The sequence below is a fragment of the Chroicocephalus ridibundus genome, chromosome 4, assembly GCF_963924245.1.
Source record: "Chroicocephalus ridibundus chromosome 4, bChrRid1.1, whole genome shotgun sequence".
Taxonomy (NCBI): Eukaryota; Metazoa; Chordata; class Aves; order Charadriiformes; family Laridae; genus Chroicocephalus; species Chroicocephalus ridibundus.
Genome location: NC_086287.1, coordinates 7961191 through 8105369, shown reverse-complemented (window position 1 = coordinate 8105369; position 144179 = coordinate 7961191). Strand labels below are relative to the sequence as shown.

General features: G+C 37.9%; 1 long non-coding RNA gene across 1 annotated transcript; it reads left to right on the top strand.

The window, feature by feature from the left end:
• Positions 1–66326: 66326 nt before the first annotated feature.
• Positions 66327–126521, top strand: LOC134515105 (uncharacterized). The gene is made up of 3 exons (XR_010070880.1): positions 66327–66480; positions 123458–123579; positions 126390–126521. It is a non-coding gene; the product is annotated as an uncharacterized LOC134515105 (long non-coding RNA).
• The last annotated feature ends 17658 nt before the right edge of the window (positions 126522–144179 follow it).

The following is a 144179-nucleotide window of genomic DNA, read 5'->3' as shown; positions in this document are numbered from 1 at the left end:
GAGGAAGAACTTGGGCATGTCAATCAGGAAGAACTTCCTTTGCAAATTCACGGTAGCTTTAACTAAACAAATCCTATTTTTAAAGTGTGCTTCATGGCTGACTCCCACAGAACTGATTGGAATTGTTTGCTCTATCATTGATATTATTTTTTTATAATGGACTGATACTGTATTCTCAGTAAGTATGAATCGGTATAGCTCTACGAAATCTATAGAACTTTGCTAATTATGCCTGGCTGAATAATGGCCCTTGCATTTTACCTTTATTTTTGGTTCTTAGATATCTGAAATACAGATCTAACATGTTAAATACATCAATAATGTATTTTATTTAACTTTTTTAATAATTTGGGATATAAGCACAAATCTTGCTCCAAGCTTACATCAGGTAAATGCTGATCTGTTGAACCAGAAAGATATGATTCTGGCATTCATACTTTGTGTTCTAATCACTCTGGTCAAATCAACCGAGCACATCTTTCACTTTTACTGACGTTATCACAGTTTGCTATTGGCACTCAAATTAAGGACAGTCATTAACTTCCCGAGTTTTAATATTTATGGATGTCCACTTGAAACACAAGGAGCTATGGGGATCAGAGCAGGAACTGGATGACAAGAGTGGTCGTCTTCCATGCGTGCAGGTGCTATATGGCATCAGGAGACCTTTAATCTGGAAACGAACAACGAGTAAACAAGATGATGTAACAATTTAAGTTAGGGTATTGGTACATGCTGTCAGAGGGCAGGCTCTAGTCAAGTGCGAATTTTAAGGAAAAATTAAGCCTCTTAAATATCTGTAATTTGAAAGATTTTCACATTTCAGTAAGTTACCTCTAGTCCTTCTTGGTTTCTCATTTGTAATCCTGTAAGGAAAGGAATTGGGAGCTTGAGTTCCCAGGCAGTGCAGGTGATGTGAGGTATTTTGTAATGCAAGACTGTTAAATTGTGCCTTATCAGCCAAGTTGCAAAAGATGTGTGTTTGGGACCACAAAGAGTAGGCAGAGACTCAGAAAGAGCTGTTGGTCATGCCAGCAGTAGTTTTTGTTGTAATTGTTACTGCAGACAGGGCATCAGAAATGTAAGAAGGTCTATGCAGAAAGGAAGTGCAGAGGCTGAGTTGTAACTCTGAGAGTACGTAAACAGAAAGATACAGTGTGACTTGGAAATCCCGACAAATTACTTTTGAGCCCTTACCAGAGGACAATGGAGTTAAAAACCAAGAGCGGTAATAATGAAAGCAAAACCCAAACCCTTGATGGATTAGTATGAGCATTACCCATATTTAGTTTACAGCCTCAGATGTGGATAAAATGTGGTTTGGCACAGATGTAACAACACAGAACTATGCCAGTCACCAGCTGAGATTACAGCTTCTTTTGCAACTTGGAAGTGACCTTATTTTCTGTGTAATTAAGGGAAAGCTGTAGCTCCTAGAGGGATATGAAATGGTGTTCAAGGAGAATTACACCCTGGAAGTACCAAGACATTAGTTTTCTTAGATTTTAAGGCCCAATATTTTAGTGAATGTTTAGGAAGATATTGGATCAGAAGATATGTCTGCAACTTGAAGAAAACTTTATTTATTGTGGTAGCTCAACGTTGCCTTGCTGGCACAATGTTTATGCGAATACTCATGCCCAATTTCTGATTGCTCATTAGTTGGCAGACACTGACTTTAGACTGAAGTGTTCAAACTGTCCAGGCGATGAAATGTAGGCAGTGTGCAGGAGAGGGCTGAAGGGAAGAGACTGGCTTGTGCTCCAGCTCTATCCTGATGTGGATACAGCCATGAGGCATCAGTGTTGCCTGTAATAATGCGTTTAGGAATTCTCTGGATGTGGCTTGTAAAGGGCTGAATTTTAAGGAAAAATGAAGCCTCTTAAATATCTGTAATTTGAAGGATTTTCACATTTCAGTAAGTTCAACATATATTCTTTAAAAATACATTTCCCTAAGTTTGTATTTTTTAAATATTTTCTTTCACTAACATGGCCATTTGCAGATATTGCCTTACTTCCTTTCAGAGAGTACCTTAAACTTTTCATGGAGTCAACCAGCTTAGTGATACTTTCTTCAGCTCACAAGACATTAATGCTAGAGAGTGAATCTTTCAGCAGGTGTATAATTGTGGGGTAGACCAACACAGATTTAGTTATGATGTTGATATTTTTCAGAAGGTAAGATGTAAAAGAAGAGATGGAAAAAATGAAATATATTTTTCATGAAATAACTCTTTGTCTTACTTTCCATATGGTCTTGCAGCTCTTTTTAAATTACAAAATTGTGTTAAGTAAACAAAATTATTCTATCAACATGGGGCATATATCACAGTTATTGTGACAGAAGACTTGGCGACCACCTCTAATGTGTATTTCTAGGCATATAAAAAGTAGAATTTAGCAGGAGACCTGACCAAAACTAAATAGAACAGAGTAGCTTTTTCTCTTATGGAACAGCTGTTAAATATTTTGGATAGATCTTGGTATATTCAGGAATCTTTCTCTGAGCAGAAGCAGGCAGTCTTCAAATCGTTGTATTATGCATGTTGTTTCTCTAGGTCTGATCTGAAGAGACATGTAATATCTTTTATTAAGTTATGTTGGAAGGCTTGGTAAAACGGGGGGGGGGGGGGCGGGGATTTTGGTCACACAAACCTTTTTGCAGGTCTGCAGAGGCTGTGCCCAAATGTATTTTTTGCTGTTCAGTTTTTTTAGTTTGTTGGTTGGGGTTTATTTTTTTTTTTGAAACCGTAGCAAATGGTCTAATTACCTTTTTCCTATAAAACTTGCATTTCTTGTATTTTTAGACCTTGCTTTTCTTGTAGTTTTATACTGTAGTTCTGAACACTGTTACAATACACTGGAATAAAGAGAACATATCTGGAAATGTAAATGATACAGATGCATAGCTGGACTGGAATAGGTAGACAAGGGAACAGGTAAAGATTCATGAAGGAGATAAATCCTGATGGTGTTTCTGGTCACTATTTTTTCCAGTAATATAAATCATAAAATGTGCACTATATATGAACATAAAGAGGACCAATTAAGTTGGAGAGAAAATTGAGAATATAGATGTACTCCCTTCTGTATATAAGGAGTGCTGAGACATTGTGATTAAGCAATGAACATTATTAATAATATCATTCTGTCCCTGAGGGCCACAAATGCATGTGGCTTTCAGATTTTCCAGTGAATTTGCACTAGTGGACCATATTTCCACTAGTGGTTGGACTGGTGGCCTAACCATTTTATATATGTGTTGAGTTTCTTCTGCTCTTGCGTGTCATCTGTCTTGACAAAAAAATAGAAGATATTTGCTAAGCCAAAATGAGGTTCTGCCAAAAAATGGATAAAGACTGTAGTTCTTGTAGAGGTTTTAGCCTCTTTAGAGGTTAGTTAGAGGTTTTAGTGTTTGACTGAGACTCCCAGAGGGGGAGGAGGAATGAAAAAACAATGAAGGAAGATGTCGACTGTCAAAGACAGAGCCAGTCCTCCCTTCTGTCAAGGACTAGAATACTTTAATACAGAAGGTTTTGTGCAGATGTACAGAGAATGGCTTGGCTGTAAATTTCCTCGCTTCCTTATCTGCTATTACAGCAATGGCAGCAGTTACTGTTATTCAAGTTGTATGTCTCATGCACCAACAAAGAAAGATTAACGTACTTCTAGCTGTATAGTCAAGGTCAGTTCTCAGCTGCATGAATTTGACAAATAAAGAGCAAAGAATCGTAATTTAAATAGAAGTTGAAACACATTTGGATTGAGAATCATAACTAAATTAATAGAGCAACCGTGCTCTAAAATGCCATTTTAAAATCAGTTCTCAGATGAGAATAGTGTGCTAATGACAGGATTCTGTCATTTTTTAAACGTTGACTTTATGGTAGAGTTTTATCGTGGTCTTGACTTTGTCTTGGGAATTGAAGACCTCTTGCCAGCTTTTGTTGCTAGCATGTTCTATGGTCGTGAGAGACTTGCTCTAACTGACAGTCTCCATTTTTATGTCTTGTCTTCTCAAATGGTAAATTCTTTGGACAGATGGTATTTTTTTTTTTCCCGTTCTGTTTTTATACTATGAAGAAATGTCTACTGTAGAAATGTATTTCCAAGAAGTCTAGCAAATTGCAAACACCTAAGAAAGACCTTACCAGGTCAGAATGAAAGTTCATCTGTCATAGGCAGCGTCCTGTCTGTGATGGTGGACTTAAAGCTAACAGTGAAACCATATAGGATTGTGAAAACATACTTCCCCTGCGTACTCAGACATCTGAGACTTGTGAGTCAGGGATTTCCTGAGTCAGAGACTGTGTATTTGGAATATTTAATAGCCCTTCTTTATGTTAAGAAATAGAAGATCCTAATGTACCTGACACTACAGATAGTGAAGGGCACAGTGAAGGCACACAGAGAATATAGAGACCATATTTCTTGACTCCATGCTGGTTGGAAGCCTGGTTCAATTTTTAGGGTATCCTAAGTGTATGGATGTTTCTGAATATTCTGAGACCATGCAAGGAGAAGACCTGTACACATAACAGAACAGTTGCACTGAGCATGTGCAACAATGGGAAATGGGGTGTGTGCCAATGCTAAAAAGAAAAAACAAAACCAAAACCATTTGGACTGCTTTTAAAAGACATGATCTGAACCTCAGCAGAATCACAGATATTCAGCTCCCATCTGTCTGTAATATATTTTTTTTTCCAAATACACTTTATGACTGTCAGTTATATCTGTTGGCAGCAGTCACCTGTCTTTCAGGCAGTAGTCTTTATGTAGCTACATTGTTTGTGTACACCCTTGCATTTCATAGAAGAAGCTATGTAGTTAGAATCATAGAATTGTTAGGGTTGGAAGGGACCTTAAAGATCATCTAGTTCCAACCCCCCTGCCATGGGCAGGGACACCTCCCACTAGACCAGGTTGCTCAGAGCCCCGTCCAGCCTGGCCTTAAAAACTTCCAGGGATGGGGCTCCCACCACCTCTCTGGGCAACCTGTTCCTTGTTCCACCACCTCTCTGGGCAACCTTGTAGGCCCCCTTAAGATACTGGTAGGCCACTGTAAGGTCTGCTCGGAGCTTTCTTTTCTCCAGACTGAACAACCCCAACTCTCTCAGTCTGTCCTCATTGGAGAGGTGCTTCCGCCCTCTGATCATCCTTGTGGCCCTTCTCTGGACACGTTCCAGCACGTCCATATCTTTCTTGTAGTAGGGGCTCCAGAACTGGACACAGTACTCCAGGTGGGGTCTCACGAGAGTGGAGTAGAGGGGGAGAATCACCTCCCTTGACCTGCTGGCCACGCTTCTCCTGATGCGGCCCAGGATACGATTGGCTTTCTGGGCTGCTAGTGCACACTGGCAGCTCATGTTGAACCTCTCGTCCACCAGCACCCCCAAGTCCTTTTCTTCAGGGCTGCTCTCAAGCCAGTCACTGCCCAGCCTATATCGATGCTTGGGATTGCCCCGACCCAGATGGAGGACCTTGCACTTGGTCTTTTTGAACTTCATGAGGTTGGCATGGGCCCACCTCTCCAGCCTGTCAAGGTCCCTCTGGATGGCATCCCTTCCCTCCAGCGTGTCAGCCGCCCCACACAGCTTGGTGTTGTCGGCAAACTTGCTGAGGGTGCACTCTATGCCACTGTCCATGTTGCTGGTGAAGATGTTAAACAAGACCGGTCCCAGTACTGATCCTTGAGGGACTCCACTTGTCACTGGCCTCCACTTGGACATGGACCCATTGACAGCCACTCTTTGGGTGCGGCTGTCAATCCAGTTCTTTATCCACTGAATTGTCAGTCCATCAAACCCATATTTTATCAACTTGGAGACCAGGATGTGATGCGGAACAGTATCAAAGGCTTTGCTCAGGTCCAGGTAAATGACGTCAGTTGCTCTCCCCTTGTCTATTCATGTTGTGAGCTTCTCATAGAAGGCAACGAGGTTTGTCGGGCACGATTTGCCCTTGGTGAAGCCGTGTTGATTGTACCCAGTCACCTCTTTGTTATTCTTCTGCCTCAGCAGTGCCTCCAGGAGGATCTGCTCCATGATCTTACCAGGCACGGAGGTGAGACTGACTGGCCTATGGTTCCCTGGTTCATCCTCTTTCCCTTCTTGAAAATGGAGATTATTAGTTCTGTCTGCCATGGCAATGAGGTAGGGGTAAAGCTGCTTCAAGAACTGATACTGTTCTGTATCACTATGTTTCTAAATGTCTGGGACTTTAAGAAAAGCTGGAAAAGGAAAACTTTCAAGGGATGGTTCCACTCCCTCCACTGTTCCATCCCCATCTTTCTTTTTCTGAAACCTGTCTGTAACTCCTAATTCTTTCCACTGATTATAATCTGTCTGACCCAGTGATTGATATCGTCTATGGATGATGCAAAATAGTGACAGAGAAATGCAAGACTAAGTTGCTACTTAGGAGAGTAGTTGAGTTAGGAACTGTACTTCTGCAGAATTTTAACTACCAGAGGGTTAGGTCTTAGGTTTGTTAACAATCAGCCCTTTCAAGTATTTGAGTTACTAGATTTCTTGTTTTACAATATTTCTAAGTTTAAAAGTTCTTTAACAATTTCTCTCCCTACTGAGAAGACTTGCTAATTCTACATAGAGAAAATTTTCCTTTGAAGTATGTTAAAAAGTGAATAAGGTATCCTGAATATATTGTACTGAATAGACACTTCTAAATATGGAGAGAAATGCCATCAGTTCACAAAGCAAGAAGGCTTTCATTTGGTACTAAAGCTTTGCAAACGTATATTATTGGGTAATATTATTGGATGTGTAAATGACTATTACCTGCTATCTACAAGGCTCCAGAGCCAAAAAAATAAAAGCAGTGAGGGGAAGAATGAAGAGATCTTACTGAGTTATAGAGTATAAGCTACAAGGTGGGGAGATGAAGGAGAAAATGGTGATTTAAACATCAGTAGGACTTTCCATGAGGTTGCCACAAGGCCATGAGGATAAGACCATATGGGGATACTAGTGTAAAGGCACTGGTGTGGTCAGGATGTACAGGTGAAATGTTACAAGTAAAACGCAGGCTACAGAATTGGAATGAAAGGCCCTCTGTGCTTCAGAAATTAAAATGCTCCAGGCACGGTGCAATAGCAATGAGAAGACCAGAAAAAGAAAAGTATGTGTGGAGGTAAACATCTCAATATATATCTTAGTAATTTTTTCTCAAAAAAAAATACAACAAGGACTAAGCTATGGAAGGTAATACCACTTATGCCTCTAAATTCTTATTGTTTGCCAAGTGGTTAAAGTGGCTGCCAGCTGAAGCCAATTTAATATGCTTGTCATAGTCAAATGCACTCCATTGATGAAATTGTGGAATGGATTACTGCCTATAAGACATAACTTTAGCTTCTGCTTTTGAACATGTAGAGAAAACGAATGCCTTCCACTGCCATGAAACAGTCCCTACTTTCTCTGCAATACAGCCACACAGATTCCCGTGAACAAAACCTTCTTGTTTTATTCACCTCTGTCTTATTTGTAAGAACAATATTTTGTCACCCTAGAAAGTGTTGGGGTGTTTCAAAAGTAACCAAGATAAGTATAATCTGAAGAAACATGATCAAGTATCTGAGAGTCAGAAAATCCAGACTGATGGAATCCATCAATAGAAGAAAAAAAAAATCAGATATTACTTGCACAGTAAGAAAAGAGCTTTTGAAGTTTTACGGACTGTGTATAAATTGTTGGCTTCCCATATGAATTCTGTCCAGACAAGCCAGTGCATCAATAGTGCTTCCTCTCCACTACTGCTGGCTGCTCCACTGTTATGTCCCCCAGCCTGGAGGTGTTGATAGTTCATACAGTTGGCAGAAGATCTTCAGTTTAAAGTGGATTTGTCACCTTTTGATATTATTGTGTTCCTCTCCTTAGCTCTTTCTTTGAAGGAATGTGCAGGATGATCCTCTTGAAACTACACCTCGATGTTTTCAGAGTCTAATCTTTTCAGTGTCAGAACATGTTGTCTGACTTCTGCAGTGTGTTATGGGAATAGTGTTAGGGTTAAAATAATCTCTTCAGTTGCACTTGAAAAAAGATCGGCATTGCATGTGATTATTATGGACTGTTTGTTTTGAGAATTCTGAGGATTAAACTTAGTGCATAAGCCCATGAATAGGCTAAATCAGCCCAGTATAAGTAGCATGAAATAAAGAGATGCTTTGCTATTTTAGAACTAGGCTGTCCAGCAGGGATTACTATCTACCCTGTTATAATCTTCGCAGTGATAAACACACCGTCTTTTTGGAACACAAGGGAGAAACTGAATTAATATAGACTGTCAGAAGCTGAATCTTCCTGCAATTAATTTCTGTTCAGCTGGATGCCAGGTGCCCACCAAAGCCGCTCTATCACTCCCCTTCCTCAGCTGGACAGGGGATAGAAAATGCAATGAAAGGCTCATGGGTTGAGATAAGGACAGGGAGAGATCAATCACCAGTTACTGTTGTGGGCAAAACAGACTTGACTTGGGAAAATTAATTTAAATTATTACCAATCAAATCAGAGAAGGGTAATGAGAAATAAAACCAAATCTTAAAAGACTTTCCCCCTCACCTCTCCCCTCTTCCCAATCTCAACTTTACTCCTGAATTCTCCACCTCTTCCCCCTGAGTGGCGCATGGGGACGGAGAATGAGGGTTGCGGTCAGTTTGTCACATGTTGTCTCTGACTCTCCTTCCTCCTCAGGGGGAGGACTCCTCACACTCTTCCTGTGCTCCAGCGTGGGGTCCCTCCCACAGTAGACAGTCCTTTACAAATTGCTCCAGCGTGGGTCCCTTCCATGGGATGGAGTCCTTCAGGAGCAGCACCTGGAGCACCCCCTCCCCATCCTTCTTCACTGACCTTGGTGTCTGCAGAGTTGTTGCTCTCACATATTCTCACTCCTCTCTCTGGCTGCAGTTGCTGTCACACAGCAACTTTTTCCCCCTTCTTAAATATGTTATCCGAGAGGCACTACCATTGACGGGCTCCAAGACGGGCCAGCAGCAGGTCCGTCTTGGAGCCCGCTGGCACTGGCTCTATCGTACGTGGGGGAAGCTTCTGGCATCTTCCCCCAGAAGCCACCCCTGTAGTCCCCTCACTACCAAAACCTTGCCATGCAAACCCAGTACATCAGCTTTCAAGTAAACAATCATTAGCGGAGAAAGAAATCACTTATTTTCATGCGTATAGAATTTTCAGTGGTTCTTTACAGCATATGAAAAGGATAAGCAACAGCATGTCCCCAGGTTCTTAAAATACAGGGGGCAGAGCATATGCTCCATTTGTGTCATTTAAGGGGTGGAAAGGAAGCAGAGTTTAGTTATGTATGCTTTATTGTGCAATTCCTTGTTCTCACACCACACGATGTCTCTAGAAACCTATAATACATAGAAAAAAGGTAAATAAATGCAAAAATAGTTTTGACTGTTTTGCATTTTGTTTCCTACCTCATACTCCTGTATTTGGCCATATGAGCATCACAGGAATAACTGATGATTTTTTTTCTTCTTGAATCTGTGTTCCATAAGTTCTGATTTACAATAGCTAGAATGATAATATAAAACATATATATATATATAAAAAAGATCTTTTCAAGAAGGTAAATGTGTGGAATTTTCTTCTTAAATGGGGCAGTATTCCCTTTCATTATGGCATTAGTTACTAGTATAGACAGCATCACGGCTTCCTGGGGAGGTCTTTCTCCTATATCTAATTAGGGTCACTGAGCTGGTCTAACCACTTGCTTTTAGGTGATTTAAAAGTTACATACAGTCTGATTCAGTGGCTCAATATTTTCGACAAGTGGGTCATAAATCCTTTCTGCGTATTTGTCTCATTTTCTCATCCTAATTTTGAGTACACTTATCTTACTGCTTCACAGAAATATTCATTATGGTTGGTAAAGTGCATCAAAGGCCTTCAATGGAAAGTACAAGAGCCGCCCTTAAAATGGCAAAGGCGACCAGTAGGAAAATAAGTGCCAGTACTTTCATAGAAAAAAAGATCTCCACTTTCCTTTTTTATCCCTCTTGGCTTCAGGGATTTCTTTCTTTTTTTTTTAGTTCTAAAGTTATAAAGCTTGATTCAAAAATTGTCTAGAATTCCTACTGCCAAAGGCTAAGCTATAAATAATTCTTCCCTCATTAGCTTTTTTTTAAAGTTTAACAGTTGGAATAGGTCTGTGGAGTGTATGTCAAAGTTACATACTAAGTTCCACAGCAAAGAAGGAAAAACGCGCACGCAGTTTAAAATTCCTAGTGAGCAAATGAGTTCTTGCGTTATACTTTGATAGAAACCTGGGTAGTAGAATTTTTAAACATTTGTATTTGCAATCTGCACTCTGAACCTATTAATGAAAGTAAGAAAAAAATAATTGGGGAAAAATATTAAAAAGTAAGCTTTGCTAATTGAAATTTCCACTAATTTTCATAAGTTTTCTACTTTCTCAGGAATATCCAAGCCAGCTTAATTGTAAATATTTTACCCCACAATATAGGTTGGCTGAAAAACTGGGGTTGTGTGCAATGAATGTTCCATGAACAAATCTCATTTTAAATGTGTTTGTTAGTATGTAATTACAAAATTTTTTTGATGTAGTGGAACTTGGAAGTTTTCAAGTTGTAAGATATTTCACTTACCTTCCTCAAAATGTTTAATGAGGAAATACAATCTTCTACCTGTAACGTAAGAGAGCATGGTCAGCCCAAGAAGATGATATTGGGATTCTGAATCCCATATTATCTACTACTATCATTTTTTTCTAATGCTTTTTTTTCAACTCTTGTCTCTGCCTCCACTTTCCCTGCTGCAGTGTGCAACTGTAGTTGCTGTTGCTGATCCTGGGAGAATTCTAGTGTATTAACTCATATGCAGAATTAATCTATCGGATTTTCAGATCAGCACAAGTGGTTGTGGAAGTTAGAAAGATCAGAGAGAGGACCGTGTTTCTGAAGGAGTTTGCCTGGTGATATAGGAAAATTATAGGTCATATCACAAAAAAGTCAGTAAAAATACAGCATGACATGGTCCAACAGTCAAGATAACTTTGTCTTCTCTTCCATATATCAAAAGCAATGGGTTAAAAGTGTACAAAAGTATAGTAAGCGACATCAGTTATTAACCATATTTTCTGTTCTTTCAGAAAGAAACAGAAGGAATGAATTCATACTAGCTGGGTAGCTGGGCTGCACTTTAAGACTGCAATTGTCTTCATCAAAGACCAAAAGACTAAGTGGCTGCGGAACTTTTTTTTCCCTCTGAATCTTTAACTGAAGTTATTCCTCATTAAAGGGTCTCTCTGATTTATGACCATCTGATGTTATGTTTGCATCTGTATGGATGTTGTCCCTTTCAAATTTTCAAGTTCATATTGAAACAATACAAAGTTCTGATGCTAATTTTAGGGCTGGTCTTTTTTTTTTATATTTTTTTAAAATACAAAACAGTATTATTTCATAAAATTTCTTTTGCTGTTTGTAGTAGACCTGGGATTTTAATGATGATCTTAAAACAGAAATATTTCTGTCAAAATATGATGCTGCAGTACCTGATGAAAGTTGACGTTTGGGACCAGGCACTTTCTGGTTGCAACTCTTCCTTCTATAAACATAGACATTTAATCTGATTAAGTCCCAAGTCTTGCTGAGGAGAATGTGTGCTTGCAATCCCTGTGGAAACCCAATAGTCGCCTTCCGAAATTGTAAGAGTCTTCCTATTTAATCTGTAAAGAGGAGTACTGGAAAAAGGAGATATCAGAAGGCAAAGCCTAACAAGACAAGGAGAGTCTGCCAAATCTGGTTTTAATGTCTTTATTGCTGCCAAAGAACTGAGTAAAAATCACTAACTTATATACCCACTATTTTTCTTTTTAATTTGTTAATGCTCTTAGCAAGGATGGATGTTAAAAACCCAACACTAATAATCTTTTTGAGGAAGCAGTAACCAAACTTTCTATGCTTTAGAATACAGAGCAGTAGCTGTCATCACCACCGCCAGCCCTCTCAGCTGACCTAATTGAAGGTATGCCTGTAAGAAACTGAAAAGGAGAAAACAATACTAAAATTATTCCCACTAGATGGGAAAGAGGATGGATATATAGGCATAGGCAGGGGAGGAGAAAGGACAGAAGCAGTTAGTAGCTTTGGGAATTTGTGGAGAGTGATTTATTCAGCCAGACTTTCAGACCTAGCATTCCAACAGATGTTGTGTTTATATATAGATCAGGCACTGCAGACAAGGTAATTCATCAGATGGAGTCAGAAGTCAGGGTGAACTGCTGACTTTCAGTTCATGGAAATTAATACTCTGAACCATGAATGATCGCATTAACCTATTTAGTGATAATTGCAGAGCATGTTCAGGAAAAAAAAACATGCATCCCTTCAGCCTGCTGTATGCAGGGATAGAGGATGCTCATCTATCTTCTGTTTTCAGTCTTTTTGTATTTACAGCGTTCAGCGCATATGCCTTACCGTGTGGCCTTGCTGCGTCAGGTATAGGAGCAGAGCATGCAGGACCCTCTTAATTCCAGCAATGATTTGAGCACAATCCTCCATCTTTAACTCCCATATGCTTCAGTGGGAAGTTTTCTTATCAAGAATTCAGAGCTGTTCTAGGAAAGGGGACCCACATTGAAGTGTGTGGATAATACTGAAGTAATGCTTTCAAGGTTGTTGTTTGTGCCTTCTTCACGCACTGAATAGATATAGGCACCATCCAAACAGCACGGTAGGTGTTTGCCTGCAATCTTAGTTTCTCAGTCATTGTGGTCCTTCTGGTCTGTTGCCTGGATTTCTTTCCTGCAGAGACTATAGAAATGGGGGAAAGAAAGGGTTTTGATACATGACTGGTCTTGTCTTACCATATGCTTGGAATGCAACTTACAGAATCTGGTACTGTCACTGCCTATCGCTTACACATCACTACAGGAAAAAGCTCCTAAGAAGGAGTGAAAACTAAATGAATGAACAAATATGCTGCTGACTTAGAATGCTTCGCCACTCCATTTTATAGTTATCAGCCCGTAATGTATTGGTTAAATGTAAGATACTAGGCACAAATCTTTCTGACATGTAGGTGGCTAACCTCTCGAAGCTCATCTAACTTTTTGATCATAATTTATGTATAAAATATCCTATTAACCACTCTTAATGAATACTAAATGATATTAATTTATGCTACTTGCAGTCCTTTTAGCACAAAGCATTTCTTAATGGAAAGCAGAGTTTTCTCTTTCATTTATGAATGGAAAGCAGGAGTCTCTCTCTTCTTCCTCCCTGTCACTTTGAGCTTTATGGTGTGTTAGCTCTGCTGTCTTCAACAGGAAAAGTATAGTGTGGTAAGAGAAACAACTATGAGATTAAAATCTTTCCATTCTCCTCCGCCCATATTTGTAATAAAGTTCTATGTATATCTGTTCATTCTATGCTAAAAGCAAAATCAAAGCATGTGAAATCCCCATCTGTCTGTGACACTGTTGACAAGGTAGTTTGTACAAAGACAAGGAGTATTTCTCATGCCTAAAACTGTATGATGCCATATCAGCACTGATACACAAATTTATTACTTAATGTCAGCTTTAGGTTTTAGTTTCCAGCTCCAATTTCTGGATCAGTTATGCGAGATGGACGGTGCTTTTTTTGGCATAGATACAGATGGAGTACATTGCTAATTTTCTCATCCATCTTTCCTAAAATGAAAAGAATGAGTCCAAAATTGGATATAGCCATTTTGCTTCCACTGCCAGCTTGTTCTTTGATCTCTTTGCAGATACTGATGCAAGGAGCCAGTTAGTAGGGGTAGTAAGGGTACTTTTTATGATTATGAAAGATATTCAACAGGAATAAGTTTCATAGTTGATCTCTATCTTCGGTAATTATCAGTTAATAAAGTCAGATAGTATTTCCATCCATAAGTTTTGTAATAAAAGATGCAGTGCTCAGTTTTATAAATCATTTTTTTTCTTAGTGTTTTTACTGTTTTTCTCTCTCTACTTATCTGAACTATCTTTTTTCCTAGCAGATTAATCAGAACTGACAGCAACCAAGTCTTTATTTTATGACTCGTGAATACTGAGTTACCAGTAATTCAAGCGCTGTTGAATAACATTTATATGATGTCTTTCATCCAAGGCCTTTCACGTGTCTTGTACTCATCAAGCTTCACTGCAACCATGTAAATTAAGTATAGCTGTACTAGAGACAGCAAAACCAGAATGTAAAAAGATGCAGCTCTGGGTTCAGTTCAGATACAGAAGAAGATTTCTATCATTCTGAATCAGTTTTGTCTTATTTTCCCATCTCATTTTCTGAACTGTTGGGTGAAGGAGTAGATCCCACCAGTAAATTAGGGGTTGTGTAGAAGCTACTCTGTCTTGCCTGATGTATTGTTAAACATAGATTGATATAGGCAGAAGATAGCAAAGGGTGCTCCATGATTTAAAGGCATAATCATAAGATGATATAACTAGAAGGTCATTTCAGGTCATTTCATTGCGTCATGATGTAATGAAAACTGCCCGCCTTGAAGTTTATAGGAGTTCTCTTAATACCTGTGTAAGCACGGCTGTGCTTACAGTATCAAGCCCTGTTTGAGGTGTATTATAGGCAGTGTGCCCTATCTGGCTGGTGAAACTTTATGTACATTCAGAAATGAATCTGTCATTTTATAAATGTCCCCTTATTAAGATTGTCCTCTCTTTATTATCTTAAAAACCTCTAATATGTGTCAGTTGTATGTGACTGTAGGTAAATGACATGCTTACTTCTCAGTGTTTGAAAGGATGCACTGAGCACATTTTATCCTTATTGTACAAGAGAACAGAGTATCATAGAATCATAGAATTGTTGAGGTTGGAAGGGACCTTTAAGATCATCGAGTCCAACCTTTAGCCTACCCTGACAAGAGCCACTTCTAAACCATGTCCCTAAGTGCCCCATCTACCCTTTTTTTAAACACCTCCAGGGATGGTGAATCCACCACCTCCCTGGGCAGCCTATTCCAATGTTTAATAACCCTTTCAGTGAAAAAATGTTTCCTAATATCCAATCTAAACCTCCCCTGATGTAACTTGAACCCGTTTCCCCTCGTCCTATCACTTGTCACCAGGGAGAAGAGGTCAGCCCCCATCTCTCTACAACCTCCTTTCAGGTAGTTGTAGAGGGTGATAAGGTCTCCCCTCAGCCTCCTCTTCTCCAGGCTAAACAACCCCAGCTCCCTCAGTCGTTCTTCATAAGGTTTATCCTCCAGACCCCTCACCAGCTTTGTAGCCCTTCTCTGGACACGCTCCAACACCTCAATGTCCCTCTTGTAGCGAGGGGCCCAAAACTGAACGCAGTACTCGAGGTGGGGCCTCACCAGTGCCGAGTACAGGGGGATGATCACTTCCCTAGTCCGGCTCACCACACTATTCCTGATACAGGCTAGGATGCTGTTGGCCTTCTTGGCCACCTGGGCACACTGCTGGCTCATATTCAGCCGGCTGTCAGCCAACACTCCCAAGTCCTTTTCTGTCGGGCAGCTTTCGAGCCACTCTGCCCCAATCCTGTAGCGCTGCATGGGGTTGTTGTGACCCAAGTGCAGGACCCGGCACTTGGGCCTTGTTGAACCTCATACCATTGGTCTCAGCCCATCGGTCCAGCCTGTCCAGATCCCTCTGCAGAGCCAACCTACCCTCAAGCAGATCAACACGCCCGCCCAGTTTAGTGTCATCTGCGAACTTACTGAGGGTGCATTCGATCCCTTCATCCAGATCATTGATAAAGATATTAAAGAGAACCGGCCCCAGCACCGAGCCCTGGGGGCGTGCTTGAGTAGGCACAAACTCTAGTGCATTGAATTTGACTGTCATCTTTTCTGACAAATAATTTGAAACCGGAGGCAGCAAATTGTCATGGTAAGTTTTCTAAGTATAATTTGTGCATGTGATAGTATAAGTACAAATATGCAAACGTAATTATTAGGCAAAGGAACTTGATTTGAATAACCATCTAGGCAAAAAATGATACCCCTTTAAAAATTCTTTCTCATTTAATTTGTTTTCAAACTTTCCTTTCAGTTTGTATTAGGCATTCAACTGTGAAAACAAGAATGTGCTTTTTTTTTCTTTAACCAGATAGTGTCTGGTTTTAGTTTTCCTGTAGTTTTTTGAAGGAGATTCTTTAACCGCAGAATAAGAAGGACTTTCTGTGCCTGTTATCACTAGTTCAACAAAAACTGCTGAAAAACAATGTTTCCTGCTTTTGAAAGAGGTGTTGAGTTCACTGTATTTGGGTCACACCCAGAGTTAGCCCCCAAAATGCTGATATTTAGTAGGCATTACTGTCATGAAGAAGTAGCAGTACTGAGACTAAAATACATGATTGCTTCTGGAGACAATCTAATCATAAGACCCCACAACTGTCAGACCGACGCACAGCTCTGTGCTTCCACAGAAAGTGATCTGTTGCTTCCCCCACCATAATCTTCTTACTCAGCACCTGTAGGAAGGTTGTATTACTAGAATACTGCAGAAACCGCAGCAACTCGGTAAGTTATCAGAATACTGCAGAAAAAAGTGTAACATAATACCAGTAACACAAGACCAATATGTATGTCAAAATTAAATGCATCTGTGACATCAGCAAGTCATTAAAATACTCAGCATCTAATTCTTATTTGCTTTATGAGCAGCAAAGGACCGAAACAATTCGTATTATTTCTTGCTATGAAATACATAGGCTTCTGCAGTTGTCTTCACTAGAGTTCTTGCCTGGTTTTGTAGGTGGAATACAGCTGTGATGCAGAAGTAATTTCTTGTTAACTAAATGTAATGGTGGATATTGAAATTATATCTAAACTAGAAAAACATTGAGAGCGTTCGTATTGATAACACTTTATGATTAATTCATAGGATGGAAATGAAGGTCCAAAGATAGAATGCTACCTCATTAAAAAATGAAAGCAGAAAAGCCCAAGTGACTAATACACCTTCTAAAAATGTAACTCATTAATCTTGACTCTGCCAGGAAACTTATATGGTCAGGTTTACATGCAGAAATGGTTGCAGTGTTTCCAGTGGACCTGTTCAAGTAAACACATAGTAGCAATGTAGTTCAGTGAGTTATGTTTTAGGTGAAGAAAATAGGCTTTTTAAGAAGAAAGAATTAGAAAAATGTGGAGTAGGTACACACTTGCACACGATAGCAGGATGAGAACCAACTCATCTACCGCTACATTTCCTGTCATACTGGTGCGTATGAGAAGCATGTGTCTCTGTCAGATGAGCTCAGATGATAGCTTTAACCCTGGCAATTTATGTATTTCACTATAGTGTCTAAGCGATAGAAGATGTGTACATTTGGTAGCAGTAAATTTAGGGTGTTACTTGATTTACTTCTAATATCCACAAGTATCAAAGATTAAAATATGACAGGCAGACAAATTACAGTTGAATTCACGTGTATAGGCAGCATTTATCTTCCGTGTTCTTTGCATAATGTCACATTCTCTTTAGAGCTGCCACTTCCTAGACCTTTGTGTTGGAACTTAATCATTTCCCTTTAGTGACTTCCTTGTTTCATAGTAGGAAAGCATCACCTCCCAGTATTAGAACAAGGTCTGATTTATATTTCCTAGCGTGCAGATCAAAGATTTGAAGGACTCTGTATCCCAGTATCAGTCTTCAAACCATTCATAACCTCCTGGTTATGAAGTAAACCCTTGTTTTCCTTTCAAGAGGAAATAATCTGCATATTTTAAATTTGTTTTCGTAACTTCTTAAACTTATTTTTGCAAAACTGTTGTTTCATCTGAGGGAAGGCAATAGTATAAATGGGTTTCAGCCTCTGATGGTTTTTGAATGCCCATAAAAAGAAATATATTGTGCTTATAGTACATTTGTTTTTCATAGTTACCTTTTTTTGTGGATCCCTCTAATAAATAGTCCATAGATCCCTGGAAAGCAAGAGTGCAAACTGAAAAACACTGACTGCAGTTTCTTCCTATCAAAGAATTTCAAATGGTTCTTTAAGGCCATTCCATTCCAGGTTTTAATAAAATAATGCAAGTTTTCCTTGGTTTCAGAGTATTATCTAAAGTAATCTGATTTGTCTTTCTATTCTGAAAAGGAAAACGCATTACATGGTAAAAAGACATCTTCTTTGTCTCAGGAATACAAATGAACATTGTTCTAATTTTGTAAATAGTGCATATTATCAGCAGCTTTATATTGAAAAAATACATTTGTAAGAGTATGAGATACACATATGTGTTATATATACACAAGGAATACATTTTTAAGGAACTCTCCATTTGTAACCCAGAAGGGTAGTTAAACATGACTCATTCTGTAATTAAACTGAGGGAATATCTGCCAAAACATTTGTTAATGTTTGCTCAATTTAGAATTGACTGAGGTTTTTTCCCTCCCTGCTTTTCTCTCTAAGACACTTTAACAGTGTATTGACTCTCAGAAATGTTCAGAGAAATAAAGTCATGTTCCATGTTAAGAGACTAATTTTTAAAAAGGAAAAAAATCCTCATGATGATAAATAGAATAATCCTCTCATTTCATCAGATGGCAGTTGTTTTCAATCTTTTTTATTCCAACCTTTTTTTGAAGAACTGTGTTAATCCAGTCAAGGGACAGAGAAGATTAATATTGTTCTTATGTATTCAAAATTTCAGATTTTGAGTGATGAATGAATGCAATGCTCCTGAGTAAACTGTGGAAGAAGCATTTATTGACAGAAATTACTTTGGTGGGATTCTTTGTGGTCCTAGAGGTCCAGTGCACATCCAATTGCAAGAACAGAAAATAATATTGGAAGAAATATAAGAGTTGGAGGTAGCCAGCAGGAGGGAGTGGGCAGGAGAACTGATTGAAAGTCTGTTGTAATCAATGGTGAGACTTATGACTGTGGTCAGATGGCTGAGAATGACACTGATGCACTCAGGATCAAAATAAACATCCCATGGGTAATTTATCAACAGAAAATAATAACAAGAATATGCTTTATGCCTTTTTAAAGCAATACCTGTGTCGTGGACTTAGTAATACCTGCTGTTAAACCATAAGAAAAATCCTTATTAACATGGTTCTTTCTCATTAAAGGATGTTTTTGTGACTAGACCTTTATGCTTATAGTCGATTACAATTAGAAACATATAACGTGTAGAATTACGATTTGATTTTCCTCTGTAATAGCACACTGTAATCCCCTGGCAACCTCATTTTCAGACTGAGGACTGCATACGCTAATGCTGAGCTTTATTCAAATGGGAATACTCTAAATTTTCCTATATGGACAGTAGCCTTGGCAGCTTTGATATTTGGAAGAATTGCAGAGAGATCTGAAATATTTCTAGCTGGGAAGGACAGCACATTGTCTTCAATGGGTTTAAGATATTTAAATGTGTATTAATTCTTATAAAAGTAGAATTTTCTGCTGCATAGTGCACAAAGCATTACATATAGGTACTGTAATGAATTTTTATTTAACCTCAGTTAATCAATATTACCAACAGAGTGTAAAGGATGAAGAATTCTTAACCCAGCAGTAAAACATCTGTCAACCCGGTCGAGCTGGAGATATATCAGAAGCCTTTTGTGTTATCAGCACTGCTGGAAGAGCTCTGCTCACATAGCTTAGGAAAGGATCCTTGGATTCTTTCAACCTGTATGGGCTCACTAGCAGCTGCTGAAGGGCCTTGCCCGCTCTGGAGTGTTTAAATTGAGACTTGGGGCTTCTGTGCAAAGGTTGAAAGGGTACATTTTCCACCATCTGCTCTCTGGCTTTGCTCTTCTGTTGTGGCACAACTTGTTTTGAAGGAGAAGTAGGTAGTAGGAAAAAATTATTTCTTCCCATTATAATGTTTTGACCCTTATTGTGCTTGGAAATATTGAAAATTCCTTCAAGATTTTTGTCCAGATCCAGATCATGATGTGAAAAACTATTCGCAGCAGTGGTTTCCCAGCAAAATCAGCTGTTCTGTTATACGCGTTTCTGATTTGGATGGTATTGTGAATGCTTTGTCTGAATACAAAATAGCACAAATATCAGGAGATGTTTCATTCATCTTACATGCACAAAGCCAGTTATATATCACGGATTATGACATGAAGGGTGCATTACAGTTTATTTGCAGAAGCATTGAAGAATGGATTTATCATTGTTTGCCCTCAAAGTGCTAGTAGTTCCTAGGGTTACATCTCCCTGGTTAGCAGCTGGTTTTAAATAGGAGCATAGAGGAAAGCTGTGCTCTATGAAGTCTCTTTTATTTTCAGCATTCCGGAAAATCGTACAGGGATTTTGATTGAAAATACTCCTCATAAGCATACAGTATGGGGAATTGTTTTGGCAGACAATTTCAATTATTTACAAATGACATACCTCCTTATACAAAGCCAAATCTTGAAAACTGGTACTTACTCTCAACAGCTGTAACATAGCAAACAGGTTTTGCTCTGAGGTTGTTCTCCCCTGCCTCAGCTAACTTCTGTCCTTCCAGGTGACTAAGGTGTGTAAGGTACAGCTTTTAACCTGGTTTGTGGAAAACGGGCTGTATCTGTAGCAGAGGAACCTAGCACTTCAAGAAATGTATTTGGTTAGTTCTATTTTGCACACATGTATGTATGCATGAGTAGAAGTTATAAAAATATATATTGTATGTGTATAACACACTCCCTAAAATTTTCTTTATGCAAGAGGAGCTGGACTGTTCCCGTTAGCAATATGAGAGAAAAGAGCTGTTTGTGGCAGCTGTGCTGTGGACAGCAGGGGCTGCACACGTGCTCTTATGCTTTCTAAAATACGAAATGAGTATTTTTTCTTGTTGTTATTTTGTTGGTATGATTGCTACACTGCCCTATGATGATAATGGCATTAACTGGTCGCTTTGGGTCACTGCTTTGTATTTTCCCCCTTCTGTTTTACAGCATGAGCGGTTAACCATTTTTTTTCATCAAAACAGGATATATATAAAAGTTGTATGTAAGCAATTAGTTCTTAATGAAGTTTTGATGCCTCTCTCAGCTGCTGCAACTACATACCTCTGCACTTGGGTAAAGTGTATCTCAACTCCCATTATAAATATTATATAAATAGATACTGAACCAGTAGGAAAATTAAATGCCAGGGAAGACCCCAGGAAAGCTGATGGAAAGCCAATGGAAGTATTCAGTTGAACAAAGAGAATATTTTCTGCTCAGAATTCTAAAGAATGTGACAAGTTGCAAGCAGTGGTTGAGTGTTTTCAGCAAAGATTGGGTTGTTAACTAGTTTAATGCAGCGTAATCAACAGATTTGATGCTTCTCTGTTCTCTAAATCATTTAAAAACCGTTTACTAGTAAAACTGCAATTCTTCTTATGCAATTTAATATCATTCTTGGCTAACAAAGAAAATGTCTATTCTAGGAAAGGGCAATCAATAAAAGAAGAATTTCTTTGAGAATGTAAGTGCTTGGATTCTCTTCCTTTAATGCGTGATTAGTGTATTTGACACCTTCATAAGTGAATGCTAGCAGCTGTCTTTGACATAGGTTTTTCTTACACTGCTCCTTTTCTGGATGCATTTTGAAGGTTTTGGTTGCAATGACCATGAATTTCACGGTTTTATTCCTCATTTCCATGTGCAAACTGTTCTCAGGCGGCAGCACTTTCATAAATGAGAATAGAATCCATGAGGTGGCAGGATCTCAGAGTGTTTTACTTGTGGGAAGCCTTATTCATGTAGCTGAACATATTCTGTAAAGGCGTTGCTGGAAAACACATGGAAAATCTGTAAAGTGTAGAAATAAGCTTCCATTTGGCAAATATTAAATAGGGCACTAGTTCACAACAAGGTAAACATCTGCAACAACTGCTTGTAAAATCATCGCCATGTGGTATTTCTAAGAAACTAAACCAAGGAACTGCCTCCCTATTATTAGCAGTTTCTGTGAGTGTTTTTTTCTTGACTAGAAAACTGAAGATAGAGAAGGTTCTTTCATCTCTTTGCTTATCTTCCTCTTAACAAAAGGCAGTATAACACAGCAGTAATGATGCATTTTACATCTGGGATTCACCCTCCATCCTTCCCCACCAGGTTAGGTCTGGACATCAGTAGGTAAAAAGAGATAGGACCCTGTTATATGGAGTCTATTGTGGTTATGACATACCTGGGAATTTGGATCAGATTTTTGAAAGTCCAAATTTAAACCAGTGTCCTTGCCATGACCACGTATGGAATATTTCTGAGAGCACGCTCTGAGTCTTAGATGTTGTATACATGGCATGGTTTTGTACTTCCTAGAAGAAAGAAATAGTTTGTTTCTCTTTAAGAAAAGCCTAAATGAGGAAAAGTTACTACTTTTTTTTTCCTGAACACGTCATTCTTCTGACACCAGCTGCATGCTACCTTCTGTTAACCCAGTTTTATTTTAGTAAGAAAGATCTGAACCAGGAATTCTGGTCCTTGCGGTAAATGTGGTACATTTAATATTTCTAAAAATGAACCTAGAATCTAATCAGAACCATTGGACATCCTGGCTGTTGTGCTAAATCTTCTTAAATGTATCACTGGAATAAAGTCTATGGCCTTTAAGGTAGTATAGAAGGAACAGCAGAAATGTAAGGAATGGAGTTGCTCATTATGTGTAGTAGGATATTTTGAAACACCCAGCGTGATGTAGATAAGGGAGCTGTGTTGAACTTATAAGTCTGATCTTTATGGGGAAAAAATGGAATAAATTCAGAAAAGCCACAGTCTAAAAATTTAGAAAAAATACGTGACGTAAAAAATCAGCTTATTCATTAAATGCGAATTAAAAAAGCTGTCTGAGGACAGAGCTGGCTGGTTGAGAACACTGGGACTTGCAGGGTTAATTTGTTTGTTTTCGTATTTATTACCATGCAGAAAATGTTGTTATGGAAACCAAATATATGCTATTTCTTAAATAAATATTCTCCCAGGGCCTCTGGAACAAAGAAAAGAAATTGAAGCTATTAGTGTTATCATTGCTGTTGGCCGCCTGAAATCCCAAAGCTGGGATTGTAATTGGTACTGGGAATCCAAGGATTTTGGCTTCCTGGTTTTACAGTAAAAAGGTAGAAAAGCAAATAGCATTGTCATCTGCTTCTTAATCACTATGACAAGCTAGGATTGGGTCTCCATGGTCCCTCTGCTTAAAGCATCTTGAGGTTTCCCCTGGTTTGGGAAGCCTGCAAACCAATAATAATTTATGTGTAAATTCATCAAGCGAGTCTGCCCTAAAATTTGGTAAACCTGAACCTTAGTTTTGTAGCTGAAACCACCCTGAGGTAGATTGATGCTGAATAGTTTTTCTGAATGCATCAGGACCCTGCACTTTGAAAGAATCCATGCTTGGTTGGTGTCATTTTGCCTTTAATTCTGTGGGAACTCATCAAACGCAAGAATTCAGATAAAACCTGTAGGTATTTTCTAGAGAAATGTTGCTCCTCTAGAAAGTTTCCATATGCTTCAGTTACGCTACAGAAATAATCATGGTGGAAAGGGGAAATGTGAAGGAAATTTCTGATCATGTTATAACGAGTGGATAAGAATCATCTGATGACAGTTGAAGTCAGGTAAATCAGCCCTTGGTCCGGGATATAATTTCAGGCAGTGAGACTGATGAAGTGTGACTGATGACTGAACTAACCACAAGGACAGTGGACTTGTCACTTGCAATTCTCAAGGTCAGACTGGTTCTTTCAGAATTCTTTATTCACTGTGGAGATAGAGACCAGTCAGGATCTGTGAGTGGCATTGGTCCTTTCTGGGAACAGGTTTCATGGCCTTGAATCTATTTGATTTTCCTTTTTTCATGAGTCATAAGCAGCACAGGATTATCTATTTTGCTAGTATGAGCTAGGAAAACTCATTCAGATAGCAAATGCATTAGAATCCAATACCTTGTATAGGCATCTGTAATATCAAGAAAAAAATTTCATAATGCATTTTTTGTGATACATAATTTGATTTTTGAGGCCCTGCATTCATGGAAATAAAAATCAGAATGAAACTGTCAGGAGTTAACAGAACGTGTTTTCTAGAGTTATACTGAAAACAGCAGCTGTAATCCTTAAATGATTAGAGGAATGTCCTTTTGAATTTGGGAAGCAATACTTCACCTGTATTATCCCTGCAATGACAAGAACATTATCGGGATTCCATTTCTAGTTCCAGACACCAAAAATGAGAGCAAAATATGAAAAGGAATAGACTAGACTGTTTCAGTTGGAAGGGATCTACAATAATCATCTAGTCCAACTGCCTGACCAATTCAGGGCTGACCAGAAGTTAAAGCTTATTGTTAAGGGCATTGTCCAAATGCCTCTTAAACAGTAACAGGCCTGGGGCATCCACCATCTCTCTAGGAAGCCTGTTCCAATGCTTGACCACCCTCGCAGTAAAGAAATGCTTCCTAACGTTCAGTCTGAACCTCCCCTGGCGGACCTTTGAACTGTTCTCACATGTCCTATCACCGGATCCTAGGGAGAAGACCTCAGCTCATCCCTCTCCACTTCTCTTTCTCAGGAAGCTGTAGAGCAATGAGGTTGCCCCTCAGCCTCCTTTTCTCCAAACCAGACAAACCTAAACTCCTCAGCTGCTCCTCATAGGACATGCCTTCTAGCCCTTTCACCAGCTTTTTTGCCCTCCTCTGGATGCATTCAAGGACCTTCGCATCCTTCTTAAACTGTGTGGCCCAGAACTGCACACAGTGCTCAAGGTGAGGCTGCACCAACGCTGAATACAGCAGGATAATCACCTCTTTTGACCGGCTGGTGATGCTCTGATCTGCAGTCAGCTACAATTCAACCATAAATGTGCCTTATAAATTCATTTTAAGTGGTCTTTAAATGATTTGTGAGAAGGTAGGATGTTTAGAGCATTTTCAGTGCAAGAAGACTGTGATACTTGTTTCTTTCATTAAAAACAAGTATTTTCTTATCTTTGGGATAATATTTCAGTAGAATCAGGAGAGTATATTGGCTGTTTAAGAACACTCTGCCAGGTGTCTTGCATTATCCGTGTAAAACTGGGCAGATCTTTCCTTGAGGTGCAACTGTAATGCTCATTTTTTCATTCAACTGGAAGTGTAGTAGGCTAAAACGGTACATTGAAGGAAATAAATTTCTCTGATAGTCTTTAGATTTATCTATTTAGTCCTAACGTATTTTAGAAGGGTCTCTTTGTATTTGTTCCAGTTCATTTTATATAAGTCTCCGCTATAATTATTAGGAATAGGGAAAGTGTTGATTATAGGGATTTTTTTCAGATTTTATAAAGATTAATATTATTTCACATTTGAAAAGCTAATACAAACTTGGAATCGGGCAGACAAGAATGTAAATGTAAATAAGAGAGTGGCTTGGTACTTGAAGAGTATATATACAAAATCATATCTTTTCTGATTTATCAAGCATAACTGAGGCCCTCAGGGAAATTATGCTTGGCCAGTCATTCCGGTGAATATGCAGAAATACTGAGGAAAATAACTGAAACAACTGGTCTTGTGTTGGTAATGTTTTGGGTGGTTTCTTGGTTTTTTTTTTTTTTTTTAGTTTGTGCTGGTACAATCTATCAAGAATGACTAATTTCATACAGCAGCATGTATGAAAACAACTTTCCATTCGCTTTAGATACTGGATTACTTCTGTTCCTATCTTATATTTTCTGTAATCGTTTTTTCTTTTAGGAAATTGCTTTGGGTATTACCCATCAGATTGCAATTTGAAGGATAATTTTTGCTAAATGGGACGTTAAACGTGCTTCACCTTTAAGCGTGCTTCCCTCCTTTAAAGCTGTTTCCACATTCATGTTCCAAAATCTTTTATTCATCTTTAAGTCTTGAATGACCTTTGTCAGCTGTCACTGTCAACTGGGGATCACTGCTCTTGACAGTTGCTGTCAGTTCTGAAAAGATGTAATGCCCTATGCCAAATTCCACAGGGCTGGAAACCCCAACATCTCTGAACTGTGGAATACATCAAGGAATAAAAACAACCGCCCACATGCACAGTAAATACTATTTCTTCAGAAAATAACTTGCCCTACTTACTATCTAAAATAGTGACAAATATTTAATGTGCCGCAGGTTTAAAATAGATCAGAGTGACATTTGGATGACATAATAAAAGGAATGGTGAAAGGTCCGTATATTCTGGCTTGGTTAGAGATTCTGCGTAGTGCTGTTAAGCTCAAAAATATGGGGAGATTGTTGTTGGCTGCTGGAAGTAACTAATCAGCTTTTTGAGAGCGGAGTACATTTTCAATTAATCCATCTGGTTCTTAAAAGGACTGGTAAGCAACAGAAAGGTTCCTAATGCTTATAGTAAAATTATTGAAAGAATTCTAAGATCAGGATTCGTTTAAAGTTAAAAAGTTGTATTAGAAAAAGCCATCTGGATAAATAATTTATTCGTATCCCAAACCATAGTTCCTGAGTTCTGCAATCAAAAGCAGTGAATAAGACACAATGATGTCTTTGTAGTATTTACAAAGGCGTTTTTCACAAATTTGTAGGACATGTTGTATTATTATACTAATTGCTGTTAACTGGTGGTTTAGAACATGTACCTATTTGAAATGGTATTTGGCCAAGAAGCCTACAGTTCAGTAAATCATCAGAGAATCAAATTATTTGAGAATGCCCCTAAAATCTTCACCAGGTTGACAAAGTAAAGGACGAGTCTGATTCAGAATTACATAATCCTCAATTTTCTTTTTTAGTTTTTCAGCTAGAAATGGAAGAAAACATTATAAGCCAAGACCCTGCATTGGTTGATTAATGTGATCATAATTTTTAAAAACTTTGAAACATAAGAATATGTTGAGGAGGTTAGATCGGTACTTAAATGTAATGAAGGATTTGGGACCCAATGGCATAGCTTAATTGCTGGTCAGAAAACATCATCAGCCATATCAAACTGAGGATTATATATCTTAAATTTGTGTGCCTAAGTGTGTCTGTGTTTCTGTGTGCATGTGTACCTGCATGTCTACATACATATATAGAGAACTATACTCACATATGCTCCAGAGATTCATTTAATGTATGTATTCAGATATTTTTTTCCCCTGAATTAAGGTAGCTGGAATGAACCAGTACCTTTCACTGCTCTTAAATCCGGCAATTATGGATTTGGGATAGTTTTTCAAGGAAGCTGGAAGACAGAGGCAAAGCAGGAGGAACTCAGAGATTAATTCTTTTTTCGTCCTTTCTGTTCTGCATGACTCTCCTTGAGGAGTAGAATATGAGAGAGAATGGTGAGCCCTTAGCCCTTTTCCCTAGCACTCTAATTTTCTTCTTGGTCTTGAATCTGTAGGTTTACTGTGCAACCTTGGAGAATCAGGGATGCAAATTGTGACTGATAAAGTGATGAGTTTTCTTTATTCACTTAGTACATGCCTCTTTGTTTGTATGTTTGCATAAAAGTGAGGACTAACCTGAAAAAAACTCTTTTCCTGTTAAGAATCAGACAAAAGAGGGAAAGCAGTTCTTTCGGTAGCTTTTCAGGAATAAAATAGACCTAAGATTCAATCAGGGAAACTTTTGTTAAAAATCGATCTACTGTTCTATGAATGTTACCTCCTGGGAGCAACAGGGAGCTTAAAATTCATGACACTAGAGCTGAGATCTGGCAGCAGGTGGAACCGCTGAGACTGGTAATGAGACATGTGATACCAACAGCCCAGTACGCTGGGTGCTAGTCTTTGCTTTGTATTTTCATCTTCAACCATGTATTTTATACTCAAACTGTAATTATAATTTGTTAAATTTCATCTCTTTAACTGCAAAATATTTTTTTTATATGTATTTTACTTCTTTCACGAACTATTGTCTAATTATCAAACTGATTTCACCATGTTGTGTGTGGAGACAAAAGGGGCAGCCTTGTATCTGAGGAAAATGCTTTTAACCTTCCTTACAACTAACAGACAAAAAATTTCAGTTCCAAACCTCAAGAGACGTGCTTTTCACATGCATACACAGTAATTTATGGACTGGAAGGTTCATTCTGTTCAGAAAATCAGAAGCATTGTAAGCTATGTACAAAACAGAAAATAAGGAGAATTCTGTTTTACTTCAACGTGATTGTTACCTGGAAGAAATTAGCCTTAAAATCTGTGGATTGAGGAAAGAATCAACATTTCTTTTTCTGTTTCTTCCTCAGCATACTAAAAAGACAAAGAAATTATTCAGCTTTTAAGAATGAAACTCTTAGAATGAAGCCTGAAATTCAATTGAACTATAAGTGGGCATCTAAGGGGGAGTTTTCCATGGTTTTCTCTCTGTGTTTCTTTCAGGAAGTCCAAACCATCAGAGAAGTCAAATCTTAAGAGCTTCAATAGGCTGACATTACTGATTAATTAGAAGCTGCTTCCACAGCCCAAGAATACTAAAAGCTAGTCCCAAATGAACAATCTTCATGCTAAGAGTCTCATTCTGCCATAAATCCACAGGTCCATCTCTCAATGATGTCAGTGAAAGTTCTCGGCAGACTAGAGTAGTATCTCTCCTTAAGGAATTACATTATTTAGATCTCAAAGGACACCTAATAAAAGAAACATGTAGCAGTTGAAACAAATTAGTAATTTCACAAATGCTAAGTGCCTTTTACGCTGGTAAAATAGATGTAAAAGCAATATGGTATTGATTTTAAAGTAAAAAACCAGACAAGATTTTACAGAGAAACAATCTGAAGATATTTGAACAATGAACAATTGAACAATTAATATAATTAACAATTAGAGCATGAAAATTTAGTTGTGATCATGAAGCAGAGGAGGTTGCTAACAGTGCAAGATATCCCCAAAAGGAAAGACATAGGGCTTTTTTTTCCCCCCACAGATGTGCCTTTTACCATTATCACTTTTTTTAATATACCACAGACTATGTACCGCAACCACAGCTCTGTCTCCTTTTACCTTTTCCTGACATGCCTATTTATTAGGTTGCTGGCAATTTTCCAGCCACCTCCGGCAGTGATAGTTCATTAGCTGTGTATACAACAGGGCAGTCTATCAAGTTGTGAGATTAAACTGGTGAGGAGGAAATATTTCAGAATTTGGATCCAAATTACAAATACCTTTTTCTTTAAAGTTCAGTTTGGGATTGAGATTTAGACTTAATTTTATCTATCTGTAGTTCAAAGTTTAAAGGGAAATTACCATAAGTACATTCAAATGCCTCTTTTTCCATGTCTCTCTCTTTCATCAGCTGTCACAGAGAATTCTTCCTTGAACAGAACTACTTATCAATACTGGTCAGAAAAAAAAAGAAGAAAAGATTTTTTAAAACTTCTTTTCGGTATGTTTCCTCTGTTTCTCAATTAATTTTTAAACTAAAAATCTAAACAGACCTGTTAGAAAAGCTCTTTGGAATGAAAAATCCTTTTCAATCAATTTTAACATCTTTGAAATTTCCTGATTATTTTTAGACAACCCAGCTGTACTCCAGACTGCTTTGTTTCTCTCAAAAGAAAAATAAAAAATAAAAATTAAAAAAACCTGAAGTGTGTTTTGGGCCTTGTAACACTCTTAGAAAAAAGAGGAAAAGAACAGAAGCAGAAATGTACCAGGCTTAGAAGCAACAATGCTACTTATAGCATGATTACTGTGGGAACTATGGCGCTGGGAATTATTGTGTATTATTGGAAAACAGCTACAGTGTTTTGAAAGGCAAATACAGTGTTTTGGAAGGCAAATAAGAATCAAAACTTAAAGAGGGACAACTTCCGATCTTGATATTTTTATTATAGTGGTAGGGTGTCTATAATAGAAACAGACTTCTACTACTAGCTTAGAAGTAAAAAAATAAGTCAGCATTACCAAAAAAAAAAAAAGTATTTAGCATTATTTTATAAAAATTTCCAGGTGCCAAATAATGGAAAATGTGCAAGAAGTCACAGGACCCATTCTTGTGTAAAATTCTGAATTATGTATTGCTGTCACTAGCATTTAAACAGTTGCACATCCTTTTGAAATTAGCATCCTCTATTATTTTGATGAAATCCTTATTCCAGAAAAATATCACAGAGAATTAACATAATCCAAGCAGTTTTGTATCAATGGCAATATGAATGACTTGTTATTTCAATACCCAGTAAGTTAAGAAATGCCGTTTAGGGATGATGAAATTCCCAGAACTTTAGTAAGATTAAAGAGTGACTGATGTATAGTACCAAAGTTCTAGTCAGATGATACAAAAGGTTAATTTGTGAATCTGTGTTGGAAATAGAATGTGTGGGCACGTAGTCCTCTAGGGATTGCATAGTCTAGTTAATAGCCACTGGCCTTTAATTTGTATGATTTAAGTCAGAATATTGGGCTAAAATTTTGTAATGGAAAGGGAAATGCTTCCTGTATTGCATTTATTATATTTGTTCAGCCGTACTTACTATCCTTATCTCTGCAATCTTCTCATGTGTAAGAAATTAAGACAAACATAAAAACAAATGTTGGTTACAGCAACTGTTTTGACACCCTCACTCATGCACTGTAAATCTCTTCAAGGAAAAAGTCCCATTGAATGAAGGTATTATTTTGTAACTTGTAAAGTTTATTAGACAAATTCCTCATATCAGCTGCAAAATTTGGGGGTTTGTGGCTTAGAGTGAAAATGCAGAATGAAGGCTGATGCATTACAGGTTCTATGGTGAATGCCATGATATAAACCATGTGTAATTCCTGTGGCACTACCTGTCCGCTGCCTTAGTATAATTTGTGTCATTTTGAAATGACGAAAAATGCATACAGGCTCCCATGACTATGTATTTCATTACACTTTGGGATACCCTTTACCGATAAGAAACAGTGGGCACCGGAATTCAGGCAAGTGCAGACCGCAGACCCTATCCCAAATGCAAGTAACAGACAAACAGGTATGTTGTGCTGATTCTTTTAACCTGCACATCCCTCTGGATTTCCCACTGTCATAATATCTTTTGGGAAAGACGTGGAGGCTCACAGTGCCTTTCTGAACTAAGCAGCTGTGTTATGACATGTTTTCTGCACAATGAATAGCAATTTGCAGTCTACCGCCGAGTTCAATGTTGTTAGTGTGGTGAAGGTGACATCTGCAAAATGATTTGATAGTTTCTTGCAGTGACACTGAAACTGAGCTCTGATTCAGTAGCTGAACTGCCCTTGCTGTGTCTTTCTGTATTGCATTAGATTTGTGTTGCAGACAAAGCCTGAAGAAATTGTAGTATTTTGACAGTTACAAGTCTGTGGCAGATACAGATTAAAATAAATATACCCTCTTGACTAAGGCCTGCGCTGTTTTTCATATTTAGAGATTCTCTGCAGATGCTAGTTTATTGGCTATTTCATAATAGTGTTTATCATTAGATAAACTTAAGATATTTGAGATAGTGCAGTTAATGAAAATCATCAACTGCATTAAACACCATTATTTTTAAAATCAATCAGTAGTGAGGTTGTGTATTCAAAGTTCTCCTGGTCTGTTGTTTACTGTGATAAATCAGGAAAGGGTTAATAGCAAACCCTAGTCCTTGTCACTATTGCCAAGAACACTGGAAAGGTTACCTTTTGAGTTAAACATTTCAGATGACTCTCTTTTTCTATTGTTGAATGTACAACAGTTCTGCTGGTTAACCCAAGGCAACTGTCACTTATTTTTCTTCCAGTTCAGTTGATCAATGGCTGAGATGACTCATTTCACCCATCTTTAAAATTAGTTTAGATCTTTGAAAAAGACTTTTGAAACACCAGATCACAAAAAAGAGAAATACATTTTGGAATGTAGTATTGTATCTCAAATATTTTCCTGTTCTGAAATATAAAGAGAAGGGTCTAATGGTATAAATTTATTTATGCGTGGTCTTCTGCGTACTGCTGAAGAAATAGCAACACGTCATAAAACCAGAGCACCACATCTAATTCCCATGTCACTGTGGATGATAATGCCATTTCCTTATAGGGAAAGTATTTTTTTTTTCTACAACAACTATGCTATTTTTTTTAAGTGTATTTGGTATATCCTCCAGTTATTTTTTTTCAACTTCAACCTGCATATTTCAAGTAAGATAATAAAATATTTTAAGATCTTATTTAGTAACTGTGATAAAACAGAGATCCATCTAATTAACTTTTTCATCTGTCCTGTGGAGTTACTAAAATGCTGAAAATATTCTATAATTCTGTAAATTATATTATATAACATATCAATAAAAGATATCCCAACAGTTTCCTGCTGGTTGGTAGTAGCTAGGACTAGGTGCTTCAAAGGAAGCTGTAGATTGCTTCTGCAGGCAGATGAGGAATAATGTGACCCACATTAGGTCACATTGAATCTTCAATAGATTAAATCGACTAATAATTTAAACCTTAAAATGTGAAGCTTAATGTTTTTCTGCAATTTTGTTATCACATTCATGGATATTTACACAACTTCACAGTTTCATGTTGATTTTTATTAAATTCTTGACCTTTGCAACAATTAAAAAGATTTTTTCTAAATTCCCACCTTTATTTTCTATTGAATGCTCCCTCCTCGTTGTTTCATAAGAAACACACCCTAATTTTGCTTTCTCACAATTTATCCTGTACTGTTTTCTTGTATGCCTCCTTTGATCATTTTCATCAGTGTTCTCTCATGTCATCTCTTCTTACAATGTATTTTTTAAAATGGTGACTAGAAGGCATAGGCTAATATCAATAAGCCTTTACAATAGATCATGATAACTGATAATGATAAAGAGTATTGACCTTCTATAGCTTCATTTTAGCTTTTATTTATTTATTTATTTTACTGCAGCTGGACCTTGTGTGAATCTACAGTCATTACCCAACTTAATTTTTGAGGTGATAGGATCACTTTTCATCTGAATGTCAAGATGTTGAAATGTATGATTGACTCCATCTTCCAGTGGCTTCTATTAGGTAAATTCATATTTTTTATAGCTGGTAAAAACATACTGAGATTAACGTTACATACAAGTTAGAAGTTCTGTTCTTGAGTCACCTAACCTCTAAGTAAGAAGAAGTGATTTCTCCTGGAGAGCTGTGGTTCCATCTGGAAAATATGCAGACTTTCTGAAATCTATTAAAATGAGTAGGCATCAACCACTTTGTATTTTGTCTTTGCCACATATAAAATATTTAGAAGAAACAAAACAAAATAAAACTTGAGAATTACTCATTTTGGACATGCTATCATAGGCCAAATGCAGTAGAGTAGATAATCTACTCAAGCATACCATCTCTCACAGTGACAGATAATTCATGGGCACACTTTTTTGCAGACCAGACTGATAAAAATTGCTTTCAGCAGAAACTTCTTTCTAAATTACAGTAGCTAGGTTTCCACTGATGTAATAAAAGCATAATGATTTACGACTCCTCTGAAACTTGTCTTTTAAAAATTTAATGTTTTGTATTAACAATTAGAAGTTTTTTTAAATTGCTTCCACATATGCTTCTTTGTTGACGTAGAAGATATTGATATATAAGTTTAGTTTAGACATTATTGAAATAAAACTTTAGTTGCAAATGGCCATCATTCATCTGCAACTGTAGTGGATCATTTACAGAAAAAAAATGAGTGCCTTCACTTGGGGAATATCTGTGGCAATGTTGTCCTGTCTGTTTGTCCCATTCGTTTGTCCTATTTCATGTAGTCCCCATCTGAGACAGGAGATGAGGAGTAGCTTCTTGCAAATTGTTTATAAGCAGATGGCAGAGTGCTTATTGAGAGATTCAAGGTATGTGATCAGTTCAAGATAGCAAAAAAAGAGCAAATCCTTAGCAGTGTTTTAGCAAAATTTGACAGAACTACAAAGTAATGTCAATTTGTGTATGATTTGGGAATATTTTGTGAGCTCTAATCTAGCAAGCATAATCTAGAATATAGAGTAGTTTAATGGGATTTGTGAGATTTGAGTTCGTTATCTGGTTCAGCCACACACTGTATTCTGTTTAAAATGAACGCATTACTTTCCATCTCAGAGGGCTGGGAAATAGATAAAACTTGTAAGGACTCTAGAGTGCACAGATACTCTGCTGATATGCAATATAAATATCTAGTTTAGCATCTAACTCTGTGTTGTCTACGCAAAGGCATACTCTGAATTAAATGGGATTAGCAGTGTGCATAAAGTTAAGCATGTCCATAAATGTCTGCAAGGCTTTAGTTATTCAGTGCACTCATTATCTCAATGTGTTGTTTCATGGAATTGTTCCAAGTATCTCATCTAATCAGATCCTCCTGGAGGAACAACATATGCCCACAATAGCACGCACTATATATAGCTCCTTCCACCATTATGAAAGATCAATGGAATATTTTTATTGCCAGTGCATGTACGTATCTGTGAATTATCCTGTAGGAATTAAAATCCCTCAATGAGATCACAGTGTGAATTCTAATGGATATAAACCTGAGGTAGAAGAGTAATTTTTTAGATAAAAGCATGACAATAAAATGTAACGTATAAATAAATATATAGCAATGTATTATAAATCATACAAAATAGGTATAAGTATATAATTATGGACTGATATAATTCCATTTAAAAATGTGCTTGATACTATCTCTTGTATACAAATCACAAATATGATCCACAAATACAGGAAAACATTGTCATTATGCTGAATGAAAATCAGCCAGATGTTCTTCATTGAAGATGTTTACCCCAGTAGTAAAGCATGTTTGTTTCAGGTACATCTTAATGACCAACCTTTGGTATTTAAGCCTGAAGCACAGATGGCAAATAGCCCAAATAATTCTATTCTCAGTAATGCTGTTGTAAATCTGTTGAATTACTTTATATTAATGAAAGTAGAGTAGAATGTGACAAAAGGTTATGGCCTATTTCTGCTGCCTTTGTTGGTTTCATCTACAAAGGCAATCACAGGAATCAATGAAAGTATGTATGAAGTATTACTTGAAATGTGTGAACGCAGCAGAATCTGACTCTTTAGAGCTTGAAAGTATTCAATATTTCTCATTTACCCACCCTTTTTGAATTGTTTTCAAACAACAGAACTAAGAAAAAGTCAATCTCGCCATAGAGCTGGCTATAAAATGCCAATATTAATATTACTAAACATCATTACCTGCGGAATGAATTAAACATGAAGCAGTTGAAAATGAGTTGACTAGCATTCCGAATCCTTTAATGAAAGTCTTTGTTTTATAGATATACAATTCCCTCCTGGTCTTGTCACTCAATGTATTTTCATACCAGCTGAAAAAATTGTCCTGTGACAACAAACATTAAACATTTTTTTTTCACTGTGATCATATGTCACTTTTAAATGATATCAGACAAAGTTCAGAATAGGAAGATGGAAGACTTCAAATACAGTTAAGACTTTCAAGCAATGGAGAATCAATAAATGCAATTTCAAATGAATTTAACATGTCTGAAATGCCAGATGCAATATTAGTGACAGCTGTGGGGAGCTAACATAGTTTATGTTGATCTTCAATTTGAACAACTTTTTTATTTAAATAATACATGCATGGTCTACATACATGCATACACATACACTCTCTTGAAAGGACACTGATCATATAATGTAGTCAATGTTTTTATTTTAATTGCCATTCATGAAAACCTCAGGTTTCAGCTGAAAATCATATTTGGCTCTAGATAATCTCAGATTTTCAAGGTAAACTTAACATAGATATTCAAAAGTGTTTTATTTGGGAAAAAAGACCACTTAAAATATACCTTTAATTTACTTTTTCTACCCCCTATATGTTCATTTGAACAGCTCCCTGCTTGCAAACACAGCACTAAAAAGGCTTGAAGTTGCAGATGAGTTACAGGGAGCAGGATTATAAAAAATGACCGGACGGTATGGTTTCTTTGTCTCAAATACAACTGTGTTTCTTCTCTGCACGCATTCTTAGAGCGGTTGGGAAAGTTTGGCATTTCTTTGTTGCCTGGATTTGCTAAGGTACAGAAGTTTTCCAACTGTATAGCTGGAAGAGAACAAAACAGTGAGCAAGATCAAAGCTTCAGCATTACCCAGATCAATGTTCTCTTTTACTGCTCCAAAATCCAATTCAGTATCAATGAAAACAGAATTGGCTGCCATGAAAATAATATTCAACTTCTTCCATTTATTTCTTATGCTTTGCTTTACTTTTCTATTTCTGTAGGGATGCACATGAGACTGGAAAAATGTTAAAAATGTTGAGTATCACCATTTAATCTGCAATCCCAATCAATAACATTTCTATTGGGCGTTTCATGCCCACAAAAAAATGGAGTATTGAACCTATAAATGGAAATGATGCCAGTGACAAATAGAAGAAGAGCGTCCTCGTGTTGGATCTAAGTCACGGTACAGATATAGTAAAAAAAATAACACTGTGTTCTGGGTGTCCAGTGAAACCCGATGTAATAGTTCTGGTTTTCACACTTCCAGGCATGTTACTTTCTCAGTAACTTTACTTAGAATATAAGCCTGCTAATTTCATTGCAAGTATTACTGGGGGCATATACATCAGCTGCTGGAGTTTGAAGCTCAGCTTTGAATAACACAATTTATTCTGCAAATACAAAATATTTTTAAGTATTCCTTCAAAGCAGCTGAAGTTATCATTATTTCCTTCCCAAAGTCTATAACTTTCTGTCTTCCTTGTGTCCTCTAAGTGTCAAGAAATAAGAGGGGTAAAAAATGCTTTGTTCTTTGTCCTTATTACAAAACACTGTCATGTGAAATTCTTCTGGAACATCAGGATAAAGGTTGGTTGTTTACATAACTTCTGATCCCCTTGGTAAAGCAGGTGAATGCGACAAAAGAAATGGGTATTTTTTTGCCCTGTGTTCTTGGTCTCATCTACAAGCGCAGGGCCGTTTCATGTAAAAAAAGGAAAACATCTGTCAGCAGTACCGCCTTCCCGTCTCAGGTGTAGTAGGACTTCTGCATGTCTATATGCATATTACAAAATTTAATTTATTGCTCTGTTTCTCATATCTTTGTTTTGGTTTATAACAGTAGATACGCAAAATATCGCATTGAACATTAGTTAAATTGGAAAGAGGAGAGGTAGAATAACAGCCATGAATTAATAAAACTTTAATTGGATTTATGCATCAAACTGGTAGGTCAAACATATATACACGTCTCTGGATTACAGGTTAAAAGCAATATCAATATGCAAGTGACAAGGATATATTTACCAGATTCATGTTGTTCCTGTAGATCTGGAATGCAGGGACTGTGGGTTCCCCTTTGCCGTCTGTATACAAGCAGATAAGAAGGACAGGCACAGTGATGAAAAAGCACATATATGAGCACACCGGCACCATGATTCGACCTGAATATGATCAAGTGATTAAAAGCACATTAACTTCTGTTGCAACAGAACGCAAAGGCAGTCGTGTTTCAGATGGAGGCCAAACCTTGATTAAGCTCCATTGCTCTTTTTTAAGAGCAATGGTGCATCTGAAACACAACTGCATTTGCGTTCTGTTGCAACAGAAGTTAATATGTCTGTTACTGATCATATTGAACACTGGTAAAGACCTGTGGCCAAGAGATGTGTGTTGAAAACCATTACACAATGATACGAATGGAATTTTCATGGCTTCACTCCTGTACAAGGAATTTGTGGAGACCCGCGATGCCTGGACTACTGTGCTGATTTTGGGAGACAAAAATTTTGCTTGGGCTATCTATGCAGTTACGTTTTACGAGTAAGAACGCCTGCACTTACAGAAATGCTGAATGATACTGGTATAATGAGAGTTGCTCTTACCCAGAAGTGCATGAGCAGGTGCCTGAGCTTACCCAATCGTATAAGGAGAAATTTAGGTCAAACTGAAGTCTTTCTATCTGTCTACACTTTCTTCCTAATGCTTTTCTCTGTGCATGTCATCACCATGGCAGCAGTGCTTCTTCAAACTATTGAGATATTTCTTAGTGGCATGAATTTCTCCTCAGCCTTTTCAATCTTTTCAATAAGTGTCAGCAGAGAGAGTTTTGATATATACTTGAGAATTCCACTGGTTATTATTAGAACCATCATGGAGCATTTGACAATTTTTATTGCTACAGAAGTAATACATATATATATATATACACACACACACACACTCAACTATTTGAAAACCCCACTGCAGAAAATCTCTTTTATTGAAATGGTAAGTGAACTTATTTAATCAATTTTACTTCTTTTCATGAACCATGTGGGTTTTGCTGCCTAAATAGTCACTCCATTTTGTAGAAACTTAAAAAGGAAACTCTACCGGAACAGTCATGAAGCAAACTTCAAAGGAAAAAGTGTGACCTGGAATGTAGCAGATTTATACATGAAAGTAGTTGCTCAGTTGCCAATTGAGTTAAAAATCCGGAAGGACATTTAACAGGCCCATTGGTATAATTCTGATTTCTGCAGGGAGCCAATACAGAGAGTTGAACAACATGAAGGTGATTTTTCTGCCAGTGGGTTGTTAGGATTTTATTTTATTCTATGGAGTCGTTCACTTCAGTTTTTTTCAACCTAAACATCGTTAATAGATAAACTCATATTTAAATTACAAGTAGCTGTGAACATGTTTTGTTGCCGTCACTGAGCTCCATATTAAAACTTCACTGTACATGATCTCAGCATTTTTATATCCTATAAGAATGTTCATAGCATCTTTCAAGAAATAATTTTTCTACCTGTGGGCTATTGATGAAAGCTACAGGATTGCAAATGTATTGCAAATGGCAAAATTTATGCACTAACTTGTCAAGGAGGAAGAATTCCTCTGAGGTAGTTCATTGAACATTGGTGAATTTGGAGTTTGATTTCAGTTATATGTAATATGTTGTAATGGAAAATCATTCTGATTGTTCTTTTCCTTCCAACCCTCCTGGGCACAGTAGGGCACATATACAAATTTTTCTATAATTCCTTCAGGCCGTATGATCTTGGAAAGAACATATCTGCTAAATAGAGGTGCTCCAATCTCTAGCTAAATGAACATTTTACTTGACTGAAGTAATGCTCGCTGACAGTGATGATATTAAATGTGGGAGCATAATCTTTTCCGTGGCGCATAGTTTGTCTGGTGTCTTCTGGAAAACCAGAGACAAACCACAGTTAGCTTGTTGCTCTAATGCTTATAAAAATCTTTTAGGTACTTGGTTAGTGTGTGTTCTCACACTCATCGGGGTTACAGCAACTGCCAGATTTAGAATCAGGACAGAATTTTCTTCAGGCAGGGAAAAAGCTGGGGTTTGTTTGTTTGTTTTAGCTTGTCTGCTTTCATCTTAGCACAGTTCCTCTATGCGTTTTAACCAAAAACACTTCTTACTGGGGGAGCCTCTGCAAAATAGAGACACTCTTATTTCTCTCAATCTCTTCTTAGGGTGTACAGTAATTTGTAAAGTTTGGAATCTTTAGAAGAAGCTATTTTACATTTGATATGGGTTATTGAGGGCATTATAAGGGAGGTAAAAGGGACTAGATTTCCTATGAAATTCTATTTCCTTCTGTTGCCTGTGGCTGGTTTTATTATATGTAGACTTTTTGGAGATCTAAATTAAAAATTAAATAAGATTTAGGGCTTGGTCTACAGGTGTAATTGGCAAATGACCACTTACTTCATGTAAGCATTTATATGATGTGAATAGTGTATTACCACTGTGTGACTCATTTCAAATACAGTTTTCATAATAGGCAAAAATGTGATTTTAATACCTTTTGTTTTACCAAACCAACTCACTATACAGAAAACAAAAAATGTAACTTTTCAACAAAACCTATTAAAACCCTTTATGCTTTATGGCATCTGACCTGTATCTGAGCCCATTCTTCACCATATTTCAAAAATCTGGTAAAAGAGAAAGAAAGCCAATGCAAAATATGTAGCCAGGTGTGTGAATTTGAATGTCTTTCGTGGTTTACTGAAAATGAGTAATTAAAAATTCATAACTGTATTAAAACAACAATAAATCATGCATGCCTATTCATAGGTAGGCTTTGTGCGGGCAGTGGTATTGAGTAGATTTTCAGCCCATGTAAACTGATATAGCTCCCCAGACAGTGGAGCAAGTTTTTAATGGTATTTAAGGATGCGTTCAATTGGCTGGAATGGGATTACAGAGACAAGTAATGTCTGCCTGTGTAAAATAAGTTTGCTGAAGCAAGCTATCAAGTTATGAAAGTGTGAGAATTTGCAAGAAAATAATAGATGGTACATCTGTTGGCAGTCTTAATAGAGGAGTCAAGGACTGAATGAGCCCTGGAGATTTAGAGATCTCAAAGGACTCGCTCTGGGGACTGGTGGTAAGGGTAAAACTCAGAGTAAATTAACAGACTGCTCAAGACAAAGAGGTAAAGTTCTTCTTTATCAAGATAATGGAGAAATTTTCACTTTTACAGGTCATGCAGATGCTCAGAGGCTAAAAGGTGACTGGGGGAGGCTGGTGGTAACTTTCAAGATAAGCAAAGAGAGGAGCTGACATAAACGTGAAGATTAACAGGTGGAATAGAATGCATTATATCCATATTGGGTACAAATTGCTGTAGACCTGTTGTAGCTCTCCCAAAGAACTGGGTCAGAGAATTCCCAAGTTACATAAAATGATTAATTCTGAGTGATGGGTTCTAAAGCATGGTAAACTAATAGTGGTAGGTTGAGATTTTTTTAAAAAACATCACCGTCTGTGTTCTGACAACAACCTGTTATGGCATGTCATGTCAAATTTCCAAAATGTAAGGTGTTTAATTTAGCAGAGAGTGTTACACCAGTTTGCCACTGCTTCGTTGAAATACTCTATGGACCAAATTTTTTTTCAAATAGAGCTACACAAATATTAATGATAATTTTTCACAGTCTGTATAATTGTTAATCTATAACCCATATGAGATCTGTTGTATCTACTCACTACTGTCCTGCTGGGAAGTCCCAGGAAGCATGCATACAGATTAATCAGGGGAACACTATTCCATTGATGCATTCTAACTACTCCATTGATACATTCTAACTATTCCTATCATTTTAGTGTTACTTCTACATCATCAGAACTTCTGCCCACAGTACAAGATGAGCTATGACTTACATCTGAGAGCTGAGTTTTAAGTTCTCCTTGAGTAACATCATGACAGCGTCAGCTTTCTGCCTGGAACAGTGTAGTTTGTACCTATAAACAGAATTTCCTGATTGTAGGGGTTCACTGAACCTATCATAAATTACTGTCTGTGAATATGATTGTCAGTTGATACAACCAATCTTCTAACAATCTGGAGCTTAAGACTTAGTTCGCGTACTGTGGTGTGTTTGGCTTCAATGAACAATACAGAGAGATGTTAGTCTTCCAGGCTACTACAAGGTGGTCTCGCTAGTCTTCTATTAGGATGCTGTTTCTTGGTGAAAATTTAAAAGTTCAGTGTGTCCTGTGTGATTGGTTTTTCATACAAATGCAACTTTGCATCATAGGTTATAACAGTGCAGCTGAATGTATTACATTACATCCAGTAGACAGCGTGCCGATTATCTAATTCATAGTAACAAGTACTGCATTTTTATAGACCTGTAGGCAATTGCTAGTATTGTATTTATAGGCCATCTATACCTGCAGTTACAGCACAGACCCCTAGCCTGAATGTCTTTCCTGATATTTTTTCCTGCAAAATTAGGATCCGATTTGACTTGTCTAACACTGTTTCTTCTGACAAGTAGTAGGAACTCTCTGCGAGAGAACTGGGTTTTCTTGTCACAGTCTGTTCAGGAGCTGCGTTTGTGAAAACAGCAGTCTTTAGCTATCATATTTGCACTGAACTAAATTAATTCACATCAGTATTTCACATGATGGTATGCTGTACTTTTACTACTCAAGCATATGCCTTGAATAAATTTTAATTTTAATTTCACTTTTCCTATACCGGTGGGATGACTCTACTTCACAATGTTTTCTTCCGCTTTAGGATCCTACCCTCACTGCTCTCCACCCGCTGTTAAGAACAGGGTAAAATAACAAAGACACACTGATCTTCAAATAGCTATGATGACTTTTATGATACCCCAAATACGGATGCACACTACTGCTCTGCTGGGTTTCAGTTATTTCAGAAGGAAAAGGCTCCAATGCTTTATATATAATGGGCTATATCCATTATATATATGGCTATTAACCCATATCCATGGGTTAATCCAATAGTAGCTCTCCAACTTCTAAGTTGTTACATCACCTTCATTACCATTGGTGCAGAAACACAGTGAGAAGCATGGCAGAGGGAATGAGACTCATTTCTTTTGGGAGGAATGTGAAGGTGATTTTATCTAAGCTGTAACAACCAGAGTGGAACCAGTTGATGGCACCAGCATGTTTGACCACTGCTGCTAATTTAAACTACAAGTGGAGAGGGTTTACAGAGCATAATATCATTTTGTGATGCTTTTCAGACTCTATATATTACACAATTGTTTTAAGCAATTAGGAACTTTTAAATCAAGTTAAAATTTAATGAAAAAAGGAGCTAATATTGTGCATTCTCAGCGTGGGGAGCTTAGTGAAAAGATTCTTGAAATTTCAATGGAGGCATCTATTCTTTCTATCACCAGAAGAGTTAGTGAAAAACTGAATTTCATCAAAATTTCAGAGGGTCTCTTGTCGGTAATGGAGGTAGGAAGACAAAATGCTAAGATCTTGGGGAGATAAAATACTCTTAAGTTCTTTTGTAGTGACTTGTTGAGATGCACACTTTGTGCTTCTCAGAGGTGTATTCCTTTGGAACTCTATGTAATGTTCTCACTCTACTGTACTCCACACTTTGCTTATTAATCTTGTGTAGAAAAAATATAATTTGGTGTTTTATTAATGCTTTTTTTCCTGTGTGTGCAGAGCTTCCTACACACTAATTTGTCTCTAAACATGATTATAGTAAAGGCAATACCTGATCCTTGCTGAATTTTGACCCTTTCCTACCTGTCTTAATAACCTTGCAGTTATTACAAGGCACTGATAAGCTTTTTTGTGAGGTATGAGTGTTCAGCCTGTATTGTGGATATTTGTGAAAGTAATGTTCATTGGATTGTTGTCCACGATTCATGGAAAATTGGATTAATGATGCAACTGCTCAATTTCAATCCTCTTTCTAAAATACACCTCAACTAGTGCAAAGAATAAAAGTCCTCAAACGTGGTTTCCGCTTGCTGTGTTTGTCTCTTTAGAGAGAGTTTCAATAAGCAGCTAAGCTTTACAGTTAGCCCTAAATGTCCAGCTTTTAATAAGTTAATATAGGGAATGAATTCTAGTATCTTTGAGAGTGTAGAAAATTAATTAGTTCAGCGAATCAGACTAATTTCAAGTGCCTAGTTAAACATGTAGGGAAAGAGAACTAAGATACACAGAAGATAAATTACAGAAGGTTTAATAGAAGCTTTGGAGGGCAGAGGAAGATTACAGTCTCTGCCGTGCAGGTGCAGTATACAGCACAGGTGAAAGCACTGATAATCAAATCATCTGTGCTTTGGAGATGCAGGAAACAGTGGTTGCATTTGCTTTGCCAAAATGGAGAAAAAGGTGTCTGATCCTACTGCTGTATAGGAGTAAAAATGCAACCACTAGACGATTATTTCTGCCACTTATTTCATTTGATTTACTTGGGCTTATCAGTATAATTTCAATGTTCCTGGCATGTGCTTCAGTGTACAAGCTATTAAGGGTCCAGCCTTGGAAGGGCAATTCAGTTATAAAGCCTCATACACATTCAAAATATGAAAAAATAGGAGTAGAAATAGACCTATTATTCAATCAGGGATATTGTCATTTTCTGATCTCTTCTACAATTACTATCCTATTTATTGCCTTCATTAATTAAACATAATTCATGATGGTTATGAAAGGCTGTGACTGGCCCCCTAGCAAGGCTTGAAATGGGGGGAAATATTAGCTGTCAGTAAAAAAGGTAATTCAATGAAGATGTAAAGATAAAAAAAAGAAATAGAAGAAGAACAAAGAATGCCCTTTCATGAAGTTTAATGTAGTTAAATAGTACAGAAACCTTTGGCAGAAAATTGCATCTTGCCAAAAAAAAAAAAAAGAAAAGATGTTCAGTGCTTCATTATGTAAAAAAAAAAAAGTACTGACAGTATTATTACTACAACATTGCTACTATGGGTTTTTCCTCCATTCATAGATATTGGACTTCAAAGTCTTTTTTTATGATACAGATTTTGATGTTATGAGTAAAGATTAATGTATTTTCCTTATGACTTATTCCTTCACTTGGAGGAGGAACAGTAGAACGTGGGACTATTATGTTCTAGATATTTTAGATGCTCAATCTGTAGTAATGGTTTCCTCTTCTATCACTTTCTGTCTTGACATTTACTTGGAGTTGGATCTTATTACTGAAAAAAAGAATACGAGTAAGGTAGTTATTCTACTACATTTACTGTACTGGCTGAGGTCTTTTGGTCTTTCATCAGTTCTGTTGACCTCAGTTCCCTCAGCTGGGAACACGTACTGGGTACTATTCAGTCAAACTAGTTCATTTTTCTCCTCCCCATATTTCTTTTCCTGTGAGTGATATATGAAATTGTAAGCGGCTGGTACACAACGTGCTTGGAATATCGCCTATGAGGTTGCCATATTTTTTTCAGTATTTAGTTTTGCTATACGTTTCAATCTTACTTTGTGTGTTGTTTCTTCTCTAGGATCAGCACCGTCCTTGCTTTTCTACAGCTCACGATGCTATGTTGTTCTTATTTCTGAGTGATGCCTGAAGCACTATTATAATATTAATTTAGCTATGTTTAGTTGGAATAAGCATAATTAAGAACATAATTATATTAATAAATTGTTTTCTTACATAACTGAATTAATTATATTAATAAACTGATAATTCTATTAAGAATAATTTCATGAAGAAACAGCTGTATATTTCTGTGAATGAAGTAATAGAAAATGGTAATGGAACAACAGCGATAGGAACAATACCTACGCTGTCCAAGTAATAGCCCACCTTTAAGGATTCTCCATATATCTCAGTGTTTTCCTTCAGTCAGGGTATATTAATGAACTCTCTACAGTTACAGGCTTAATTCTGCTTAAAATCTTCATGTAATCTTGTAACTTAGCTTGAATCCAATCTTGATTGACTTAATGTTATGTAGAAAGGTAAACTTACACTGGACTACAACAAATACTAACGATTGCACCAGTTCAGTGATATTAGCCTAAATTTGCCCTATTGTTGCAACCTTTTGCACTATTATTCTAACCCTTCTTATTAGGCAGGGCATGAAAACTGTTGAAGATATCCTCAGGCCTTGAAAGGACTGAAGGATAAGTTTCTAATATTGGATATTAAATCCAGCTAAATCTTTTCAAGATAAATACAGAAATCCATTTCATGGAAAATGTAATACATTTTGTTGAACCTTATGCTACTTTTCTTTACAAAAAGCAAAACCCAAAGTAGATAAAAGCCCCTACTGCCAAATCTTATTTTTATACATCTTCTGACTACTGTAGTTTTGTTTTTCTTTAAGAGAAAATTGATAGCTTGTACAATGAATATTTCCACTCTTTGGCATCTTTTTTTCCTTGGAAGTAAATATTCTAGATCTGGCCTGAGTACACTTGGATTTGCTGAAGCTGAGGAATTGTAAATGACTTAAAGAGGAAGAGTGAAAAATCTGTAAATGTTTATTACTTTCCTAGTAATTACTGTTGTATTTTATTTTTTTTAGCCTAATCTGTGTTCTCTTAGTCATGGGTTTTAGTCACCCCAACAAGAATGACTAATGTAAGTAGAAAATAATGAAGCATCTTCAAAGAGAAGAGAAATGCATTAATCATGAAAATGACAAAGGGGGGGAAATTAAGGTGAACAAGACATAGCTTTAAAATCCCTACAGATGATACAGTGATTCCTGAGGACAGCTTCCCAGGACGAACCAACTAAGCGTGTGACGGACCACAGGCATTTGTTGTAATATTGTAGCCAAAGGGGTTTTTTTTTGGAGTGAGAAGGAAGTTGTTTTGTTTTACCTAGGATATTTTTAGACCACTACCTTGAAAATGTATGTATGACTTACAGGTACATCAAATAGAATTTAAGCTGTTCAGTGCCATGAGGATGTATTCACCTGTATAGCCATTTAAAGGCTTAGGGACAAACATTGTAAGCTCCTTGGTAAAGGTACCAGGTAATCCAAACTTTTATAACGGCAAGGTAGTTACCTTAACACATTATATAAGCAAGGGATTTGTCTCCAGGATTTTTTAGATGATGCTGCAACAGAAACTGTAGGTTTTATGTTTCAAAATAATTAATGATAATTAAAAAGATTACATCTTTTTGTTTCATTTCTTGATTAAAAAAAAAAATAAAATAGAAAACCCACCAAAACCAAAACCCATGAGTAAGGTTTTAGCAGATGACGCTAACTCTTAACCAGAAAATAAATTGCACTGTTCTTTTTTTTTCAAACAGAAATACACACCTGTGGGATGCACCCATAGCATTTAGGTGCATAGGAAGTTCTAGAAACTGCAAAGAGAGTGGCAAGAGAGTGCTGCCATCATACTTCTATTTGGCGCTGAAGCAAATACCATGTCACCTCTCATTGCAAAATGGAGCTTTCCGTAATCTCAAAGTGGCTAAACAGTCCCAGCTCTCTTAACCTTTCCTCAGGAGAGAGTCTCCAGTCCCTTAATCACCTTTGTGGCCCTTTGGGCTTTCTCTAGTAGCTCCAAATCTCTTGTGCTGGGGACCCCAAAATTGGACACAGCAGTCCACTGGCCTCACCAGTGCTGAGGAGAGGGGATGGATCCTCTACTTCCACCTTCTGGCAACAGTCTTCCTAATGTGGCCCAGGATACTGTTCACCTGCTTCGCTGCAAGGGCACATTGCTGGCTCATGTTCAACTTGGTGTCCAGCAGGACCCCCACGTCCTTTTCTGCAAAGCTGCTTTCTGCCTGGTCAGCCCCAGCGTGTACCAGTGCCTGGCGTTATTCCTGCCCAGGCGCAGGACTTCGCACTTCTCTTTGTTGACCCGCGTGATGTTCCTGTCAGGCCATTCCTCCAGTTTATTGAGGTTCTGCTAGAGGGCAGCATGACCTTCTGGCATATCAGCCACCTCACCCAGTTTTGTTTCATCATGAAACCCGCTGAGGGTGTGCTCTGCCCCACCATCCAGATCATTAATGAAGATCTTGAACAGGACAGGACCCAGTATTGACCCCTGAGGTACACTGCTAGTTACTGGCCTCCAACGAGACTTAGTCCCGCTGATCGCCATTCTCTGGGCCTGGCTTTTCAGCCAGTTTTCAAGCCACCTCACTGCTCATCCAGCATTATGCCTGATTGAAGAGTTCATAGTGAGCACAGCTATCAGCATTGAAAGAATAACTTGTTTCCTTCTAAGGATTATGTACATAAGTACATGGAAACGCAATACAGAATCACCGTAGCCCACTGTATTTAGCTTATTGTATCACAGCTGATTCAGTTTAAAAACTTTAAAACTTCAGGTAAAAAAACTCCACATTCCCTCCATCTTTTACATACTGATATTTTACATTTTCAGTCCTCCTGAATAGTGGAGATGTGTCACTTGGAATGGTAAAGAATGCTATTTAAAGGTGGTTGTTTCAGCATACTGTGGAGTGAGGAAGAGGGTACTTTTTCTATAACAGCAGCAAGTAGATGGGACAAGGTCAGGTTTAAAAGCTCCCAAAGGCATTGATGAAACACAGATTAAAAGCAACACTGTCAGTACTTCCTTTTCTCTTATCTCCTTCAAATTTCTGATTAGGAATACTTTCTGAAATGACATGTAACAGTTTGCTTCTCTAACAGCTCCCTGTATCTTCCTGCAAGCAGAACTAACACAGAGAGAAGAGTGCTCTCTACTGAATGTCAAGTACTATCTGAAATAGGTAATTCCTTTGAGATCATCCATGTTAATATGACTCAGTGCAACCCCACTGAACCATCCTGTGATAACTACATGCAGAAATCAAGCATGGGAATTTCAATGTCTTTCTAAGAACTAGCTTAAAAATTAGTTTTTAAGGTGGATTGTTTTGGTTTTTTTTTTCTTTTCTTTTATTTGCAGTTAAGACCTCAGCTGTGTTCTTTGTACTGTTAGAGGTTCCTAAATATTTTTATAAGATTATGAACTCTATAAACTCATTATAAACTCTTCACAGAGAGAAGTAGAAACTGAAGTCTGTTATTGTAAATTATAGGCCAGTTCCATAGTTGCAAAAGCTTTTTAACCTCTCCTGTCCACTCAATAATATGAAATTAAAATAGAGTTAACACAGAGTGTTCTCCCCACAAGTTTTTCCTCATAATAAGGCCTCAACACCTGCAATATCCTGTCATTTGTAAGTTGATTACATACAAGAGCATTGTGCATAAGCCAGAGGTGGCTTCTCTGTGCAGATGCGTGCTCTAAAGTTTGAGAGGCATTACATTGGCAAAGTGCTTTTGTGTTTTCCTATTGTGTTTTTTTCTTCTTCTCTTACTCTTGATCATTTTGCAGCATTTGCTTCTTTTTGAGGCTCAAATTTGTAATTTAAATATAGTCCTTAGTGTTAAGAAAGCTCTGTACAATCTATTGATTATTCCCAGCTTGTTTGTGAAGTAGTCGGGTATGTTTTTACTACAATTTGCTATGGAAAATATGTTCAACTTCTGCCTTCCTCTGGCACTGTTAGGCATAGCAGGCAAAAAAGAGCTTGAACTCAAACTGCAGTATAGTGGTACTGTATCTTCACCCTGCATTTTTGTAAGTCGCCGACTGGATATGGGCATAACTTCAGTAATTCTGTTTAGGAAAAAGCAACGTGAGAATATCTTTTCAACTTGAAAAAACAAAGGTGGCCCTTCTAGGCAATTGGTACACAGTTCTGGGAACACAGTAGGCTTTGTCTGACAGCTCTTTCTCATTAGAAGACTCCCACTGTGATTTCCTAGACTATCTACAAAAGATAAAGTTTGCAATGTGAGACCTTAAAATTGTTAATCTTTCTATTCCGGCATTTAATTTTCACTCTCAGTTTTCATTTTCCAAACAAGATTTGAGCTATTTTCTCATTTCAATGTAAAGGTATGTTATAGCAGTGAGTTTCATCCTTTGCTTTTGAAGGGAAAGGCAACCAATTATCACTTACCTACTTTTTGACAATTTGGTTGTTGATTACTAAGAGCCCTAACCTCCAGTTCACACTGTCTGTGTTCTGGGGAAGACTCCCAATAGCCAAAATGATAGCATTTCTATATTTAGATGAAAACAATGTGGTCCTACTTTAATTTTTAGATATAATTCTTAATTAATGTTTACATACCTTTTTTTTTTCCCCATTTACATTTTGTGTGGTATACAAATATGAAATAAAAACAAAAAGGAGAAAACACTGGACAGATGACTCAAATAAGGAAGAATTACAAACATCATTAGGAACCTTTGTGCCATAAGTTAAATAGCAACCTGATGAGCCTGGAAAAATCCTCTATGCTATATCTGTGCCTCCTTCATTCCTCTCTTCCAACAGCCTGTTCTTTTCAGAGATATAAAATTGCATGGTAGAACGTGTAGATAAGGAGGAATTTTCATGATTATGTGAAGGATTGGGCTGTGGTTTTGGATATCTGGTGTCAAATGTTCAGTGGACTGTTGTTCTGCCCTAGTGTGACATCTGCCTTCTTTCTTTGTGCAGGAGTGAATATACTTACATGGCATGTTAAGCTGGGGAGCAAGCAGGGTTCAAACTCTTTAGTTTTCAGTTTGTACCGTTTAAAAGACAGATATTTGAAGAATGGACTCAGAGACCTTAATCACAGTTTTACCGTTGGCAGACTTGCTAAGACCAAAGATAGCCACTGCCTAGTAGGAGCTGCGGGACGTGAGACACTATGAAGTAATAGCCACTCTCTTGGACCCAGGTATGAGCTCCAGAACGTCATGAGAGGTTATCAGAGTCATGGCTGCCGTTCAGCTTCAGCTCATGAACTCAACAGTATCTTTCTTCATCTGAAAGTTGGTCCTGCATCTGAGAGGAGATCCAGGAGACTAGATGGTGGTTTGATGCCATTGCCAGGAAAAAGTTTATATTCCCACCCCATTTTACCTCAAACATAAGCTGGTATTGAACAGTGTGCAGAACGTAGAGTCGGGAGATGCGTTAGGAAGCAGGCCAAATGGTTGCATGAATAGGAACAAAAATAAGGTTTCCATGCATGAGGCCTTACTTGGGCTGTGGGGCCGAGACTGCTGATATTCTAGTGTCATCTGTGAGAGACAGATGAAGGGACAGCATTGTGCTTCCTGGAGGGGCCCGCAGCCTGGACGGCAAAGGTTTGCAGACTAGTTTTCTTTCGGAAAACTTTAAACCATATGTGTACCGAGAGGTTCAGGTTCCTCCCCTCTCCCTCTAATCTGCATATGTTGGAGCTGTTGAGGAGTCTCCTCAACGCTGCTCCATTGTGTCTGTCCACTTTTATTGACCCGCGGTATCTACAAACGTAGTCAGAGTTGAACAATCCCAGCTCCATTCTGATCCACAGACAGGGTGTCTCTGGCAGTTTATCGCATTGCCTTTGTATGCTTTGTTTCACTGCAACTACTAAACAAAAGCCAGTGTCCTAATAATTCTGGCTTTCACAGAATATAAGCAGCTTTGTTTTTACCACGTTTTTCAGCTACAGTCAGAAACATAAAAAGGAAATACATGGTTACTATTCAGTCAATACCTAGGTGCTTTGTGTGACTTAAAAGTGAAAAGGATTTTGCTTCTTTTATCTCATTTGTTACCAGCCTGATTTAAATGCTTTCATATCCATGGAAATGCAAGAGAAATTAAATCAGCTGGAGCTTACGGTCCCAAGTGCCCAAGATAAGCCAGTAGCATAGCCAGAAGAGAATTTCAAAACATTTTTCACATTTCTTCTAGTAGCATGACTTTATGGAATGTCAGTACAAAATGGTAAGCAATGAGAAAAATGAAGCATTTTTATTCACTCATTCACATAAAGAGCAACCGATATTGGGAAATAACTGTTGCATTATTTACTCTAATACATGGCAAGATCAGGAAAAGCTAACCAGGGTCAGTATATCCAGTCAGACAGAACTAAATCCCCCAGTTTGAACTGTTTCTCTTGTGTTTTCATCTTCTCTTCCTGTGAGGCAGTGAGCGACCTCACTTAAAGCTTAATCTTTTTATGAGAAACAGTAATACTCTTCCAGTGCCTCCCTTAGCCAGAACATTTCTTTCAAACAGATGACAGCTACTTTTCCAAAACTGCTGTTTTCTGCCCTGTACAAGTTTCTGGAGACTTTGAGATTCTGTTCTTCCTCAGATATTGTTTCCATTGATTTCAACTCAGAAAAGTTAGAAGTGGATGTGTAGCATATTTATGGTACTCTCTGTACACAGCCTTTTTATAATCTGTCTGAAAAAGGGGCAAAAATATTGAATATGGCGCCATTATTTTTTTCCAGAATTCGTAACAGCATTTCTAACCTTGAAATTGCACTGACATGAGTGAGCTGATGATTTGCAGTTCTCAGACCAGATAAAAATATGATGGCCAGAATCCAGAAGGCTGAGTTCAGGGTTAAAGACAATAGAGCGAGGCTTCAAATCTTTTCTTGCAAATAGTTTGTTTGTTTGTTTAGTGCTGTGTTAAACAGTTAATCAATGCATAGCGATCTGTAAATGAAATTTGGTTCAGCACATTTATCTTCTACTTAGACCTGCCTTTGGTGTCACCAGGAAATTCACTAACCAGACCAGAACGCCTCTCCTTTTCTCTGCCTTCTCCCATCCATACAGAGTGTACCTGGATCTAGCTCTGAATTCACGCAACTTTAGTTTAGTTTTTAGCCCAAAGGCATAACTAAGAAGAATTCTACAACCTATTTATGGAATTTACTATTGACTTGAAAAACTACTTAACATTGTTTATTGCTTATTCACATTTTAACCTTCCAGTTGGAAACTTCTTGATAAAATTTATCAATATTCTTAGGAAAATAAATTAAATCAAATCTAAAATTATTCTGATTCTTTGTAAGAATTATAAAAGCTGCCGAACTGTGTATGGGATATGTTTGCTTTTGATACTCAGATTAGGGTACAAATATATTTGCTCCTATCCTGTCTAGTCTTCCAGCTCTGTTTGTTCCATGAAATAGATTTCAGACTATCTTTCTCCTTTCTTTTTTAATGGTAGTTCACTGAACTGACTACTTCACTGTTCTGTTCTCTGCAGGTTCATTTCCCCCCCTCCCCAATATTTTTCACTGAATTAATTAGTGACTACATTAAATATCATGTGCAGTATAGTTCCTTTTTCCTATCAAAGAAAGAAATTGCACATTTTCAATTGTGTCTTTTTTCTGTTTTAAGTTACTTTTTAAGTGACGGGGTGTTTTTTAAAGTATAACTTGCATTTGGGATGGAAGTTCTAGAGTTTATAATGACCTGGCATGCAGTTTGGAACTACAAAACCAGCCCTGTGTCCAACTGAAGGAGCTACAACTCCATGGCAGTTTGGTGCTGCCAGGTGGTATCCGACATTTTGACTGATCAGAATAAATTCTTATTTTCACATTGTAAAACTCTTCCAAGATCTTCCAAGTTGAAAGCTATTCCACCTCTTGCATATTCTGGGACAAAGGAAAAGCACTGGGTTGAGTTTTTTTCCAAATTTGTAGTACCTGTGTCACGGCATTCTTCAAATGTAGGTAAAGGCATCCCAAGACTATGCTTCTCACAGTGGTTAATTAATGTGTCTGATGTCAGTAAGGACCTGGGTGTGAGCATTAGCCCCATCTGTATTTAGGAGGTGGAGTAACTATTTCTCGTTAGTGTAAGGGTCAAGATAAAATAAGAAGTTCAGTCAGTAAAGACTGTTGAAAGTCTTTCAAGCACTGGTACTATGTGGAAGAAAACGGGTAAGAATATGAACAGTTAATAGGCCAAATTGAGATCATGGCATCAGACCATCCAAAGCTACATTAATATTACCATATGTACCAAAACTAGAGTTTTTCCGGAAAAAGGCAATATAGATTTTGAAGAAAAAAAGGCTTCAACATGTTTCTTCTTGGGTGAATAAAACTAAATGGCTGTGGTCTGGAAAATACTTGATTCTAAGTAGAAGCCTTATTGGATCCCAGCAAAGAAGTGGGATACAAAATCTAGAATGTTTTTCCAGTGAAAGGTTCTCTCCAATGAATGCAGCCTAGGATACAAGGTATTCAGGAGCGGAAAGTCCCTAACATACGCTTGGGGAAAGCACAACTATATAAGGGATGGGAAATTGTAGATTTTATTTTATTTTAAGTAGATGAATAATATGGTTTTCTTCATTTGTGTTCTTTATATATAATGGCAAAAGTATTTATAAAATAAAAAGACTTTAATATTTCTGTTCTGAAGCACTGAACAATCTGCAATGTTTCTTCATTTTCAGCCTATCCATCTCCATTCTAGGAGTAAAGAAATAGGTTTGTTTACAAATGCTAACAATTTGACTTCATTTCATCAGCAAGGAAAGAAGTTTATTTTCTGTGAGGTACTGTCCACTGGTAATTTTATAATTAATCACATGCATCGCATTTCTTCTTCCATGTTACTTTACTGTCAGAAAATGCTGATATTTATAGTAAATTAATCTGAAAGAAGCATTAAAAATGCCTGTCCTTTCATTTTGAAAGTAGTAATTTACATTTGTGTAATTTATATTACTTCTGTGACAACTTTAATAGTGCTACAATTAACAGTCTGTAATACTTTCCATGATAAATCTGTTTTTCAGAGATTCATCATTCAGATATAAATATTTACTCCACATTGAAATGAGCCTCATTGATTGGGACCAACTATTTATCCTTCACAAGTCTAGAGGCAACAAAATCGTATTTGTGCTTTAGTTATTCTCGAATAGCAAATTTTGAAATGTTGTTCACTGCTAGCTTATTAATGTGGATTTAATTAATTATACAAATGATAGCAAAGAAGGGCTTGAACTCTAATTTCACTCATGAACTCTAATTTAAAAATAGACTAAGTTTAAATGTAACTTTGGCCTGTATGTGACAAAGTCAAATTAAGATCACATAAGAAATTTTACACCTGAAATTTCCTTACTTTTACTTGATTTTGTAAAGTCAATATTCTTTTCAACTAGGTTTATTTTATTTTTTTCACTTTTTACATATTTTCTTCTCTGTATCAACTATACTTGACCTTTCTCCACCAATTTTTGCTACAGAGTTGATCCGTCTCTTTCAATCCAGGCACAGATACTGCCATATTCCTTTTCCTGGGTGAGGTATTTCAGTGAATGAGAAGTGACAGGCAAGGGCAGATAAATGGTTGTCTCTTATCAAAGCAGCATCACGTTTCTGAAGCTTGTGTTTACTCATATAGCAGGTTACTCAAAGGAGACAGGCAGGGAGAAAGCCGCTTGTCGTCATAAATTTGGCTGTACCACAGTCTGTGTTGCACCTTTTACCCTGAATTAACAGCGTTTGTGAGTAGGGAGAAGGTTATACACCCTTCCCTCCCTGCTTTCCTCTCACCACCTCCAGCCTCTCTTATTTTTCAACTCTGTTTCTTGCCTGCTTAGTTTCTGCCAACTACATCCTCCAAGTTCATGCATGTCTGATGCTGCTCAGACATTTTTCTGTTGCTCCTAGCCCGCTTGCAGTTGTTCTCTCCCATCAGCCACTCTTCTACTCCCCTTCCACCTTCTCACTTCCTCATTTACCTCAACATCTCCCAAATTGTATCTGCTGAAGCTCTTTTCCCCCGCATCTCAGTTCTTCCTCTGATGGTGCTTTTTTCTCACTGCTAATGCCCACAAAGCAGTGGAAGGTACAGACAAGTGTCCTACATTCTGGGGGCCACAGTCATGGTTCAGACAATGTCAGACAAAGTGTAAGTCATTAAAAATAAGTTCTTATAATAAATAGTTTAGAAAACTTAGCTACGCATGCGACGTTTTGTGCTTCCAATAGACACATGCACTTGCTAAGAAATAAAGGAAAGGACACTTTTTCTTTTCTCAATGAAATAAAACTATTGAATTAATTAAAAACTGTAAAATTGTGTTTTAGATCAAATAAATAACATAGGCTTTTTTTTCAAAAGTTGTGTTACATAAAATATTTTTTTAGAGGAAATAAACCCCCTTACTAATCAACAAGGTGAGTTTATTCAACAGTTTCAAAACTTTTTTCTGCTTCTTTCTATTTTTTTTGTCAAAGCTTGGCCAAAAACTTCAGTTTCCCTTGAAAATTTATTTTGGTGAATTTACTCTCTGGCCAGTTCCATAGGGAAGGTCACAGACATAAAAAATGCAATGAAATAAATCTGAAAATACTTTATTTGGAGTGTGGGGCTGAGAATATTTTATTGGGATTGTGTGAGGGGAAAGTATCATGATGTAATCACAAGTTTTGAAGTATTTCTGTTCTTAATTAAACTTTAGCGTGCCTGCAGTTCTTTTATATGATTTCGAATAGAGACTTAGTTTTTAAACAAATATTTTTTCATGACCATTTAAAGTGATGCATCACAAAACACAGGTTTCTTTTCCATGAAGAAACGTTACAGTACACGCTATATATCAGCTCAATTAAGCACATACAGCTCTGAAGCTCTTATCTTAATCCCTGTGGTGATAAAACAGTAATTGTTCTGAGAGACTACAAGGGAAACTGTGACTCAAGCAAGGACATGGTGTTCCAATTGATCTCAATTACTGTCATGTAACTAATTCTTTTGTCCACCATCTAAATTTAATGCTTCTGTCTCCCTGAGGATTTGTCACAAGATCTCTTACATTATTGTTTTTGTGTTGACCTGTCACTACCTAGCCTGCATTCTCAACCAAACTGAAATAATTGCCTTAATTTACCTGACAATTCTTTTGAGATCTCAATTCATCACAGTATTTTAAGTGTTTGAATTAGTTCGATGTGAATCATTAGTTCAGCGTATCTTCAAAAGATGAGATTTTACCTTCTACCTGTTTTTTCTAACTACAGGCATGAGGGGGCAAACTTCTGCTCTAAGTAGGCCTAATTAACTCATACTTCATGAAGACTTCATTTTGGTGTGGGATTACAGCCTTCAGTAAAGTTCTTCCAGATGTGTATAATGAAGAAAGCAAAAATTTGTCCTTTAGTTTACATAGTCCTAGTAGAATGAAAATATACTTAATGGCAACCAGTTTGTTCTTTTCTATGTGCAATGCGTTAGACAGTGTCCTTCAACACCCATAAAATGTTATATTCTCATTTCTCTGGAGCAGCATTTAGGCATGTGTATGCCCTTCTGGAGATCATTGTGCCAGTCTGTCGTGTTAAGTACTTATCTCTTTCTCTCTGCCTAAGAGATAACTGTATCCAGTATTAACAACAGGAATTAGGGTAGGAAACGTTCCTTTTTAAAAACTGAATATGTTTTTACTTTGGGAACCTCATGTTTCATCAGTTGATGTATACTTACTGCTTTGCCTTTCATCCGTCTCAGACTGTACTGTAAGAGTGGCAATCATAACCCAAATCACAGCCCAGTCACTTAAAAGGATGGGTGCATTTCTCCCAATTTGTATTGCAAGAAAAATCATAAAAGCCAGGCTGATGAAAATGTTTCCTTTTCATCAGGTACACTATCTCAATGAATGATTGCCAAAAAAGCAGACAAAATAAGAATTGCTGACAATAAGTTGAGATGCTATTTCCAAACTCATTCCCAGGATAAACGAATTTGCAAGCAGTATGGAAGGAAAAGGTCGCTTGATGGAAGTCCCCTAAACATCTAGACTGCCATCAGTGGTTATTTATATGTTCTGTGATCATAATTGATAGCAACAATTACTTTGTTTCTAGAGATAACAACAGCTGGAATGTCATAAGATATTGATTTAAGTATTTGGAAGAGGTCCAAGCTATTCTTGGTCCAGCAAAAGAAAAGTTCAAGCTGAGACGGAAAATTTGTATTCTGAGAAGTAAGATGTAACTATTCGTTATTATCTTCTCATAAAAAATGACATCAGGAGAAATCCAGTACCTGTCGAACTTCAGATCTCCCATATCTGTAGGCAAAGACTTTTTCTCAGTGGTTCTGGTGGTGTCATAGAGGGAATTGATATCAAGTGAGGATCTTATGACTCATGACTGCTAGCCGGCCAAATTTTCATAGGATCCCAAAGGATTTTGTGCAAGGGGTGGTGCTGATTCCTCTTAGTGCACTGTAGCTGTAAAATAGCAAAGATAAGAGCTTTCCTGTGGTGACGTGCTATCTGTAGTAAAAACAGGTTGTGATGGAAGATCCAAACCCTGTGCAACAATAACTGCAATGAAGTTAGCTTAAAGACTGTTCCTAAGAAACTGAGTGCTCAAAAGGCCAAGCAGTGGCTTGAGCAGCGTGGGGTGAGGCTGTGTCCCTGTTCAGGTCTACACCTAAGAGACTGGAGGAGCGGTGAAGTAGACTGACTGGAGAACAGGTAGGGGATATACCTTAGTAATGTAGTAAGGAGGGAAGCCTGCATTACTAGGCTGTAAGGGAGTTAAATAGTAACTAACAATGGCAGGGGTCTTAAGCAACCATGATTTTAAGAATCTAATAAAGACCTTGTTCCTCTTTTTAGCGTTTAGGTCATATAGTGATGCCCAGCAAAACAAAGGAGTGGCAGTGAGAGTAATGTTTTACAGTACAAACGATAAATATGTGTTAGAACTGAGCAGAGCTCTACTTACAGCTGGATCAAAACATGAGTGTGATTAGAGAAATTAATTGCCCCGGAGATGCATCTATTAAAAAAAAAAAAGGCTGAAGGATCTGACAGTTGACTTAAAAGCATCTGTAAAAAGCTGTAAAAGAAAAGGTTAGAACATCTGCTCTTTTGGTAAACTGTTGTTTCCTCCGGGAATAATACACGGTCTGGTGATAGCAGGGTTATGCAGTAAGTCAGCCAGCCAGGAAAAAAGAAAAATTTTCCTCATTTTTGGCTGGTTGTGATCCTTAACTGCATGAAAAGCCTTCACATTGTAGATTTGATTGCAGAAGGGCATTGAACAGTCTCAAATCTGTTTTTGTCTGAATCTGTGGCCACAAATCTATTGCACTTAGTGAGTATGAGTTGCTTTATTCTGAAGGAGGTGAAGCAGACTGTGTTGGAAAAATTAATGTAGCTTTTCTGCATAACTTCACAGCTGTAAGCAGTTAGAAATATATGGATGTTCTCCTCTTTAGAGTCATCCTTTATAAGCATGGGTCTGAAGGAACAGTCTTCATTTGAAGAATCAGTTGGAGTTGTCCTAGGTAAAATTGATAAAATGACTGCTAGCAAATTGGTAGGACCAATGATGTATAGCCAGGACTTCCAAGGCAATCAAATATGAAATGGCTCCTTCCATTTGTGTGGTCGCTTCTCTTTGAGACTCCTTAACGGCATAGGTATTAGCGTATTAGTAAAGTAATTATGCTAACAAGGATTTGAAGAACAGGAGGAAGGCAGTGGGTCTAAGGAGCTACAGTTCTATACAGTGTGAAAGGATAGGAAACTACAATAAATGGAATTAGTACATACCTAGGTAACAGTGATGTAGGGAAAAACAAAACACAACTTCTGCAGAGGGGAATCTTATCTTCAAAATCTATCAGAGTTCTTTGAAGAAATCAGTGACCATGTGAATAAGGCTAAATAATTAACAGTACGTTTAGATACCTCGTGGATGTTTGATAAATTTCCTAACCAAAGAAAAGAGATCATCTCTTGCTGAAGAGTGAAAAACATTAAGCTTAAACAGTAGCATATGAAGCATAGCAATAAATAGTTCTCCCCATAGAGAAGGTTGAACAAAAATGCTCATTACACATAAATAAACTAATAAGAACCAGATGAATAGTAAGATGAGAGAGTTCTGGTGACACAAACCTTACCAAAGTTTTGGGCTCTATTTTACCATAGGAAGAAAGTGTTAAGGTAATTCTCATAGTGTTCAAGAATCATGAGCTCAATACTTAGATGTAATCAAAATATATAAAAGGCTAGGAATTTTAGGAAAGGGATTGTGAAAAGTGCGAAACATTACTATGCTACTTTATAAAGTCCTGAGTGTTGTCACTGATAACTCCCACATTCCTAGTGGAAGTAAAAATAATAGAGAAAGACACTAAGGATAGTCTTGGAAAGGGTTCTTAAAGAAGAGGCTAAATAAAACTTGGTCTTAAAAACCAACAGTAGATAGGGAAGGAGGCAGGCCAAAAGCCTAAATAGGGAATAGAAGAGATCTCTTTCAAGGGACTACTAAATGCAATAGCTCATATGGAATCTTCATTTGCAAATTCCCTTAACAACAATTTACCCTCCCATCCTCTGGAACGGTAAGGATGGTTTTATTTTATTCTGCATCTTCGCTGTTGCCTGTTGCCAGACAATTTAATCGCCTTTAAGTCTTAGGTTGTTCTGTTTTGTAAATGGAATTAATAATATAATAAAATAGCAAATAGAAACTATTATTTGTCCGTATATGATCTGCTAATTTCTGTTTATCTGCCCTGGTGTGCCTTTTCCTATGGTAATCTACAAACGAAGAATGTAACATCCTCCAAACCTTGACTCAGTTTAGCTGCAGATGCTGTCTCCTTCATGTACTCCAGTCTTATGTTCTCTATAGGAACTATGGTAGCCCGGTGCCCATAACTTTGTCTAGCCTTAGGTCTGATCCCAAGCCAGCAATATGTGGTTCTCAGCCCAAACCATGACCTAGACACCCTTAGTTCTGATGCTTTTTTAATTTCCAGTGTATTGTGACACCACCTGTCTAGCAGGTGAACTGAATATTTTGGCGAGGCTAGGGCGGAAGAGTAGAAAGGACTTTTCCAGAGGGATGACAAATAATAATAAAGCCACAGTTTTATCCCCTCACTTTCACTGGGGTAGAGTCTTGCTTCTTCATAACCTGTGCAAGAAAGCAGGATAAACCCATCGGTATGTAATCCAATTCAAAGCAGGGAAAGGACAAGAAAGGAAGCCCCATGTCAAATGTTTTCATGCAACTGGAGTTTCCTCACCCTCTCTTACCATGACTCCCATATTCCATTCCAGTCACACTAGAAATAACAATGCAACAACACCTTTTCCTACCCATCCTTCATAAAGCCTTCCATTGGGCTAAAGTCTTCAGAGCCTAGAAGAAAGCACAGGGCACAGGGAGAATCTTCCGGACTGATTCAGCTTACATTTTTGTCCCAGGGGCTCTGAGAGAGTGAGCAAATGAATCCTGACTTGTTTTTGAAAGGGAAGCTATTTGCAGTAATTTGCTTGTGGCTGTGTTGTTTCCTCCAAAGGGGCTCCAAAGGGAGCAGAGCAGAGCTTAGATTTTTTTTATTCTAGATTAAAAAGTTTCCTAAGGATGACTTCTTCACTGGATGCAGAGAAACAGTATAAAAGAAAAAATGTCCACAAAAAAAGTGGCTGTGGCCAAAAATTATCTCATAATACATCGGAGGAGCTAGGTATTCAGGTCAGAAAGCCAAATTTGACTTTGTGCCTGATATGAACTAGTCCAGGCTCTCACCCTTTAAAACTTGAGTAACGGTGCTTACAAGGCTACTTGGAGCTTTGTGAGAATAAATATTTGTGTACAAAGACAGAGAGTGGTTACAATGGAGTAGCCTTGTGCACCCTCTAGTGGTATGCTCCAGAATTTAAGGTTTTGTTCCAATCTCTGGCTTTTAAATAACCTTTCTATGGATCAGTGTGTATATTCCATGTATTCAGGTGTAGGCAATAGGTTTTGGCTCATGTTTTGTTAACTGCCCTTAGATCTTGACCTCTAGGAGATTAATAACAAGATAAATAATAACAACTAAACCACAGATTTTCAAAAGTTAACCATTGACTATTAGTTGGTAAAAATGATTTAAATAAAGAAGACCTGGTATGGCGTGTCCTCTTAGAATTAACCTTATCCTCTAGGTAGGAATTTTGGAAACCCTGAAAAAAAATTTTTCTTCATCCTTTTTTTTCAGTTTTAGCCTCGTGTATGCAACTCAATATAGTTCTTAACTGTTTATAACTTAAGCAGCTGTGATTCTCTTCCATCACCCCAGGAAACAGATTAATCAGTTAGACCCAAGTTTGGGAGTGTGAGGGAGTTAAGTACAGGATTCCGGAGAAAGCAAGAGTAGAGAACGGACTTGTATTTTTATTTAACAGCCATACTTTCTGTACCTTTGCAACTCTTTATGCATTTGCAGGAACGTACCATCTGCCCCAGGATTTGTTTATCTAACTAAGATTTCAGAGGATTAATTTTATTTTTGAAAGTTTCAGACCAGGACATAGCTCCCAATCCTTGAAATGTCCCGGAAATGTAAGGTAACCCAGCGGTGCCTAACTGCTAACTGTGCTTTTTGAACAGCTAGCTTCTCGAATCTACCTGTCTCTGTCACAATGCTAATCCCAGTCTGAGTTCGGCAAACTTCACTTATCTCAGCTTTTGGTCTAAATTCTACCCCGCAGGGGGGGCCCTACGTACAGCAACAGAAATGGCTTGAGTGGGAGCGCAACGCATCGCCTGCAGCTCTCCCAGTTTTGTGTAAGCGGTCAGTTGGCAAGCAGCCAGGCTCTGTGGGTCAGAGTTAAGGTATGTAGCGATTATAAAATATTAACTCCTTGCTTTCCTGTAACTGTGGAGAAATTTCCTGCTGAGGGATTCAGCTATAGGCCACAGAGCAGGTGTGGCCACAGCCCCATTTGAACAGCCCCCATGGCTGGTGCTTCAGGTCCAATGTTGTTGTACTTCCCAGGGCTGCAATGAATCCTCTTGCATTTGTTGAGCTTTTGCCTTGTTTTTCAGCCAGGTCTGATCGTTAACTGGAACTGGCCAGACAACCCCAAGAAACGCTGCATGAAATATGGGCTTACATCTAGGAGGGTTAGGGAACAAGAACGGAAATGTGTCTATTTCCTTCTGGAAAGAAGGGGAAATACTTTGATAGATTTTATTAGCCAACATCATGTGTTTATCCCACTGTTGTTGCATGTTGTGGTCTGACTGAGGAAACAAAAAAGGCTTTTAATGACTATTACAAGTTAAGGCAAAGTAAGAAGACCCCAAACCCCTTTAGACCCTTACAGACTGCTGTCTTATAATGAAATGTAGAAAAAAGATCTGCAAAGTTGTATTTCCTCTGTTATATGTTTTTTCTAGGTATCAGTTTGCTTAGCAACACCGAACACTTCATGCTGCATGTTGGTAAAGTTGTTCTTTTGTTTTGGGGTGGTACGTAATTTTTTGTCTGGTCTGTAGCTCACTGGAGGGCCTGTATTTCAGTGTAGGTCCAAGTCATAGTGACTTAAATGCTATGAAACTGTGTATCAGCGTTCAGATATTCTATCAGCTTTTATAATGGAATCTCTAGATAATTAACAAGCTATCCTGTTACATATTCTTCTTGGAAGTAACTGGAAAAAATGAATCTCACTGAAACTGGAAAATAATTTCTGTAGTCTTTCAACTGTAAACCCAGAACTCCAGTTAGCAACCTTAAATATTGTAGAAACAGCCTTTATGTCCTGTCTTTACGTAAATCCTTCTTAAGGTGGATAAAAGTATATTTGTTGATGTGAAAACGCAGTATGTGTTTATCTATAGGGCTCCGTCCAACCCAAGCCAGAAGAATTTCTTAACTTTCTGTATTATAGCAATTATATAAGGAGAGGGATATGATACCTTTGGCTTAGTATTTGTTTTCCTTGAACTTCATACGCTGTTTCATGAGAATTATTTCTGCTTACAGTGGAAATGGTGAGAAAGATGAGGAGCTACAACTGAAGCTGGTGAACTTTTTACTGGTAAACGAGCAACATATGTTGGACTCCCTCCAGCACCACTGTTCAAACTGCTTTGTATCAAGATATTTTCTGTTGGAGAATATAAGGAAGTTGATGAAATGTATTAAGGCTGAGTGACCCTGAAGTGAATAGCAGAAATCAGTGCTCTTTGCTCTCTTTTTTTCCCATTTCTTTTTACTGTATGGTACATAGGCTTGATCCATGAGCTAGGAGTCATCCTGAATTTTCTGTCAAGCTTGAACCTTGGTCTTAGTGACAGAAATGTCATGAAATATTGTTCTGTATTGGAGATAGCTAATTTGTCAGTTTATTTGATGGAACTCTTGCTTTAAAGTTTGTACCTCTCCCTTTTTTCTTTATTCTCTTATGCTTTTGCAACTCTCCCATCTTTTTGTTTTAATGCTAATCTATTTGAAATTTCTTTTCCATTAGTCTAGTTTGTCAAGCTTGTGTCTAAAGGCAAATGAGAGCCCAGTGCTGTTACTTCTAATGAAAAGGAGAAGTAACCTGATCTCAATCTAAATTAATGCTATTAAATTGAAAGAATTATTGTTACATTAACAATTACACCCGGTATAAATTCAATTATCTATCACCTCTAGCTATAACTTGTAAAATAGCAAGCAAGGACATGACATGTTCTGAAGCACCTAAATAACTGTATTAAAAGGCTGCTGTAGGAACAGATCTGATTTTAACTCAAGAGAAAACTGGCACCCGGAAGAGGAAAGAACGAAAACTTAGTTCTATATACTAAATAATTCAAAAGCTAAATACTGAAACTGTTATACTGTCAAAGTTTTTAGAATCCCTATTTCATAACAAAATAGTTATTAATAGTTAGTTTAAAGCAAAAAAAAACCCTATGGTAACTGTTTTACCTAAATGTGGGGGAAATATTGTTTCAGTCTTGTTGGTGAATGTTAATTTCTCATGTAACAACTATGTGGCAGTACGTGCATGTTTTTATGAAAGTTGCTTACATTAGACAATATAAGTTGGTTTATACAGTGATTATAGCAAACAGGATCAGACCTTATGCCGTTTGGATGTAGTTTTCTTGCATTAAAGGTTATTAGGTTATTTTCTGCAATACGTAAGATTCTTGAATAAGAATCATATTTCATGGATTTTGAGGCATTCTTCTTGATAAACTGCTACACTAGGGGAATCAATGTATTATTTTTATTTTACTACCTAATTGTTAGATCCTGATGTACTGAGCTCAATATGAGTAGCAAGTTACTCAGAGGGACCCTTCTGGAATACAGTGCTACTCATTGTGAAGGCGGATGCCACTAATTGGTTCCACGTGATGGACCTTGAAAAGCAGCTTATAATGGCTATGCAGAGAACTGGCCAATTCAGCCTTAACTTTGACATTTTAGTACTTTAGTGAAGGCTTAAGTCCTAGTTTTTGGTAAGCTACATTTAATAAATAGATGTAAACAACCTCCTCCCCTGTTTTTCTACTGTGTAGTTAAACTTGAAAACAGCTGGTATTTCGAGAGTGATTTCTAGAATTTAACCATATTCTTACTTCAGTCTGGGGTTCTTGGCAATCTCGGATGCTTATATTATTTTTTAAAACTGTCCAGGTCTTATAAAATATTTTTTTTTAAATAGAATTTGTTCATACAAATGCACACAATTTCACAACTGAACTTTTTTTTCTAATGATTTCCAATTTTTCCAATATTCCTTCAAAATATTAAGAAATTTATGATATATTTAAATTCTGTAGTTATTTTCTTTCAAGATATGCTTGTAAAAACCGGAACATTTATGCCTGTGGATCATTCTTTTTCTTTTCATTCTTTATTCTCTGGCTCTCTTGCGACAGAACTGCAGTTGAAGTTCCTTATGCTGAAAGCGGTAAATACATTCTTACAATGAGCAGGGAGGAGGGCGAACCCACAGACGGTGGGAGTGACAAGTAGAAAAGAACTGGTAGTTTGCCTGATGGATTTCTTGAGTCTTGTGCATGGGTTGGAAAGACTGGCAGTGTTGGCATTCCCACACGAACTGGGCGTTTGCGCTGCTGCATCATGGCCTATCTTTTGCTTGCTCTCTCTTCTCCTAGTCACTCTCATCTCCAGCCCCGTATGACTCGTGTCTAGATGTACAGTAAAGGAGTAAAAGAAAGAGTAGCTAAAGCACTGTGCTGAAGCTAGCTACCACTTGTGCTAGTCAGCTGCTGCCCAGCTGCAACATAGCTTTAGGGTCCTTCCACCGAGACATCAAGCACTGGCACGTTTTCTGTGACAAAACCAAGCAAAAAATCAGATTATTTTTTTCCTTCTCTTTCAATAGTCTTGAGTTAGTGCTCGTATTGATAGAAAGAAGAACGTTTTAAAATGAAGGTGAAGCTTTCAAGGTGAGGCTTTCACTGAGTAATTACTTTTTCTTATTATTTCTGACCACATGATGGCAGTATATGTTAATCCAAACCAAGAAAATAATAATAAAAAAATAATTATAGCTTTTCAACAACAGAGTTCCCAAAAATCCGAGAAGCTATGAGAAGTTTCCAAAAGGCATATAGCCAGTTATGAAAGAATAACTCCCCCTTATTGTAAAAGCACCCAAGACTTAAGAGGCAGCAAAACACTGCTTCATGCAAGAACCACATGTAGCTAACTCTGAATGGGTATGGAATGGTGCTGTGTTATAAATAGAAGTGGTCAGTAAAGCTTTGTCGGTCATGCTTGGCTTAATCATTTGCAGTCAATAAAGTCATTGAAGTATAATTACCACTCCCTGGCATCAGTCTTGCAAGTGCAGAACCGGAGTTCTGAGGCTGCACGGGCAGCTAGATGCTGTGTTTAATCTGTGGTAAGAGTACAGAATGGCTAAACAGACAGACTATTGAGATACTAGCTGCAAAAAAGTTTAGGCATTACTTCAGAAGGATTATGACCAGGAACAAAATCTATTGAATCTGTCAAGCTCTTCATCTATTTGTAAGTTGTATCGAGGGAGTTTGAGTGTGTGTGGGGTCTGTGTATATTTACTGGGTGGAATCAGAGAACATTGCCAGTAGTCACAGATAAAGGTTATAATGTTAAAAAGGAAAAAACCAAACCCGACCCAAAACACTTCTTTTTCTGAGCTCTGACATATCTGTAAGCATGTGCTATTTTTTAAACTTTCTGTATGCTGTAATTTAAAAGTCTAGTAGACTTAATTTTAAACCTCAAACTTTTCTGATGCCAAGATTAGATAAGAAAGACAATAGCAGAATTTTGTGTTTTCAACAGCAAAAACAGGGAACTAGGAACAGATATTCAGTTCAGCCCAAATGCATAAAATAAGAGGCATCTGTAAAACTCAGCAGGTTCCTTTGATTAGGGTTTCAGATGAGTGTCACCTGTGGCCAATTTACCTCCTGGATCAGGTTACAGAACATGTGAGCACAGGCAGCACTTTTTTTTCCCCCCCCTTGTTTTTTGTAACTCTGAGTTCAGACTTAACAGATGTGATTTTTCACTTCTTTTCCCTGATGTTTTATAAATGAGGAATTGGGGTAGTACTGTTTTATTTGTGCAGCTTTGTTTCCTGAAGAACTTGGACTTCGTGATAAGGCTGGAGAACTGTTGTGTGACATGTACCTGCAGATACGAAGCTAAAAAAATGGGAACTGAAGCAGCTAAAATATCAGAGTGAGTAATCCTTTGCTACCTTTGCTTATAGTAGCTGAAGTTTATATTTCTCAGATCCTAGGGATTATTACTGTAGCTCCTATATGGCTCATTGCAAAATATACCATGGCTAACATATTTTCTTACAATGCGTCTCTTCTACTTGCTGCTATATGTAGGTAGGGCCTTGTCCTCATGGTTTATGTTCTGCGAGTGTGTAGGACCTTATTGTGGCATGCTGTATTCCTATATGTTTGGAGTTACTACTCAAGTTATACCAAAAGATAAAACATCAAAAGTTACTGTGGTTACTCACTCATTCCTGTGTCCACATAGGACTGATACTACTAATAGGAGAAGTCTTGATGTCCTCAGTGTCCAGAGAGTTTTCTGATTACATAATTCCTATAGATTTGGGCAAACATTCATTTTTTTTTAACCCTTACTTGTCTCATATCTCCATTTGGAATCTCTCCCTTTCTTCTTGGTGGGTTAGCCTACAAATAACACTTCTAGAAATTGCCCCTCAAAACTGCATACATGTGTTATTTTTCCGTTCCCACACCACATCTCTCGTATAAGGAAATAATCTCAATTGCCCACCAGTATACTCCTCTGTGTGGTCAGACCGGGACTGTTTAACTGGCATTCCTCTCGCTCATTTTACTATACTGAGCTATTATTCTATAAGGAAGTTTTTCCATTAATTTAACCCATTTAAAACATGCTATTTAGTAGAACACAGAGGTTATCCAAGACTAGAGTCCCCTGTGCTAGGCCTTGTTCATATGAAGAATAGGAGAAAATGTCTTCCTTGAAGAGATTAATGTGGGACAGGTACAACTCCTACCAAAAACTAGGTAAAAAATAAAGCTGCTGCAAATAGGGATGGTGCCATGGCATCTTGGGATGGGCTGCAGTAATAAGGGACAAGTGTTTGTTAGAATGGAGGGGAGGCTGAAGAGAACAAGCTGGTTATTTATTTCCTACACATTCAAAATATTGCTGAAATTAACTTTGAAAAATATGTGGAGTTTTCAGAATGTCCAGGGTCCTCGATTTGTGATTATTCCTACTGCCTGATTTCTTCCTACGCCTTTTCCCCAAACTGAGGCAGATTTTGGTTACTAACTAATAAAAATGTGAGAAGGCATTGGGAGGCCCTGTACCTGTTCGAGCTTGGTGTACAATGGCTGGGCATAGCATGAAACCATGCTTTAAGGTACGGATTAAGTTTTTGGGGGAGAAACTATGTAGCTGATAAGACTTTAAGGCAAGATTATTAAACTAATTCTTTGTATTATTTTGGGGGAAGTGCATTTTGCTCTAGGATCTTTAAAAGTACTTTAAAGGTGTAAAGGTAGCTTTAATACTTGCAGAATGTAGTACTGATGCAAAGCAATAGGTACTCCTATAAAACGGCATATTTTATGCTTAGAATAGAGGACCGATCAGTTTAATATACAATATTTTGGTACTAAGATGACAGTAACACCAAGAAGTGCTGCTGTTGTGTTCATTGTGAGTCTATGTTGCCTGAAGTTTAACAGATGAGATATTCGGAAACTAGCATGAAGGAAAGACACCGGCTTTAAGTGTGTCACCTCTAGAGTGGTATGTCTATTAAAAGGTAAGGATAGCATTACTGGATGCACTCTATATTGCTGGTCTCTTATTTTTCCAGCACTGGCAAGTAGAAATAAATGAGGAAAGATTCATGGTTAAAAATGAACTGATCTTGGATGTCTCAAGAGAGAGCCATCAGGGTCGCTCGGAGGGAGCAGATTGGTACAGGTCTGTCAGAGAAGGCAGTGGTGCTACCTAGAACTCCTGGGGAGAAGACAGAGCAGAGGGAGGTAAATTGTATCTAGAAGATACATGGGCTCCGGATCTGGGTACAAGCCTGACATGAGCTTTGTCTTTGCTACATCTTCATCTGTGATTTGCAATTACGTACTCTCCAAAATTATGAAAGACAGGTTCTTATAGTATTTTTCTGTTCAGGAATGTGGGAAGATGTACTTCACAGGGCTAATTCATGAAAAACTTAATTTGATCAGCAAATGTTTGCATGAATTATGCTGATATTGAAATCACTCTTTATCACCATCCCTGAAATTAAACTTCTCAAAATACATTTCTCATTTTTATAGAATTGCTGAATCAAGTATTTATGCCTATATATTCTACGATGTATAAAAAAGTTTATTTCGTATATAAAGCAGAACCATTGCTTTTTGGAGAAGCCCTGTTGTTTTGAGGATTGGTTCTCTTAGCACCCCGCTATGCGCTTGTAAATTAACTTGGACATAAAATTGTGAACAAGAAGTCTTTAAAAACTGGGGAAGCGTGGGGAAAGCTGAAACGACTCATTTTGGAAACAATACGTTTGAACGTAATTAAGAAGAGAGAGTTTGCCCTGGTGCTAATATTTCCTAAATATTTCAACGGAGGCTGGAAAATATTTGTTTATTGATACAACTTTCTAGTATGTAGGAGGCAGCACTGCTAGAGAAAATGGTTAGGTGTTTCAGCACCTCTGTATCATTTCCATAAATGTAGTCTGACACTCAGGTTGCAGTCCTGTTTCCTTACAATGTTTATTCAGGCTGAAGCACTCCTAGATGCTGAGCTCTGAGAGAACTGTTTCTTCCTTTGTACCAAGTTGTATTTTGTTTTCTTTTTCATTTTGTGTACATGCACTCTTAGCAGTAATAGTATTTAAGCAGGTGGATTCTGTGTTGCATCTAAAATAAATTTAATCCTGTATCTCTCTGATAAACAGTTTGATAAAATTCCTAATTCGTTATAACCTGCTGTAAGAAAACATAGTTGGAGATTTCTGGCTGGCCCATGATTTTGACAGTGGGTTATAGAACCTTTTAACTGCAAGCTGCTGCTTAAAATTCGATGTAGTACATTGCAACCCAACAGTAATTGGACTGTAACGATTTTGAGAGATTAGTTTGGTCTCCTTCCAGTCCCCAGTGGGTAAAATGCTTGGCTATTGCTACACTTGGCGGTAAAGGGTAGCCTGGGGCTCTCTTCTTGTATCCACTGGGATCTCTTTTGTATAGACTCCCCTCACCCCTCGCCCCCAAAACTAGCTTTGCAAGCCAACAGGATGTTCCTTGAACTAAGGAGTAACTTGAACATTGTCCTTTCTCCGGTCGTCCAATGCATGGGTGTGTCTTGAAAAGAGACTATTAATTGACTGTTATTTTGCACAAGGGATTCTTAACTGACGAAATATCCCTTTGTGGGCCTCTGCTTGCTCTTGTAGTCCAGGGAGGCCTTGGGGCTTCTTTGACCTAGTTCCCTGTATAGATTAATGGGAGTACTGCTCTTAGGCTCAAAGAGTGCCTTTGTTTATAGTTTATAGTTTTTACTCGCACAGTGGAAAGATCTGACTTTGGTGGTCTTGGCATGGAGAAAATGACAGATTGGACCATTCTCTTGCTCCCAGTGGTAAGACCTTTAGGATGGAAGTGCTCAATGCTGAAGATGATTGCACAAGTTTCATTATGGTGTTAACTAGATCTATTTAATATGGTGTAGAATGGCAGGATGTCTACAGCACTGTCAATTCAGGTAACACAATAGTTATTCTGATCCGCATTTTTCATACATATAACTGATCAACATGAATTGTTTGTACTTCAGCATTGCATACACTGAGTTCAGTGTGGATCACAGAATACCGCATTACGTCTGAATTTTATAATTTATGATATAATTTCATTATTAGAAACTCTAGTGCACCTCATGCACAAAAAAAATTAATTAACTCCTTGCAAAGTGGCAGCATAAAGATGATGTCTTCATTCTAATGGATGTGAATATTAGTTTTGTATGTTTTAGTGGTGAAGCTAAGGTGGCTCGGAAGAGAAAGTGTAGAGAAAAGACAATTTTCAGTTTCAATGACTCCTTAAGGTCTGGTCATCACTTGGACGAATCTGCCTTAGTGAAGAAAAACTCATTATTGTGTTCTTAACTAGTTTAAATTGAACTCGCACTTGAACACAAATATCAATTGAACTGCAGTTTCACATAGAAAAACATAGCTAGCACAGTTTCTTAAGCTATGAGAGGCTAGACAGCCTATAATATCCTTGTAGCCAGTTAAAAAGTGACTGTGTGCCCACAGCCTAATCACTAGTGTAATTGCCACAATGCAATGCGCTGTGCAAAACACCAAAAATGTTGTGGTTTCCATAAAATTGGGCTGAACTAAAGCTATGTAAAAGCAAAAATGTGAAAGTTCTGCTGCACATTCCATCAGTAGTTTCATTCAACTTTAAGAAACAATTTATGTGTCGGTAAGAAACTGGCAGAATTGAGCGCTGTATATCAGACAGCATACGGTCTGGTTAAACGTGGTCCCATTGGAACTTCACTCCCTGCTTTGGGGGAGAAGTCTTCCAGAGGGACAAAGAAAACTTGTTACATTCCAGATGAGGATTAGAGAGAATTTGTGTTGTTTTCTGCTAGACAAAAGCTCTTTATGGTTAGTTAATACACAGGTCAACAAAGACCCATCAGTTAGTAGGTCAATTAACTGTGCATCTAGTTATGAATTAATAAAGAAATCTCCAACGTATGATATAAATGAAAAGCATCTTTATCCGATGCTGATAATAATGAAAAAGCCTGACTTTTTTCTACTTGGTTGTGCCGGCTTCAGGAATGCTTCTTGGCCAATGTGTCCAGTGTGTGATGAGAGCCTTAGCTTTCTTTATGGAAATTTAATATGTCCATATAGAAATAACACTACAAAATTGTGAAATAGTAAAAGCTGAAGCTTCTCTTGGTTTGGCTAGATGAAACAGTGGTATGCACTCAGGTAGAGTGTGTAGCATTTTCTTATGCAAAGCTTATTGCTTTGTGTGTGACCTAATATTTTTAAGGGATCACTGTAATGTTAACAGGTAATACCTATTTGTCATTTCTTTAGTATTTTTACCTTTGTAACTTGTGAAACTGGCTGCCAACGAGTGAGCATCCCTTATAAACAATACCTGAATGCATACGTAGTGCACGTAGTTGTTATTCTCTTACATTGCCCTAAGAGTATAGTGTGGTAATGGTACTAAAGTTTAAAAATCAACATTTCTTTAAATATTTTCTGCAAATATTAATTTTCTGTGCCTTCAAGGACACAGAAATCTGAGTGGGAATAGCTGCAAATATTTGAGGTATAAAGTCACACTGAGGCTTAGTAGAAGAGTATGTTTTCTGGGGTAGCTCTTCCAGAAATTATAGACAAGCAGTAAGCTGGACTTGCTCAGGCCAAGTATGAAACTTCAGTTCTACTCCATTGACATTAGCAGAATTGCAATGCTGTAAATCTTTGTTTCCCTTCTGTATGAAGTGGGAATACAGGCGAGCTCTAGGATCCCATTGTCCTAAACAGCCAACGTAGTTTTACTGCCAAGCAGCATGATTTTGTCGTTAATATTTTGATACTCCAAGTGTTTATCATGAAGGGTATCATGGTCTCGACCACATTATTTCCTTTGCTGCCTTCTCCCCTTTACTTTGATGTTTTTCAATCTAACTTGTTACACAACAGTCAAATATGACCAAAAAAAGTAGGAGGTTAGAGATCGGCATTGATTTTTACTGTTTAACTATTGCTCTTGGTGGGTGGAAAATCAATTATATTAAACATCAAGTATTTCAATTTTATCAGCTTGGTTGGAGTATAAGGCAGAGAGTAAACCTTCATTATTTTGTCATATTGAGGATAAAACTTGGGTGGGTGTCAGGAGGATGGGGCCAGTCTCTTTTCAGTTTTGCCCAGCAACAGGACAAGAGGTAATGGGCACAAACTTGAGCATAGGAAGTTCACTTCAACATGAGGAGGAACTTCTTTACCCTGAGGGTGGCAGAGCCCTGGCACAGGCTGCCCAGAGAGGTGTTGGAGTCTGCTTCTCTGGAGACATTCAAACCCCACCTGGACGCGTTCCTGTGCAACCTGCTCTGGTGACCCTGCTCTGGTAGGGGATTGGACTGGATGATCTCCAGAGGTCCCTTCCAACCCCTGCTGTTCTGTGATATTGCCCTCAGCTCCTTGGGTAGATTGGGACTGGCATGTGAAGGTATGACTTGGTCCGCAGCCTTAATAACAGGATACTGTGGACAAAAAGAGCACTAACTCTCTGGTGGCAACCTGGCACTGCAGTGGTGTTGGTGTCTGGCAGTTTGTGTGTGTATAATAAAATATCCTTGTCTTTTCATATAGCAGCACTGCATGAGAAGTAGTTCACTGAATTTACTTTTAACAGTGTTTTACTTTCACTGTGAAATGCTCCCACACAGTTTTACGGGAATGTCTGTCTTCCAGTTAGGCAGACTAGTAACTAAAGAATTCCCCTCTGCCATTACTCCTGCCCAGTGGGGGAGGACAGCATATATACAGCCGGATCTTTTTTATGTTGATCTGGAGGTGGAAGTGCCCTGCAGTCAGATACTGGCTCTATGAGGAAACTCGAGCAATAAAAATATTTTATGCCTTTTATCCACCCCGTTATTCAACAAAGATATTTCTGCAGGTGTGAAGTGGCTTCTCCAGCAATGCCTCCTTCGGAGACAGAGTAACAAGAGAGGTGTTTGGCACTGCCCGGGAAGAGGTCAGGTGGCTTAGGCCGTCTTTTCAGATTTGACACATTTTTCCGTGCCACTTTGTGGCAATACGTGACCTTGCTGTTGTTTTGTTTCCAGATAAGAGGATAAATGCATGTTATTAACATAGGAATTCTGGCACTGAGAATTCACTTGGGTGGCAGCACCTTCAAATCTGGGGCTCACAGTTTGAAAACAGAGACAAAACCACGGAATATAAACAGCCAAACAGTTTGTTACTTGAACATCTGGAGATGTTCAAGATCTACCCAGTGTCTTATTTGAGATGTTAGTCAAGTAATAAACAGTTATGTCACTGGAGTGAAGTTCAGTTCTCTGCAGAAACAAGTCCCTGTGCTTGTGGATAGGACTACACAGTACTAGTTTCAGTGGTTCATGGACTTGCTAGTGAGCCTAGGAGTGGACTATGTTGGTTGTATTTATCTCTGTCAAAGGAGAAAAATTGTAAGGCATAAACTCTGCCCACCTCCCTATTGAAACATACAGAAATCTACGTCTGAAGTGAGGCAGATGCCCAGCTGGCTTAAACCTGATCCTCACACACCCACACCTTACCCTTAGTATCCAAACTGTCCTATTAATCTCCCCATTTTAAAGAAAGAATTATTTTTCATGCAGCTGTGTGCATAGTGTACAGTCGTAACTACTTCTCAGTTTTCTGCACTGACTGCAAGATAGCAGAAATCCCCTCTGTGTAAATGAGTCAGTCCTGGAGACCTGGCGTAATTACTGACCCTCTTACACCTAGTTTGTTCCCTTTTAATCAGCTCTAACACAAACGTGTACCTACTACGCTTTAAGCACCTAAGCTAGTGCTCAAATGCTTATTTCTAGCAAAGCTTAAAAGTGCCATGTTGTTCAGAAGTTCTTGGGGTTGTCTGCTGTGAGGCTATAAAGTCTCGTGGCCTCAAATAGCAAAACACTCCTCTGAATTGCTACTCACAGAAAGCTACGGTTGACTGGGGAAGGGGAAAAAGAGGAGAAATCACCCGTTTCTGTGACTTAATGCTTACTTGACCAGGAATGGTGTCCTATACTGACTGCTGTCAATGAATAGCAATGAGGCATGTCAGTCAGCTTGCCTTTCATTGCAGAGACTGTCCACTAGCCAGATGTTAATGGAACAATGCCATGAACTGCCCAGGCTCTATCACGGGCATTGAAAAGCAAGATTGCCTGGCTTACTCAGGAGACCTCTTGACAAAAGCAGCACGGTGTTTCTGCAACTTCATATATTTACTTGTAAAAAGGCTATTTTTTACTCTTCTTTTTTTTTTTTTTCTTTCTTTCCCCTTCCCCCTGGAACAGAGTAAACAGTTCATAAAATATACAAAATGTGACTTCCTCTGCATTTCCTTCCCTTACCCCTTCCTCCATCCCAGCTGCTTGTTTCATTATAAGAATATGGAAGGGGAAATGTGGTCTTCAGCGCTGCTGGTGTTTCTGCCAACCTCCTAAGGAGATGCCTAGAAGAAAGTGAAGCCACTTCACTCTTTCTTCCTAAAAGTGCTGTCTGACTTGGTCCTATGTCTGCTGCTGGAGTGGTTATAGATTCCCACTTGAAGAATTTGTATCTGGATGACTTCTATGCTGGTCTCTGTGGCTTTTAACCTGTCCTCAAGGCATTAGTAGGAAATAAAAGTCTGAGCTCTTTTTCACCAGCTGCATGGCCCAAGTAGCCATTTACAGCTGTGCAGTATGATTGGGAGATGCTGCCAACGATAGGGTGATGAGATCTAATGATTCATCAGTTGTCTGAACGTTATGTAGGTGGAGAACGTGACATGGGGGACAAAGCTCTAAGACAGCGGATTTCTGAGACGGAAGCATTTCATCAAAAACCAGCCTGCCTTTGTGCTGAGACCTGGTATGATTGCGGTACGCAGCCAATGTAACTGGAACAGTCTTTCAGCCACCTGTGTGATGTAGGTAAACAAAATGAATTCACAAAGAAAGGCTGCCTCAACAGAAGAAACAGAAAAAGTAACTGTTTATACTATTATCCAGATGAAGTAAACCACTTAGTACCTGACTGCTGACATATGACAAATTCAAAATGCCTTACTTTTGGACTGGGTCTTTAAACGCAAAAAAAAAATATCCCACTGTGGTTGTGGGAAACTTCCTGTAATTTTAATTCCTCCTTTCTTTAAAATAATTCATCTTGCTAATTATGCAGTCTTTAAAAGATTAGTATTTGCGTTATCTAGTTTTATAGTCTTACTGAACTTCAGATGGTGCAAATCTTTTCTTTGGTGCTTATTCTAGAACTTGTCAAATCAAGAACTATGCCTTTAAAAGTTCTCAACAGTAACATTCCTCTGTAAGCAATTTCTAAATGATACACTGAACACAAACAATTGGAACACTAACAAAATCCTTTCTGCATGTTAAGGCATTTGAATAAAAATAGCTTTATTTTTTTAACTGGAAATTATTTCTAAATGCTTCCTTTCTGTTATGGTTTGTGTTTTAGTTTTTAACAGAATTTAGATAATGACATTTGCTTATCCTCATATGAAATTGAGTTATAAAATATGGAAAAAGTGCATAAAGGCAGTGGGAAGAATCCGTAACTTCATTCAGGAGAAAGAAAATATGATGCATATTGTTTTCACTTCCCTGAGTTTAAAAAAAACAAAAACAAAAAAAAAAAAAAACAAACAAAAAAACAGATGATCCATACCTTAAAATGAACAGATAATTTTGCCTGCAGTGCTTCCTTTTCCCATTTTTACTTCCAGTATTTTTATTCTAGTGCCCTAATCTAGACAGAGGGAGAATCTGGTCTCATACTTTTGGCTGTAATGCCGTTTAATTTTACACGTTCATTTCAATACAAATGTTTCCTGAAAAGGTGAAAAGAGTCTTTCACATCTCTTAGTGCTCCTAGTCATTGACTGGGTCATGAGAATGCAGAAGTCAAGACTTGGGATTTAACTGCAACAGCGTTACTGAGCTCTAGGTCATAACTTGTACAGTGCTGTTATGATTTCTGTAATTATTTTCCACTTACAAAGTGTTATCTTGGGGAGTTAGGCCACGTACAGAATAAGTATTGTTAAATGGAGGTAATAAGAATGTTTTAACTCCCATTCTTGTAGGTGCTCACATAATTCTCTTGAATGTTGACTGATATTTTTCCTTGGCTAATGAGATGTACCACACTGTTGATAAGTCCTACACCAAAACGTTTGATCCTTGCAACACTTTCAAATCTCTTGTTGTGCTATTATTTTACCAGTTTACAACCTTGTATATGCCTTAAATCTCTTAAGAAAGGTGCCACTTTTTTTCTTAGCCAAGCTTGGGGATTTCTGCCTATCTCAAACTTAATCCCGGCCTCTGACAGCATAAATTCTTCTCATAGCCCTGTGGCCTTTTCAGCATTGTGATATAAATCCAGCTCTTAATCACTGAATTTCACAACCTTATCTCTCTCCCCACCCTAAACTCTAGGAACTTCTGCCTGTGTGGGACATAATCCAAATCCCAAGTGATTCACAGCCTTCATCCTAATCTTTTGATACTTCTAAAATTTATTTGCAGCTATGTCTGAACTGAACTTTCATTCTAAATATTTCCTTATTACCCTTGCTTATCCCGTGGGATTGATTAGTAAGCATTGCTCTTGTCCATGCATCTTGATTTTTGTTAATTTTAAGCGTGCAGACTCCAGGCCTAACCCTAAAAACCTACATCGGTTTTGGTCTTTAATCTCCTTTAAAATCCCTGTAGGATAAAGGAATTACTTCACTTTTGGGATCAAGGTGCTTTATGATCTAACTCTAAATCAGCCTGAAATCTGGTTTTAACATCTCCATATGCCAGACTATACCATGAACCATGTTCTGTTTCTAGTACCTATCTAAGCTACCCAGGGCCTCCAAGCAACTCAGCTCTCCTCTCAGCCTGTGCTCTCCTAAACTGCAAATCTTACTCATACCTCTTGCCTGTCTCTATATTATGTCTTAACTCACTTGTCTACTGCACATGGCCTTTGCAGGAATTCAAAAGGCTTTGCTATAAACACAGTCCTGCAGCTGATCCTAACCTTGCTCTTACCTCCAGCTTTAACTTCTGATGGTACCAGCTTTTCGTCTTTAAGACCTCTAAATTTGAAGTGAGATGACAAGGTAAATCTAACTGGCGTTAGATATGCAGTTGTATTCTGGTTCACCTATCCCTCGCTACAGATTTTCTAGGCCCTGGTGCATCTCGGTACATTGCATTCTGAATCTGTGCTGCCTTGAACCCGAGCCAGTGCTCTAACCCTTACATCAGGCTTAATCATCAATCATTTAGTTTCATCTTTACCACTTCTTCTTTCAGGCTTTCTTGCTCTGAGCAAGCAGACAAGTGTTCAGCTATATATAAACCATTATATTAAAGCTCAGCGCTAATCCTTGCACTTCTACCCGAATCATATGTGTAACATTGACTTCTAAAGGAAAAATGATCTATTGCTTGAAGAAGGCCATTACAAGGCACTTAAGGTAAAAAAAGCCTATGAAAGAGAAGTCCATGGGCCCCGATGGGATGCATCTGAGAGTGCTGAGGGAGCTGGTGGACGTCATTGCTGGGCCGCTCTCCATCATCTTTGAAAGGTCCTGGAGAACAGGTGAGGTGCCTGAGGACTGGAGGAAAGCCAGTGTCACTCCAGTCTTCAAAAAAGGCAAGAAGGAGGAGCCAGAGAACTACAGGCCGGTCAGCCTCACCTCCATCCCTGGAAAGATGATGGAACAGCTCATTCTGGGTGTCATCTCAAGGCATGTGGAGGAAAAGAAAGCTATCAGAAGCACTCAACATGGATTCACCAAGGGGAAATCATGTCTGACTAATCTGATAGCCTTCTATGATGGCATGACTAGATGGATAGATGAGGGGAGGGCGGTAGATGTGGTCTACCTTGCCTTAAGCAAGGCGTTCGACATGGTCTCCCACAGCATCCTCATAGGGAAGCTTAGGAAGAGTGGGCTTGATGAATGGACAGTGGGGTGGATAGAGAACTGGTTGAAAGACAGAGCTCAGAGGGTAGTGATTAGGGGCACAGAGTCTAGTTGGGGTTCAGTGACGAGTGGTGTTCCCCAGGGGTCAGTACTGGGTCCAGTCCTCTTCAATATATTCATCAATGACCTGGATGAAGGGATAGAGTGCACCCTCAGCAAGTTCGCTGATGACACAAGGCTGGGGGGGGTGGCTGACACACCAGAAGGCTGTGCCGCCATACAGAGAGACCTGGACAGGCTGGAGAGTTGGGCAAAGAGGAACCTTATGAAATTCAATAAGGGCAAGTGTAGGGTTCTGTCCCTGGGGAGGAATAACCCCATGCACCAGGACAGGTTGGGGGCTGACCTGCTGGAGAGCAGCTCTGTGGAAAGAGACCTGGGAGTCCTGGTGGACAACAGGATGACCATGAGCCAGCAATATGCCCTTGTGTCCAAGAAGGCCAGTGGCATCCTGGGATGCATCAAGAAGAGTGTGGCCAGCAGGTTGAGGGAGGTCATCCTCCCCCTCTACTCTGCCTTGGTGAGGCCGCCCCTGGAGTACTGTGTCCAGTTCTGGGCTCCCCGGTTCAAGAAGGACAGGGAGCTGCTGGGGAGGGTGCAGCAAAGGGCTACCAAGATGACTAGGGGACTGGAACACCTCTCTGATGAAGAAAGGCTGAGGGATTTGGGTCTCTTCAGTCTGGAAAAAACATGGCTGAGGGGGTACCTTATCAACACTTATAAATACTGAAAGGGTGGGTGTCAGGAGGATGGGGGCAGGCTCTTTTCAGTGGTGCCCGGGGACAGGACAAGAGGTAATGGGCACAAACTTGAGCATAGGAAGTTCCACCTCAACATGAGGAGGAACTTCTTTCCTTTGAGGGTGGCAGAGCCCTGGCACAGGCTGCCCAGGGAGGTGGTGGAGTCTCCGTCTCAGGAGACATTCAAACCCCACCTGGATGCCTTCCTGTGCCACCTGCTCTGGGTGACCCTGCTCTGGCAGGGGGTTGGACTAGATGATCTCCAGAGGTCCCTTCCAACCCTATGATTCTATGGAATTATAGAACCAAAGCAAGATGTACAAAAACGTTTAATACTTTTCCAATTACTTCATCTCTTCAATTGCACAAACAAAACACAAATGACAGGATAGTGCTGGACTTGAAATGTGCTTGAACTATTGAATTCTAGCTCTGGGAACAGAATGGATGGTTTTGCCAGACTTCTTTTGGGTAAACTTTCATAACTTATCCAGCCTTACTGATGTTTTTCAGTTATCTGTTGCTTTGTTGACTGGTTCCATATTCTTTTGTTATCCTTGATCTGTTGAAACAGATAGATGATTTCCGTGAGTATTACTTGAGATCTTAAACGGTTTAAAAGACTTCATCCTTCAGACTGTGTCCAAGTTACTGTTTCTCTTTGTGTAGAGCGCTGTGAATAATTATGGGTCATTTGAACCTTCTAAGAAAGATTTTCATGGCACAAAAGTCATATGCAAAGCTTTGACACATATGAAATTAATTTGTAAAGAAACATGGAGTAACCAGATTATTCTTTTTTCTATTGTCTGTATTTTTTCTGCTTAGAGGAATAACACGACTGCTCTCTTAATGCTGAACTGCTAAACTAGCTCTGTCTTGCTTTCTGAGGCAGCTGGAAATTTATTTTTATTACCATTTTTGCCTTTGGCTTTTCTGAGCCTGGTCTCTGCAGAAGGTGACAACTAAAAGGCAGTTCACATCCTGGAAATCCAGAAGAAAACTTCATGGTCAAGAGCACCTCCATTCTTTCCTTTGACAGGATTCAGTTCTCTTCTGCATAACAGGTATCATGCTTCCCAAACTTAGAGCACGACCTGTGTTTAAAAATAAATTGAATAACAAGTCCTTGGATAATTGATTAAGAGTTAATGTTATTTAAGGTAGATCCTCTAAGCATTTCAGTGAATCACGGGGTTCTCGGAGATGGGGGGCAGTTGTTTATGCTAAAACTCTAGACCCATTAGTCTGACAGCCTTTCGTTCCATAAAACAAAAGCTGCAGTTTTGTTCTGCCTGGTGCCTCAGCAGGCTGTGGTCTCTAGGTGCTAACAGCAGAATCCCCAAATGTATCCGAGTACTTCTCAGACACGTTAGAGGATAAACATTTAGGGTTAGGTGCTTTCCTTTTGCATAAAGGAGGCTACTTTGTGGATCCAATCATTAAGCAGCCACTAAGCTCCTGAGGATTTCAGTGCTAAACATCACTTATTTCAGAATGGGTTTGGGTTTTTTTTTTTGTGTTGTTTGGTTTTTTTTTTTCTCCTCAAAACAAATAAAACATATTGTATATGTTACTTAAACCACGCACATCCATTATTTAAAAAATGTCATCTTCTTCATTCCAAATGTACATGCTGTGGGTTAGGACAGAAAAATCTTACTTCGGTAGCAAACTTGGAGACTACTTATTCCAACATGCTGTTAAAATTATTACTGTGGCTCTTCATCCTACGAGAAGAGAAGCTTAAGTGGTCCTTAGACAAGATGGTCCCTTTCTTGCGTTCTTCCCTGAAGGAACAAATCGAAGCTGGTTCAAGGAAAGGTGGCTGCAATTTGTGATAGCAGGAGGAATCTGAGGAGAGAAGATTAATGCATAGGAGATGTGTGTAGGAATGCAAATTGAGAGCAAAGAACATCACTGACTGTATGCAAGGTCAAGGAATGATAGAATTGCAGCGAGACGGAGAAGCAGGGATGTTGGTTGGATGGGAGTGAAGGAAGATAGGGAGTGTAGCAAAAAAAAAAGGTAATGGAGAGAAATGGAGATTTGTGGGAAGCTTGCAAAATTATAAATGATGGAGAAATTCATGTAACCCCAGGAGAGGATACTTTAATAGAAGAACAGGATTTGGTAAAATACATGTATTTGTGTTGAACTGTTCTTTTGCAAGTAAAGGCATCTGAGAAGTCAAAATGGGGAGGGACATCTGTGTTTGAAAAAAAGACTTTTTTTAATCTGCTTCCATGATGTTGCCCAGCAAAGAATCCAACTTTATTATTTTTCTGAAGTATGTCTTTCTCTGGATTATGAAGTGTTAAGACTCTTGGTACTCTAAAAAAAAGGAAATGCTTTTCAGATCCAGTGTTCTAAAATGTTATCTGAGCAAAAAGTCCCCAAATACACAAATCTGTGTATACTTGCATCTCTCTTGCCTGCCCTCAGATGATTCACTATAATTCTCCTCTGGTTTTACCCTGTGCAAATCTATAACAAAGTTGGTAGTGTTTATATCTCCCAGCTGCTTGTTCTGTCTCTCTCTGAGCTCTAAATCAGGTAGTCAATCCAGAAAAGATCTTCTTGCCACCTTTTTTTCCCCTCCACCTCGCTTGGCAGGGAACTGTTGCTAGGGTTTTTTCCTTGATCCCTAGACAGCCTCCCAGTTTGCCACTTTTTCTGTCAGCAAAGAAACAAGCAGTCTCTTTTATCTTGTGTGCCTTTTATCTGTTCTCAGTTCTCTAAGTTATGACCTAGAAGAAAAAACAGGCATCACCTGAATTCACATGTAGGTGAGAGTTGGGGCGTTACCTGTGCTAGCAGTCCATCTTTGATACAAGCTCAAGTGACAGCATTGAGGGTACAGCGTTCAGTGCTTCTGCTGGGAGGGCTGTCATTAGTGAAATCGAATAGTCGTCATGGAACCATCACTCTTCCATCAAAGAAGTTCCTTTCATTTGTTATCAAGCATTTGAAAAATAAACAGAAAAATCTTAAGTGATTTAAAAACCACCACCTGTCGTGGTTTTTACAATCGTAAACTCCTGAATGTGACCCTGACAAACAGAAGAGTATTCTGTGATAGTAGAACTACATAAAAGGACGCAGTTAATTAAAATTATTTTAATGTAGTAATGGAGCTGTAATGCACTGCAAACATCTGTAAGCTTCAGTGAAAAGCTGGGGGTTCTTGCTCTTTGCAAGATCAGTCATTTAGCTCCTACGCTGGAATCCCAGAAATTTGGAGGTTGAAAGTTTCTGCTTATGATTGGGATTAAAACATTAAAATTCTTCTTTTTGTTCTCATCCAAATTTTCTCCAACTACCTCAACAAATTGTTCCCCAAGGCTTAATTAGCAGTAACAGAACAACTGCCTTTGCTGTGTAATGAAGCCATCCAGAGCAGTTACAACCCCTCCAACCCAAAACAAAACCTTTCTACCGTCCCATGCAGTCATGTGTATTACCCTCCTACTCTGCAGTGCACCTGTACACACATCTCTCAAACACACAAGTCTAACACTGCCTTTTATATGTAATAATTAATCACTAAAGGTACTTGTTTATTTTAGTGTATAATTTTTTTAAACCTTCACTGATTCTGGGACTTCTACACTGATCTGACTTGAAGGATTTTAAATGTCTCCCGTGCCCTTTAATTTTAGCAAATATTTTTCTGTCACCAACCTGCTATTAACGCTGGCTTAATCACTAGGTCTATGGTTGCAGTATGCAAAGAGTTAAGAGTGGAAATAGCGAAACAGCATCAAAAGAGGAAATCAAGTTACTTAGATCAAAGGCATTTCATTAAACAAAACAGGGAAAAATATTTGGGAGACTTTCTTGTGAACAGAAATTAGGAATGCTGCATTGTTTTGTCAACTCAGAGATGCACAGAATCATCCAACAGAAGTTACGTTGTCTTTCATCAATTTTAATGCAGCTTCTAGCTGCATACCAGATGCAGCAACTCTGCCAGCATACAGATGAAGGTGTCTGGGTATATTGGTATGCTAAATCATAAGCTAAATATTCCCATTCCACATTGTTTCGTTAAACTTAAGGTTCCAGAACAACCTGCAGAAAGTGAACAACATGTGAAATTTGTTGCTGTCTGGATACTTTGATCAAGTTCTTCCTTGTCTGTTTGCAATCGATTAATAAATGTCCTAGTAACTGTGGCTGAAAATATTGCTGAAAATAACTCTTTGTCAATTATTGCTTGTTTGGACCAGTTCTATCTGTTAAGTAACTGTAAAGAAAGAATGAATACATATGGTTGTGCGTTTTTTTTTGTTTTGTTTTTAAACTTTAACCTTTTTAGAAACTCCATGAAAAATGACAATAATGTGGGATGCTGCTTCTTTTAATAGCAAAATAGTTTTCTAACTCCCAATTATAGAGTTAAAGGCTTGTATTATTAACAAAGCCTTGGGCTTCACCCAAAAGACCGCTGGAAAACTTTACCTTCCCTAGTTAGGAATTATCAGATACAAATAAAATACAAATAAAAGACGGTGGCGGTCACCGGACCTCTACAGATTTGCTGCAAAACTTGTATTGCGTGGCAAATCACCTGATGAAAATGCACATCTGATAAAGAATCTAAAAATAGGAATTTCTTATTCTTACTGTTACTGTTGTCAATATATGGACCGCTTGCTGGTTTTTTGGTGAAGAACTGTTTAAGAGAAACTTAGTGCAGATCATCGTTGATTCTTTCATTCGTTCTACTCGTACTGGTCTTCTTGAGTTTTACTAATAACTAAAAATAATTACTAAATCAGGCTCTTAAATATTTACTCTGAATTGATTTTAATCTAAAGCTCACTGACTTCAACTAATTTGGGGTCAGGTTAAAACATGTAAAGTACTCCTTTGAATTTTAAATCATCCTTAAATCAGAGTTTGTATTTTAGGTCATAGTTTCATAATTAACACTTGATAAATTTGGACAATCATAATCTCCTGTGAAACATTTATTTGAGGTCTTCATATTAACTTTTCTCTGTTAATCTACACTTTGAATGTATTTATGTCCTTCTATTCTTTTCTCTGCCTGATTTGTGAAACAAAAATCTGGTCTTGCCAAAAATAAGATCAGGATTTTGAGGAGAAGCAAATGCGCACTGACTTGAGAACAGTCTGGCTGGGTTGCTGTGTTGTCACACACATGTTCTGACAGTCATCTCCTAGGTTCAGTTGACTTCAGTGGGAAGAGGTTTGAGCAATAATAGGCACTTATGCTTTTGGAAGTTCAGGAAAAAGTGGTCAGAGATTTGAAGCCCTAAGAGAGCAATAGTAGACAGCGTTGTAGATCTGTAAATGGACCACGTATCATAATGTTTTTGAAAGACTAAGTTTGACACAGAAAAGCTGCCTGTTAAATCAGAGCCATCACTTAACAGATTTTTTTTTTTCCCCTGCTTTTTTTAACTCTGTAGGTGTTACTATCAGCTAACTGTGTGCCAATGGCAAGTGTTTATCTGAACTAATGAATATGAAGAACCTGAAGAATGATAATTTAAATTTAGCCTACAGGCACCTGATGACAAAAATATCAGTACACAAATGCAGCTTGTATGGTTGTTGGCACTGTAAAGAAGCAAACAAATAAAGCCCCTCACAAACAAAAAAACCCCCAGCAACACACACACACTCCCCACCCTCACTTCGCAAAACAGACAAAAAGCCCCCAGTGACTAATATTGCTTATTGCTAATTTTAAGTTCTGGTTTCGGTGTTGTCCATATATTGTCTTTTTTTTTTTTTTTTCAGTTTGGGAACCAATGCACAAGCTGCTGTCTGCCAATGATCTCAGTACTACGTGAAAGTTCTTTTTTCTTTAGTTGATTTGCTTAAGTTGGCAGTGAGAATAGGTCACCAAAAGTAAAATTAATCCTTTGAGTGTGTGTTGTCTGAAGGAAGGAAAAGATTTTTAACACAAAGATCACATATATGTGTCTACAGTGTCATCTTGGGTTCATTCATTTCACTAGTCTCTAGTCAAATAAGTGACTGGGAGCTCATAGCCATAAGGTATGTGAGTTACAATTTCATCTTTGATAGGAAAAGCTGAACTAAAACTGGCTAGATGAAATAAGGTAATGCTTGATTCAGGTACTGCTGGGATCAGAAACTTTTGAAATTCCAGGAATAGTTTAAAAACATCAGTAGCCTGTGTCTGGGTGTAGGTCTTCTGTTAAAACATATTTTGGATCATATGTCACTGACTATTCTCTGATATTTATATGTGGTGTTATTTGTGATACAGAGATTGCAAATCATTGAGTGGAAATCCTGATGTTCCTCTGTTGTCTTGATGAAATGCATGCACATTCATTATTTGTTGAGGTTTGTCTTGTTTCTGGTTTGGGGTATGATGTCAAATAGATCTTTAAATTTCTGCAAAAGTATAATGATAATGTCGATGTGTATCTCCAGAGTACTACTAGGATAAAATAGATTTATCCTTAGGTTGATGAGTGATACATTCTGCTTTCACTAAGACACTTGAGTCTGAAAATGAGTGTGCGCTGCTTGTTTCATACTGATTCTTACTTGGGCAGAATTTAACCCTATTACAACATCAGGTCATGCATTCTGTTTTATTATTTCAATGCCAAAAGCACAGAAAATACCAAAAAGCAACGGTCAAAAAATTCAGTCTTCATTGATAAGTCAGTAGCAGATTTTCTGGATGCTTCCATGTTTTACAGTGTTATCTAAAGCACTACTCTCACATGACAGTGATAAAACCTCACTGATTCCTTTAGGTCATCACAGTGGTATACAGGCATAGAAGCCTGAGCAGTTCCAGTGTCATCTCAGCCATAGCTCATCCAGTCATCTCTTCCAGCAACAGTGAGCTTTGAACTTCAGGCCTGACATAGAATCATTCAGGTTGGAAAAGACCCTTGGGATCATCGAGTCCAACCATCAACCCCACTCTACAAAGTTCTCCCTTACACCCTATCCCCTAACACCACATCTAAATGAGTCCTAAACACATCCAGGGATGGTGACTCCACCACCTCCCTGGGCAGCCTATTCCAGTGTCTGACCGCTCCTTCTGTGAAGAACTTTTTCCTAATGTCCAGCCTAGACCTACCCTGCTGCAGCTTGAACCCATTCCCTCTTGTTCTATCGCTAATTACCTGTGAGAAGAGACCAGCACCAACCTCTCTACAGTGTCCTTTCAAGTAGTTGTAGAGGGCAATGAGGTCTCTCCTCAGCCTCCTCTTCCTTAAACTAAACAGTCCCAGCTCCTTCAATCGCTCCTCATAAGATTTATTCTCCAGGCCCTTCACCAGCTTCATTGCCCTCCTCTGCACTCGCTCCAGCACCTCGATATCTCTCTCGTATTGAGGTGCCCAAAACTGGACACAGTACTCAAGGTGTGGCCTCACCAGTGTTGAGCACAGGGGGACATCCTGTTTTCTTCGTTAAAAATGTCTTCATATTACTATAGATGGAGAAATCTCAGTCAGTAGTGGCAAAGGCATTTTGCTGAGATAGTTAAAGTAGTTTTGATGGGACAATACTACAGTTGGTCTGAGTCTGGTGTATTTTGGAAGGGAACCACAAGGCCAAACGACAAACCCTTATACGCCATTATAATGCTTAATTGAAACAGAGTGTGAGTCTACTGTTCTCTTAAAGCCCCTTGCTGTTGAGCTGCTGTTTCAACAATAACGAGTTAAATAAGCTCACAAATGAGGTCTGCCAACAAATTGTACATGTCAAGTCTCTGTCCTCCTTTACCAGATCACCGTGCGGAATTTGGTCTCTTTTTCAGTAGTCCAGCTTTGTAGTTCTTGTTAAAACTGATAATTTTTTCCCTTTGTCTTGAAAGCTTCCTCAAAGACTAAATTGTATACTCTGTCTGAAAGAAAGAGTAAAGCAATATACTCCCAAATCCCAGAATAATGATCTAGCTTTCACATTTTGCTGTGTTCTTTGTGGTCATGTTCCTCCTTCATTCGTACTGGAGGTGTTTATTGTGTTTGGGGAGGAAAAAAATAGGATCTGTTGGTAAAGGCATCATGATTTATGTCAGTGGGTAGCATTTGGGCAAGCATGAGTCTTTATTTTTAAGTTAGCTTTGAACCAAATGTTGCTTGCTGCAGATTTAAAAATGGTAAAATGATAGCGTTCCTTCAGTGAATCTGCTGATCGTGGCTGGTAATGTCAGGAGTGACTTGTACCTGCTTCTCTGCTGTTTGGCTTGCTTTGAAAATATAGTTAGACTGTGGTTTTTAAAGTGGAGCTCCACATACCGACTAGTTTTTCAGTGAAAATTAGTGGTAGGGTGGGCAGAAAGGTGGTCAGCAAAATGAAGAGACAATGTGCTTTCAAAAGGTAGTGCAGACTGGAAAGCTAAGAATATCAGCACGAGAGCTTGCTTCTACCTTAACCACTCTAGCGTGCTATTTGTGCAAATTGCTAGTCCCTAAAGAGTTAAAAGTGTTTGTTTCACAGGAAATTGGAAGAAATTTATGTGCGCAAGTGAAACTGAAAGGTCGAATGTGTGACTCATATCTATTGACAGATGGAATGAGCATAACATAAGAAGACAGTGACTAGAAAACAAGCAGGTTGTGTGAAAGTATTTTTAGAGACTAATTTCTACCCAGCTGTGTCTTCTATGAATGGAAGAAGTTTGTCAAAGTTACCTAGAAGTTGCCTAATAGCTACCTAGTGAAAATTAATTACATTGATATGGTTTAAATGGATACTTCATGCCTTGGGATGAAAACAGAGTTAACATTTTTTTATGAGCTCTACCTGAGCTTTTAAAAAATGTAGGAAAACAGGAATTAAGGGAACATCTAAGTCCCTATTAGTACTGCTAAACTTTTACATACCCACTTACTTCACCTCAGTTCCCCTGTTGACTCCCACTTCTGTGCTCTTTTCCCCTCTCAACCTATCTCTTCTTCAGCTTAAAATATCAGAACATACCCAACTTGCTTGTTATATAATAATGACTCATACTTTCATTGGCTTAGACTTTACCCAATCTTTCTTTCGTGTCTTTTCATGTTCTTTAAATTGAGATTTAGCCTCTTCAGTTTTTGGTACTACATTGTGGGTTCTTTAGTAAGTTCCACTCGTGAAACTTGGAAAGAATGATGCTGAAACTAAGCACATAAAATGTATTTAGGGATACGAGGAAAAAGAGTTAGCAGTGTTTTGTATGGTACATTCATTTTGCTGGACGAGCAAAGAAGCGCAATGCATAGTAACTCATAATGTTGGCTGGTATTCTATAACCATGAAGTCTTCAGCAAAATTTGAGCCAAAATATAGATATGAGCCACACAGTAAAGCACATGTGAGTGTTTACTTGTCCATTGCCTGGAAGAGAAACTTGGGCATATATTGCAATATAACATATATGTTATTTGCCTTGTGTATTTTGTAGACCATGGGGTTACATTCTGAGGCAATAAACTCAAAACTTAACAATTGAAATTTCTTCTATTGTTGCCCTGAAATACTCTTGTGTCCAGATGATCACAATCGTATATATGATGTAAATCTGAAATACTACATATTCCATTAATGAGTGAAAACCTTATGGCATAAGGTAATGTTCTATTTTTCTGAGCCTCTGCTCCCCTCAGGTGAAAGGATGGGGGGCAGAACTCATATCTCCATGAACCCCATGGAATATTGAGAGTACGGTAGGTGCTTTTTGCCCAGCTTGTGGAACTTTCTCTCCCTCACCCCAAGCTGTTGGGCTTATTTTCATTCATTTATTTATTTAAAGGCATCTCCATAGGCTATTAGATGCTTTCCCTTACATCCTGACTATGAGTTGGCCTCCAGGTCCCAGACCTGTTGGTCCATAACCAGGTGGAAGAGTGCAAATACCATGCGCTGTGAGCTGATTAAACTTGCTGAAGTGTGAGAAATGGAAAAGAGGAGAGAACCATTTGTTTACCCCAAACTGGGATATTTTAGCAATGTCAAAAGGTGAATTTCTTTTTTAGTTATGTTGTCTATCTCTATAGAAATAAGCTCCTGCTAGTATATTCTGTGTTGTTTACAAGGTTCTCACGTGAGCTAGCAGGACAAGTGTAGCCCACTGCAATGAGGAAAACATCTGATGCTCTCTTTTACAAGAGATGAAATCTGCAGTAAGTTAAATCTACAAATTCACTGGCATGCTAAATTACTGAGTAACAGTGTAAGTATGGCTATGGATAAATCCTTCTGTTAGGAGGGCACGCTGCTGCAATTAAGATCTTCATTGTGCAATTCTGTTATAAGACAGGATCTATGAAGGTGAAGAGCATAACTTCTTTAGAGTGGGCAGCAGGGAGCAACAGTAAAAATGTGTGTATTGCAGGAGCAGGATATCTTTTTTTGAAGTAAGCATATGCATGTAGTATTTTCCATTGTCTATAATCCTTTCGCATCCAGCACATACGGTATTAGTCTACTCCCCTGCCTGGAGCTCATCCAAATACTAGCAGCATCATTTCCTGCTTAGAATGGAAAACTCAAGGGGAGGGGAAAAAAAAAGTGTCTTTTGCAAATAATCCTATAATATTCCTACAGGAATTATGTATTAGTGAAAATCTTTGATATGAAAGCATTGAATGATAAAAATTGAACAGTGGAACTCATAGGGAAAAATTTATAATTCTGACTCTGGTGGAAGTACAATAGTAAGTATATGAATGAAAATGTCTCTTTTCAAGTACTGTTCGTCATTGTCTCTATTTGTTTTAAATTATTTTTCTCCCAGCACTAAAACAAAAAAAAAAGTCTTCCTCTTCACTTGCATTCTTAAAAAATAGTGTTTTCTCAGCTTTCCTTGAAAAGTCTGTAGGAGAATACTCTTTCATATTACAAATATAAACTGAGACCTAAAATCCCATGTACAATTAGAACTTACTTTAAATAAAAGCAAAAGCTGGCAGGTTACTATAAATGTAAAGATTACAGTAGTGGGTGCCTAAGATCTTTTTTTAAGATAAAAGGAATGTTGCAACTACTGCCAGTAAATGGTAAAATGCATACCCTAACCTCATAACTCACGAGTGGATGAGTGGTCCAATGTGGACCACAGAGAGCAGTCCAATATCTGATGTAAATCAGTGCTATTCCTCTGCTTTAGGGAGATTTATCTGATTTGTGCCGTTGATGGGAGGCAGATTATTAGTGTTAGCATAGTTCATTTCCCTCCACAGTTGTGTAATCATTAATGGCGCATACAGAAAAGAGCCCCTGCCTGTAGTATTCTTTTCTGTGACCCACCGAGACTTTCACAGTTCTCTCTCTTTTGAAATCTTGTCTGCATGAAGTATTGTGAAATCTAACATCCTCCATTCGGTTTAGTTTCATTGAGCAGTAAGTGACTCTGCAAAGCACTCAAAGTAGGTTTTGGTATTGTGGCAAAATGGCAGTGCCCCATAGTCAATGGGAAAATTGCAGGTCGTTAATAAGAGTTTTTACACGTCACTAAACATACAGGGTATTTCTTAGATGATCAAGAGGAAAATACAATTATGACTCTGCAGATTTCTACGTTTAGTAGAACCTATGGCGGGGAGAAAATCTTGATGGCTATTTCACCAGCACTAAATTCACTCCAAGTCTATTTCTTGTTTGCTTTGGGTTCTCACTCTCTTCACTTTTCCAAGATTTGGAAAACTGTTCTTGATACTACTATCTATACTTCTAATATGTCATTAAAATCTGTGTAAGAGGCCATCCTGACCTAAACTAAACCCACCACTAATAACATGATTAAAACTGAATTGCATCACTGTATAACAGCACAGGATCTTGCAGCATTTCTGTTCTGATTCTGCTTTTACTGAAGCCAGCAGCCATGCTTACTGGATGCTTTGGTATTGTGTCTTATTTTGAAAACCAAATCTTCTGTGGATATGATTGTGCAATTCATACATGTACCTCTGAGTTGAAAAGCTAATAAATGTTATTTGGAGAGGAATAAAATCATTCCTTGAAAAGCCTTATGTGACACCAAATCTAATGAAACACCTAACTTTGGTCCATGTCTGTGTTGTGGTATGACTGTTGAAATGGAAAAGGAAGAAACCGAGGTGAAAAAGGTTAACCTCCATCTGAACAGAATTAAATCTAAAACCCAGAAAGAAGTAGACACAGGTTCATTTATCCTTATGCATGCTGACAAAGTTGGCCATTTGCAATAGGTATCTCTTAGATCTTGTAGGATTCTTCTTTCCCCTTTTCACCACCTTCTCCCCAGTCTGATGCATTGAATTGTTAAGTAAGAATTTTTACTCTTCTTGCTAGAAGTTGGATAGTCTTGCATACATGCCAGGAAATGTACACAGCGTTGCAGGTTTTTGGAAACAATGGTAGAAATACTGTAATTAAATTTTAATAGGTGCTCTCAATTTGTACAATTACTTGTCTTCAGTATTCCATTCTAGGTATTGAAAACTTCAAAATCAGAGTATTATTACACAGGTAACACAAGCTCCCACACATTCCTTTGGGAACTTTTAGACTGCTGCAGCTCTTATGAATGCAAAAAAAAAAAAAAGTTTTCTTGAAAGGCTGTGCAGAGAAATTGATGGAATTTGCATACAGTTAATGGGGTAGCCGGGCATGCTTGTGTACATCAGCACATAGCTATACGTAAAGGTACCCTGCTACTTAGATAAAGGTCACTGGTGAATAGGTCATATGCCTGCAAGTGAAATTGTGTTGATTCCCTGTTCCCCTTGCTTATCAAAGAGAATGGTACAATGCGTGGATGGACATCATTACACTGAAGATTTTTCTGTGTCTAATTAGTTTATTTATGCTTTTCTGATGGCTTACCAGCTGTTGGTGTAGGAGTAGCACTGCATGTTAATAGTATTTCTCTATTGCTGTCTTCAGTGAGATTAATCTGAGTGTTTGCTTAGCTTGTACGCACAGCAGGGTTTTTGGAGATTGCATTGGGCAGCAGAGTGGGGAGAGAAGAGCCTTCGGGTACCTACACACCCAATGCTAAACCATGACAAACTTGAATTCACATGGTGTTGAAGGGGACTGTAGTCTTCTCACAAGTTTGCTCAGGTGCAACTTGTTAGAGCCATGCTTATTAGAATAGTAACTGCTAGCCCTCCATGCTTTGTAGGTCCACTGAATTGTAAAAGAAAATAAAAATCTGTTTGTCAGAAATACCTCCCCAGATGTGTTTGCTTAGTAAGTTAGTTTAGACTTTGATCCTGTTTTCATTTGGTAGGCTGGAATTTACACACCATATATCACAGAACAAAACTCAGCACACTCAGAGAATAATATTTTGAATAAGTATCAGGAAGTGAGGAACAGAGGGGCAGCGGTGAGGATGGGAGGCATCCCGCCGCTCTCTGTAGAGCAAGCTTCATCTACAGAGGTGGGGCTCTTAACAGAGATATTGCCTTTCTAGGTCTATTTCCCATTCCTTGTCCATGGCCTTTTATTTTTCAGTAATGATTTTGCTGTCCTTCCTGCAGCAGGAATGATGATTTGAACAAGGCCGAGTGGAAGAACTGTAAGGGCCTTACTTAGGAATACTGCAATAAGAGTTGAGAGAAGCAGGCTTCCTCAAAGGAGTGATTCAAAATGTTATTTTTTCCACTGGAAATACTTTGTAGTTATGTTTTAATTCTCCCATTTCTTCCAGGCCTTTTTGTTTGTTTTGCCCTTTCGGGGTGGGTGGGGACATGATGTATGAACATTCACAAGAAAAGCTTTTAGCGCTCATAGTATCATTCAGTATACACTTCAACTTAATAGCAGCTACCATTGGCAGAGGACTAGCATGCTCTTTGTGTCTTTGGGGAAAAGGGCAAAACTGTTACTAGTATCAAGGGGGGCTGAATTTATTCCAAAGCTGGGCTCCTGTATTTGCTGATACCTTTATAGGTAATTGGCCCCGACTAGCTGGCGCTCTGTCACTCCCCCTCCTCAGCAGGACAGGGAGGAGAAAATATGATAAAAGGCTCATGGGTCAAGATAAGGACAGGGAGAGATTATTCAGCAATTACCATCATGGGCGAAATGGGCTCAACTGGGGGAAATTAATTTATTACCAATAAAAATCTGAGTAGGTTAATAAGAACAAATCTCAAAACACCTTCCCCTCACCCCTCCCTTCTTCCCTCTTCCTGGGCTGAACTTCACTCTGGGCTTCTCTACCTCCTTTACCCCCCGAGTGGCACAGGGTTGTGGTCAGTTCAGTACGTGTTGTCTCTGCTGCTCCTTCTTCCTCGTGCTCTTCCCCTGGTCCAGCATGGGGTCCCTCCCACAGGAGACAGTCCTCCATGAAATTCTGCAACATGGGTATTTCCCATGGGCTGCAGTCCTTCACAAACTGCTCCAGCACAGATCCCTTCCATGGGGTGCAGTCCTTCAGAAACAGACTGCTTCAGTGTGGGTCCCCCACAGGGTCACAGGTCCTGCCAGCAAACCTGTTCCAGTGTGGGCTCCTCTCTCCACAGGTCCACAGGTCCTGCCAGGAGCCTGCTCCAGTGCGGGATCCAACAGAGTCACAGCCACCTTTGGGTGCATCCACCTGCGTGGGGTCCTCCAAGGGATGCAGGTGGATATCTGTTCCACTGTGGACTTCCATGGGTTGCAGGGGGGCAGCCTGCCTCACCATGGTCTTCACCATGGGCTGCGGGGGAATCTCTGCTCCGGTGCCTGGAGCACCCCCTCCCCATCCTTCTTCAGTGACCTTGGTGTTTGCAGGCTTCTCTCTCTCACATACTCTCACTCCTCTGTGCTGTTGCGCAGTTTTATTTTCACCTCTCCCCCTTCTTAAATCTGTGATCCTAGAGGCGCTACTGCCATCACTGACAGGTTCAGCCTTGGTCAGTGGTGGGTCCATCTCAGAGCTGACTCTATTGGCCATGGGGGAAGCTTCTGGCATCTTCTCCCAGAAGCCAGCCCTGTAGCCCCTCTGCTACCAAAACCTTGCCATACAAACCCAATTAAAACGATCATTTTAATTATCCAAGTATTTCCAAATATCCAACAGAAGGGGGAAAACACTAATAGGCCATAGTACCACGAATGCAGTATTCAGAACCAGTAATAACTGCTGTCATCATGTACACAAAAATACTTATCCTGAGCCATCCTAGTAGTAGTTACTTCACGCTCCAACACCTTTTAGACAGAAAAAGATGTGTGAAGAAGCTTAAGGGGTTTCCTTCTTGTCACATTTTAGAACATGTCTGAGAAAAGCAAGAAACAATAGCAGAAAATGACTGAATGTAAACATTGTTGTGCTTCGTGGTCCTGCTGAAAGGTTCAGGTCTAGCTGACAGTGGGCTGATCACGTTACTACATACGACCTGGTCACAGAAGTAGATAACTACTAGTCTGCTAGCTCATAGTTGTGCAGTGCTCCACATTGTATCACTCTCAAGTGGTGCTTCTGAGAGCTCATGAATTAATAGCTGAATAAAAAAATTTTGAGTTATTTCACATGCTCATAAAAAAGAGAGAGGGTTCAAATGATTTTTTTTTTTTTTTTCTGTGGATGGAAATGGCAGAGCCAGGAATTCGATCTTAAGATTTTCATAATTGTTTTATTCTGCTGGGCCTTTCTCAGCTAAAGATGCTTTGAATTTATAATCACCCAGGAAAAAAAAACAACCCCAAAGCATTACATGCTCCTATAAAGATAAGTAATAATTTGGAAACCAGAAGAATGAGGTTGATAGAGTCAAGCAGTTTATAAACAGAGAGGCAAAACCATTCTCCTGTACTTTTGCACACCTGCAATTTCAGACCTGCTCCCTCCCTTCCACCTCCCGCTTTGGGAATACTCCCTTTCCCCACCTTCCCTCAGAGGCCGAGCATCTCTGCTCTGCCGTGCTCTGGAGTAGTGCCAGCCTGAAAGGTGAGCCCTTCCTGACTGTGACCAGAGGTGGGAAGGGAAGGAACAATTTTCCTGTTAACAGCAATCCTTGGTGTATTTTTCTTTCGTATCAGTCATTGCGTCGGTTTCCCATCTTTGCTGAGCTGAATCCTGCAAGTTTAGCTCCAGCACACAGTACAAGACATCTCATGTACAATTCATAGCTGACCTACCAGGCTGTCTTATGTTTTGTAGTTGCAGTGTCCGCAGTTCCTCTGAAAAAGCGCTCCGGCTTCATCTATTGATTCACCTATTTCAGTGACTCTGCCTTGAAAAAGATTTGTCATGAGGCAACTTCAGGCTTTTAATTTTAATGGGTGATAGCAAGAAATAGCAGTGGCTTTTGAGAATGATATGGAGAAAGACTGAAAAGAAAACTCATGGAGTCCATATTACTGGGTCCTATGCTATGAAGAAACATGAAATCCAGGCACACACATGCATTATTCACTGAAGACAGCTGAAATAACTCACGGGTTATTAATCTGTGAACTGGAGCCTTCCTTTGCTTTTAATAAAAGACACTGAAAGAAATTAATTCTGTCTAAAATCACTGTGCGTGCTATGTGAATGAAAGCAGACATCAGTGGTTTCTTATAACATCAAAAGTCCCTTAGTTACGGCAATAAGCATGCTGCTTGCCTATTAAATCTGTATGTCTGCTATTGTTTTTTTCCTTACTATTTAAGTGAACGTACTCATTTAACTGAAAATGCCAAGTGACTAATGTGTAACTACACAGAGAAATATAAAAATTGGTCATTCTGTTAGAGGAACGATTTATTCTTTGTGCATAAATTCTAATGTTCAAATGTAGCTAAGAAATAAACATAACTTATTGCTGATAATTATGAGTGTTTCAGAGATCCAGAGCTTGTCAGAAAATCAGCTGTCTTCTAGGATTAATGAAAAACAAAAAAAAATAAGGGTGTATTTATTAATAGACCATACACAGAGTCTGGAACTAAGTGGTTTGGAAAAGTACTACATTGTTTATAGCAATAAGGGCAAAGAAACACTAGAGGAAACATCCCTGTGGCTTAATCAATGATCAGCACATGAACATAAGTCAAACACTGTTTAAAATTGTTCCAAATGAGGAATAACTGACGTCAAGAGCTTGCTTGACTTCTTACCAGCTTCACACTCTGGTTGCCTGCAGTGACAAAAGCACCAATAGAACACTTACAAGCAAGTCTTTCACAAACTGGTTTAGGGTTTTTGTTTGTTAATTTGCATTTCATTTAATTTATTTACAGGACAGTCACAGATACCAGATACCCTTAGAGGGCAGAACTGTGATACACTGGTCAATCTATATATTGTTAGCATCAACAGACGATGAAGTCAGGAAGGAGTAATCACGTATTGTTAACATAGAATTGCAGTTACACACTGCAAGAGACATTTGGTGAGAAACGGCGTTTTGTGTCTTAGTAGAATCACACAGGTACAGGGCCAAATTCATTGTGCCCTACAGGCAAAAATATTCTGCAAATTTCCTTCTCCCTCTCAGTCTTTCAGGGGACAAATATTGAAGTAAGGTGGAAAAGGGATTCTCGGGATGTCAGAGCAAAGGTGCATCGTGCATTCGCGTCGGTGATGTGTAGTTGCTGTAAGGAGCCCCGCATCTTAGCTGCCTGGTGACTGTTGTAAATCACATTGGGTAAGGATATTCCTGAGAATTGTAGAGCCAGTATTTGTTTCTAGATGTGTTGTTGTACTCTCACCTTCCGTGGGCACGTTAATTTCATCTCTGTGTCAGGAAACAGTTCTTATTGTGAAATGTTCCTGGCTAATTCTAATCATGTGACTAAGCATCCCTGATGTTCAAGAGCATCATCTGAAAAAAAGAGCACTTTTTTTCAGAGATCTTAAAAGTAAGTCTGAAGTTCATCTTCTAGAAACTTTATGCACAATAGGGAAACAATTTGTCTTGAAGGAAAAATAAATGTAATGTGTCTGTGACTGTTTAAAAGTATTGTTTATGCAAGACTTACGTAGTTTTCCATTGAGTCTATTAAATGGAAATGCAATGCGTTTAGAGAAGCTAATCTCAGGAAAGGAAGAGTGGGTTGTATCACCCGTGAAAAGAGCGAAAGTGTAATCGGTTTCGTTCCAACAGCTGGTCTGTTTTCATGACTGATTTTTCCCATTAACAGTGTGGAAGCCCAGGGCAGAGCAGTGAGCCCACAGCACTGTGCAGACGAAAAGCTGGGCTCTAAGGACAAACCAAATATTTCCTCATACTACATGGAGAGATTTTTTCCATACTTCCTGTTGTTCAGTGATTGAAAGAAGAGACCAAAAAGAGAGTCTTTGGCCTGTGCCAGAGGCTTGTTGTATGTGACCTTGGAAGTTACTTAATCCTGCTGTCTTTTAGTTTTCCACTCTTCCGCAATTTCTTCCATTTTCAGCACACGTATTTCCTTTTTGCTTCAAATAAATCAGGATTCCAATGGACAACAGCCTGGTTCACTGTACAGACATAATGCATACCCTGAAAGCTGCCTCTTCTTTGTTAGGAGCATGACAGAGTCATCTGAAAAATAGCTCATAATCACGCTTAGGTGTGGTTTTTTAGTTCTTTTAGGGCAGTCACCTATTTCTTCAGTTGGATTAAAAATTGTTTCAAAAATGTAAAACGTAAATAAAACAGGGCTGCCTGGACTATTTTCTGCCAAAAATGTTGAACATTTGGAAGAATAATTTGCTCCAAAACCATGTTTTAGATAGTTTGAGTAACCTTTCTCTTTCTCGGTGTTGCTGATTTGAAATGGAGCACTATGGGGAATAATCAGCTAGCATTTGGACCTGCAGGGGCATTAAATGAGCAAACACCTGAAAAAAAAACTGCATGCAAGATTTGTAGTTTACTGAATTTTGCTTTCACTATGTCAGCCTTTATCATTGCGTAGAGCACGAACGACCATTGAGAGTAGGCTAAGTACAGCTACAAATCCCACCAGCTAGAAATTTTCAGCAAATTATCAAATGAATGTGCTGTCTTCCAGTGTTTCAGCTGTTGATGTTCAGGTAGGTCTACCACAAGCATCCTTCTTGTTTTGTTGGAATGGAGCTGAAACTTAGTTTCTCAAATGTTTGAATACCTCCCAAATGAGTTTTCCATCTGTCCTTCTGCCCTTCGTTCTTTCCATCATAATACCTCTGTTAGAGATAGAGAAATGTCTAACTTCCCTAGCTCGTGACGTGGGATTATAATAGGCCTGGCGAGATTTTGAGTATATTTTTAATGGTTTGGGACTTTCGAGGGGTTGGGTTTGGGTGTTTTGCTTGTGGTTGGTTTGGGGTTTTGTTTTTTTTTTGACAGGCATGTTGATAGGATACATATCTTTAATATGTAAAATTGCAGTGGCTGGCATTCCCAAGTAGACATCTGAGCATTGCTAAAATTCAACTCTATCTTATTCTGTGCACAGATGATTTACAGGATTGCAAAAAACCAAGACAACTGTACGTATTCAAGTGAAATAGAGATGGTTTCCTTATTTTACTGTGTGATAGTCAAGAATTCATAGTGACCAGTAACCCGTTGGAAGTAGCGGCATTCACAGGTGCTTGCTCCCCCTAAGGACTGAGGCTTCCATGCCTTTCAGTCACTACAGTTTGTTTTAATGTTTAATGGAAAACACTCTACAGAGAGGAAGGCTGAACGAAGTTCTGTGAATATTCTGTGAACATAAATCTTTTTGATTTATCCGTATGAGGGAGAATATGTGAATGGCTCTCTTTTCCACCAGAAGGCCATGTGGTTGTAAAATGGCCCTGAAACTTTATTTCTAAAGGAATGTTGGCATCTGGAGTCTGTCTGTGAAGGGAGACTGTGGAGAAAGCTAGTGAAAACGAGTCCTCACACTTTTCAGCAGCGATTAGATAGGATTGCAATCATCCTGACAGCCACGTCCCTTGCCTTCTGTAGGCGAGGGAGAGCTGAATGGTCTAAGAATGCATTTGATCTGTTTGTTTACGTGTCTGTTGCAATAGGAAAAAAAAATTCAATGTTTTTTTCTTTATTCTTACCCTATAAGGTCACAAGATACATATTTTTGTGGTAACATAAACATTTACAGAACCTCTATATTTAATACAAAACACAGTGAGTAATGGAGTGCATGTAACAGCTGGAGAGGTCCGTATGCGTCTATTATGCTGTAGGATGATGGCATAAGAACTCGACCCATAATTGTAGATGAACCAGAAAGTATTGTTAGCACTGGAACTACAAAAATATCACTGGAGAGCTGCAGTGCTTGCTGTGTCTCTGGGAATCCATATGTACTCTATTCGTGGGTCAAAATTTTGCATTTATTTGGAACAACTAATTTAAAGTAGGAAACTTCCTAGTTGAGTTGTCCATGTGTTGCTAACTGGCCAATAGGGGAAACTGTAAGCGTGACTTCTGCTTGATAAGGTAAGTCCTACAGAAATAAATATTCATGGTACTAAGGACAATACTTGATATTAAAATATTCCTTTTTATGGTGTAGCTTCATTTTTCCACTTGACAAAGGGGAGATAAGGTAAAGGGGAAAAAAAAAAAACAGGAAGAGTGCAATGTATATTTCCAAAAGCAGACTTTCGCTGGGTTTCTCTCACTGTGAAATGATCTCACAAGACTCTCAAAAATCTCCTCACATGCTAATTTCTCTTATTAATGTTTCTAAAAAGAGCCATATGGGTTTGCTTATTGTTTTAGAGCAAGATGGTGTCAGAGCTGAGAACTGAACTCTTACTCCCTGAGTTTCAGGTCTGTTACTTCCTTTAAATCTTGATTTAAAATATTTTTGTTATGCACTTTTGGGCAGAGCGTGTATATTCTTGTATGTAAGCGAGAATCTCCAGAGTGCTTGGCGAAAACAGGGCTTACAATGGTGCTGGCTCCTGGAAGAGTTTCTATGGTGAGAGTGTCTCTTTCCCATTTCATCCTTTGCACACTACCCACCCACTGTATCACTGGAAATACTTCAGCCTGTGTGCCAAATGAATTATTAAAAGTGAAATATGGCCCCACCAATATCAGACAAAACTCCCTCTGACTTTGGTGCACCAACATGTATCACCCCGTGACTTGTAAACACACAGATGCAGTGCTGGTACCGAAAAGAGAGTGGACCTGGGTGTAAGGATTTGTTTGCTTTATGAAATATGCCTGAAACCAGTTACCGTCACCGTGGCTAAAGACATCTGGTTTCAGCTCTTCAGCTTTCTTCTAACACATCAAAATCAAACACTGAATGTTGTGATCTCTGTCTTAGTGAAAGTCTTTACCATTCCAAAATAAAAAGGAGAAGTTATGTAGGCATAGTTTATGATTTAGCCAAATAATAAACAGACACAGCGAAACAGGTTTATTAGCAGTCTGTCTCACGCTGTATGTTGCTTGGGTTAGGGGAGTTAACAGCAAAGATGGTGTAATCTTACAAGCTGACTAGGGAAAATTACAGAATCCCTTCTGGATAAACAACATTAGAAATGCATTTTTTTTTCCATATACTCTTTTGTCCTTACTGAAAAGATTTAAGTTAATCAAAACCTTGGAGATTAAATAATTAAACCTGTAGATAACCACAATTTTTTATTGTTAATTAGTCATAGAGAGGTGCCTTTTTCATAGGATGCAGAGTCCCTAAATTTAGCTGTGGAATATTACATTGATCACACAGAAAAAAACATCATTGATTCTCTGGGGAAGGGTTGGACGTCAGTATGTGCGTTTTGGCTCAGACCACCTTTCACCTATTAAAGGGGGTTCCAGTAGATTTTTATCCGTGCTGCACATAGCAACAAAATGTGATTTGCCATCCTTAACCCTTTGAACGTTTTCAGCATCTTAGCAGGATGATTCACACTTACTCTGTTACCTTGCTTTCATGCGCCGTATTGTATCTGAAATCTTTATACCAAAAGTGCTGCATTTTTATCCTCTGCTGCTTTGTCAATTTTTAAATGTATAGTATACATTCTTAAATATTTAATATACACTGAAGCCATTACAGCGTGGCTGTAAAAACCAATCTGTAATACTACACCTTCTTACTCTGACACTTACCCCTTTCTTTAAATTACCCATAGAATTTATAAATAAAAATCTAAAATTAAACCCTGACATAGTGCAAAATACTGTATTTTATTTCACCTGTGTAAGTTTACCAAAGGCAGAGAATCGAATTAAAACGTTGTGCAGAATATTTTTATTGCTGTGTAGATCTTTGCCATCATGCAGTATGATAATTCTCAGACCTTTTTTTCAGCAATCCCTAATTAAGTGTAACAGGCATGCATCCAGACACTCCTGAATTTTAATCTTCATGTTTCTTAATGAGTTGATCAAATATTACACAGAATGTAGAAAAAATAAGGGACTCGTTTAAAATACAAATACATAATTTGTGTAATTGTCCAGCTAATAAATTATGTCCAAATATTATGATTGTTCTTGCAAACACTTAGGGATGTGCACATGCAAACGGTGGAAATTATCCATATGCATACATGCGATTCAATATTCTGTACACATAATTGTCCGTAATTATTTGCATAAGCATGCATAAAATTGAATTTTCAGAATACTTTTGGATCTAGACACAAGTTCTGCTTAAAAAGAAGAACAGAAACTAGTTATGTTAAAAAATATTAATGATGTGTAATCAAATTTGATGGAAGGATAAATTTAGATAAAACGACATCCAGTACTGACTGCAGCACCAGCCTTTCCTAGGTTCTGAAATGATGGAAGATCTTCTTTCCTCCCCGTCCTCTCTTTTTGCTGATGGGAAATTCCTGGCAGATGAAGTGCCTGATATTTGACCTGCTTTAAAAGGTATGGCATGATTTTGCAGAGTCAAGGAGCTTCCAGTAGTTCAGATAAGCTTTCAGCAAGGATCTAAGCATCGTGCTGCTTAGCCAAAGTGATGTTTTGATGTTCAATACCACTTAATTTTGCCTCATTCTTCTCCATCTTAAAAAGCATCTACACAAACTCAGTATTGTTTATTGAAAGTGCTGTGTTTCTGAAGGGTGAGGGCCAGCCAGAGTTCTGTCTTGCTTTGTTCTGTACGATATGATTTAGTTGGGTCTAGTTGATAGTTTTATTTTCCAAATCCTTGGGCTCATAAAGGCTGGGAAGACCACAGAGACAGATTGCTCAGGCACTGAAGAGAGAGAATGTCTTGTGCTATTTAGCAGCAACCTCTCTGCCTGATTTTGTGAGAGAGCGAGACAACAAGAAAGAATGAGCATATGCAAGAAATGCTAGTCATGGTGCTTAACATAGAGTTGGCAGGCAGTTGAGCTACTTCTACGTTAGCAGGTGGATAAATAGGAATGGGACTGCAGAGTAAAACAGCTGGTGCTGAGGACCTGACGTCCCCATTATGCCTGTGTTGGAGTGGTTTTTCTTCAGCCTGGCTCTAGTCTAGTCCCATGGGCTGCTGCCTGCCCCTCTGCAGCTGGAGTGTGGGAAGTGAGCTCCTGCGGCGTATCCTCCAGAATCCCTCCAGTGCACGGTCAGTCAGACCACTCCATGGCGCGAACCAGAGCACAGTAACAGGGGATGCTCTGAGACTCGCCTTGGAAGGATTTTTCTGACCTGTGCTGAAACACTAATGAAACACTTCTCTCTCGCTTTCTGTGTATAGGACACAATATGTGAACCTGAATGCTGCAGAAAAAGCTTTTGGGAAAGGAATGTTTAAAATGGATTATTCTTTGTCTCTTAAACCTAGCTATGAAAGTAAAAGAGTAAAAGCGAATCTCCATGCTGAGATATTGCCCTTTCCTTTTTACAAATTCCCCTCCACATAACCGTCACAGAGATATTTATTTATTTATTGTAAAATACTTTAGTGGTGGCTACATATATATTCTGAAACCTTGAGATTAAAATTTTTTTTTAGATATTGTGGACTATCTCCTGAATCAATTCAACTTTTCGTATGATACAGTGACAATTTAGTTTAACAGATTAATTAATCACATAAAGTTTAAATGGGATGAGCATTTCCTTTTGCAATTGGAGTATCCCAAGAACAAAAATGTTCAGCTGTTCACTGAGAAGAGGCAGAGTTTGAGAAATTAAAAGATGGATCAGGCAAGAATAAAAATACCTTATTTTCACTGCTGCCTCACCTATAGCAATGAAATAGGTATCTTGGGAGACTGACAAATCTTCCCCTCCTGCTCCTCTACCCCACCAAAGTCTCTTGATGTATGCCAATGCTTGAGCATTTTCCAGAGGGTTTCCAATTTTCTTCACTGTTCTTTCATGCTTTAAGCAAGGTAAAGGATGTAGGAGCTTTAAGAAATTACAAATGCTGTAGCTGAAAGTTGTAACCACTCTGAAGGGTCTCATACTCCTCATTGTTTGTGGGTGTTTTTGCTCTCCCTGTGAATATTATGTGCTTTTTTACATAATGGCACGGTTTCACAGTAAGAGTCATAAAGGATATCCCTACCCTGTCATTGTCTGCTCAGAACACTTTCCTGGGAGTTTGGAGCTGTGAATTAAGGAAGGGGATAAGCTGATCAATAAGGAAAATCATGAGTGAAGTTTTAGATGCAAAACTTTTCCCTCAATTATCAGTAGTATTTTTATGTGAACTAGAAAGCATCTGTTAGAAGTAAAATTCAGTGAAAAGCAGTAAGGCAGACTAAACATTTACTTCATAGAGCTGTTTTTATCTGGAGGATGGGTGTGCATCCATTACATGTGGCTGCAAAGGCTAAACTGTCCTTTTTAAAGTCCTCCATCTGCAGTGTGTCAAAAATAGTAATGTCCTGTACATGCTTAAATTTTTGGCAGCAAAGTAACACCTTAATTTCTTTTACAGTAAATATGTAGATATATTACATAGTGACATGTAGAGCAGATGTTTCTAAAAATGCAAAGAAATTCCAGTCTGTTCTTGTTGATGTAGTAGCTTTAGTCTTTCAAAACAGAACTAGTTAGGCAATGCAGTCATGGTGGAAGTATGAATATTTGAAGAGTCTGTGTACAAAGTCAACACCTTCTATCAATGGGTATGGCCATGACATCTACAAATAAAAGGAGAGCATATTTCAGATTCCCCTATAGAAACAATAAAGCGTTCCTTTCAAAAGTTTTCAAAGTGAGGAACCATTCTTGTATTCAGAGTCCCAGCATAACAGGCTTGACTCATCGACAGATGACACATCAAGCAGAGGGAATTTGAAAAAGCACTGCTTAACCTCACTAAAAAAAAATCATACTTTTGAGAACAGGAAAGAAGGAAAATTGCTTTCTGATCCTTGACTCCACTATGTTCAAAAAGGGTAATGAATGTTCTGATAAAACATACTTCATTGGACAAATAAATCTGGTTCAAACTGACAGTGTTATGTAAAGGGATGTCCAAGTCTGTTTAAAAATCAGTTTGAAGCAGAGCAAAAACATACAAACCAAAAGCCCAGCAGGAAACAAGAAATTAAATTTGCCTGTGCATTAATTTTTTTTTGTTGTGTCTCTTGTAAAAACTTATAGTCTTTATTTTAAAAATATTCTACATGACAAGATATCTGACACAACTGGGCAACTCCTGTTGTAGCAATTTATTATAAATACAAAAAGAAGTGTTTTAATTACAAGAAATGGAGTATAATTGTTTGGTTTTGGTTTTTTTCCTACAATGTTTTCTATCCGTTGATAAGTTTAGATAGATGTTTGGAAACTTTTGGTGGCATCAGAGGCTGCTGAATGCTGTCTCTGTACTAAATACTGCATGAATTAATAGTGTGCTCCAGGTTAGTTGCCATCAACCTGGGAAAATGGCTTGGAAGTAGATTGCTACAGATATTTTTTATTTCGCTCTCCCCACCAGGTTATTCTAGTTCGTGTTTGAAGGGTTTCATATGAGTTGTAGGAATGGCAGTGGGCTCTTGGCTTTGGAATCAGTTCCTTCAGGAAAAGAAATTTATCACTAAGTCACAGTAGTGTTCTGAGACCTCAGCCAAGATTGAATTAGTGCTTACCTCAGATACTTGATTTTGATCCCTTTCCTTATTTTCTACATTTTTATACTGTTGGGTTAGTCTCTGTTAAGTCAATGAGGTTACTAGGAACAGTTTATTTCATAGTTCAAGTAATAAAATTCTGTGCGGCCCCAAGTAATTGAGACTTTTTAATCAGAGTTAATGACAGGGTTTTTTCTAGAACGTGTTGCAATCGCCTGGTTTTGTCCAATGTTTTAGCTAACATTGATTTGTTACTTCTCTCAGATGTGTTTTCTTCATTTCTCTTTCTGTCCTGCAGGGACCATACTTGTTGTCTTTAGTCTGCTGAAACTAATTTCTTGTGATGCAAATAACATTCGTGGCCATGGTAGAAATGTTTTAAAAATAAAGCATCTGGGATGAGAGATTTTCTTTAAACCTCATGGTTCAGTCTTAAGTTTGTTATGCTACATTCAAAAAGTGTCAAATCTGAGATAAACAGAGTGTATCCGCTAGAGCTGTCCTTGTTTCTCAGGAAGGGATTCCTGGGTGATGCACTCAAGCGTGAATTAAAATTCCAGATGGAATTCTGGTTTTTAGATTAATGGACACATTTTATAAAATCTGTGTTACTCCACGGTTCAAAACAGCAAAGGAGGTATTAAATTTTTTTGCCAAGATAATCTGTATTGTACATGTAATGTAGTAATATAGGTTAATAAAACCTGCATCCAGGATTAGGTAGTTCCTAAGAAAAGGTCCTTTCTAAATTTTCTAGTCGTGTCCCTGTTACATCCTAAGTAATATTAAGTGGCTTATGGAGACGTCTGTTTTTACCTCACTTTTTCCATACCTTTTGCCTGTTCTGCACGGGTATTTAGCTGTTAACTGATACCAACAACAACTTATTTACTTCTCTGCTCTCTCTTCCTGCTGGCAGCTCAATAATGGAGCACTGAGTGGTGTCCCCTCCAGCACTCCACTGCTCATCGCCTCCCAGCCCACTTTCATCTGTTACAGGATGAAATATTAGAACATTTGTGATGTGTTGTGAATTCATTTCATAAAGTGAAATGTAAACAGTGTTAATCTATAGCTACAATAGAAGACAGACAGCTTAAATGTTTTCATTTAAGGTATTTGTAAGAAAATCAATAGCTAGTTAAAAAAGAATGAATTACATAGGATTTTAAGCCCCATCTCCTGCTTCTGATATAAACATGCTGTAACAATTAGCCTATTGTCCTGATTTTGCTGCCTTGAATATTAGCAGAGAATTATGAAGGATGGTATAGACTTGTGGTGAAAATTTTCAGGTCAGTTCAGGGAAGACAATTGTGCTTTTTTTTTACGTACAATTCTGATGACATCTGTGATACTTTTGACTGGACCACACCAGTGCAGTATGTAAAGAATTGTTCAAAAAACCCAAACAAACAGGCTATAAAAAAAAGAACAAACACCACCCCCCCACCCAGGGCCCAAACACTACACCCAGCCCTTCACAGGTGGGCAACTCCAAGAATGAACATTCCTTTGCTCTGTCATACTAAATAGAGCAACCCGGTGTCTTGCATCTCGTTTACAGCTTTAGACTAGTTAGAAGGTAAGGGATGTAGCAGATCATTATTACTGGCTTGATTCAGTTGCTTAAAAATAGCCATCTCTTGCCATTTGGGATGCAATGGAGTATCTGAGGCAGCTGCCTGAGGCTTGCAGATGGGATCTGTGGAAACCTGTAACCTTCTGGATTAGCAGCTAGAGACCAGCATGAATATCATAGACCTTGTCAAAAAGCACGAGATACCTGTTAAATACATTGAACTTTGTTTTCAAGGTTTTAATGCACCCTAAATGCCTTTGGAGATCAAAGGGACAGTAAGCTTCAGGATTACTTTGAGTACTTTATATAAACCCCCAAAATTGTGTCAGTTTGCACAGTTTGCATATCAAGTTTTTCCTAAGGTTACCCACATTTTTAAAGCAAACATAAGTTATTGCAATTGGATAATGTATCTGTTATTAATGATTTGTATGACACAGCTAGCTCTTTCTTTTTTTAAGAGTGATGTATGAACGGACTCAATGGACGAAAAGAACAATATATTTTGCAAAACATTTCATTCTGGTATAATTTTTCACTCTCCCTCTCCCCCTGCAAAGGACTATTATATGAAGTGGTGAAAGATACCAATATTGGTGAAAAATTTAGGTTTTGAAAAGCACATCCACTTGAGTAGATTTTTATATCAAAATACAACATAAAGCGTGAGTGTAGGAACTTATGCATAGGAATATCTAGGAAACCATACTGGGAAGCAAGCCTGTTGTAGCTAAGAAATATCTCCATAGCCTATAAGCTTCTTGTAAAGAAAAATGTTTATGTCTTCCAGTTGGAAAAAAAAACAGGTTTTACTAACCAGGTATTGCCTGCATTAAGAATCGCATGAGTTTCAACTCTTAATTTTTCAGCAAATGATCTAAATGCAGTATGCAAGACCATCCATTTGGGAGATCTCCTCGACTTACTGAAGTCTGACAGCATGAAAAAAGGCTTGGAAGTGTTTGCATTTTCTTCACACTTGCTGAGCAAACTGACAAAACATTAAGCATCACAAGTGTTAACACTATTTGTTTACGGTGAAATACTAGGTTTTGCTGCAAGAGTAGAAAATAGAAGTAGTGAAATATCACATGGTGCAGCTAAAGAAACTCTTGGGAGACTTACAAAAAAGCTAGCAAGACAAGAATCAGCGGAGGAAAGATTTGTCAGCCAGCTGCTTACTTCTAAATTTGTGATGTACATTTAATATCTCGCTTTCCATTTTGTAAAAGTGGGGACTTGCGCATGTTTGCTAAAATGTGTTTTAGTGTTGTTATCTGAAACACTATTGTATAAAAGTAAAACAGTTTAATCTAAAAATCAAGACCATTGCTTCCAGCTGTCTGGGTGATATTTCTAATACTACCTGGATCCATGTGGATGGAAGCAAAATAGAAAAACAAGAATGTCTGCTTTCTGTAGGAGAAGTAAGGAAGAATATCCTTACTTATATTATCAGTACTTACATTATTATTACTTATATTGTTGTTACTTACTTATGTCCTTAGCACTTTGCATAAGTAAAGATGGTTTGGCAGAAATGAATTTTTTTTATATATGCCAAGCCTACTTTCCCTAATAAGTTACCCACCATCCATAAAACCTAACTTTCTTAACATCTTTTTCATATATTTATTTCTCAGCAATTCTCAACCATTTGTTGTCTCCTCCTTGTGAAGCACAGAAGGATGTAAACTGGTACAAATCTAGTCGAGAGTTACTTAATATCTATGGTCAAGCAGGGAATTTGTCTGTAGAAGGAGCGTTCTCTTGGAATCCTTCCCCTCAAAACCTAAAGCCTGTCAGTCCTTGGCACTACATATACACACAACAAAAGATAACCTTGTTTGGGAGTGATGAGATTTTCACTGGAAAGTTAAAATTACACAGATGTACAGTTGAAAATTATGCCTTGTTTAATTGTGTGCCTGGAGATCGATTTTTTGGGTACTGACATTTGAAAATGTTAGCCTTTGCCTAGAAATTATTCCATGATAAATCTGTTCAACTAACAAAGTATTCTGTCCAAATATCTGTCATAGTTAACAGAACCAATATTGATGCAGAGCCTTATATTCAAATTATTTCTTGTGTTTTGTGAATTTCTTTGTGGTTTGATTTTCTTTGCCTGCAATCAAGGTGGGTAGGAGAACTGTACCAGGGCTTTATTCGTAGGGCTTCTGTCCAAATGAATGAGCCAGGGTTCTAAGAGTTCCAAACAATTGTGCAGATGCAGGAAATTTCTTGGATAAGACAGAGACTTTGTAAATATGTTAGTGGAATTTATACCTTTTTCTTCTCGATAAATTTAGTACTAATAAAAAGTTTGAGCTATTTTGGTACTGAAAAGATATTGAAGATACAAAAAATGTTCTGAAGTTGTATTTAAGTTTTTCAAATGGAAATCCTAAACTTCTGAGATATTTTGATTTATATTTAAGTATTTCTAATTTTTCTTCTCTTCCCATTTTTTTTCCCGTTTCTTTCAGTGAGGGTTGTAAGGCAAGAAAAGCATATATGAGAGGTGGGAATGGAAATAGTGAACAGAGAACAAAGGGTTGTTTAATTTTTCAATTATTTTTATTAAGTGAATTGCTAATGAAAATACTTCTAAGAATCTCCAACTTAAAAAAACACACCATATTTTCTGTACTTTCACTTGAAGTATTCACTTCACTTTCACTGAAGTATTCACTTCAGTACAACTATCGTGTCAGTGCTGGAAAACGATATCCTCCTCATGCTTTTATGTAGTCCAGCATGAGGGAAGCCATATATGCTCTGGGAGGGCAAGAGAAAACAGATATAAATTGAAACATGAAAGGTTCCAACTTTGATTCAAGGAAAATCTTTTTCACCTTAGGGCGTGGGAATAGTGGAGCAGGCTGTCCGGAGGAATTGTGTATTCTTCATCTTTAGAGATTTTTCAAGGCCTGACTGGTTCAAGCATGGAGCAACTGTGTCTAATCATATGTCTGACCCTGCTTGAAGCAGAAGGTTGGTCTAGATGAACCGCCAATGTCCCTTCCAAACAGGGTTATTCCACATCTTTAAGATCCTGTCTTCAAGCTTATGTTGTCTGAATGTCCACAATCCTTTTAAGATTCTTCTTCTAAATCTTGAATTATCTGATCTAGTTAAAGATGTCCCTGCTTACTGAGGGGGGTTGGTCTAGATGACCTTTACATCTCCCTTCCAACCCAACACATTCTATGATTCTGTGATTCTAAGAAGTATGCCACTTACAGTGTTTGGTTTGACAATGTGATGCACGAGAATTGGGAACTAAATGGAAATGGCTGATATCTAAGAAAACAGAATTTTATACAGGTTGTAGAACACGGGCTGTAGTGCATTTTAGTAATGAACTGAATACCTGAACCTGTGTTCTGGGAGCATGGTGATCTGTGTCCATAGTACTGTTGCCACTTGCCTAAATCATTCAGGGACAGTAAATATTTAGAAAGGAAAACTTTAGCTAAGAGATTGTCATCTGTGGTTCCATCTACTGTTAATGAAAGGAGGGAGAGAGTCCTACTTTCTGGGAGAGACTGGTACCTGTATAGTACTGAAGTTAGATGCGTTAAGCTGAAACTAGTCTTTATGATTATTTCTCAAGTCTCTATCTCTGAATTTCTTTATACTTGGACATCAGTAAGGCACTTGCCTCTTTTATCTCATTCTGTGTTTTCTTTATAGACCAAGCTATATGTGAAATGGCACTAAATGCAGGTAAAGATACAATTACATAGATAAAAACAGTTTACAGTTAACTGACAAGTATAGATTGACCCTTTATGAATATTTAATGGAGATAAAATGTGCTAGATTAATACAACTCAGGCCTCAGAGTTGCAAAAATGATTTTGTAACTCTCCATGGAAAAAGTATTGATTGATTTTTGTCCATCTATTACACTGACTTCTGATAAAATACAGAGATGTGTTCCAGAAATCCAAGAAGATAAAAAAACTTCCAGAAGCAAAATATATTAAGATGGTATGTCACTGAAAACAATTCTGTTTTCAGAGATAAAGTAATAATTTTGGCTGTCGCAACTATGAAATGTCTCTATGGCTGTGTATGCACAAGAGTTAAGGTCAGGAAAGAAAGTTACGTCTATACTTTTCTGATAAATCCTTATATTTGTAGTGTTCTGTAAATAAAACTCCCGCAGAAGATACATTCATGACAGTAGTTGATTTTATGCCTACATTTTTAATCTATTTCTTCTGTGAACTTTGCAGAGTTGTTGCAGTTGTTTCCTTTTAAATGAGAAGGGGATCCCTTATTTAATTTCCTCCTGTCTACAGATCAATAATTTGATATTCTTTTTGACATTGGGTAGGATAGATTTTTTTTATGCCTCCTACACTCTTAATTTTAAGTCACTTTCATTGTAATGAAAGAAAATTTAAAAGCATAAACTAGTGCATTTCAAACATAAACGTATGAAAAATATTATTAATGGTTAACCACCTGTTCTGTTCATGTATAGAAACACTCATAATAAAGGTGAAATTGAAGTAATTAAATTTTTTTCATATTGCAAAGTTCAGTTCTGTATCCCAAAACCAAAGTAAGCCACCTACACTTGTACATATTTGTATCGCACTACAGAACTTTAAAAATAGAGGAAATTGAATTATCTAGGTATTTGTTATGGAAATGCAGATTTGATTCTTATCTTTTGGGGCTCTATATCTTCTGGGAAATATTCTTTACGTTTGGTGATAGATGGGAGAATTGTTGTCTGTATTAAGAGAAACAAAATTGAGTGAAGTTATCAAAATTCTCCAAAGCTAAAGTAAGGTCTAGAAATAATGCAGAAAGGCCTCCTTCCATTTTAAGTCCATAGCAATTTCCCAAGCTTTGATGTGGAGTAAAATATTTACCTGGGAAGGTGAGGGAAGGGTTGGGGGTCAAATATTCTGTTCAAATATATTGAACTGTTTATTTAGGTTTTGAATATTTTATCAATTCTGAAAGAAACTTTCTCTTTTCTTTTTTTCCCTCCTTCCAGTGAACACTACTTACCATTGATTTTCAATCAATATTGTTACATCTATCTTTTAAATCACATTATGTTTTTGAGTTAGTAATATAGATGTTTTACTCAGTTTTTCTCTAATTTCAGTTATTTCATCCCAGTAATTCCACTGTAAGGGCATAGACCAGATTTTACAGATGGGAGAAAATTTTCCCCTATCCATCTCCCAGTATTACCAAAAAAAATACCCTGAAGAAATTGTGTTCACATCAGAGTTGTAGAACAACACGTCTTATTTTTCCTCTTATTCCGTCAATACTTCACAGTACTGATTGCTCTTTGCATTGAGAATGTTTCTCATCTCGGTGTATGAAAAAGGCAGTTGTTCTTTTCACTGTCTGAATCATGAGCTTTTACAAACAAAGGATCACTGGTGTTGGCTAAGCAGGGATGTACGCTCTACGATGAGCAATTTTGGTGAATTGGGTAAACTGAAAGAATTCTACATGAAGTGCATTGACCCGACCGCAGCTTTAGTCTTTTGCTGTAATGGATTTCATTATGGCCAGAAGACTCATACATGTTGATCAGACAGTAAACTGAATGGAACTGAAGACGAAATGTTGGGAAAGTACAGACAAAACAATTCATTGTTTTATGCATAGAGCATTGTAAAGGTTTCTTAGCCTTCTATCATATATTAAAATACTCTTTTTTGGATGTCTCTAGAAACATTTAGTTTTGGTAGGTTTGGATGTGCTTCCCATGATTTGCTTACTTCCCTATCATGTTAATGTTTTCAAAATAAGCTTAGATGAAATTGTAGAGAATAAATTGCTTGAATTCATCCTGTGTGGATAGCGGTATGGTGTACCTTATGTAAGTAATTTTTGGCATTATGATCTCATATTTGACATTTCCAGAGGTAGAAGTAATCTCCATCCTGACCTTGGACACAGAGGATCACAAAAGAAATAGAACTCGGATCCCGTAACTCAGGGAACTGATGCCTGGGGATCTTCACCATTCTGTTCTTTCGTGATGGGAAATGAAAACGTAGCTAGAAGGAAGCAGACATAAAGGAACTGTCTATTCATTCTTCCCACTTTCACCTCCTAAATAAGTGGAGATGATGAAACCCTGTGACCTATTGTCAGTCTGAAACTGGAGAAGTTAATTCTTTTCCTGAATCACATCACAGCTTGCCTTTTGTTTATTTAAATCTGAGCTGTGATGCCATATCTGTGAAATAATGAAATATTTTCATTGGACACCAGCTTGTCACCTAAACAAAGGTAATCTGCATGAGGTGGCCAAAGGAACTGCGAAGCCAAGGCCAGAACTGGAGCACAGTATTATGAAAGATCTGGGCCATCAGATCCTTCTTACTGTAGATGCTTACATGATCTGGCTCCATTAATTTAATGAAAGCCCATCGTAAAATAAATATTTTTGCTCCCACTGAGGATCTTTTCCAGACCCTCACTGCTTTGATGCATAGGAGGCTTCTTTTAGACTTATTTATGGACAGCTCATGCCTACTTGACACATTGACCTTTCACGTAGCCATTTTCCTGAGTGCTTTCTGTTCTCTAGTGTGTTTCTAGGGAAAAAATTTATATCCTTACTTTGCTTTGCCGTCTTCCCATAGCATTCATTCTGTTGAGCAAACTAAGCCAAGATCATCTTGGTCTCATTTTTCTCTTAATTATTCTATCACTTCTTCTGTTTCCTTCCTCTGGTAAAGTTGTTCTTATTAATGATGAATAAATGCATGGAGTATACCAGGTAAGACTTCATCTTTTGAGAATCTCATGCTCAAAATTAAGCCAGTGCTGATATGATATGGAATTGATTTCCTTCTTATTTTCAGACAGACTAGACCAAACATCAATGGATATTTAGCAAATAAAAGGTCTGCTTTTACAAACAGTGGCGTTTAAGTTGGTGTACATAATGATAGCCTTTGCTGTCAGTCAAAATTATTTCCACTCCCTAAAACAATGCATATTTTTAAGTCTTTGCTTGGGGAGGAAAGTCTCAATCCTGGTACTTGGCCATCTTCAGCAAGTTGTGTATATAAACAGATATTAATACTTCCTAGTCCAAAATTACGGACCTAATTCTCCCTCCAAACCAAGTTCAAAACCACGCATAAAATGTTTCCAATTCTGAACTAGTTCAAGAGGACAGTCAGTCCACTTATCTCGTACCAGTCCACGGCTGATACGAGAATTTGAATGGTGTGTAAGTTGTAATTTGAACAGAGAGTTGTATTTTTCCTTTAATTATTTGATGGACATAACAGTATAGCTTTAAAATATCTTCATAGGTCATGTCCGTATTATTTTTCTTGCCTCACAGATACTGTCTGTTGGTTAGTGTCCATCTCAAGAAGGATTTTGTAAAGGAAGAGAGAATCTTTTACTAGTAAGATGGATGATGGATTTTCTCAATATAATATATAATATCTGTATATATATAAAATTTCGTAATCAGAATCCAATGTAATTGTTAAAGCAGAGTGGCCTGAAAGAGGATGGTGAGACTGATACATAAAAAATTTAGAAGGAGTTAACTCAAGACATAAAAGAGGGCAAAATTTGTTGGCTTGACAGCGGTCGATTCAACATGTTTAAAAAGGTGTTGGTTCCTGGCTCTAATTGCTACTCTTCCTCCTTTCTAGATATCAATGCCATAAGAACTCCAAAAGTAGACTGTACAGTGGAATGGTAAAAAGGAGGTGTTGGACTTAGAGAGAGTAGCTTTATCTAATGTAGATAAAGTTAAAAAAAAGTGTGAAGGGAGCAATGCCAGTCTCACACCAGGCTTTAAGCTAGTCTTTTATCTTTCCTGAGGCAAATCTGATGCGGAACAGTTTGGAAAGTAATGTCGCTGTTGAGATTGCTGGAAATGATTTAACAGTCAAATAATTCATGTAATTGAAAACTCCAGTGCTGTCTCGTTCCCTAATACGCCATTTGGACATGGCGGTACGCAGAATCTCGTACAAGACGTCATTGGAATACAATGATATTTTCTCTGTGAATGTTACCTTTTCTGTCTAGACATGCCGATTATGTTTCCCTTTCCCTGAGGTATTTTTGACTGCTCAAGTTGTAATGCAAACAACTGGTAATACTTACATACCTCCGTGAACCAAGGGCAGTAGTTGCATTATAGCTGATGCTCATCAAAAATAGAAAAAAGTCTGACTGAAGTTCAAGCACCTACGTCATCTACTGAGATTTACTAGCTAAGGGAGAGTATTTTTATCTGGAATGAAATTTATCTGGAATGCTTTATTTATCATTTCCTTGAAGAATATTGCTGACTTAGAGGACTTTGTTAAACCTTTGATGTTTTTAGGATCAACAGTTCTTTCAACAGCTTCCTTAAAACTAGTCAAATACAGCTCAGTTTAGTAACTCACTTGCTACAAATATAGTTTTAAGTTGTATGCCAAAGAAGTAATATTTTCATATCTATTTAGTTACAATGTATTCTAGTAAAGGGAAAGACTAGCACCCCAGCTTGTATAGGTTAGCCAGCCTCTGCTGGTTCAACCTTCTTTTACGATGCCGTTGGAAGATATGATCTGTCAGCTGCAGAAAATCACGAAGAACAGACTGGAGCAGAGATACAGTGAATACAGCTTCTCAGAGGAGCATAAGGACAACAGTTTTCACTTGTGAGCAGTTCTGTTTAACAAATGTCAAGAGAATGGATTATTTACGCGAGTAAATTTTGAAGGATTAGGCAGAAAGTTAATTGCTGGTATAACGTCAAAGTCAACGGTTATTCTTTTCATAACATTTTGTTTTGTTTGTGTAGGTCTGTATGCAGTATGTATTATTCACATATTCACGGGCAAACTATCTAGTATTTCTTGCAATGTAAGTTTAATACATGAATATTTTTCTTCTAATTAATTTGCAATACTCAGCTGCTTTTAGAAGATGTTGCCGTCGATACTTGAAAGGAGGATCTGGGGACCATGTTATTTTCCATCATGAAATTATATTTTGGTGGCTTAACATACCATCCTGTTCACCTTCAAACTTTTTATAACAGTGCCTTCTATGCTGTCCCATCCTAAAAGTCAAAACTTTGATTGTAATATGAATTCTATCTGTTAGACATCACTTAGACATCACCTGTGTAATGGGCTGAAGTCACATATGAAAACTGGAAAAGCTGCACTGTATTTCCTGCCTGTGGGGTCTGTTCCTGCTTTCTGCTTTCCCTGGTTGGTATTACGACATGTTCGTTGTACCTTTTTAGAACTATATTGTAATGAAGAAAGGCTGAGGGATTTGGGTCTCTTCAGTCTGGAAAAAAGATGGCTGAGGGGGGACCTTATCAACACTTATAAATACTTAAAGGGTGGGTGTCAGGAGGATGGGGCCAGGCTCTTTTCAGTGGTGCCCGGGGACAGGACAAGAGGTAATGGGCACAAACTTGAGCATAGGAAGTTCCACCTCAACATGAGGAGGAACTTCTTTCCTTTGAGGGTGGCAGAGCCCTGGCACAGGCTGCCCAGGGAGGTGGTGGAGTCTCCGTCTCGGGAGACATTGAAAACCCACCTGGATGCGTTCCTGTGCCACTTGCTCTAGGTGACCCTGCTCTGGCAGGGGGTTGGACTAGATGACCTCTAGAGGTCCCTTCCAACCCTATGGTTCTGTGATTCTATGAAAGGTGCATCGGCACCTTTATTCCATCATAATGGGAAGTAAATTTACGTGGTCAACTAACTACCTTTGTTACGAAAGAAGGGTTCATGGTTCAGGTGTAGCAGTGACTGAAACATGTCAGCTGGCTGGCAAAAGAGATTTTGTAACCGTTGGTCAGAAAGGCAAAGAGAGGGAAGATACTCTGAGGATATGTCCTTCTGAGCCTGGAGCTGAACGTTTTGCTGTTACAGCTTTCTCCAGGCAGGCACCCTGCTGCACAAAGTGGGCACCACACTCAGTGGGAAAGAGTTGGGTCCTGCCCTCCTGAAACCTGTGTCCTGAGGCAGTCTTATTAGCACTGTTTTCAACTGTTATTTGATCTCTTGTTAGGGGATAGTTAACAAATTATAAGATTAATTTTTCATGTCTAAAATACTGGGCAGCTCGTCAGTGAAAAAGACATATTAGCCCAAAGGAGCAGGGTCTGACACTTTGGTTCTTTAAACAAAGAGAAGCAAAAGCTCTATGACACAAAAGTGTGAGCTTCCTTTTTTGGGGAACAGAAGAACAAAATAACGTAGACCTTGCTTATTTCATTTATTTGAATGTCCAGAAGTCCACATCTGGAATGTTAATATTATGTTTGGAAATGGTTATTCCTGTGTATATGTGATATTACATTGTTTTGAAGACATTAACTTTGCAAAAATTAACTTTGTGAAAATGTAGATGCTTTGCAAGATGTGTACTGGGTAAATGATTAGTTTGTCTTCTGGTAAATTGAAGGTTCATCAAAAGGTTTAGGAAAGACTTCTGTGTCGGTGATGTTCAGGGGCAGCAGTCTGCTCCCTGTCCTGTCTGTTACCCATAAAACAGGATTTGGCTGTTGCACATTGCGGCAAGACAAGGAGAACAGCGTATTGGGCTGGATCCCACCACCTGAAGAAAGTAATTTTATTACTGCTGAAGCTGTACCCATCTTCAAGTGAGGGGTATTTTTTTTTTTGGACATAGCCTAAGATAATTCAGGATACTTGACTTTTATAGCCTGCTGAGTCCTAGAAATTAAGCAAACACCAGGGTCTTCCTTACTCTGGGTGTCTGTGTGATGTTTTCTTCGTCAACTTAGAACAAAAAAGCTCAGCTTCCTCCTTCCTTTTATCATTTGTTTTGTCTTTTCTCATTAGAATACATTCATATATAAATGAGCATTTTCCAATTTCGCCTACATTCTTGTATCAAAAGTCAGATGTACTATAAAGGGGGTTATTTTGTTTTCTTCTGTAGCCTATGCCTTCATTAAGTCTAATGTCATAACTTCGTAAAATCTCTCTTAAGACAGTCTTACTAGTGATGCTTTCAAATGTTTGATCTCTTACTAGAGGACTATTAGAAAACTACAAGGTTAATTTTTCATTTCTGAAACGTGTTGTCCTTAGTCACAGCCTTCTATCTGCTACTTCTCTATCAGGAATGATAACTTTTTTTCCAGCAAGACTCCGTAGAAATCCTGCTTTGCTGGAGTTTGTTATTCCTTCTTGAGAAGCCTGTTCCGCTTAGTTCCTTTGCTAAGATAGTCAAAATGGAAATACTGTTCTAGTCTGCTTCAGTCTTCAGTAGAAGCCTTCTTTTGAATATTAGAAAGATCAGAACATTGTCAGAGTACTCAATTTTATGCAACTTTAAAGACAATATTAGTTTTTATGATAGAGTATTTTGACCACAGAACATCAAGATTTCTATTAAATAAGTTGATCCAGTTTCAACTTAATTCAATTGTTTTGATTGTTATGAACAATCAAGAGGGTTTTGGCTTCAGGCTAACTTGTGCTCAGCAAGTAAATTAATTCTAAAATTAATACATTTAAAATTAATTAATTATGAAAACAATGTCATAATTCATTCATCTTTTTATAAAGCAAAGTAATAAATACTATTGTGCCAATAGAATATTCAGAAGAAAAGCAAAAGTCTAAAATATTGGTGGTATGTGTTACTTTTGAGTTTATTTTTCTTTCTTTAGTATGTCAAATTTGTGCTTACTAGTACCCCTTTTTGGGGACCTCAATTTGCATTGTTATACTCGCCTGCTGCTTCTGTGTTGCAGCTATATTGTAAGCAGGCATGTTATTTTTAGGACATTTTGTCCTTAAATCAAATCTGGTGCCTGTTCCCTTGATGACCCCTTTTTGAGATCTTTTTTCAGCAGCAGCAGCCATTCTGCAGTCTGTAGTACTTGTCGTGATAATTAGCGAAGAAATGTGAGCAGTATCTCCTCTGAATGTGTAAAAGTGCCTTCCTCAAAGTATATACTGATACTTAAATAAAGTCTGACTAGATTCTCTAAGTCTTACTAGTTTCTCTGACTGAGATATAAATGTGGTCCATCTATTTACACCTTAAATATATTTTAAGTTGTAAAAGAATACATTTTATTCATGTCTCTCTGGCTATGTTTGTGGGGGGAGGTGTATGTTCTGGGGGTGTGTGTTTCTTATTCCATGTAATTAAAAAATTATAATTCATCATTTTCAACAGCATTCCATGAAATCTTACTGCTGTGAGAATAATACTGTAGTCCTTCAAAACAGTGATGCATATAAAGCAGTTTTATTTCCTCCAGTGGAATTAATTAAGTTCTTAATTATACATGTGTTCGAGGGCTTTGTGAGAATAGGTCACAAATCATACTGGCATCGTAGAATCTTGAATAAAGGTATTTCTTTTGTTTCAGTCTCATTTTCTTGTCTCCTGAAGTTTATTGTGAGAACTGGCAATGATTTCTGATGAGAGAGTTAAGGAAGTAGATGTACACATCATCATGACCACAGTTGCTAAGAACAGATTATAGTGATTATTCAGGATCATACACTAAAGCGGTAATGTGAATAGAAATTCAGATCACATGTTTGACATTTACGAAGTGGTGGAAATCATTAAGAAGTACATCCAGATCACAAAAAACACCACTTACCGTACATGCAGTATAATACCCCGTACTGCACGGGGAACTGACGGTGTCGTCTATAGTTAAGCTTTACTGACACTTGCAGTCGCCGGGCCCTTTTCATTTGCTTTATTTGTAGTTCAGTCCTAAAGCTGGTATTTTTAACTTGAGATGAGTTGCCTGAAGCTGACATTTTTGGGGAGTTTAAGATGAAACATTTCAGCCATACCTGAGAGAAATACTGGCATAAAACCTAATTTTTTTTTCTTAAAATAAAATAAAGTTCTTACGGCCGTTTTATTGGCATCAGCTCCATACTTAGGAACAAAGTTTAAAAATGAGTTAAAGCATCTGAAAACTCTGTTCAGCATCCTTTGACGTGGGTTTTTGAAGACTGTTTTCATGAATGAGTCTGCACGGCACTGAAGTGGTAAAGTAATAAAATTCAGAGGCTGATGAGGACTTCCCTCTGAAACTGCAGTAACGGATCCTGTCTTCATTCAGGTGTAATAGTTCATTTATGCTATTTGGGGTCAGAAATAGATTCCTTTTAATACAGCCGGTGCTGTGACATGCTAGCAAGGTGTGAGCAAGTGTCTTTACTTCAACAACAAAATTCTATAAATCAAAGTATTATAACATTTAGTACTTAAATAATTTTGTAGAATAATTGTCTTGGTGAAGCAGTGAATCTGAGTTAGCCTTTTCTGCCTTTGCATCATGCTAAGTCATATAGTCTATAGATATATTTTTTGTATGTTTAATGATTTTGTACCATTCCTTTGCATAAATACCACACTACTTTCTATAAGAAATTTTCCAGCTTTTAATGCAATTCATCAAATATAATAACTATCATCCTTCAGCTGAGACATATATTGCCTTACCATAGGAAGAATTCTCTGGTTGTATTTCTTGTCATTTTTTTGTAAGTGAAGTATGTCATTGGGGTCCATCCAAGAGAAAAGCTCAACTGTTGCCTCAGAATTAGAAAAGGCACTGTTCAGGAGTTTTTACGTCTTAGAAAGAAACACAACCTGCTCTAGACAACTTAGTAGGTAATTAAGATATCGGAAGAAAATCTGCTGTGAAGTACCTCAACAAATATTTCCCATAACCATATAAAAAGAAATCATGATATAGTTCTTGGCAAAAATAAGGTACAGTGAGGAACCTTACACTGAGAAATAGAAGACTTTTGTTTTCTATAACTTAATTTTTCAGAGTTAATTTTTATGACAATAGCTTCTTACTTTTGCAATGGGAAGTAGACAAAGCTGTTTAATACTTGTCATTTCATCTCTGTCTTATCTTGTTATCCCTGGGAGAAAGAAATTGCAAGAGTTGCAAAGTTCTGATTGGAAATTCGTTACACACTGTGTGAAAGAAGGTATTGCACAAACTAAGGGGAGGACAAAAGAGGAGGAAAGAGGCCATTTTTCTTGATCTCGACCTTGAGTAGTCTTTCGTGCAAGGATGTGGGAGTATGTGGGGTTTTTTCTTTTCTTTTCTTTTTTTTTTTTAAGGCTGGAAAGTGAGAACATTTGTGTGCTGACCTGAACAAATGTGTAGAAAATGCCTTGCGCTGAGAAGTATTACGGATAAGTTTGGTTTGTGAAATGTCAGTGTGGGTGGATGTGAGATGATTGAAAGGAGGTATGTCATGAATTCTTTATAAAGATAAACTTGCCCCAAACTCCATAACATTTGTGAGAGTTGTTCATAGATGGTATGAATAATTATCTTTGGAATTGGTATCTGTGGTATGTCCTATTATTGTAGCTCTGCAAATTCAGAAACGAGTGCTCCATTTCTCTTGGAGAGCCATTTCTTTGGTCAGCATTGGCATGCTGTTGAGCTTTGGACTTCTGTCATTCTTGCAGGTTCTTCTTGGTGTAGCAGAAAGGAAATATTACTATATTTATGGACTGAAATTCTATTTGAAATGTTATTTTAACAGAAAGTGAGCCATAATATCAGTAGTTACATGAAGGAATCTGTGTTTCTAAAACTATTGTCAAGAAAACAAAAGATTCTGTACAAGAAAAACCTCCCACGAAACAGACAGGAGAAATATGGGGTCTGTCCTTTCTGGCACATTGAAAGCACTGCCCAAAGTGACAGAGTTGAATTGCCTTCCATCTTGTGCTATATGCCCTCTGCAAGGTTTCATTGGTGACCCAATGGATGTTGGGTCTGGATATTTCTCTCTGGATTTCTGCATAGCCCTAACGACCAACAGAAAACGAACATTTGGGAACATTCTGGGAGACAAACACAGAGAAATACTCTTTCAGGAATGATGACCCTGGTGGTTCTGTAGTATGAAAATGAGCATGATAGGAAGACACGCTGTGGGGATTAGGGATGGGAGCGTTCTGCAAGGACTGCTGGAGGAGTGTGCAGTGCCAGGGGAGAGTGTCCATGACCAGGGAAGAGGAAGCCAAACCTACTGCAGCCTCATCCAAGCTGCTCTTCAGGATTGGACCCTGAAACAAGTCATTAACTCCATTTTAGTCTGGGATAACTAATTGAAACAAACCAAAACAGAAACAGGGAACAAGCTGAAAATTAAGAAGAGTGAATGCTTTATACTGAATATGTATTAAAATAAGGTGCAGGAAAAACTGAGTTTTGCACCAATATAGTATTCCAGACTGAGTTTAAAATGGTATCTGGGAGCAGTATCTGTGATAGTGAGTTAATTTTCAGTTATCGTGATGTATGGCATATTTTTGTCAGCTCGGCATCACTATGGAAATATGACTTTCAGAAGGAACCAAAAATACTTGCTCTTTTAGTGAGTAACAATTTGAAACATAACTATATATAGGACAAACAGCTCCTTAAAAAAAAAAAAGCAAAACTCATATTACGTGCCCTAGGAGATAGTATATGCCAGAAAGGAGATCAGAGTTAATTTTGAATTCACTACCTTTGGGATCAGTTAAGGATCTGAGTTAAAGCCATGTTTTTAACAGTTATCAGACTTTTATTTGCAAAGCTAGAGTATGCTAATGTAAGGTATAACATCGTATATTAAGAAGGTATGGTGAAGCATGGTAGAAATCAGTGACTTCAGGAGCCATTAGCAGTGATAAATGTTTTGGGGGGTTTTTGTGTAGGCCTCAGGGTTCAGCTTTTTAGCAGTGTTTGGCTGAGCCCTTCAGGTTTCTATAGAAACCTTTTGTATGAGACTTTAAATAGAGGCTCTGCATGTACCCAGAAAGTAAGAATTCTCTAGTGTCTTTGGTTACAAGGTTCTTCTTTCGCCCAAAAGTCAAGTCTGATAATATTGAAAAGATCAGAGATACTCTCGACGGAAAAATGCTCTACAGATAACAAATATATGTATTATTTATATCATTTTGTGATCTTACAATTTATCTTATGCTTTACATAAATAAGCTCTCCAAAGCATATACTGCTCCCAAAAGTTTGTATGCCCCATCTACTAACACAGGAACATAAACTACTTTCTCTTTTCTTTAGAAAACATAACTATTTCTTGTTGTTCTGAATGTTCATGGATAAATGTCTTCTATAAAAAAATCATCATTATTGGTAGAATTATGCTTAGAGACCATGAGGCAAATTCTGCCATCATCTGGGAAGATAAGACTCCCAGGGAAGACAGATACTTATGCCTGCTATATGTCGTCTGTCTCTTTCCAAAAAATTCTGTGTCTGTTCTAAGATGTATTTTGTATAGCAATATGCCCAGAAGGATGTAACTGTGCTGAGCACAAACAACCCACCCCAAATAAGCTCCTTCTAAAAAAAAAAATAAAGACAATACTGAGCCATGGTTCTTTGATCCCAGACAGTTTTCCTTTTTCAAGTCTTTCCACCCAAGTAAGTTCAGTCTTCTCCAGCTCAACAAAATATTTCATGTTAGAAATAGCTAAGTGTCTTCCACAGTTCTTTTCATGTGTGAGATTTTTCTCTTGGGTTGTGTTTTGCTTTGATGGTCCATTTTTTGTGCGGTGGCTGAGAACAGTTTTTTTCTTGATATGCTAGCTTTGCTAAAAAGTAAGTTCAATTCAAGTTGGTTTTTTTTTTTTTCCCCAGACACTGAAATTTTACTTTAAAAAAAAATTAAAAATTTTAAACTTCTGTACTCTGATTACTACTTTTCATTTTCATTTTTTTCAGGAGAAAAAAAAAAAAGGCATCCAAACTTCTGTTGAGTCAGGACAGCCACAGTGAAAAGTGATAATTTGTGGTTCACTAACTCACTACAGTGGCTTTTGAATTAGAATTGCTGTCTTCTAAAAATTTGTTTTGAAAGGACTAGTTATTTATCAATCAATAAACTGTTCATTTTCCTGTTATTTCCTATAGAACTTTAAAATTATAATTTTATTTTTTTTCTCGGGTAAATCCTATGTCTGTTTGAGCGATGGGTAAAATGCACAATTATAATAACCGGACCGGGATTTTAAAGGAATATGATGATATTGGATGTCCTGTAAAGTGAACTTAGGCTCTTCATTCATTTTGGTTTTGTTCTTCCAGGTAATCCAATTTGTTCACAAAGGTGATTTAGATTTTTCTGCTTGGGAAGTCTCTACTGATTAAGATGAGTGTGAAGAGTGGATGTTGTACTTGGAGCTGGAAACTTCATGTACTACTACAAGGTAAGACTTGATGTAAGGAAAACTTTTTTCAGCACCTCAGATGTAGTGTCAGTGAAACTGGCCAAAACAGACATCTTTCTAGATAAGGACATGTCAGATATTTCCTACAACTCGAAGTTATTAGGATAGGATAGGATAGGATAGGATAGGATAGGATAGGATAGGATAGGATAGGATAGGATAGGATAGGATAGGATAGGATAGGATAGGATAGGGGAGGGGAGGGGAGGGGAGGGGAGGGGAGGGGAGGGGAGGGGAGGGGAGTTGCAGTTGGAAGGGACCTTCAACAGTCATCTAGTCCAACTGCAAGTAGTGGTAAATAGGTAAATCTGTAGGGCTTTTTGGATGAAGGAGTTTACTGTGTGATTCCTTGTAAGTGTAGTAATAGTAGGGAAAAATAAATCATTAATATCTGCCTAGTGGAAAAACAGATTCAAAACCAAACCCCCTGATGACAGACAAGTCAGTATGTGTACTACCTGAGCCCTCTGGAGCAAATCTAGAACTACTTGTAAACTCTGATCAGTTAATAATAAGAAGTATATTTACATAACTCATGATGCTTTACAGATGTAAAATCACAATCACCATACAAGTGAGGGGCCTCCTACTGGAACCATTCCATAGTCCATGGAATTATAATTCATGATTCCATAGGCAAGGTCTGCTTAAAATAAAAGCACTAAATAATGGTGAGATAATCCAGTTAATTACTGTGTGTATTAGAGAGAGATTACCATGTGTATTAAATGGGAAAAAAACAAATACTATAATTTTTTTCTTTCATGAGTAAATTGGGGGTTTTTTTGGGTGTTGTTTTCTTCCTTTAAAAAATCCCGAGTCAAAATATTTTATAGTTGTATATTGAAACACCTAATAAAACACTTCTAAAACAATAACATTTTCAAATACTGATTACTTGGTCAATATTGTGCATGACTTTGCGTCCAAGTGGAGGCCAGTGACAAGTGGAGTCCCTCAAGGATCAGTACTGGGACCGGTCTTGTTTAACATCTTCACCAGCGACATGGACAGTGGCATAGAGTGCACCTTCAGCAAGTTTGCCGATGACACCAAGCTGTGTGGGGCGGCTGACACGCTGGAGGGAAGGGATGCCATCCAGAGGGACCTTGACAGGCTGGGGAGGTGGGCCCATGCCAACTTCATGAAGTTCAATAAGACCAAGTGCAAGGTCCTCCATCTGGGTCGGGGCAATCCCAAGCACCGATATAGGCTGGGCAGTGACTGGCTTGAGAGCAGCCCTGAAGAAAAGGACTTGGGGGTGCTGGTGGACGAGAGGCTCAACATGAGCCGTCAGTGTGCACTAGCAGCCCAGAAAGCCAATCGTATCCTGGGCCGCATCAGGAGAAGCGTGGCCAGCAGGTCGAGGGAGGTGATTCTCCCGTTCTACTCCACTCTCGTGAGACCCCACCTGGAGTACTGTGTCCAGTTCTGGAGCCCCTACTACAAGAAAGATATGGACGTGCTGGAACGTGTCCAGAGAAGGGCCACAAGGATGATCAGAGGGCTGGAGCACCTCTCCTGTGAGGACAGACTGAGAGAGTTGGGGTTGTTCAGTCTGGAGAAAAAGCTCCGAGCAGACCTTACAGTGACCTAACCAGTATCTTAAGGGGGCCTACAAGAACGCTGGTGAGGGACTTTTTAGGATGTTGGGTAATGGTAGGACTAGAGGGAATGGATTAAAACTAGAGATGGGATGATTCAGATTGGACGTTAGGAAGAAGTTCTTCACCATGAGGGTGGTGAGACAGTGGAACAGGTTGCCCAGAGAGGTGGTGGAAGCCCCAACTCTGGAAGTTTTTAAGGCCAGGCTGGATGGGGCTCTGAGCAACCTGGCCTAGTGGGAGGTGTCCCTGCCCATGGCAGGGGGTTGGAACTAGATGGTCTTTAAGGTCCCTTCCAACCCTAACAATTCTATGATTCTGTGATTCTCTTCTCAAAGATCCATGAGTACGAATCTCTCAAACCTTGCCTGCTTAGCTCATCCTCATTTAAAGACAAGATTGTATCTTGTTAAAATACAGAGAAACTGTTTCTAGATGAAAGGACCATGACAATGTCAAAGAAAGGTGCAAGGTAATTTGGATGAAGGTTCAACAGTGTGTTGTGAGACAGAATAGAGGAGTAATAACACTACATTGAATTATACTAGTTAATTTGTATGCCGTCTTACATTCAGAATGATTTTCAGCTCTATGATTCACGTGGTTCTATCGCTATATGAGCGTACTTCCTTTTTCAGATGCCTCTCAGTAAGATTCTTGCCTTAACATGGCATGTGCCACATTTCTCATACATTCATTGACAGGACTTTCTCTTGGTCTTTGTGTAAGTTGAGCACTTACACAAAGGTAGAAGAATGTGTGCGTGTACTAGAAAGCCTGAAATGCCACAATCCCAGGAAGATGCATTAACTCCCTCTTCCATGTGGTGTTATTTCTTGGGACCTGAGTACCTAGACAGGGAATGTGTGGCCCAGGTTTTAAAAACAGTGTATCGTGTTTCACAAGAAAGCCCTGGGTAAAAAGTTCTGGTGGTCAAGTCCCATCTGGCATATTTTTGATGAATCCACTGAAATAAGTTCAATGTTCATAAAAAAGCCTTACCAGCAACAGTTACTTTCTAGTTAAGCTCCTCTGGACTTAGTTAATATGGGGGGGTTTTTAGCTTTATGTGTTCTTATTCAACACTAGTAGAAGTTTTGTCTGTGAAAATTTTCAGAATTTCTTTGGAAGTTACATATAGAAAGTGAAAATCTCAATAATTTATTTTTTCTATTTGACCTTCAGGATGCATCTTTGCAGTGCCTGGAAAAAGTGGTGAGCCTTGAAACAGCATTTGCCATCTCTAAAAAAGGTGTGTTTGTCTATGGGAGAGAAGTACAGGCAATTCTGATAAAAAGGTCTAGAGCCCACCTGAATTCTAAGAATTTGTCTGTCATTCACAGTTCCTTATTAGCAAATGTTATATTCACAGTGAACTGTAATTGAGTTATGAAGCAGTTCTTTGCAGAATCCGAGTACATTATATGAGAGCCAGACAATTACCAGCTTTCCAGATGTGTCATGTCAAACATAAGCCTGTCAGCAAGGGCTCCACAAATAAGAAATCTTAGGTCTTGAAGGAAATTTTTCATTACTGTTCTCTCCACCTAAGAGTCAGATTCCAGGATGTTTCCTGCATTTTTTGTGACACAGATCAACTTTTTGCATTCACTAGAGACAGTAGATTGGATATGACTCGAATCATCACATATTCCTACTAAAAATGGCATTGATAGTTCACCTAAGGATAATACAAACCAAAGCTTTTAACTGAGTTGGCTTTGCAGTGTTCAGTGTGAACGTTTTTCCTTTTACTGTAGAGTTTCTTTCAACGTTTTTTTTTCAGACTTTTGTTTTGTGGGTTCTTTTTTTTGTTTGTTTTGTGGGTTTTTTTGTTTTTTTTTTTTTTTTTTTTTTTTTTACTGTTACTGCCTATTTGCTACCTACTGATTTGGCATCTATTGAGGTGATTCAGAATAATATTTTATTTATTGCCGATTGCCTTGTGGTATGTAATACTGAGCAATTCATAGAAAGAATAATCTTATCACCATGACCTTAATGACTTTGTCCACCAGGGAAAGGAGCATGTGCACGAAAGCAGTTATAGAAACAATTTTTCAGTAGATTGTTCTGTTAACTATATCCTATTTGAAATTTATTTTATTTTTTTTTTAAAGAGAAGGAATTTTTTGTTCAAAGCATTGTTTAAATTCTGTTATAAGCTTCTTTATTAGCAGTACTTTGGGGTTATATAATTATTTTCCAAAATAGATGCAGAGACAGGCGAAGCACCGAAGCTATGCAATGTATTCCTCTTTCAAGTGATTCATAATTCCAAACCATACCAAAAAGTTGAAAACTCACTAAATATCTAGTAAGTAGTAGAGAGATTATGTTGCAAACATGCAGCTGTTGCACATGAATAGCCAGTGGCAAATTTGATGATGTAAACAGCATAATAATTACAACAGTTTAGCTCAAAATTCATAAAAATAAATAAAATACATAACTTCAAATAATGAGTTCTCGGAAAAAAACTATGTATTATTTAAAAATTGCGTAACCAGCTGGGCTATAATGAGCCATGCTTTTAATCAGATTAATGAGTCTACCGTTCGGCACTGTTCATGACTCAGAAAAAAGTCTTTCCCTACAGCACAACTTCCTAACAGCCCCCCATGTGTCATTCATTAAACACAGACTAGCAGTACCATGTAAGGCAGAAGGACATACAGGACAAGAGATTTTGAAAACTTTAACCATAGGCAACTTTGGAAATCCCAGCTTTGTATCAAGCCCTTTTAAAAAAGCTACTTAGAACACTTGTTATAATAAATCAACTCTATATATGAATGAAAATTGCACGTATTGTCAAGAAGTTTATTTCTATGAAAAGATAATCTTGTCACGCAGTGGCATAGTCTAAATAGTCGTTTGAATCATGTCAAATTTGAAAATATTATTGTACAACTTTTTTCTTTTAAAATGAGTTCAATATTGACAAAACGTAGCAAAACCATCAGAAATCTGAGACAGCATGTACCCCAAGAAGACACAACTTTATGAAGCCTGAACTGAAAGAAATAATAGCGGTATCATCACCAATAAGAAGAAAGCTTCTCCTGGAAGGGTAATAATATTTGCAGATTCATGACTCATGTTGATTTCAGTCTTACTTAATTCTTTTTGTGCCACCTTGTGCTCTCTCCTGCTTCACGTAAGAGTTTAATTACTAAAGTCATCATATTGACTCCTACCATATGGCTAGACTTCCAATCAGAGGGCACAACTGCAGTAGGACAGGCTTCTAGAAGAAGGTGGAAGAGCTGAGCATGTGTCTTTAAGTTTAAAAGAGGTCTCAGAACTATGATCAGAGTGCTCAAAATCAAGCTGTTTACTGTTAGCGCTTCTCCAGTAAACAGGCTAGTGTTAGATTTTGAATAACCAATATTTAATATAAAATTATCCTCTATCAAAAAGCACCAATGAGCTTTGAAGCTAGGCTCATATTTAAATCATTCAGCAAGACATGATCAATTTAATATATTTGGTTTGTGCAACCCTTGTTCCATTTGTCAAGCTAAATAGTTATTTCTCTTCAAAGTTAGCAAGACCACGTACAGCAGCGTCTTTGAAAATATCACTATGCAAACAGGTACACAACAAACTAGACTTCACATCATGTCTGACACTTGATGCGCTTCCTCCAAAAAGCAGTATTCAAGGGAATGGTAAGCAGCATTTACAACTTCGCAACATTATTCCCAAAAGCGCTGCCTGACTCATGTTCATTTGAAAGAGTTTCAGCTCTAGGGAAAATTACAGAATGTACTTTATTGTTGTAAAGGATTCTGCTAACAATGTCAGTGTACAGCCAAAGATGATTATGTTTCTTATAGAATATTACAGAAATATAAAATTTTCCATACAGGATGATTGAAGATTGTGTATGTGACATTAACACAGACCTGTAACATGCCATGGTCTTCAGAAGGATGCAGGTATGAAAAATTATTTTAATTAGACTTTATCATATAAATCTCATGGCACAATTTATAAGAAGAGAAAAGTAGATTTTTGAGGCGGTATAAAATATGTGTTCCCCTTCATCATCTTCTGCAAGCACGAAGACTTTTAATAGCATTGCAACAGTATTAAAATACTTTTAATATTTTTTTGTGTTGTTCTTTTTTTAAAATAGTGAAAACTTACAATATTTGAATGTGTCAAGTAACACTTGTTTAATTTTGAAGGAAATAAATATTCCTTAAATGGGAATGGAATACTCTTCACAGTGAAACAACTACCAGTTTGTAATTCTGTTGGTGGTTTTGTGTTGTTTGACTTCTCATCTTTTCAGGCTGCTGAAATTCTTTCATTTTATGTAAATTCTGAACTTCAGATTAGAAGCGTAGGAGTCTAGATCCTTAATTTCATTTCCAGCTCCTCTACCATACAAAGGTAAATTTATTTATTTATTTATTTATTTAAGAAACCTAAAAACCCACCAAAACCTAATATTTTCTGCATTTCAGCATTTCTCCATTTGTCTGTTCAAGGTTGTATTTGCCATCTTGTACCCAAGTTAGCAGAATTAAATATTTTTTCTTTTCCTAGCAAGCTAAGAGATATCTTTCTTAATATGGGAATGCTGTGAAGTATTTGTGCCCTACTTACATCCACAGCTGTAAACAGGAGAACTCCCCTTATGCTTTACCGACTTGGAGAAATAAACATGGCAGACCGCGATGCCTGTAGAAGTGGCACGGTCACGTTGAGACTGGCCGTGCTGTATTCTGACTTGTCCTTCCCTGGAGATTTGACTAAATGTCTTTAGCAGGTGATTTTTATAACCTTTAGCAGGATGCCAGCATCTTGAAGCTTGCTTAAATCTTACAGAACAGTTTGGGTGACGTAAGTACAGATAAGCGGCATATGCGTTTGGATTTACCCGTGTTAATTCTGGTGGTAGTCAATGGAGCGAACTACCTTAAGGAAAAGAGAGTTATTATAACAATTCTTTCATCTCCTTATCCGGTATATTCCTATCATAATCAATGAACTGAAACTTTCAGATAAAATGGCAGAAAAAGGAATATACTATACTTTTACAGGTCAAGTTTCTACTGATGTAATCGAAACAATGGTAGTTTCCCTCATGGAAAATGTATAGAAGTTCCCCCTCTGTTTCTCTTCTGCGTTTGGGTTCTGGGTTTCTCTACTCATGGCTAGCAAGACTTTTTCTGTATGTTAGAAGGGGTTACCTCTCCTTTCTCTCACAGGCATTTTGTTGTCTCTCTGTCAATGTCACCTTCAGGAAAGTAACAATTACTTTCTTATCCGAATTCTAATTGTAAAATGTAGTGATCGTAGGTGGATAATGATAGCTGAACAGGGAACAGTGTACAACTCAGAGGAAACAATGTTTTGAAATGAGAAATTACTCTTCTGTTGTGAGGAAAATAAATCAGTCATTCTGTATTTAATGTAGGAATTTCTGAGAACTTTATCTCCCCTTTTCTATGACAAAGAAGAAAAGTGCTCCGAAATCTTCAGTCTATTTTTATTTTTTGTGTTTCTGAATGAAAAAAAATCTGTGAGTGTAAGCCACTGTGTCTCACACCACTGGTATGTTGTGGTGGTTGTGATTGGTATTGTGGGTTCTTTTTTTTTTTTTTAAAATATATAATACGTGATGCTCTTCTGTATTTTATTATGAATAAACTTTCCTGAATGGAAATTCATCCTAATTGAAGTGCCACTAAAATAAAGGTTAGCTTCTTTGACTGTATATAACTTCAGTGGAAAAGCTTTTATAAATTACTTTATTGTTTCACAGGCCTTGGAGAGTGCTGTTGTGGATGGCAATGAGTGTGACTCATCTGGCTATAGAGCTGGAAGTGTAATATTAAAGAAAATAAATAACAAGACTGAAAAGAGCATTAAATGAGGAAATGAGGCATGAATGCGTGAGACAGAGGTTAGTCTACTGCATGTAAGTAGATACCTCCTAATTACTTGGGAAGCAGAACTTAGGAAGGAAAGTACAAGATCATGAATGAACTAGAAGCACCCTAGGATATGCCTGACTTCTCAGTTCTAGTAATTTCACTTCCAGCAGCAGGTTGCTGCCTTACCGCCGTTCTGCAGCGTATGGGGGAACAGTTTGAAAATCCCATTCGTGGAAGGAAGTGCATGATGGTTGTTGAAGGAGTGATTTGTATTGCTTATATATATATATATATATGTGTTATTAAGATGACTTTTTTGTATTGCCCATAAGCAGCTCATCATATTCAGTTTTAAAATATCATGGTTTATTATCATTTAAAAAAAAAAAAAAAGAAATCCCCCAAATCACACCCTTAGTTTAGGATTTTTCTATGTAAACTTTTAACACACTAGAGCTAGAAATTGTAATGTAAATTTTGTGGCAAGAAGAACTGAACTGAGAGCTAGCAAAGCAAATAGGGCAGTGCCCATTGTCCCCTCCTTCTGTTCCAGGAAGAGCATCACTGTTCTCATTTTTACCCCAACTGTGTGCATTACTTTTGAGGGGCCCTTCCTCTTACCGTGCATATTTTTTTCTAGAACTTTTATTCTTTTACAGGAGAGAATAGTAGCTCTTCCTGATCTATAAAGGCAGCTAAGAGTGAATACAGTGCACAAACTTGCTTTGTTTTTATCAGTTGATAACTGGTCACTCAAATGTGTTTATATTATTAGGTTAAAAAACATCACCACCACCCTATTTTATGCAAAAATTACTTGGCCAGAATGAGTGTATTAAGCTATGCCTCCAGTAAATGTATTGAACTATACCTGTAGTAAACAAATATTTAGGGTATTTGGACGTTCTGTTAATGTGTAATTGTACTAATATTCATGGAAGCATTGGCATGGCATGGCACGGCCAAACCTCTAAGAGAGGTTACATACAGAAGACTTAAATAAGTGGCATTTATGTCTTTCAGAATTCAGTGCTTATATATCCAAAAAAGCTAAGGACACAGAATGAAATTGCTCAATAATTTTCATGTGAAACCTTGTTAACAAGTTGTGTCAACAAAAGACACAGAGATTAATAGGGGCGTGCTCATTAACATTGTGCTGTTTGAGCAAATAGTTTTTACTCACAGAGCCAAATGAGAGTTTTGCAGTTCATTTTTTTGAGACTCTGAAATGGTCATTGCCATAGCCCGTTGGGAAAACTGAGAATAAAAATTGCATGATAAGCCCATTGATTGAACATATTAATGTATTAAATATATATTAATACATTTAGAGTCTAATTATTTCTTATCAAAATACACTATAGAGAGCTTTTTAATCCATAAATTGGATTTTGAAATTTTGGGATTTTGAAAGTAGTGAGAATGATATAATTCTAAGGGTTATGAGAATCTTTATTTTATTTAAATATTGTATCTCAGATTTTAGGATAGTCTTCAGGGCAAGGCAGAGGTCTGTAGGCCATTCCAGAGATGAGTAACAGGAGGTTACAGGTCTCTTCTTTCCTAAGTTCAGGCTCACACCAGTCATGCCCCGCACATCCAAATATGTACATGACGTCATAGAATTAGTCTGCTTACTCAGAGACCTGTACAAGCCATCAGTGATACTGACCTGTTTAGCTTCAAACTTGTGGAAGGCACAAATACCATAGATGACAGTGAAACACAAAGGTCCTGGTAACTGGAAGGAGAGGGTTATGTCTTTTCTTATTCCTGATAGTGTTTGTTACTTGTCTTACACAAGCCAGTTGATTTCCTGTACATGTAAAATATAAATAAAGCAAAATAATGTTTTGATTCAATCCTTTTTAAAGGAAATGGACGGTTTGGAAACTTGAGAACTAAATAAATCAGACTTCCCAGTGTCTGGTCAAGTACTATAAGCCAGAAACTAGATCTAGAGATGCCAAAGGAAAAGACATTTTCTATTAAAGTATTGATAGTGGTTTAGAAAACAATTTTGGTTGTAAAGCAAAGTGACATATTTATAGTATTGATTTGGATATTTCCAGGGGAGGGGGGGGAAAAAAAAAAGCTCTGCCTGGGGCTTGGACAGAACCCATTTGGGGCTCGGACAGAGCAAGAATATAGTGGTTGCCTTTCAGATATGCCCATTGTTCAAACTAGGGTGGCATCTGAATGGGGAATATAAAGAAGTCTTTGCAGCCACAACTGTGGAGGAAAGTTCAGTTTTCACACTCCTTACTGCAGTTTAGGATGGCTGGTGGCAGTTCTACATGGCTCAAGACAAACTTTTGTAAGTAGGGATATTCAGGTGAAAGGATGTTTTAAGCCCAGCACTCACGTTAATGGGGGTTCCTCCAACATCTGGCATCTTCACTCCTCTCCCTCTGCCATAAGCATTTTCCACCATCTTGAACTTCCAGGTGGGATCTACTGTACGGTGGGAAGGAAGAACAGGAGGAGTGCAGTGAATGTATTATAAGCTCATTTATTCCATTATGAATATACACAACTCCTAATGAGTTGCTGACATCGAAGTACAGCTGCCCCTAGGTAATCTGCTGTACATCTTCAGCAAAAGCCTGACCGTCAAATGCAGATTGAAGAGTCCTGATTTTCCCAGTTAAAAAAGTGTCAGAAACAATTCAAATAAGAAGTAATAGATATAAATGAGCAAATTACACATAGAAAAATGGTAGGCATGGATACGACATGTCTTTCTGCTTGGGAAATTGAAGACTCGATAAGCATTTTAAAACCGCAGAACTCCCAGTTTTGAAAGGCAGTGTGAAATTTTACTAAGCTGTTTCTTACAAACTCCTTTGATCAGGAAGCACCAGTCCTTGTTAAGCTGCCAATGAGTAAAATCAGAGACATAAAAGTTTCTGCATTTTCATGTACATTACCTGCCATTTTTTCATTTCACCCCTTCCTTCTTGAGCTACAAAACAGAAAGCAGAGACCTTCTGATCACCCTGTGCTTGATCTCTCTTCTCAGAAAATGAAAAAATGAACTGTGATTCAGCATCAGTATAGGTTACACGCAGGTACTTTTTTTTTTTTTCTTAAAAAGATCAGCTGCATTAAGAAATCAAACTTGAGTGCATTGTCTTTGTTGTAAAAAAAGGCCATGTTTATACTTACGGATTTAGCCTGAAGTGTTTTCATTTATAAAAGTATAGTAGTCTAGTAGAATTGTAGGTCTTGACTCTTGTCAAACAAACCTCCTTATAGAAAGTAGTGTGTGCAAATCAGAACTGATCCAAATATTGACATTTAAAAGTTGCAGTTAGTCTCTTCCAACAAAAGATGGCAGTGCTCAGTTTTCTTCAAAACTGTAATGTCCATTCATTAAATTAAATGCTCCTAAAACAGTTCCCTTGTCTTTGTCTAGAATCTGCACATTGAGATCACTATTTATCGTTACTGATAAGCTAACAACTTGGCCTTAGATATTTACAAAAATATGTATGTTTCCACAGGAAGTCCCAACCGGAAAAAACTAAGTGCCAATAATTCAATAAATACTCTTGCAAATTTAGCAGCATTAAAAAAACCAATTTAGTCCAATTTAGAATTAATCATTATTTTATGGAAGCAGTTTTTCAACAAATAGGAAATGAAAGGAAAATTGATTCTCTCAGATCTGTCTTTTTGTATGTAATGTACATTAACCATTTAGATAATAATTCAAATGACTATTGATCAAAGTATGCCTTTTCCTTGAAAGTTTCTGCTTATATCATACCTGTTGCCAAAAGCAGCAATTTTACATAAATTTGAACTTTTCCATTGCCTTATATCAAATTAGATAGCGCTGTACTTCAGGACTGTGCTAAATTTAGGTATGAGTAAGAATCCCACGATTAAGATAAATAAAAAATTAGGAAAACAATTAATAGAATTTATTTAGCATAAAGTACAATATAAGCCCACCAGAGAAATTACAAAAATAAATTTGCAGTAGGTCCGTAATTCAGTTTAGAACTTTTACCTGTAACCATGACTAAAACGTAAAAAGAAAACAAGTCAAACCCAAACTAGTAATAATCATAGTAATAATAATATTTAAATGTCAGAAACCAATTTAGATAACACTAAGGAAAAAAAAAAGTAATACCGTAGTATAATGTAAAAATACACAAAATCATGCATTTTTGATCATCGTCTTATTCTAATAGGATCTGAAGCATCTAATATATAACGGTGAGTGAAATTTCCCAAGGTATGCAGAGTGCTTTATGTTAAGTGGTACCAAAGAGGTTCGGATGGGTTTGCGTAAAGAGTACAATTTACTTTAATTTGGGGGGGGGAATTTGTTTCCTGTTATTTTTTGTGAATCGGTGGTGGGGAAATTCCTGTATTTCAGAAACTGCTTTTCAGGTATTTTTGCAGCCTTCTTCCTGGGTTTGTTTTCTAAAAGTAATGTCATGTTGTCCTTTGAGAACATTTCTATTGTTCTTTTTCAATCCTTTCCATACCTCCCTCGAAAACAAAGATTTTAAAAAAAAAAAAAAGATAAATAAAAACTGCTAAGTGAACAATTCTATATTTTCTAAGAAGCTTCTTCAACGTGACAGCAACGTATTTTCAGACCAGAAGAGCATGATTTTGTTCTGACCATAAGAAACTATTCAGAGCGTGGTGAAACCCCAGAACATCCCCCACATTTCTGGTGGCTGCCGTTTTGAATGTGATCGTCTGCAGTAACAGGAAAGCCTAAGTAAAAAGAAAAAAAAAATAGTGGTGACGAATTTAACCAAAAGCTATAATTCAAACGAGATTGTGGAAATTTGACAATGACATTATAATAATTCAAACAATGAAGAAATGCAATTTCAGAAGAGCAATACTGACCTTTTTATTGGCGGGGGAGTCCCTAGTTCTTATATGTAGCTCACTAGGTCAGTCTCACCAGCAAATAGGACAATGATGCATTGATAAACACCCATCATTATCCTCACTGGGTAGAAAGAAAACAGTAGTTTTACAGGCCTGGGCACATTTGCACAGCAAGAAATCACCTTACCTCATTAAAAATACATTATCGCTTTGTTTATCTGTTCAGAAAGAGGGTTTTTAATGAGATTCATCTTAAATTACTGTTTTGAGAGAAGCGGCATATTAGATAGTACACGTGTATTTCAGTCATATGTTCAATGCAGTAAATAAAAAAAAAAAGCTTCAGCTAAAGCAAAAAACCAATGCACTAAAAATTAAGATTTAAAAATCACTATCTTGTGGCTTTTTTTCCTCGTTGCACATGTAGCCCTTGTTCTAATATGCCTGTCCTGGAGTTGGGAATTCCTCCAAATGTAGACAGTTAGTTAAATTTTCCATTTTCACCCTGTTTTTCTGCCTTGTCTTATGCTCAACAGTGAATTACACAACAGCTTTACCCTCCTTCCCGTCTCAGAGCTATTTGCCCTCACTGCATTCTGCCTGCATCGCTGGAGGGACGTCTCTCTCTGTACACTCCCGTCGTGGTTGTGTTCATTAGGGTTGGAAATGAAAAGAAGGTGAGTACTGAAGGGACACTGCAGGAAACCGTCTTCCCAAGGAGCTGAACTTTCTCCTCCCTCTTTGCTCATGGAGAACTCTGATGACTCCTATCACAAACCCGGCTGGCAGATCTTCCCCAGAGGTAACCAAACAGGGGCTCAACTCTGGAAATTCCTGTAGTTGTGTTACATTTCAGGTGCTGAAAACAGTCATTTTACTGCCAAAGCCCAAATAACATAGAATAACAGAACAGAGCTTGGGGGAGAGGGATTGAATTTGATGCTCAACGTTAATGCAAAAGTTTAACAAAAAAATGAATCCTGTTATATAGTGAACGGTAGTAAACCGAAATGCAGACTTCCCCACAATGACTTAAAAATGCATTTGGTTCTTTACTGGAGGGACATGATTTTTGCGGTGTACTACTGTTCCATGGTGCTGCATCAACAAGTAAAACCGTAGGTCAATTTCATGATACTCATGGGTTGCAGATGTCTTCTCAAAAGCTGACCTTTTTTTTCACAATTGGTGTCACAACAGACCATGATATGCAGAGTTTAAAAAGTCAAAATTTCCCACGGGTCATCTTTCTCACATGCTCATTTAGATGTGCTGAAAATGAAGAACTTCTCTTAAATTTTCATTCATAAAGTGGACATTTTTAACATAATGTGGGGATCATTAATGTATTTCAGGTAAAGGATGTTCTATTTTTATACTTTCCGCAAAAATACCATGTATTAGATTTTGTGAAAATCTTTGAGACCAATTTAATTTCAGAATATCTAATTATCAACGAAGTTACCTCACCACACGTCTAAAAATATAATTATGTGTTCCTTAAGATCTCACCAAGCTCCATATGCTAAAAGGCCAAGCACAATAAAATGTAATAGAAAGCAGATTTCAGAGTATAGTAGCACTGTTGTATGGCCAAATTCCTTAAAATAAAACTATGATCTCTTATCTTCAAATTCAGTTGTATGTTACGGTATTGTTTTCAGAACCTACTGGAGATAATTAAGAATCTTGATGGTTAGAAACTCTGGTTTGGCCAGTTTGAAGACCACTGCTGCTTGTCACAAGATTCATGACTCTGGTAATGAAAAACTACTTACTTGAAACCTGAGCTAGGCTCTCTTTCATGTTCACATAGTATCAAGCAGAATAGGGAAAAAAGTAATTATTCTTAAGAAACACTGACTAGTCGTGTGATCTTCCAGTACTCCCCTTCTCTCTGAGAAAGGTCTGTCGTAAATATTTCTTAGAAATAAAGAAATAAACCCCCCATTTTAGCTCGTCTACTGCTGCTGCTTAAATTCAGGAGTAGTGCCTCTTTACGTTTGGCTTGGCAAGCAGCTCCTCCTCTTCCTCCCACCATATGTTTTGGCTTGAATACAATAGTTTCTTGTTTCATCAAGAAAGAGCTTGGTACAGAGTCTGCCCTGCCCTGATGCTTCCTGACCCCACCACTGGAATCAATTTCTATTTGTTTTACTCTTCCCTATCTCCCAGCCCTGTTAAATTCAGCCTTACACACATGATCTAGGTACTTAGAGCAAAACTGGGTAAAGGGCTTACCTGTCTAGGACATAAATAAGAATTTAGATGCCCAAGTCTAAAACCACAGCTTATTTGCTGACATCAGCTCCCAGAAGTGCTCAAACTCATAAGGCTCAAAGATCATGAGATGCCCGTTGATTGTGGCACACGGAAAACCTGAAAGGAAACGAACTTTGACTCTACTGTGTATTCCTAAGTTTGTATATACTTTGTGTATTATAGAGTCATTGGAGAAAATATGAAATCAAGGATAAAAAAATCCAAGACTCCCTCTGTCAGGAGAATGTCCTGACCACTAGCTATTATAATATTGTTAAATAAATGAGTAAATTCCACTCCCTATCCCTGGCAAATGGAAGCTACAGCACTTGACTGCACCTGAACATGTAGGTTTTGGGCCATGCTGTGATAAAAGTCAGGAGTCTGATGAGACACTGTGGGAAAAAAAATGTTTCTAAGTTCAAGGAAAAAAAAATAAAATTGATGTGATCCAAAATTAGACATTCTGACAATTTTTTACAAAAAAATTTGACAATTCTGTATTTCTAATAGAAATAGAAAAAAGAAATGTTAGAAAATTTCCAAAGCAAAACATGTTCCTTATCCCTTCAAACTGCCTAATGAAACCAAAGTTTTCCTTGGGTTTCTAAAAACTAAAGTCAACATTGCTTAATTTCAAACATATTAGTATTGTATTAAAACTTTTTTTTCACTAAAAAGTTTCAGAGCACTCAAAGCTGTTCATAAATAGGGGAGAATAGAATATTCTTTCAAGTTTAGATTAATTTACTGGAGCTAAAATTTTCATTGGTTATACAATTTTAATTGTTTCAGCATTTATTTCAAACAACATGTTTTTTAACCTTTTTGAATACAAATCAGAAATGCTCACTTTTATTAACAGCGTAATACTATTTAGAAATAGTATGAAAAAATAGTCTTCTATTTGCTTTATAAGTGGCAGGAAAGGTAATATAGAAGTACAGTATTTAGATTACAGTATGCAAACAAAGTTTTATTTTAATTTCTGGTGTTCACAGGGGCAATTACAAGTCAATCTCCATCGCCATTTTCCATGTGGTAAATTCATAACTTTTTTCCTTTTAAAATAAGGCATCTTTAAGAGCTCGGGAGTCTTAACAAGTTACTTGATTCTGATTTCTATGATGTCAAAGAGAACTGTGACTTTAATTCTCACATTTCCTCAATGTGAGGAAATGGGCCCAGTCTGCCCAGCCCAGCCAAATTTTAGTGCTGTCTACCTTTTGATCATTTTTTTAGTTGTTCTTTAGCGTTGGCAGTTTGCTCATCTGCTGAAATGATTATTTTGCATAGTAGGTATGACTAGTTATTCTCTCATGGAGAGAACATGTCTCTCATGGAGAAAAGGGAGGAAAAAAATTCCAAGGTCTAATGCGTCCGAAATAGAGACTGGACTAGAAAACCGTAGTGGACTTTCTCACCTCAGATTCTCTGATATAGATATAAATGATGGAGAAGCAGTGATGTTGGCTGTGCAACTTCTTTCAGAACTTAACGTGTAAGGATGAAATCATGTTAAAGATCCTATCTTATCTTCATGATGTTTGGGTTTTTTTATTTAGGTTCCTTGACTCTCTGCCTGTATGACTTGAAACAATCTTTTTGTCCTCTTTCTTATACTTCCCGTGTCTTATGGAAAACATATTGTGTAGGGTTTTTTTACATCGCCTTTTCATTTAACTGGCACCTGTTTCTAATTTCAGTGGTTGGGATTATAAATTACTGAAAAAACTTAAGCAGATGTGAATTTTCTTCTCGTGGTGAGAAGGCAAACCTGGCCCAGATATGGAATAACAAAACTTGAAGTGTGGAAAAGGCCATTCTTTTCTAACTGGTCCCTCTGGTGTTTATAAGGGATGTTCTGGGTGGGTTTTTTTACCTTCTCTTTTAACCTCATTCAGAATACATATGTTTGAAGAAGCATAGGCTAATTTGTTTCAATCCATATTAAGATGTTTGTTTGTACAGGGATAGGTAATCAATGAAATTTTGAAAAGAAAATAATTAGTTGATGGCATATGACATAAAATGGGGGTTTAAAGGTCTGTGGAGTATGTTTGAACCGTTCAGTTAAGTAAAAGAATAAGGAATTTTTTTTTCTGATTTCCAGTTCCTTTTATGGTCTTCTGTAATGTCAATTTAGAAATACATTTTAAAAAGAAGATAAGGACAAAAAGATACAGTAAAAACAGAGATTGAACTCATTAATCCTCTGAATCGGACTAATGTTAAACTACTCCGTTATGCATGGATATGCTCAATCTGAATCTACCTAAATCATATGTGACGGTTGTCAGTTGCATATCTGGCATCTACCTTAGACATTTTGGTGAAGTACGTTTTCATTACAATTTGTTTGCGGAGGGGAAAAAAAGCTTAATTATGTTTATGTTATTCAGACATCAAAAAATGCCTCAAACAATTCCTGAAGAGTGGACCAGGGCCATCCAACTGAAGAGCTGATTAGTGCAATGTAAAGTCATCAGTGTGCAGTATCTTGCATGGCAATGTTCACTGTCTTATAGGAAGAATACCAAACCAGATACCATTTTGATTATAGCACCAAATAAGTTTTTCCAAATCTGATGTTTATTTAATCATATGACAAAAAGAATGCTTATATTTATTATTCCTAGTAAAATTCAAATTGTTTTCATAAATTTTGAACATGTCCATTTCCCTGTGATAGCTTTTTTACCCAACAGTGTTAAAATGATTGAAAATCCAAACCTGGAGAGAAATCTGGGTGATTCTTTTTTTCCTGTGACAACAGAATGAAACAAAATAAGTAAAGAGGTACACAAAGTCCCTGCATTTAAGGACAAAGAATTAAATTCCTTGTTCAAGAACACATGTGTTTCATCTAGTACAGTTAAAGCCAGGTTTGTTAAGAAAATCAGGCCTTATATTTTCAGTAAGGTTTCAATTTTATAATGATGTCCTTAGGGAAGTCATATGAATTCTCTGGGAATTAAAAGAACAACAGTCTAATGGTTAATGCTGATCTGGATCCAAGTTCATTCTGTGTCTTTTCCATAGACTTCCCATGTCTGACAAACCTCAGACAAACCCTTCTATCTAGTTCAGAACTCGCCATGTAAAAAATGACAAAAATGATATTTTGACATAGCTGGTTTTATTCTGTTCTTTGAAGCACCATACTGCTCAGGGCCCCTGCTGGGAATGTTTTGCATTGGAATTACGACAGATTTCTCTCCTGGTGATTAGTGTATGGGGTAAGACACATTTTCATATATAATTGGATAAATAACATTAAAGTATGGGTTTAAGGTTTGTTTGCCTCCCTCACCATCCCCACCTTCATGAAAAAATATCCAAGAGGTACCAGTTAGTAAATATGGAAGTTTCTCAGTTTCATAATTCTACATTCCAACATTTTTCTAGTTCTCTCCTTCTACCTTGCCATTATTCGTCTGCACATGCATCACAATGATGAAAAGAGTCCCCACTATACAGATTTTCTTTTTGCATTTAAACATTATGCTCGCTCACATCTGCAACGCTGAAATGATCAGCCAATATAATTAAAAATTCTTGATGGGTGAAACTCCTTTTCATGAACAAAATATAAATGTCAGTAATAAGAGTTTTGCCTATCTCAATATGTTATGTGATTCATCCTCAAACTTATGATTTAAAGCACAAGAATTACCTTTTCATAATTCATAAGAGTTTATTTTCGAAGTATATTCTTATTTCAAAAGCTAACAATCTAATTCTGATTCCAGTTACCTCTTGCGGGAGGAGGGGGGGGTCAGTGGATATAACCCTAAAGACCAGCACGTGCTTGAAATCAAAACTGGGCCCGAGCCAGCTTCAACTCTGTACAGTTATCTGTGTACAGAGCTTAAAGGATTGAATTTTTGGCCTATGGCCATTTAATGAGTATGGTTGATAACAACAGTGGAGGGATATAGGGGGCAGTGGTGAGCACCCCCTTTTCTTTTTTGTGGAGAATTCCAGGAGACAAAAGCACATAGAACTAAGTGAAAACAAAAACTAGCTCGCTGCCCTTTCTTCCCTGTCTTGTTCCATGAAGGTAATTAATGACATTTAGTGATCGTTGTTTGAACCACAGTGAGATACTTCTGGGCATGCTGCCAGGATAAGGGTGGTATGTGTAATTGAATAAAACACCCCATGAATAGCTGAAATCACTAGATAATTGATTTCATAGAAATATGAGGAAAAAAAAACCAGCGATTCAGTGCAATACTTCACAAGGAAATATACATTGCTGTTGAAACGAGAGGTCTAGAGCTCTCAATATCAATTGCGTCTTTGGACTAAAGTTTATAAATAAAATTGCGGAAAAGAAGCTTCCTTGTCTCAAATAAGCAAAATGACTTTGTATTGTTACTCATAAGAAAAGAGGTGGAACAAAGAGATGCAGCTGAAGTGAAGAGTCACTTTTCCTGCCTGCTTTTATTGTCCATGCTAATCTATTGTCCATGACAAATTCTACTTGAGTGTATTTTATATAGCTTCATAAAGGTGTCTGAGCTAAAGGTAATTGGTAAATAAGAAACAACATTCTCAATTATTATATTTTTTAAGATTCTGTTGCAAATCTAAGGACTGACTGTAGATACCACCTTTGGTACATCTAAACATACCTAAAAAAACTAAAAATATATCTGCATCTGCCCTCTCACAAGTCCTGTTGTCACTCTCTCACACGCTTTTTATTTAAAGTTTATACAGTCTATGCATTCATAGTCTGTACCAGCAGCGGTCTTGATGGCTTGCTCCTTTGATGTCTTTCACAAATCTTTGCTCCGAGGGGGTGTCATGTTCATGACATTTGCTGATAGGCCCTACTCTGGGAAGAAATGACTCCAGTCCCTCCCTAAGACCACCGCCGGAGCAACAGAGCCAGGGCAGGAGAACACGAGGCTGTTCGCTCCCAGACCACTTTCCTTCTGGGATGCTGGCAATTATCGCGATGGGCCTGTCCCTCAACTCTTGGTAGTTTGCAGTGTAGTTTGTAGTGTAAGGGTGCCTCTTAAACACTTTTATATAAGGCTGAAATGTACTATAGCCCTTGGATTTTCTTGAGTATAAACACTGCAGAGTATATATAAAATATAAAACGTTAATATATGATTAATATATATTTTTTAGTAAGGGTCACTTACTGGAGCTTGATACAATGGTAACGTCTTGTTGGCCAGTAACTTTTAGTGACAGCAGAAGTAACTATGTCTGTAAAATAGGGCGTTCTTAGAAGATCTGTTATTCATCAGTCAGTAAATTCTGTGTGTACCAAATAAATGTACATCTATGAACCAATGTGGGGCTAGGTCCCTTTCTCCTGTAAAAAAAGCAAAAGAAAATCCTGTAAGGCAACAAAATCTCACTGAAACTTTTAAAAGGGCTTATACCACTGTAAAATAGATTGCAAAGTTACTTATTGACAAATCTACAAACTAGTCAGTATTTATTCACATTCCTTCCAACAGTAGAGTTCAACAGCATTGAAGAAATGCTGCCAGAAATCCCATGTGCCTTTGATGAAGTCTTCTTCTGACGTAATCTCTATGGAATAGCATCTTCCTTTGCTGTGCCGTCTCCAGAACAACTCTCTCTTTGATCCCCAGTGAACTTTGCATATTTTTGGAAGAGAAAATTTATTTTAATCTATTAGGCAGATAGTTAAAAATACTTGAAAGATGGTGGTTGACTTGCTTCTATCAAGAGTCGCTCTTGTTTTGATTTGCCATTATCCTTTTTCCTTGATGTAATGCCCATGCTATCAGTTTTTGAAAAGAACTGCACTAGTCTATGAGTTTGTGACTGATCAATAAACCTCTGCAATGGGAGAAGACTCACAGGGTAAGGGTGAAGGTGATATGCTCATGAAGCTCAGGGAAGAATGGAGACGGTGACTGACCACAGCTGTTACAAAGGAAATTGAACTTAGTCC